The following is a 144,179-nucleotide window of genomic DNA, read 5'->3' as shown; positions in this document are numbered from 1 at the left end:
TTAGTTCAGTGCAGAGAAGTCTGTGCAGAAGTGGCAGGGAGCAGGGGCTCTGCATGAGCTCTGCTCCGGAGGCGGGCCTAGTAACAGAGGCCCAGGCCTGCAAGAGGGAGAAGGAAGGAAGAGGAGCGGAGAAGGCTCCAGGAACGAGGAATGAAGGGATCCCAGGGGTGCGGACGGGCGAGTCGCCACCGCACGCCCGAATCCACCTCCGTGGAGGGGTCAGGCCAAAGGGGGAGACCGGTCTCCGAACTAGTGGAGGCAGGAAACGACCCTCAGCTAGAAACCGGAGGCTCTGACATTTTATGTGGCGCAGCCCCTCGCTACACCCGCTAGGAAGGCACCACATAGGGTCAGGGAAACTGGCGCCAAGTTTACCAAGAGGAGGCCCGAGGCAGCCGGACAGAAGTGTTGGTAAGAAAGGCCAGACAAAGGACACACAAAGGGGGTCCTGTGAAGCGCTCCAAAGTTATCTGGGAGTTTTCTGAGCCCCTCACCTGGTGAGCACAGTACGACGTGGGCAGCCGTTACCTGCAGACGTGGTCTGGATAATAAGAACTGTGAGTAAAGGCCCTGAACTCCATCACTGACTCCGTGTCGTTACTGCTGCTGCCCTGCACCATCACCCCCATCCTCCGCATACACTGCCCTGAGGCTATACTCCTCCCGTGGGGAGTTATGCTACGCTCTGCTGCACCCACAACACCAGCCTCAGCGGTCTGCCCTGTAGCGGCGGTTCACTCTGACCGCAATCCACGGGTGGCGTAGTCGGACATTTAAACATCAAAACCACATAAATAGTTCCGCCACTGGTTTGACCACCCTGAGCCACGGAACCGGGTCGCAGCCACGAAGACTACAACCACCAGCATCCACCAAAAAGGGTCCGGCTCCGGGTGTCCCAAGGCCCAGGGGGTGCGTCAGAACATTTTCATCACCTTTCACAATCACCAATGGGACAAGGCAGGGATGTCCTCTGTCCCCTCTCTTATACATCCTAGTGACGGAGCACCTGCTCTCATCAATTTGCCATAACCCCAATATTAGGTGGATTGAGGTGGGAGGCACCGAGTACAAGTGCTCTCTATTTGCTGATGATGTCCTAGTATATATCACTCAATCACATATATCCATCCATGCTGTTATGGCTGAAATAGATCACTTTGTTACATGGTCAAATTTTAAAATCAATGCAGCGAAGTCTGAGGCCCTCAATGTCTCCCTCCCCAAATCCATATAGGATTCCATCCAGTCCAACTTTCCCTTTGCCTGGCCCTCACAGGGTATCAAATACTTAGGAATTCCTATTCATAGAGACCTCTCCCATCTATGTTATCTTAATTTTGGGCCCTTTATTGAACAACTCCATACAGACCACGGTTGGCAAGTTAGAACTGTAAGATTCACTACGTGAACCACTGGTGTTTTGTGGAAAAGCACATGTACACTGCGTTCCAAATTATTATGCAAAAAGTGTTTAGGAGTGATAAGGGAAGAATTTGTTTGTTTGTCAGTTAAACTCATTGATGGTGATGTGTGTCAGGGCTCTTTATATCACTGTAAGCAATTGCAGACACCTGTGCTAATTAGTTTGGCAGGTGTGTCCAATGAAAGGCAAGACTACTTAAGAAGGCTCTCTCACATTATTAAGCAGCCTACATTTTCTGCCAAAATGGGAAAGAAAAAGGATGTGTCGGCTGCTGAGAAGCAACAAATTGTGGAGTGTTTAGGTCAAGGCATGACTACAATCAACATTGTGCGATGATCAGGATGAAGTGTCTTGGCAATCAAGAAGTATGTAGCTGATTCACAGTACACACGTGTGCGTGCTGATAAGGGCAAATTGAGGACTCTTTCCTACAGGCAATTACGTCAGGTAGAAAGAGCAGCGGCAAAAAAGCCTTGTCATAGCAGCAGACAAGTTTTTGAAGCTGCTTGTGCCTCCAACGTCCCCCGAACAACAAGATGCAGGGTCCTTCAGAGGTTTGCAGCTGTGCATACGCCATCCTGTCGACCTCCTCTATCCACTTCACACAAGCAGAAACGGCTCCAGTGGGCCAAACATTACATGAAGACTGATTTCAAAACTGTTTTGTTCATGGATGAGTGCCGTGCAGCGCTCGATGGTCCAGATGGATGGAGTGGAGGATGGCTGGTTGATGGACACCCCACGCAAACACGGCTACAGCGCCAACAAGGAGGAGGTGGAGTAATGTTTTGGGCTGGAATCATGGGGAGAGAGATTGTCGGCCCCTTTAGGATCCCTGAAGGCGCTAAAGATGAACTCCATAATGTATGTGGATTTTCTCAAACAGCACTTCCTGCCATGGTTCAAGAAGAAGAACCGTGTGTTTCACAGCAAGATCATTTTTCTGCATGATAATGCACCATCTCATGCTGCACATAAAACATCTGCATCTCTGGCTGATATGGGCATAAAAGGGGACAAACTTATGGTGTGACCCCCATGCTCCCCTGACCTCTACCCCATTCAGAACCTTTGGAGCATCATTAAAAGGAGTGTCTATGATGGCGGGAGGCAGTTCACATCTAAGCAACAGCTCTGGGAGGGTATTCTGTCCTCATGCAAAACAATTGAAGCAGAAACCATCCAAAACCTGACAAATTCAATGGACGAGAGAGTTCAGAAGCTCCTTTCGAACAAGGGGTCCTATGTGAAAATGTAACATCATCTAGAATAAAGTTTTGAGTTGAAAACTGTTTGATTTCAGTTTCTAACAACCTGCTAATGCTTATAATTTCAAAAATGACCATTTTTTTGGTCTTTATTAAAATGAAAAGGTTGATCGAAAAGTTTGGGGGATCTAAGAGTGTGGCAACCCAGTAGTCATGATTACTTCGAATTCTGACAATATGAGGGTCATGCTGCAGGTAGTGCAGCAAGAAGGCACTTATGTGTCTTGCGCATCTCGGAGCCCCAAAATTATTTTCCGGGCTAGATGCAGCTAAAAATTATTATTAATTTTAAATCTGGTGAAGCTTTAGTATAGATGGCCTAATAGGATCAGTGCTGCACACTGCTACAAAGCCCAAATTATTCTCCAGTCAAGATACAGATAAACATGATTAGTAATTTTAAATCTGGTGGAGCTTATTATAGATGGCCTAATAGAATCAGTGCTGCACACTGCTACAAAGCCCAAATTATTTTCCAGCCAAGATACAGATAAACATGATTAGTAATTTGAAAGCTTAAAACGGTTGGTAGGGTGATTTTAACCATTCATCAAGATTTTACTCTCCCCAGGATGACACAGGGGTAGAAAAGTCGTTTCGGATCCATGATTTGTTCATCTTTATGAACGTGAGTCTGTCTACATTATCAGTGGAGAGCCGCGTGCGCTTATCTGTCAGCACACCACCAGCAGCGCTGAACACACGTTCAGACAGAACGCTGGCTGCTGGGCATGACAAGATCTCCAAGGCGTAAGTGGCTAGCTCCGGCCATTTATCCAGATTGGAAGCCCAAAAAGAGCAAGGGTCCAGTGACACAGTCGTGGCTTCAATGTTTACTTGGAGATACTCCTGTACCATCGTCTCTAGGCGTTGACTATGTGTCAGACTTCTTGTCTCCTGTGGCCTTGCAAAGGATGGGCTAAAAAAGTGGTGAAATGATTCCGCAAAATTGATGTTACCAGCAGATACTGTGGTTCTGTTACGATTTGAGTGCTGAACACTTGACGGTCCCACGGTTGGCAAGTTGAAACTGTGAGATTCACTACGTGCACCACTGGTATTTTGTGGAAAAGCACATGTAAGATTCTGCAACAGTCTCTGCTGATACTCCTGCATGCGTGCATCCCTTTCTATGGCAGGAATAATTTCTGCAAATATACTTTTGTACCGGGGATCTAACAGTGTGGCAACCCAGTAGTCAGGATTATTTCTAATTCTCACAATTCGAGGGTCATGTTGCAGGTAGTGCAGCAAGAAGGCACTCATGTGTGTTGCGCATCCAGGAGCACCAAGTCCCTGTTGTGTTGGTGGCGAGGTAACAATCATGCTTCCTTCCTCTGTCCTCTCCCCCCAACCTCGCACAACAGAAATGTGATCAAGGTCTCCCTCATCTGATGAGTCTTCCATCAGTTCGTCCTCCACTTCTTCCTGGGCTCCTGCACCTTCCTCACTAGTTCGACTGCTACCATGCGCCCTGGTAAAACCATCTCCCCCACCCTCACATGCCTGCTGCCTTGGTGCTGCCGACCGTCTGGACCTTGCAGATGTTAGCCCTTCCGCATACAACTCCTCCTCCTCTACTTCCTCCACCTCCTCTTGTGCCACCACCTGACTCCGAATTCTGTTTAACATGTGCTCCAGCATGTAAATCACCGGAATAGTCATGCTGATAATGGCATCGTCAGCACTAAACATCTTCGTCGCCATTTCAAAACTGTGCAGAAGGGTGCATAGGTCCCTGATCTGAGACCACTCCTCCAGCGTGATTTGCCCCACCTCTGAATCTCGCTGGCCCAGGCTATACGTCAGAACGTATTGCACCAGGGCTTGTCGGTGCTGCCACAGTCGCTGCAACATGTGCAGAGTTGAATTCCACCGGGTAGGCACATCGCATTTTAGCCGGTGAAGTGGCAGGCCCAACGACTTCTGTAGAGATGTAAGTCGCTGAGCTGCGGGATGCGAACGGCGGAAGTGAGCACACAGTGACCATGCCCTCTGCAGAAGGCCATCTAGTCTGGGATAGTGGGCTAAAAATTGCTGGACAACCAGGTTCAACACATGAGCCATACAAGGCACGTGTGTGACATTGCCCCGGCGAAGGGCCGCACCCAGGTTTGCAGCATTGTCGCACACGGCCTTCCCTGGTTTCAGGTCCAGTGGAGACAACCATTCATGAAATTGGTTCTCCAGAGCTGACCACAACTCCTCAGCTGTGTGACTCACATTTCCCAGACATTTCAATGTAAAAACCGCCTGATGACGTTGAGCCCTACTGCCAGCATAGTAAGGAGGTGTGCAGGATCCCTTCTGCGCAGTTAGAAAGCTTGTGGCATGACCAGACAGGCTTTGGGTGCAGGTGGAGGACCGAGAGGAGGTTGAGGAGGCAGAAGCAGTGGAGGAACTTTGACATAAAGAGGATTGACGCACAACTCGTGGGGATGGCAAGACTTGGACAGCAGCCCCTTGTCCTGCTGTCACCATAGTTACCCAGTGCCCAGTCAGCGACATGTAACGCCCCTGTCCATGCCTACTCGTCCAAGTGTCTGTGGTGAAATGCACCCTGTCACACACAGAGTTTCTCAAAGAAGCGGTGATGTTGTGTGCAACATGCTGGTGGAACGCAGGCACACCTTTCTTTGAGGAGTAGTGCCGACTGGGCATCTGGTACTGGGGCACTGCGACGGACATAAGGTCTCGAAAATCCTCTGTGTCCACCAGGCGGAAAGGCAGCATTTCTGTAGCCAAGAGCTTGCAGATGGTGAAATTCAACCTCTTAGCTTTCTCATGGCTAGGAGGAAATGGTCTTTTACTTGTCCACATCTGAGGGACCGAGGGCTGGCTATTGTGCTTAGACGGGGTTGATAAGGGTGTCCCCGGCAAACTGCCGGTCTGTGAGGAAGATGCAGGTGGACATGTTAGGTTGCCTTGATCCAAAGGTGGTGCTATCGATGTCGGACAGCGCTCAACACCAGCTGGTGTTACCACCTCCAAAGAAAATGATGACCTGCCAATCACGCTGGCTGTTGCGGGTAAAGAGGTGGCAGGTCTGCGCCCCAAAACAGGTGTGACTGCTGTCCCCCCAGTCACAGAGGATGAAGAGGCCGCGGATGCACAAGATATGGCAGACAGTGGTTGGCCCGGCCGGCTAGGCCGCATTGTAGCACACTGAGCTTCCCACTGCAACTTATGCTTCATGTACATGTGCCGGTTCATGCATGAAGTACTCAAACTATGTATTTTTTGGCCTCTACTTAGCTTTTGCTGACAAATGTTACAGATAACACGAGTTGGGTCATCTTTATCGATCTGAAAAAATGCCCAGGCTATGCAAGGCTTAGCACCCATGCGACCTGAAGAGCCACCACGACTTGTGGTGAGAGGCAGAGTTGTGTTTGAGGATGCAGTTGTTGACGTGCTTCCAGTACTACGTCTCTGTCCAGAAAGGCGCAACCTGACCTCGTCGTCACTAGCATCTTCCTCCACCTCCTCTGCTGACCTCATCTCTTGGCTGACTGTGGGTTGACAGTAAGTGGGATCTCCAACCTCATCATCATCACCCTGTGCGTTATCACACCCGTCGTCCTCAGAGCCAACCTGTTCCTGCCCTGACAAAAAACTAAAGTTGTCGCTCCAATCAGGTATTTGAGTCTTATCATCGTCTTCCTCATTGTCTCCACCAACAGGAGTTACAGTTTGGGAATGAGGGTCTACATTATGGTCAGAACCTTCTGCGTCTGGTCCTGGATCCGACTCATAAAGATTCTGGGCATCAGTGCAGATCATTTCCTCGTCTGGATTCACAGAAGCGCTGGAGTCGACCTCTGATTCCCAGGCTATAGTATGAGTAAACAGCTCTGCAGACTCAACCATCTGTTCTACCTCATACTCAGACGGGCAGCTGGAGATTTGGGAGCTGTGAGGAAGCAAGTGCGATTGGGGTGACACCTTTGAGGACTGGAGTATTTGTGATGTTGAAGTTGATGTGGAGGAGAGCCCACTTAAAGGAGCACTTGATATCCGTTGAAGCACCTGCTGTTTTTGTGCCTCATCTGGAATTTGTAGCGATTGGCGTGGCCGTAAGAAAGGGATCTTATCACATTGTCCGCTAAAAGAAGTAGACATTTTAGTTTGGCTGGAAGATGGTCTTTCTTCTGCAGATGTTACTGTTGCTTTAACACCTAACCCACGGACACAACCTTTTTTCCCCTTCCCAACACGCCTATTCCCCTTTCCACCAGCAGCAGGCCTTTTTCCACTCATTTTGGTGGTTAACTAATTCACAACTCTGGAGTTGTTTGCACATAAAAACAATGGATGGGAACCGAGCAGAGCTGAGTGGCCAAACTGTGGTATTAGGCCAAAACTATTGGCTGGGTTAGATGCAGAAAAAAATTATATTCAATTTGCAACCTTATGGAGGTCAGTATAGATGGACTAATAGAACAAGTCCCACACACAGCTAGAAGGCCAAATATTTTTTCAGAGGTAGATGCAGAAAAAAATTATATTCGGTTTGCAACCTTATGGAGGTCAGTATAGATGGACTAATAGAACAAGTCCCACACACAGCTAGAAGGCCAAATATTTTTTCAGAGGTAGATGCAGAAAAAAATTATATTCAGTTTGCAACCTTATGGAGGTCAGTATAGATGGACTAATAGAACAAGTCCCACACACAGCTAGAAGGCCAGATATTTTTTCAGAGGAAGATGGAGAAAAAAATTATATTCAGTTTGCAACCTTATGGAGGTCAGTATAGATGGACTAATAGAACAAGTCCCACACACAGCTAGAAGGCCAAATATTTTTTCAGAGGTAGATGCAGAAAAAAATTATATTCAGTTTGCAACCTTATGGAGGTCAGTATAGATGGACTAATAGAAAAGTCCCACACACAGCTAGAAGGCCAAATATGTTGTCAGAGGTAGATGCAGAAAAAAATTATATTCAGTTTGCAACCTTATGGAGGTCAGTATAGATGGACTAATAGAACAAGTCCCACACACAGCTAGAAGGCCAAATATTTTTTCAGAGGTAGATGCAGAAAAAAATATATTCAGTTTGCAACCTGATGGAGGTCTGTATAGATGGATTAATAGAACAAGTCCCACACACAGCTAGAAGCCCAATATTTTTTCAGAGGTAGATGAAGAAAAAAATATATGCAGTTTGCAACCTGATGGAGGTCAGTATAGATGGACTAATAGAACAAGTCCCACACACAGCTAGAAGGCCAAATATTTTTTCAGAGGTAGATGCAGAAAAAAATTATATTCAGTTTGCAACCTTATGGAGGTCAGTATAGATGGACTAATAGAACAAGTCCCACACACAGCTAGAAGGCCAAATATTTTGTCAGAGGTAGATGCAGAAAAAAATTATATTCAGTTTGCAACCTTATGGAGGTCAGTATAGATGGACTAATACAACAAGTCCCACACACAGCTAGAAGCCCAATATTTTTTCAGAGGTAGATGCAGAAAAAAATATATTCAGTTTGCAACCTGATGGAGGTCTGTATAGATGGATTAATAGAACAAGTCCCACACACAGCTAGAAGCCCAATATTTTTTCAGAGGTAGATGCAGAAAAAAATATATTCAGTTTGCAACCTGATGGAGGTCTGTATAGATGGATTAATAGAACAAGTCCCACACACAGCTAGAAGCCCAATATTTTTTCAGAGGTAGATGCAGAAAAAAATTATATTCAGTTTGCAACCTTATGGAGGTCAGTATAGATGGACTAATAGAACAAGTCCCACACACAGCTAGAAGGCCAAATATTTTGTCAGAGGTAGATGCAGAAAAAAATTATATTCAGTTTGCAACCTTATGGAGGTCAGTATAGATGGACTAATACAACAAGTCCCACACACAGCTAGAAGCCCAATATTTTTTCAGAGGTAGATGCAGAAAAAAATATATTCAGTTTGCAACCTGATGGAGGTCTGTATAGATGGATTAATAGAACAAGTCCCACACACAGCTAGAAGCCCAATATTTTTTCAGAGGTAGATGCAGAAAAAAATATATTCAGTTTGCAACCTGATGGAGGTCTGTATAGATGGATTAATAGAACAAGTCCCACACACAGCTAGAAGCCCAATATTTTTTCAGAGGTAGATGCAGAAAAAAATTATATTCAGTTTGCAACCTTATGGAGGTCAGTATAGATGGACTAATAGAACAAGTCCCACACACAGCTAGAAGGCCAAATATTTTTTCAGAGGTAGATGCAGAAAAAAATTATATTCAGTTTGCAACCTTATGGAGGTCAGTATAGATGGACTAATAGAACAAGTCCCACACACAGCTAGAAGGCCAAATAATTTGTCAGAGGTAGATGCAGAAAAAAATTATATTCAGTTTGCAACCTTATGGAGGTCAGTATAGATGGACTAATACAACCAGTCCCACACACAACTAGAAGCCCAATATTTTTTCAGAGGTAGATGCAGAAAAAAATATATTCAGTTTGCAACCTGATGGAGGTCTGTATAGATGGATTAATAGAACAAGTCCCACACACAGCTAGAAGCCCAATATTTTTTCAGAGGTAGATGAAGAAAAAAATAAATGCAGTTTGCAACCTGATGGAGGTCAGTATAGATGGACTAGTACAACAAGTCCCACACACAGCTAGAAGTCCAATATTTTTTCAGAGCTAGATGCAGAAAAAAATTATATTCAATTTGCAACCTGATGGAGGTCAGTATAGATGGACTAATAGAACAAGTCCCACACACAGCTAGAAGGCCAAATATTTTTTCAGAGGTAGATGCAGAAAAAAATTATATTCAGTTTGCAACCTTATGGAGGTCAGTATAGATGGACTAATAGAACAAGTCCCACACACAGCTAGAAGGCCAAATATTTTTTCAGAGGTAGATGCAGAAAAAAATTATATTCAGTTTGCAACCTTATGGAGGTCAGTATAGATGGACTAATAGAACAAGTCCCACACACAGCTAGAAGGCCAAATATTTTTTCAGAGGTAGTTGCAGAAAAAAATTATATTCAGTTTGCAACCTTATGGAGGTCAGTATAGATGGACTAATAGAACAAGTCCCACACACAGCTAGAAGGCCAAATATTTTTTCAGAGGTAGATGCAGAAAAAAATATATTCCGTTTGCAACCTGATGGAGGTCTGTATAGACTGATTAATAGAACAAGTCCCACACACAGCTAGAAGCCCAATATTTTTTCAGAGCTAGATGCAGAAAAAAATTATATTCAATTTGCAACCTGATGGAGGTCAGTATAGATGGACTAATAGAATGATGCTATGCCCAAAAGATTTTACTTCACTAGGTGCAGTAAAAAAATTGGTATTCTATACACAGGTGGTATATCTTGCAACACAGATAGGCTACTCCACTGACTAACACACTCTGCAATAGGCCAAAAAGGATTAGCTTTGCTAGATTCAGCCAAATGCTGTGAAAAAAACTTGTACAGCACTGGCACAGACCTGCCTGGCAAAAACTGATAGGAACTGATGTAACCTAGTCCTGAAAAGGACTCCAATTTTAATTAGTCTTTACTCCCACAATCTATCTATTTAAGAGCACAGACCTGCCTGATAAAAGTCGTAGGAAATGCTGTAACCTAGTCCTTAAAAGGACTGCAATCACAACTATTCCCTACTCCCAAGCTATCTGTAGATTTGTGCGAAAATTGGCTTGAAATTAACAAGGTATAGCGCACACAGCAACAGCGGTGCCGTCTAACACGCAGCTGCAGCAGTGAGAAAATGGTGGCGACGGGGAAAATGGCTTGGTCTTATAGGGCAAGGACATGTGACATACACTGCCAATGACACATGCCCTTGCTTGTGTGAAAAAAAGCACTTCGCTCCGTGTGTGCGCTGCTGATAGGCTGACAGATTGCACCTCCCCACTGCAAATGCAGGAAAGAGAAAAAAAAATGGAGATCTTCATTGTTCCTGCAGAGATCCATCCCCTGCCCCTCCCCCCACCCCGCTGTACACTCAAACTGCGTATTAACATTAATTTTCATCATTACTGAGAAAAAATCCAGTTATGATTTTGGTGCACGAACAGTTATCGAACATAACCTCGAACAGCCGAATTTTTCTCAAATTGTTCGTGTTCGCCGAACGGCTCGAACACCGCCCAAAACAGCTCGAATTTGAGATTGGCGAACAGTTCGAGTAGAACAACGCTCATCTCTACTGGCCTCCACTCCAGGCCTGCCTCGTGGAGCTGGGCCCAGACTGAGCCACAGCTCCCTGTCTGCCCTCTCTGGCTGAACTCCTTCTCTTCTCCAAATCTCTGCACTCTCTGGTTGAGGTGCAATACCTCTGTAGCGACCGAACCCTCGGGGCGCTACATATGTTGAAAAGAATCCACTCCAATATCAAAGAAAATCTTGATTTTATTATGTACAGTCCAGTATTGTGTAAATATGTTGTGACGTTTTGGTCAATCTGAACTTTCTCAAACATGCATTATGCAAATTAACAATAAGATGACATATGGTCAAAAATAAGCATAAATAGGTACATATCATGTATAGAAATGAGTAGGAATGAGCGAACCCGTGGAAGTTCAGGTTCTGGTACCCAACCCGAAGTTTAGTAAAAATATCGGTTCTGCTACTAGAACTGTACCCGAACTTGAACCTAAAGCTGAACCCCATTGAAAACAATAGAGACCCGAACTTTGGATATGGAAAAAAAATCTTTCTCTCTTTCTCTCTCTCTCTTTCTGCAACGGACTTCCCCGGGAACTCCGAACTTTGCAGCGGACTTCTGGGAGAAGTTTGTGTTTGACGCTTTATCTCCTGATAGTAACTGTCCAGTACAAACCTCAAACTTTTAAGTTCTGGTTCACTCATCTCTAGAGATTAGCAAATCTGAAATGTAAAGTTTGGGGTTCGTACCGGACACCTAATGTCCAGTGCTGAACTCCAAACATGGACTTCTCCTGGAAGTCCGTTTTACAGTTCGGTAGTCTGGGGAGGAGAGAAAGATTTTCCAGCTCCAAGGTTTGGATCTTGAGGAGGGTATATAGGGGCGCTGGTAAGTTCACACAGTGGGCCTGCAGTGAGTGGTAAAAGGCACCATAACCTTTTAAAAGTTAGAAGGAGTAATAAGTAATGCCCACTGCGCTGGTCAACTGAGACCAGGGAGGTCACAAAAGCGGAGGAGTAGGTTAAATAAAATCCTATTTATTTAATCATACATTAGGTTAAAACATACAATTAAGAGTGAAAGGTATATGTGTAAAACACAATGGATATAGTCACAGTTAGTTGGTTCAATAGGTCAAAGGGGGAGGGAGTATTGAGGCTTTATTGGGATCCAGAGCCTGAATAACCTGTAAGAGATAAGTTCCGTTAATATGCTAATTATTAGGTAAGGCAAGTTAAGGCACTTTTTGAGCTCTTCACTGTATACCTGGTGTTGGTGTCCAGTAGAGGTATGGGGATAAGGTTGAGAGATGGTTGCTCAGAGGGAGGTTGTTGATCCTGCTGTTAGGTGATTCTAAAGGGATTACTAGGGGAAAGAGATTTCCAGTTAGATAGGTGCGATCCCTTTGTGTGGTGGGCCTTGATGGTATGCAGTTATACCTAGGTGTACCGTGCTGAGGGTTCTAGGTCTAGGACGCAGATTTTTCCTAGGTGTAGATTTTGATTTTTCTAGGGTGTGGATTTTTCCACAGATGTTACAGGGACTGGTAGGTAGAACCCTCAGCACGGTACGCCTAGGTATAACTGCATACCATCAAGGCCATGATTAAATAAATAGGAATATTATTTAACCTACTCCTCCTCTTTTGTGTCCTCCCTGGTCTCAGTTGACCAGCGCGGTGGGCATTACTTATTACTAAAGTTTTGATCTTCATTGATTTCTATGGGGTTTGGGATCTGGTTCAAGTTCGGGTACAGTTCTGTACCCAACCCGAACTTTGGATTAAAGTTTGATTGAATCCGAACTTCCACGGGTTGGCTCTTCCCTAATCATGTATAATCATATCGAATCCCACATGTAGTAATATATAGAACAAAAATTGTTTATTTTTGACCTTATGTCATCTTTTTTTTAATTTGTACAGTTGTTTTATCTATGCCATGGTGTATAGGCAGAGCACTAGAAAAAATCATATTCCTCTGAAAAGTGCAAGCTTGAAACATTTGAAAGGGTGGTCTCATGATAGACCTCAATGACATATTACTAGGAAAAGCCACCAATGTTAAATCTGCAAGGAAGCCAAACTCTAACCTCCACCATTGCTACTACGAAAGTGATACTAAACATTTTTTTTTTATTTAGCTATAATCCATTCCCACAATCCAAAAATATCTCTTCCTTGTCTTCAATTTCGTCAGAAGGCAAGAAATCCAATGCGGACAATATTTGCATTCATTGTTTGCTCCTCGCGTGCTAACAACCTTCGTTCACACACATTTTGTCGCGATGTGATTGTAATAAAATGTGACTTTCACATAATGTTCACAAAATGATTTTTTTTGCAGATAGCTGAGGACATCCATGCTCTGCCGCCTTTGTATTTCCATTCCTTTCTCTGCAGAATCTTAAGATGATTTTGGCAGCAATGAGAGTCATTTGTAACAAATACGAGCCTGGATTATTCTTCTTAGGCTTCTCAAGTATCCGTGGTGATAACTTTTTATCATTTATTTGGTCCAGCCTGATGGAGAACAAACTACGCTCTTAAATGGCTATTACACGTCCAATAAAGTGGGCAATTCATCATCTATTTATCTGTCATGCCAATAGCAGATTACATGTCATAATTAATTACTGGGGTAATAAATAGTCTTATTAAAAAGATCTGATGACAGGAGGAGAATTATTCCATTGATAAAGACTGATGACATAGTTGAGTATGTGACGAGACATTGCAAACACGGCCCAGATTGAATCGGTGGCCTCCCGCGTAGATAATAAATAGTTATTCCACAGAACAAAATGATTGATACATTTGCTTGCTGCAGCAAAAGCAACGGGGAAAAGATTCCGCTCTCTAACTTATTTAAACAGACTGTGGTGAATATTTTTTTTTACCCTGTGACAAATTCAACTTTGTAACAAAGTGACAGCTGTTTGGCAAGAAGAATAGAATTGATGCCTTCTTGGGTTCTTGACTTACAGAGACTCGTAGAAGTCAAATTCATTTGGAAAAATCTCTTGGCATTTTCACCGCTTTCAATGCTCCAGAGGGATCATCTGGAGGAGTGGCTGAAAAACAGAAAAAGGGAATGATGGGAAGTCGTGACATTAGGGTAAGGTCTACGCGGAGACAAATGAAGTCTGTCAGATATCTTTTGGAGAAGATGCCCTGGCTTTTATCTTTGCTTAGATGAGCTGGCCTGTTACACAAGCTCATCGCATTTTTTTCTTTTTTTTTACTATTGGCTTGATTCTACCTTTCATGACAACCTGGCCCTGGAGACTATCCATCACTTGACAGCTTGGAAAATGGCAATGGTTAAATAGGGGAAAAGAAAAGAAAAAGAAAGAAATGTAAAAGAAGAATTACAAAAAATAGAGAGAGAAACAGAAATGTAGCAAATTAAGAGTGCATTAAAAAAACAAGAAAATTTGAAAGAAAGAAAAAAAAGAAATGATAATAAAGTTAAATAGAAGCAAAAAAGAAAGAAATAGAAAAAGAATTTGAACAAAAAAATAAAGAAATTGAAATGTAGCAAATAAAGAGTACATAAAAAATAGAGAAAGAAAGGAAGAAATAATGAAAAAAAGAAAGAAAAGCAAAAAAGAAAGAAAGGGGGGGGAAGAGAAGAAAAGAAATAAAGAAGGAAAGAAAGAAAAGAAAGGATGAAAGAAATAAGGAAATAAATAGAGAAAGAAAGAAAGAGAATAAAGAAACGCAAAAAAGAAAAAATGGTAGGGGAAGGAAAGTAAGAAAAAGAAAGGAAAAAAGAAGGAAAGAAAAAGAGCAGTACAGAAAGAAAGACAGGAAGGAAGAAAGGAAGGGAGGAAGAAAGAAAGGAAGGGAGGAAGGATGGAAGGAGCAAAGGAAGTGACGCGCCCCCTGGGCCATGTTCAGGGGATACCCGGAGCCGGATCTGGATAGGGGTAGTAGTGCTTGTGGCGGTGACCCGGTCCGTGCCCAGGGTGTCAAACTAAGTGGCAGTCTATGGCAGTAGATGTTAACTTGATTGTCGACTACGCCACCCGTTGAGTGCGGCTTTGACGCCGCCGCTGCAGAGCAGTCCGCTGAGGCCGGTGGTATATGTGCAGCAGTGATGGTATAACCCCCAACGGGAGGGGTATGGCCTCAGGGCAGCAGGTGTGGATGATGGGGGTTGTGATGATGCAGAAAGAAGACTCAGAGTCAGGAGATGCAGTTCAGGGTTTTTACTTACTGGTGTTCTTTTGGTCACTCTGGCCTTGAGTGACCACCCGAGCCGTGCTGCGTCCACCAGGTCCTGGACTCGGCTAACCCCCAGGCGATTCCGGAGCGTGGTCCTGAGCTCCCTTCTGACTCTCTCTCTCTCTCTGGCCGTTCCCACCAGGGATCCACCTGTGTCCGGCTCCCTCGGGTCTCTTGTTGGTTGAACCTTCCCTGGCTTCCCTGACCCTATGCTCGGTGTGCCATTCAGGTGGATTTGGTGAGGGTCGTGGCAGATCCTGCCCACGACCTCCGGTTCCTGGCTAAGGTTTGTTTTGGCCTCTGCCAGCTTGGGATCCGGTACCCTTGTCCGCCAACCCTTCACCCTTTTGTCTTTATTCTGGGGTCTTGGGGTTCCCTTCTTTTCTTTCTCTCTGGGTCCTTCTTTTCTCCTCTCTCCCTCTGCAGGCTTAGCTCTGGAGCTGGGCCCCGCCGGAGCCACAGCTCCCTGTCAGCCCTCCTGGCTGAGCTCCTCTGCTCTGCTTCTCAGGCTAAAAAGACCCTGTCCTAAGATGGTGCCCACCATATATACTCCCTCTATGTGTGAGCCCAGGTGACTAGCACCCAATGAGCTCCTAGCTTTACCCAGACTACTCCCCCTATCTGCCCCTACACTACTGGGATGTTCCACCCCCCTCCCACTCCAGCCAGGGACAGACGCTGTCGTACCTGCACATATACTGGTGGGAGTACCGTAGTTCTGTCCCCCGGAAATGGGATGTATGTAGTGCATGCAGCCTACTGAGCTCAGTTCCACACTCCATCCTTACCTGGGAGTGGAATACCACACCTCTGGAGTGAGGTGCAATACCCCTGTAGCAGCCGAATCCTCAGGGTGCTACATTCCCCCCTGGTAAACCACAGCACGTCCTCGGGCTGTAAAAGAATAAAATATCCACAAACATACAATTTTTTTTTTTTTTAAACATCATAAACATATAAAACACTATATATATATCAGCAGCATAATACTCTTCATATAAAACTTTTCATAAAAAACATTTTTGACCTCTGGCCACTTGTGCAAATTGTGACCAGGTAAGTGCCACAGTCTCTGGTAGAAAAAACAGTTTCCTATAAAACCGGTAGGGGGCGCTTTAGGAAGCGCAACTATGTACAAGGGAAGGTGGCCGCTCTCAGTCCTCGGCTAGTGGGATTAGGGATGGCTGCTCACAGTCCTCAGCCTGTTAAGGGATATGGGACACACTAGAACAGTTCACTGGTCCCAACGGGGACTATAATGGTAACAGTTATTGTACCTTCACAGGTAACTATTTACAATGCTCCTACTGTACTTTAGTAGCGGCGTCCTCCTGATGCTTCCTCCCTGTATTCTTCAGACCCGTCCGGGTCCTCTTGCTCCTACTGACACCTCAGCTCTTTCTCTGTCAGTCGGTGTACATGAAGGGCATAGGGTCCTTTGGCACATTGGTGCCGGGTGAAGGTGACCTCATCACCCAGGTAAAGGTCACGACCTCTGTGTCCCTCCGGTAGGTAGGACTCGACATCTCTTCTGGTCACGAAGACGTCGCCGGGGGTGTGATGATCTCTGATGAAGCCCCAACCGTGCTGCAGTTGGAATTTGATTACAGTCCCGGTGGCACGGGGACCGTGGGCTGCACGGGGGTTCCTTTGGGTCCGGCTCTTTTGTTCTGCACTCTTTACTTGCAGCCGCTCCTCGCGGACCCGTCTCTCTCTCCGTTCTCGGTCGAAAACCTCTAACTGCTGCCGGCAGCACTCTGCACGCTCCGCTGTAGCCGCCCGGCTCTCTTGAGTGAACCCGATGAGGTCTCCTCCTGCGGGGTCCCACTCAAACTGCGCCTCCTCTAACGAGAGCGGGGTCATCTTGACGGGCGCCGGAACCGGGATTAGGGGCTCATCCAGGGGTCTTTCTTTCTGGAGTCGGGGATGGTAGTACTCCGGTGGCCACGCAAAGGGCTGCCCATCCGGGCAAGTGTGCTGGGCAAACAAGTCTTCACCCAGGTGCGGCACAGTGGAAGTTGAGGGCGCGGTGGTGGCAGCGGCGCCCGGGATCACTAGGCCTTGCGACCAGGCTTGGGGTACCCTGAAGGTAAAGGGCACCGTTAAGACGGCGGCGCCCGGGGGCACTCGGCCTTGCGACCAGGCCGGTGGCGTCTCCTGCTTGGCCGCGCTCAGGGTTGAGGCGCGTGACGTCACAGGGGGCGTGGTCGCGGCTCCTGCTTGGGGCCTAGTCTGGAGCGGTAGCGGTGCGGCAACGGGCACGATCAGTGGGACTTCGGGCTCTGCGACGGGGAGCGGGGGTAGGCTTACGGTGGCTGGGCTCGGGGTAGTAACGTCCCCTTTACTTGCCTCCGTCTCTTCAGCTCCCTCTGCGGCGTCGTCTCCGGCCTCCGTCCCTTCTGCATCCTCTTCAGGGGCAGGCGTGCTCCTCGTTGCGGGTGGTGTGCTCCGCTGGCGGGTTCCAGCCTGCTGGGCCATCTCCCTGCTCCACTCCATCAGCGTTTCTCGCTGCACCTGGGCCATCCTCCGTGCGAGGCCCTCCAGCGCGGTCTGTGCACGCTCCCGGTCTCGGGGAAGCTGTGCCAGGATCTCCACCAGGTCTTGTGGAGTGGTAGCTTGCAACAGGCTCCTGACCACAGGGTCGGTGCTGCCTGACTCTCCCTCCATCTCCGGGTACGGCTTCTCCAGACTCCTCCAAGCTGCTCCCATCTTCTCTCTTTTGTTCTCTCTCCGCCCCCATTCAGGGTGGTTCCGGGGCAACTTGGTGATTGTCAGCTTCAGGGGCAGTTCTCTCACACTGATGGACATCTCGATCATTGCAGTCTCTGCTGGTGGGGGCGGTCTTCGCTTTTGGCGCCATTCTTCGACCTGGCCCACAATGGGAGGTGGTCTCTTGCCACCCTCTGGCATGCCCATAATGGCGTCCGCTCTGCCAGGGCGGGAAATCTTCTTAGATGGCGGGAATCGCTTCCCAGTGGCGGGAAACACTGCAGATGGCGGGAAAAGACTGCAGATGACGGGCAAATGGCGGGAACCGATCCGAGATGGCGTCCGATGGCGGGGACCCTCCGGAACCGGCTGGAGACTTCTTTTTGAGGTAAATGCGAACTTTTCTTCAGGCACGCAGTACCCGGTGGTTGCGGGCACGTAATCCTGCCGACTACGCCAAAAGTTGACGCGCCCCCTGGGCCATGTTCAGGGGATACCCGGAGCCGGATCTGGATAGGGGTAGTAGTCCTTGTGGCGGTGACCCGGTCCGTGCCCAGGGTGTCAAACTAAATGGCAGTCTATGGCAGTAGATGTTAACTTGATTGTCGACTACGCCACCCGTTGAGTGCGGCTTTGACACCGCCGCTGCAGAGCAGTCCGCTGAGGCCGGTGGTATATGTGCAGCAGTGATGGTATAACCCCCAACGGGAGGGGTATGGCCTCAGGGCAGCAGGTGTGGATGATGGGGGTTGTGATGATGCAGAAAGAAGACTCAGAGTCAGGAGATGCAGTTCAGGGTTTTTACTTACTGGTGTTCTTTTGGTCACTCTGGCCTTGAGTGACCACCCGAGCCGTGCTGCGTCCACCAGGTCCTGGTCTCGGCTAACCCCCAGGCGATTCCGGAGCGTGGTCCTGAGCTCCCTTCTGACTCTCTCTCTCTCTCTGGCCGTTCCCACCAGGGATCCACCTGTGTCCGGCTCCCTCGGGTCTCTTGTTGGTTGAACCTTCCCTGGCTTCCCTGACCCTATGCTCGGTGTGCCATTCTGGTGGATTTGGTGAGGGTCATGGCAGATCCTGCCCACGACCTCCGGTTCCTGGCTAAGGTTTGTTTTGGCCTCTGCCAGCTTGGGATCCGGTACCCTTGTCCGCCAACCCTTCACCCTTTTGTCTTTATTCTGGGGTCTTGGGGTTCCCTTCTTTTCTTTCTCTCTGGGTCCTTCTTTTCTCCTCTCTCCCTCTGCAGGCTTAGCTCTGGAGCCGGGCCCAGCCGGAGCCACAGCTCCCTGTCAGCCCTCCTGGCTGAGCTCCTCTGCTCTGCTTCTCAGGCTAAAAAGACCCTGTCCTAAGATGGTGCCCACCATATATACTCCCTCTATGTGTGAACCCAGGTGACTAGCACCCAATGAGCTCCTAGCTTTACCCAGACTACTCCCCCTATCTGCCCCTACACTACTGGGATGTTCCACCCCCCTCCCACTCCAGCCAGGGACAGACGCTGTCGTACCTGCACATATACTGGTGGGAGTACCGTAGTTATGTCCCCCGGAAATGGGATGTATGTAGTGCATGCAGCCTACTGAGCTCAGTTCCACACTCCATCCTTACCCGGGAGTGGAATACCACACCTCTGGAGTGAGGTGCAATACCCCTGTAGCAGCCGAATCCTCAGGGTGCTACAGAAGGAAGGAAAGAAAGAAAGAAGGAGGGTAGGAGTGGAAGTAAAGAATAAAGGACAGGAAGAAAGGAAAGAAAGAAAGAAAAAGAAATAAAGAAAAAAAGAAAAAAGAAAGAAAGGGGAAAAAAGAGATTGAATGAAGAAAAAATAGAAAGAAATAAAGTTAAAAAATAAAAAGTGAATGCAACAAAAAAAAAAAGCATATGCACAAAGAAAAAAATAAGTAAATTAAGAAAAACAAAAAGTTTTATTAAGAAATTAAGATATGAAATGCAGCAAATAGCTATCACACATAACAAATAAATAATAAAAAATAAATAAATAAAATATTTATTAAAAATTAATAAATGCAAAAATGCAAAAAATATAGCAAATCAAGAATATATAAACAAATGTTAAATAACTATATAGTTATAGCCATATTTAAAAATATATAAAAAAATATTTTTTTCGGAAAAGAAGATTGTTATTTTCTAGGAAAAAAAGTTCTCCTCTCTATTTTTACTTTATTTTATTCAACATTTTTTAGCTAGTTTTTAATACATTATCCTTTCCCTGTGTTTTATTAATCTGTTTTAATGCCAATTTTAAATGGAGCACATCCTACTTTGATATGCTAATTATATTAAACAAGTAGATTATATTCTTTTTTTTTATGTCCTATACCAATAATAAGATATCAATTTTAAGTCATACCCTTCCCAGAGCTGGATGTGTTTTTGCATTTTTCTTTCCCAATTTTAATTATCTTTTATATTCTTGCCAGTAACATAAGTTTTTTTTTCTTTTAATTTCCATCTATGCATCATGAAAATGGTCTTTTTTTGACTTGAAAGAGTTTTTTTGCCTTTCTTTACAGGAAATATATGCTAAATTATAATCACAAATACATTCACCAGGGATGATAATTTCCGCCATAAGATATTCAAAAAGAAAAGTGTCCTTAGTTATTTTCATAAGCACCTGATAGCAGTTCAACTATACGGAGCTATAATTTTTGCGTAATTGCTCTGCCGTGCTTATTTTGTTCCAATTGCTGAAAGCAACAACTTATGATTAGATCGTTAAAAGAGAAAGAATCCACTTAAAAACTGAAGTATAAAGTTTAGATTCTACATAAGGCAATAGCTGACGACCTGCACTAAATTGGGTCGACTTCAGTTTACTGAAACTTCAAAATATCCCTCCTGAATGGTAAATTTTGCATTTCAAAAGCAATTGTTTAGTTAAACAGGTTGTTAAAGTAAAGAAAAAATCAAAATTTCTTTTGTAGAGAAATAACACCTCTTCTTATCTTTGGATTATAATTGGCATTACAGCTTATTTCTATTTGCTTGCGTTGGGGTTGGCTGCAAATACAATATACAACCCGTAGTGATGAGCAAATTTGCTAAAATTAAAATTTGCCAGTTTGCTCACATTTGGCCAGGAAATTGGAATCTCATTGAAAATGTTGAATGCGAATCCATTGTTCCTTATTATGTTCTGGGGTCTCTCTAAGCCATAAAGCATAATAAACACTGGGTAAAAAAATAGACCTTGCCAGTTACCCCTTCCATTGTTATAAACCCTGCTCAGTCTCCTACCATCAATGACTCATTGTCTCTTTTGTCTAGGTGCGGAGTGCTGATGTGCTACCCGATGAGGGAAGGTGAGTATACAGCAAATTGTTTTGTGATTTGCCTTGCTTTGGCCTTCTGCCATTTCACAGATTAATATGGGGACCAAAAATAAGGAGGAAAAAAATGCTCACCTGTCGCACCACCACAGCTCCCTCTGGCACCATGTACGTTAAATCTCCTTTGAGTCTTCAGAGTAAGCCTCAATTTCAAAAACCATATTTTGACACCCTGATGTGTGTTGTGACAACAGAAATCTACTTGGTTCCCGGAAGAGTCAACATCAAGTGATGATGGCAAAAGATTTAATGATATAAAAGAAAGGTGGTTATGATGGCACTCTGGAGGTGAAAAAATAGTGATTAGGTGATAAACCCACTTCACATGAAGAGTGGAAGAAGACTCGTTGAAGGACTAGGCTTATAGGACCAAGACTGGAGTATGGGAGCGACCTTTCCCACCCAGGCTCTTTTGATCACTCCTAAATACTGGACTCAAAATCCAGTTAGCATAAAAACCATCCCAGAAACACTTACCTGCCATGCAGGAACTTACCTCCTGTTTTCTTAGACGAGATAAACCCACTTCAGTTGAACAGCGGGAGAAAGCACCAAGAGACTGAGAGGGTAAAATCATCTGTATAGCGATGGAGTGTCGGTGCGCTACCCAATGAACAAAGGATGAGTCAAATTGATCCACGTGCGGAATATGGGTAAGACCTAAATGGAGTTATCTTCACGTTATTCTATGTTTCCTTAAAGGGGTGTACTTCACCCTTAAGTATGGTGGGCGCCAGTGCTTATACTTCACTTCTACTTTTTTTATGATTGTTTAATAGATACTGGTACATTGGCACTGGAGTTGACTCTAAAGGCTGCATTGGTATCACTGATTTTATTGCACTTGCACTTTATGCATATTATGATTTCCCCTTTATCTTCCCACCCACTAAACTTAGTTGTTGACAGTTTGACCTTAATACCTGTGCCCTACTATTGACTCTGTCTATACTTGATGTATTTATATGTATGCCTTGTTTTTCTATACTCCAAATAAACTTTGATATACGTATTTCTTTTGGACTATATTGGTCCATGGCTCCAAGTGTATGCATTTCATCTTTCGACTGTCCTTGAAAATGAATTTTTTTGGGTCCTTAGATTGTCTGGCATAGAGCCATACTTACTATTCTTATTATGAACTCTGTTCTAGTGATTGTGTTTTTAATCTCATCATATTGACTAGATACAGAATGAAAATGGCCTTAAAAGCTAATAGTTTCAAAAGAGGTTGTGTTAGAGTCCATTTGTCCCATGATTCTGTAATCGACCATCCACCTCCTATGGTTCATTTACAAGTACACTAAGAGTTGTCAAGACTTCCAAAATTTCCAAGTGACAGGGATCGTTTAAAAAAAGAAAATGAGGCAAAATTCACTCTTTCCATCCCCCAATGATCTAGCAGAAGCAGTACCAATGGTCTGCCAATGGATAGGAAGTGATCACAACCTACTGTTTGGTCACTTGACTAAAGACCAGAGATTAACTGTAATGATCAGGTAGCAAAAAAAAAAAATTAGCCACTTGACATGTCAGCAGTAACATGCAAAAAGATCAACCTCAATGTTTCTCTGTACCATCAGCTTCATCAGAAGCTGTTTTCCTGGTATCCTTTATGCTATTGATACTCTAGTTGGATGTCTCAGATACCATTATAAAAGTCAAAGCTTTATGCTTCAAAGACCCAAATGCTCTGCAAACAGATAAACAGGAAAATTTTGCATGCCTCCAGCAACCACTAGAGGCAGCTTTCTTTATACTGTAACAATTTCCAAAGCTCCATCTATTGGTGGCTCCAGTCAAAATCTTAGTTAAATAGTTTCAGGCAACTTGATATCATTTGATACATAATGTGATAAAATAACAATCTCCAATCACTTTATTTCAAAATCATGTTGTTTTACCACAGAGAAATCTCTCTCAGTCCTTGCCACCAGGCGTCTCTTGTCTGTCTAACTTTCTGCTCAATGCCTGCTGTCAAGTGTAATCCATCAGTAATTGCCGAGATGTCAAGATTACATTTAGAGCTCATGCACATGACCGATTTTCTTGTACAAGTGCTATCCGTGGTTTTCACAGATAGCACTCCTACCTATGACATTCCATGGAGCTGTGCAATTTCCTATTTTTTCCTCGGACCAAATGGTTTTCGGAAAAAATCAGATACATGTCTGATTTTGATCCGATGGGTCGGATGATGACATCTGACTGCGGTCCAATTTATACCGACTGAAAGGACAAGGTAGAGAATTTTCTTTTCTCTTGAAGTATGAGAAAAACTGATGACACTCTGATCAAACTCGTCAAAGTTTTTCTCAGAGAAATCGGTCGTATGAACAACCCTAAGTGTGTATGTATGTGTGGTGGTGGTGGTGGTGGTGGGGGGGGTGTCTCTGCTCCAGATCTCTTTTTGGAAAGCTTCATAAAGGCAATGAAGAGAGTAGCAAACTTTCAGTTCCATGCAAGAGATTAAAAAAGATGAGCAATGCATGTTAGGAAGTGAGAAAGAAATTTCTAACACTCATACTTCTGGCAGAATCAGGACAGTTCTTGGACATATTAGACTGGAATTTGCACTAAAAACAGTTTTAACTTGTTGGATTGTATAGTGATAGAGGGCAGTAGCAGTGGACAAGCTGCTGCTCCATAACACCCTGGCAGTTTACATGAAAATTGGGTCCCAATGTCCTGTCAGGCATGGGGTGCATCACACTCACTTGTAGACCGCAGGCTTCTGCTGTCTCCAGGCCTCCATCTTCAGGAGCCACCACACAAAACTCAGGGAACACGTAGTTCGTTTCAGCAAGCAAAGATTTACTGGACAGTTCAGGTTCATGAAACTGTAACAGGCAGCATTGGGTCCTTAATACAGTGCATCTTCAGCATTACTATCCATTCCTCCTGGACTTTCCCTATATTTACTGGTCCTGTCAGCCCCAGGGATTTCTCATCCAGTCCGGCAGTGCATCCAGGATCCGTTACCTTCCCTTCACATGGTTCAACCTCCATCATCCCCTTTACGCCAGGAGTAGAGATGAGCGTTGTTCGACTCGAACTGTTCGCCAATCTCAAATTCGAGCTGTTTTGGGCGGTGTTCGAGACGTTCGGCGAACACGAACGATTTGAGAAAAATTCGGCTGTTTGAGGTTATGTTCGATAACTGTTCGTGCACCAAAATCATAACTGGATTTTTTGTCAGTAATGATGAAAATTAATGTTAATACGCAGTTTGAGTGTACAGCGGGGTGGGGGGAGGGGCAGGGGATGGATCTCTGCAGGAACAATGAAGATCTCCATTTTTTTTTCTCTTTCCCGCATTTGCAGTGGGGAGGTGCAATCTGTCAGCCTATCAGCAGCGCACACACGGAGCGAAGTGCTTTTTTTCACACAATCAAGGGCATGTGTCATTGGCAGTGTATGTCACATGTCCTTGCCCTATAAGACCAAGCCATTTTCCCCGTCGCCACCATTTTCTCACTGCTGCAGCTGCGTGTTAGACGGCACCGCTGTTGCTGTGTGCGCTATACCTTGTTAATTTCAAGCCAATTTTCGCACAAATCTACAGATAGCTTGGGAGTAGGGAATAGTTGTGATTGCAGTCCTTTTAAGGCCTAGGTTACAGCATTTCCTACGACTTTTATCAGGCTGGTCTGTGCTCTTAAAAAGATAGGTTGTGGGAGTAAAGACTAATTGTAATTGCAGTCCTTTTCAGGACTAAGTTACATCAGTTCCTATCAGTTTTTGCCAGGCAGGTCTGTGCCAGTGCTGTGCAAGTTTTTTTCACAGCATTTGGCTGAATCTAGCAAAGCTAATCCTTTTTGGCCTATTGCAGAGTGTGTTAGTCAGTGGAGTAGCCTATCTGTGTTGCAAGATACACCACCTGTGTATAGAATACCAATTTTTTTACTGCACCTAGTGAAGTAAAACCTTTTGGGCATAGCATCATTCTATTAGTCCATATATACTGACCTCCATAAGGTTGCAAATTGAATATAATTGTTTTCTGCATCTTGCTCTGAAAAAATATTTGGCCTTCTAGCAGCGTGTGGGACTTGTTCTATTAGTCCATCTATACTGACCTCCATCAGGTTGCAAATTAAAAATAATTTTTATCTGCATCTAGCTCTGAAAAAATATTTGGGCTTCTAGCAGTGTGTGGGACTTGTTCTATTAGTCCATCTATACTGACCTCCATCAGGTTGCAATTTAAAAATAATTTTTATCTGCATCTAGCTCTGAAAAAATATTTGGCCTTCTAGCACTGTGTTGGACTTGTTCTATTAGTCCATCTATACTGACCTCCATCAGGTTGCAAATTAAAAATAATTTTTTGTCTGCATCTAGCTCTGAAAAAATATTTGGCCTTCTAGCAGTGTGTGGGATTTGTTCTATTAGTCCATCTATACTGACCTCCATCAGGTTGCAAATTGAATATAATTTTTTCTGCATCTAGCTCTGAAAAAATATTTGTCCTTCTAGCAGTGCGTGGGACTTGTTTTATTAGTCCATCTATACTGACCTCCATCAGGTTGCAAATTAAAAATATTTTTTTTCTGCATCTAGCTCTGAAAAATTATTTGGCCTTCAAGCAGTGTGTGGGACTTGTTCTATTAGTCCATCTATACTGACCACCATCAGGTTGCAAACTGAATATAATTTTTTTCTGCATCTACCTCTGAAAAAATATTTGGGCTTCTAGCAGTGTGTGGGACTTGTTCTATTAGTCCATCTATACTGACCTCCATCAGGCTGCAAATTAAAATATTTTTTGTCTGCATCTAGCTCTGAAAACATATTTGGCCTTCTAGCAGTGTGTGGGACTTGGTCTATTAGTCCATCTATACTGACCTCCATCAGGTTGCAAATTGAATATAATTTTTTTCTGCATCTAGCTCTGAAAAAATATTTGTCCTTCTAGCAGTGTGTGGGACTTGTTCTACTAGTCCATCTATACTGACCTCCATCAGGTTGCAAATTCAAAATAATTTTTTGTCTGCATCTAGCTCTGAAAAAATATTTGGCCTTCTAGCAGTGTGTGGGACTTGTTCTATTAGTCCATCTATACTGACCTCCATCAGGTTGCAAATTCAATATAATTTTTTTCTGCATCTAGCTCTGAAAAAATATTTGGGCTTCTAGCAGTGTGTGGGACTTGGTCTATTAGTCCATCTATACTGACCTCCATCAGGTTGCAAATTGAAAAAAAAAATTTTCTGCATCTAGCTCTGAAAAAATATTTGGGCTTCTAGCAGTGTGTGGGACTTGGTCTATTAGTCCATCTATACTGACCTCCATCAGGTTGCAAATTGAATTTAATTTTTTTCTGCATCTACCTCTGAAAAAATATTTGGGCTTCTAGCTGTGTGTGGGACTTGTTCTATTAGTCAATCTATACTGACCTCCATCAGGTTGCAAATTGAATTTAATTTTTTTCTGCATCTAACCCAGCCAATAGTTTTGGCCTAATACCACAGTTTGGCCACTCAGCTCTGCTCGGTTCCCATCCATTGTTTTTTTGTGCAAACAACTCCAGAGTTGTGAATCAGTTAACCACCAAAATGAGTGGAAAAAGGCCTGCTGCTGGTGGAAAGGGGAATAAGCGTGTTGGGAAGGGGAAAAAAGGTTGTGTCCGTGGGGTAGGTGTTAAAGCAACAGTAACATCTGCAGAAGAAAGACCATCTTCCAGCCAAACTAAAATGTCTACTTCTTTTAGCGGACAATGTGATAAGATCCCTTTCTTACGGCCACGCCAATCGCTACAAATTCCAGATGAGGCACAAAAACAGCAGGTGCTTCAATGGATATCAAGTGTTCCTTTAAGTGGGCTCTCCTCCACATCAACTTCAACATCACAAATACTCCAGTCCTCAAGGGTGTCACCCCAATCACACTTGCTTCCTCACATCTCCCAAATCTCCAGCTGCCCGTCGGAGTATGAGGTAGAACAGATGGTTGAGTCTGCAGAGCTGTTTACTCATACTATAGCCTGGGAATCAGAGGTCGGCTCCAGCGCTTCTGTGAATCCAGACGAGGAAATGATCTGCACTGATGCCCAGAATCTTTATGAGTCGGATCCAGGACCAGACACTGAAGGTTCTGACCATAATGTAGACCATCATTCGCAAACTGTAACTCCTGTTGGTGGAGACAATGAGGAAGACGATGATGAGACTCAAATACCTGATTGGAGCGACAACTTTAGTTTTTTGTCAGGGCAGGAACAGGTTGGCTCTGAGGACGACGGGTGTGATAACGCACAGGGTGATGATGATGAGGTTGGAGATCCCACTTACTGTCAACCCACAGTCAGCCAAGAGATGAGGTCAGCAGAGGAGGTGGAGGAGAATGCTAGTGACGATGAGGTCAGGTTGCGCCTTCCTGGACAGAGACGTAGTACTGGAAGCACGTCAACAACTGCATCCTCAAACACAACTCTGCCTCTCACCACAAGTCGTGGTGGCTCTTCAGGTCGCATGGGTGCTAAGCCTTGCATAGCCTGGGCATTTTTTCAGATCGATAAAGATGACCCAACTCGTGTTATCTGTAACATTTGTCAGCAAAAGCTAAGTAGAGGCCAAAAAATACATAGTTTGAGTACTTCATGCATGAACCGGCACATGGACATGAAGCATAAGTTGCAGTGGGAAGCTCACTGTGCTACAATGCGGCCTAGCCGGCCGGGCCAACCACCGTCTGCCATATCTTGTGCATCCGCGGCCTCTTCATCCTCTGTGACTGGGGGGACAGCAGTCACACCTGTTTTGGGGCGCAGACCTGCCACCTCTTTACCCGCAACAGCCAGCATGATTGGCAGGTCATCATTTTCTTTGGAGGTGGTAAAACCAGCTGGTGTTGAGCGCTGTCCGACATCGATAGCACCACCTTTGGATCAAGGCAACCTAACATGTCCGCCTGCATCTTCCTCACAGACCGGTAGTTTGCCGGGGACACCCTTATCAACCCCGTCTAAGCACAATAGCCAGCCCTCGGTCCCTCAGATGTGGACAAGTAAAAGACCATTTCCTCCTAGCCATGAGAAAGCTAAGAGGTTGAATTTCACCATCTGCAAGCTCTTGGCTACAGAAATGCTGCCTTTCCGCCTGGTGGACACAGAGGATTTTCGAGACCTTATGTCCGTTGCAGTGCCCCAGTACCAGATGCCCAGTCGGCACTGCTTCTCAAAGAAAGGTGTGCCTGCGCTCCACCAGCATGTCGCACACAACATCACCGCTTCTTTGAGAAACTCTGTGTGTGACAGGGTGCATTTCACCCCAGACACTTGGACGAGTAGGCATGGACAGGGGCGTTACATGTCGCTGACTGGGCACTGGGTAACTATGGTGACAGCAGGACAAGGGGCTGCTGTCCAAGTCTTGTCGTCCCCACGAGTTGTGCGTCAATCCTCTTTATCTCAAAGTTCCTCCACTGCTTCTGCCTCCTCAACCTCCTCTCGGTCCTCCACCTGCACCCAAAGCCTGTCTGGTCATGCCACAAGCTTTCTAACTGCGCAGAAGGAATCCTGCACACCTCCTTACTATGCTGGCAGCAGGGCTCAACGTCATCAGGCGGTTTTTACTTTGAAATGTCTGGGAAATGTGAGTCACACAGCTGAGGAGTTGTGGTCAGCTCTGGAGAACCAATTTCATGAATGGTTGTCTCCACTGGACCTGAAACCAGGGAAGGCCGTGTGCAACAATGCTGCAAACCTGGGTGCGGCCCTTCGCCGGGGCAATGTCACACACGTGCCTTGTATGGCTCACGTGTTGAACCTGGTTGTCCAGAAATTTTTAGCCCACTATCCTGGACTAGATGGCCTTCTGCAGAGGGCACGGTCGCTGTGTGCTCACTTCCGCCATTCGCATCCCGCAGCTCAGCGACTTACATCTCTACAGGAGTCGTTGGGCCTGCCACTTCACCGGCTAAAATGCGATGTGCCTACCCGGTGGAATTCAACTCTGCACATGTTGCAGCGACTGTGGCAGCACCGACAAGCCCTGGTGCAATACGTTCTGACGTATAGCCTGGTCTAACGAGATCCAGAGGTGGGGCAAGTCACGCTGGAGGAGTGGTCTTAGATCAGGGACCTATGCACCCTTCTGCACAGTTTTGAAATGGCGACGAAGATGTTTAGTGCTGACGATGCCATTATCAGCATGACTATTCCGGTGATTTACATGCTGGAGCACTTGTTAAACAGAATTCGGAGTCAGGTGGTGGCACAAGAGGAGGTGGAGGAAGTAGAGGAGGAGGAGTTGTATGCGGAAGGGCTAACATCTGCAAGGTCCAGACGGTCGGCAGCACCAAGGCGGCAGGCATGTGAGGGTGGGGGAGATGGTTTTACCAGGGCGCATGGTAGCAGCCAAACTAGTGAGGAAGGTGCAGGAGCCCAGGAAGGAGTGGAGGACGAACTGATGGAAGACTCATCAGATGAGGGAGACCTTGATCACATTTCTGTTGTGCGAGGTTGGGGGGAGAGGACAGAGGAAGGAAGCATGATTGTTACCTCGCCACCAACACAACAGGGACTTGGTGCTCCTGGATGCGCAACACACATGAGTGCCTTCTTGCTGCACTACCTGCAACATGACCCTCGAATTGTGAGAATTAGAAATAATCCTGACTACTTGGTTGCCACACTGTTAGAACCCCGGTACAAAAGTAAATTTGCAGAAATTATTCCTGCCATAGAAAGGGATGCACGCATGCAGGAGTATCAGCAGAGACTGTTGCAGAATCTTACATGTGCTTTTCCACAAAACACCAGTGGTGCACGTACTGAATCTCACAGTTCCAACCTGCCAACCATGGGACCGTCGAGTGTTCAGCACTCAAACCGTACCAGAAGCACAGTATCTGCTGGTAACATCAATTTTGCGGAATCATTTCACCACTTTTTTAGCCCATCCTTTGCAAGGCCACAGGAGACAAGAAGTCTGACACATAGTCAACGCCTAGAGACGATGGTACAGGAGTATCTCCAAGTAAACATTGAAGCCATGACTGTGTCACTGGACCCTTGCTCTTTTTGGGCTACCAATCTGGATAAATGGCCGGAGCTAGCCACTTACGCCTTGGAGATCTTGTCATGCCCCGCAGCCACCGTTCTGTCTGAACGTGTGTTCAGCGCTGCTGGTGGTGTGCTGACAGATAAGCGCACGCGGCTCTCCACTGATAATGTAGACAGACTCACGTTTATAAAGATGAACAAATCATGGATCCGAAATGACTTTTCTACCCCTGTGTCATCCTGGGGAGAGTAAAAGCTTGATGATTGGTTAAAATCACCTCACCAACCATTTTAAGCTTTCAAATTACTAATCATGTTTATCTGTATCTTCGCTGGAAAATTATTTGGGCTTTGTAGCAGTGTGCAGTACTGATTCTATTAGGCCATCTATACTAAGCTCCACCAGATTTAAAATTACTAATCATGTTTATCTGTATCTTGGCTGGAAAATAATTTGGGCTTTGTAGCAGTGTGCAGTACTGATTCTATTAGGCCATCTATACTAAGCTCCACCAGATTTAAAATTAATAATAATTTTTAGCTGCATCTAGCCTGGAAAATAATTTAGGGGCTCCGAGATGCGCAAGACACATAAGTGCCTTCTTGCTGCACTACCTGCAACATGACCCTCAGAATGTCAGAATTCAAAGTAATCCTGACTACTGGGTTGCCACACTCTTAGATCCACCACACTCTTCGAACAACCATTTCATTTTAATAAAGACCAAAAAAATGGTCATTTTTGAAATTATGAGCATTAGCAGGTTATTAGAAACTGAAATCAAACAGTTTTCAACTCAAAACTTTATTCTAGGTGATGTTACATTTGCACATAGGACCCCTTGTTCGAAAGGAGCTTCTGAACTCTCTCGTCCATTCAATTTGTCAGGTTTTGGATGGTTTCTGCTTCAATTGTTTTGCATAAGGACAGAATACCCTCCCAGAGCTGTTGCTTAGATGTGAACTGCCTCCCGCAATCATAGACACTCCTTTGGATGATGCTCCAGAGGTTCTGAATGGGGTAGAGGTCAGGGGAGCATGGGGGTCACACCATAAGTTTGTCCCCTTTTATGCCCATATCAGCCAGAGATGCAGATGTGTTATGTGCAGCATGAGACGGTGCATTATCATGCATAAAAATGATCTTGCTGTGGAATACACGGTTCTTCTTCTTGAACCATGGCAGGAAGTGCTGTTTGAGAAACTCCACATGCATTATGGAGTTCATCTTTACCCCTTCAGGGATCCTAAAGGGGCCGACAATCTCTCTCCCCATGATTCCAGCCCAAAACATTACTCCACCTCCTCCTTGTTGGCGCTGTAGCCGTGTTTGCGTGGGGTGTCCATCAACCAGCCATCCTCCACTCCATCTATCTGGACCATCGAGCGTTGCACGGCACTCATCCGTGAACATAATAGTTTTGAAATCAGTCCTCATGTAATGTTTGGCCCACTGGAGCAGCTTCTACTTGTGTGAAGTGGATAGAGGAGGTCGACAGGATGGCGTATGCACAGCTGCAAACCTCTGAAGGACCCTGCATCTTGTTGTTCGGGGGACGTTGGAGGCACCAGCAGCTTCAAAAACTTGTCTGCTGCTATGACAAGGCTTTTTTGCCGCTGCTCTTTTAACCTGACGTAATTGCCTGTAGGAAAGAGTCCTCAATTTGCCCTTATCAGCACGCACACGTGTGTACTGTGAATCAGCTATATACTTCTTGATTGCCAAGACACTTCATCCTGATCATCGCTCAATGTTGATTGTAGTCATGCCTTGACCTAAACACTCCACAATTTGTTGCTTCTCAGCAGCCGACACATCCTTTTTCTTTCCCATTTTGGCAGAAAATGTAGGCTGCTTAATAATGTGGGACAGCCTTCTTAAGTAGTCTTGCCTTTCATTGGAAACACTTGCCAAACTAATTTGCACAGTTGTCTGCAATTGCTTACAGTGATATAAAGAGCCCTGACACACATCACCATCAATGAGTTTAACTGACAAACAAACAAATTCTTCCCTTATCACTCCTAAACACTTTTTGCATAATAATTTGGAACACAGTGTACATGTGCTTTTCCACAAAACACCAGTGGTTCCCGTAGTGAATCTTACAGTTCTAACTTGCCAACCATGGTCTGTATGGAGTTGTTCAATAAAGGGCCCAAAATTAAGATAACATAGATGGGAGAGGTCTCTATGAATAGGAATTCCTAAGTATTTGATACCCTGTGAGGGCCAGGCAAAGGGAAAGTTGGACTGAATGGAATCCTGTATGGATTTGGGGAGGGAGACATCGAGGACCTCAGACTTCGCTGCATTAATTTTAAAATTTGACCATGTAACAAAGTGATCTATTTCAGCCATAACAGCAGGGATGGATATATGTGATTGAGTGATATATACTAGGACATCATCAGTAAATAGAGAGCACTTGTACTCGGTGCCTCCCACCTCAATCCACCTAATATTGGGGTTATGGAGAATTGATGAGAGCAGGTGCTCCGTCACTAGGATGTATAAGAGAGGGGACAGAGAACATTCCTGCCTTGTCCCATTGGTGATTATGAAAGGTGATGAAAATGTTCTGACACGCCCCCTGGGCCTTGGAACACCCGGAGCCGGACCCTTTTTGGTTGAAGCTGGTGGTTGTAGTCTCCGTGGCGGCGACCCGGTTCCGTGGCTCAGGGCGGTCAAACCAGTGGCGGAACTATTTATGTGGTTTTGATGTTTAAATGTCCGACTATGTCACCCATGGATTGCGGTCAGAGTGAACCGCCGCTGCAGGGCAGACCGCTGAGGCTGGTGTTGTGGGTGCAGCAGAGCGCAGCATAACTCCCCACGGGAGGAGTATAGCCTCAGGGCAGTGTATGCAGAGGATGGGGGTGATGGTGCAGGGCAGCAGCAGTAATGACACGGAGTCAGTGATGCAGTCCAGGGCCTTTACTCACAGTTCTTATTATCCAGACCACGTCTGCAGGTAACGGCTGCCCACGTCGTACTGTGCTCACCAGGTGAGGGGCTCAGACAACTCCCAGATAACTTTGGAGCGCTTCACAGGACCCCCTTTGTGTGTCCTTTGTCTGGCCTTTCTTACTAACCCTTCTGTCCAGCTGCCTCGGGCCTCCTCTTGGTAAACTTGGCGCCAGTTTCCCTGACCCTATGTTGTGCCTTCCTAGCGGGTGTAGCAAGGGCTGCGCCACATAAAATGTCACAGCCTCCGGTTTCTAGCTCAGGGTCGTTTCCCGCCTCCACTAGTTTCGGGGACCAGTCTCCCCCTTTGGCCTGACCCCTCCACGCAGGTGGATTCGGGCGTGCGGTGGTGACTCGCCCATCCGCACCCCTGGGATCCCTTCGTTCCTCATTCCTGGAGCCTTCTCCGCTCCTCTACCTTCCTTCTCCCTCTTCCAGGCCTGGGCCTCTGTTACTAGGCCTGCCTCCGGAGCAGAGCTCATGCAGACCCCCTGCTCCCTGTCACTTCTGCTCAGACTTATCTGCACTGAACTAAGATGGTGCCCACCTTTTATACTCCCTTCTCAATGCACCCAGGAACTGCTTCCTCCCTGCTCCTGCACTACAGGGTTCCACTTCCTCAGTGTTCCCTCCCCCCACTCCAGCCAGGGACAGGGACTGTCGTGCCCATCTCAGGGGCATATTGGTCGCCCTGCCCCACGGCAATGTGGTGTAATGCATGCAGGTGTCGGATCCTGATCCACACTACATCCTTACCTGAGAGTGAGATATCACACCTCTGGGTGAGGTGCAATACCTCTGTAGCAACCGAGCACTCAGGGTGCTACAGTTCCATTTATCTTCAGCCTAGGTGACGTATTGCGATACAGGGCCGTGATTTTTGCTATAAAAGGGTCCCCTAGACCCCTACCCCAAACTTTTTAAGAGAATCATATATGGCGTGCCAGGAGACTCTATGGAATGCTTTCTCAGCATCCAACGAGAGTATCTAATTACAAATTTTTAACTGCATCTAGCCCAGGAAATACTTTGTGCCTAGTAGCAGTGTCTGCTAGTCAGCGGATTATCCCGGCTGTTAAGCAAGCTACACCACCTGTAGTTTGGACACTTAATTTTTTCAAAGGAAATGCTTCGGGACCACGGGATACTCAGTTAAGAGCATCAGGAGGCACCCCAAGGCATAGGGGCTGGGACTGGCATTAGGATGCCTTGCGGTGGACCGCCGAGCTCGATCCTTATAAAAGCTTTTTAACTGCAGCAGCTTTAGTGGACGCTACTGGAGCTGGAACTACGCGGCTGCTGGCATGAGACTTGCCCTCCAATAGATCCTTGTAAATGGATTTAAAGTGTATTCATTCAAATTAGAGGGACAATTTAAATTAAAAAGCTTAGAGCTGCCTCCACCACAGGGGGGCTCTCTCGACCCACCAGCGGACAGGCACCAGTATTGGGAGAGGGGGGCTGGCCGTCAGGGTTCACCGCGGCTCTGGCACAAACCCGGCGACACGGAGGTGGCACGGGCAGGAGCGGACTGGCCGTGTCGGCTTCTCACTTTTTGGATTTTAGAAGGGCATGACATGCCTATATCTGTGTCTCCCCCTCCTTTTACTCCTCCACCTCTTTTCTTTTCGCATGACTATATGTACTTGTCACTTTTCCATATGTTAGTTATGTCTTCTGAGCAGTTTGTCAGCTTTTGGACACCTTTGAAGGTGTTTTCTATGTGTTTCTATGTGTTTTTGTTTGCCTGCCATTGGTTTTAACGGTGTTCGAAGGTGTTCGACGAACCAAACTCGAACACTACAGGGGTGGCTCAACACTAGCCAGGAGATAACCCACTCTTTGTAGTACCTGTATTGAGTCTTGAGCTCTGTACTTTGCAGAAATGTCTGCAAGGGATTCCAGTAAGGCTGTCCACTGCCCTGAACAATAACTGCTTGCCCACTGCAACTTGAACACGGTTACTGTACTTCCCTATCTGATCGGCTATCAGGAAGCATTCCCTTTTTACTGGGGCTTTCCTCTTCAACTATGGGCTAGTCCTGAACCTTAACTATATCTGTCCCCAAGGCTTCCCAATGCCCGAATGATATCTTCAATCTGTTAGGCATTGGGCTGTTGCTGGATTCGAAATGGGTCCAGAACCTTCTGTGGTCTCCCATTCTGGTCCAGCCAGGGCTGATGCTGTTCAGTATCATCATCAGCCCCAACACCTAGCTGGTACACATTGTCTCTTGGGTATTTGTGTCTAGCAACGTTAAGCATAGGTTGCGGAGGGAGACAGGGCTTGTTGGAGTCTAAGTCCAGGATTCGCCGCACTGAGCATGCCCGTGACCTGGCGGACCGTGATTGGTGGTTTGGAAACCACCTGACTCGGTGACCTGGCACTGCCTGATTGGTCCATGGGTGGCGTCAACTATGGTGCGACGGTGGGCAGGGCTTAGTCTTTAAAAGGCCCGCCCACAAATATGGCGGCGCGCTCTGATCATTGAGCAAGTGATGATGTTGTGTGGACGACTGTGTTCCTCTTAGTTTCCATAGGCAGGTGTAGTGGAAATAGGCAGGCTAGTGGAAATAGGCAGGTAGCTCCGTCTAGCAGTCTGGCTCTGCCAAAGGGGTCGCCTAACACCCCGAGCAGCCTGCAGACGTCCTATCCATGGCAATCGCCTGTCAGCCATGTGGAGTAGTACTCTTCAGTCTGGTAGCACGCCGGCTGGAGGCACGTGTACTCGTCGGTGTAGTCACACACGCATCCTAGCGCCGCCAGTGTAGTCCCTGTGCAGTAACAGGACTACAGATAGTTTTTTTCACCGCATCTCTCTCGTGCTGCTAACGGAAATAGTGCGAATTGCTATACCCATTCCAGTGTGTAGTAACACGGAAGGGTTTATCATTTAAGTTGGTTGCTTTCCTTTTCACCCGGAAAGTGTTCGGCAGCAGTCCACAAGGCTGCATCGCGGACCCCGGGGTCGGTTGCGTTCCATTATAATAAAGTTGTTTGCAACCGCCCTCCTTACAGTATCAGAGCGCCAGGGTCTTGCCGAACATGGCCGACAACCAGCAACTGCTGCACTATATACAGCGAAATGAGGCTAGACTTAAGTCTCTGGAACAACCTGTCCTGGTCGCTGATATCACTGCAGCAGCTACCCAGGCGGCTTCTCTAGCAGCCACTATTATTAACTCGGCTGCGGTGAATACTGCAACCACTGCAAGTGCCCCATTACCCCGTTTTGCTCTCCCGGAAAAATTTTCTGGGGACAGTAAATTCTGCAGGGGTTTTATTAATTTATGCTCCATTCACTTGGAGATGATGGAGACATGGTTCCCCTCCGAAAGAGCCAAAGTGGGTTATGTCATCTCGTTACTCTCCCACAGGGCTCTGGAGTGGGCTACTCCTCTGTGGGAGCGGAATGACCCGGTAGTGGATAATGCGGGTCTCCTTCTTAATACCTTAATGAGTGTTTTCCTAGGTCCTCAGGTCACTCATGATACGGCTCTTAAGCTTCTTGCGTTGGTCCAGGGGTTCGGTCACCGCCAGCCACTATGCCATCCAATTCAGAACCCTAGCGGCTGAATTGGACTGGTCTGAGTGGTCTTTAATCCCGGTGTTCTGGAAGGGTCTGGCTGGGCATATTAAAAATGCTCTACCAGAGAGATTTCAATCTCCCTGGAGGAGTTAATATCTCACGCTAACCGAATAGATTTGCATCATGCAGAACTCAAGTTAGAGCTTGAGGTCGCCAGACCCCAGTATCGGTTGGCACCATCCTTCTCCTGACCCATTTCCAAACCCGTGACTACCGACCCGTAGCCTGAGGCTATGGATATATCCCGAACTGAGTCTAGCTCTTCTCATTCCCGACCTACACATCTCTTGGAGTCCCCCGTTAATAAGGGTTCCAAGCAGTCGGGTAAACGAGTGTGTCTAACCACCATTGGAGGAGGTGTGTTAGATTCTGGGGCTTCTTCCTCCAAATTATTGTATAAGGTGACATTGTCCTTCGGAGCAACCGTGGTTACTGCCAAGGCGTGAGTGGATTCTGGCGCCGATGGCAATTTTTTGGCATCTACGTTTGCCCAGAGGCATGCCATTCCTATAGAGATACTGCCAAGACCAATGAACATTAGGGTAGTCAACGGTTCACTCCTGGACATGCAAATCACCCACCAGTCGATTCGCCTCACCATGTCATTTCCTCAGGGTCACCGGGAGGTTATCTCCTTTCTTATTATTCCCGGTTGATTAGATGAGGTGTTATTGGGCCTTCCATAGTTACGCTGTCACACTCCACACATTGACTGGAATACGGGGAGAATTTCTTCCTGGAGTGAGAATTGTGTGTCTCAGTGTATGGTTACAGTCACCTGGAGGGTAGTCTCTGACCCTTTTACCGATGTGGCTCCCGGCACAGATCCTCTGTCTGTTCCCAAGACCCAGGTCTTGTCAGATTATGTCAAAAAGAACCAGGTTCCTTCAGGGAGGACGTTTGTTCCCCCTAATCTACAAAATGAGGTGCTCTCCTGGGCTCATGCCCCTAAGATCGGAGCCCATCGTGGGGTCAAACGTACCACAAAGTCCCTTCAATGGTCCTATTTGTGGCCCCGGTGGCGCCAGGACGTTAAGGAATATGTTCTTGTGTGTGCCTTCTGTGTGAGAGATAAATCTTCCCATCAAAGTCCGGTTGGCTTTCTCCACCCGTTAGCCATGGCGGACTCCACAGATAGTGAGTTGGCTGACATTCTTCATCGTCCTGCTTCTGTTTTCAATCCGGGCGACAGAGTGTGGCTCAAGGCTCGCAATACTAAAGTAAGCGGGGAATCTGCTAAGTTTGCCCCATGCTTTATTGGTCCTTTCAAAATTTTAGCCCAAGTAAACCCTGTAATGTACCGGTTACAGTTACCACGACACCTGAGGGGTCACTACACTTTCCATTTGTCGCTCCTTAGACCCGTTCACCTGTCAAAACTCACTGAACCCCAACCTTCTACAGACACAAGGGGTGATAATCTCGAGCTGCAGGCTATTATGGGGTCTAAGATGGTTCGTGGGAAGAAAGGGTACCCTGTACATTGGAGGGGTCACGGATCTGAGGATCTTCACTGTGAACCGGTGGACCACATTCATGCTCCCCTGCTTGTTGAGGAAAACAAGTGTCAAGTAGAGGGGGATGTTAGAAGAAGGGATAATATTAGGCGTCAGGCTGTTGCTGGATTCGAAATGGGTCCAGAACCTTCGGTGGTCTCCCATTTCAGTCCAGCCAAGGCTGATGCTGCTCAGCATCATCATCAGCCCCAACGTCTAGCTGGTCCACGAGATGTACACATTGTCTCTTGGGTATTTATGCCTAGCAATGTTAAGCATAGTTTGCAGAGGGAGACAGGGCTGTTGGAGTCTAAGTCCAGGATTCGCCGCACTGAGCATGCCCGTGACCTGGCCGACCGTGATTGGTGGTTTGGAAAACACATGACCCGGTGACCTTGCACCGCCTGATTGGTCCACGGGTGGCGCCACCAATGGTGCGACGGTGGGCAGGGCTTAGTCTTTAAAAGGCCCGTCCACAAACATGGCGGCGCGCTCTGATCATTGAGCAAGTGATGCTGTTGTGTGGACAACTGTGTTCCTCATAGTTTCCATAGGCAGGTGTAGTGGAAATAGGCAGGCTAGTGGAAATAGGCAGGTAGCTCTGTCTAGCAGTCTGGCTCTGCCAAAGGGGTCGCCTAACACCCCGAGCAGCCTGCAGACATCCTATCCACGGCAATCGCCTGTCAGCCACGTGGAGTAGTACCCTTCAGTCCGGTAGCACGCCGGCTGGAGGCAGGTGTACCCGTCGGCGTAGTCACACACGCATCCTAGCACCGCCAGTGTAGTCCCTGTGCAGTAACAGGACTACAGATAGTTTTTTTCACCGCACATCTCTCGTGCTGCTAACGAAGATAGTGCGAATTGCTATACCCGTTTCAGTGTGTAGTAACACGGAAGGGTTTATCATTTAAGTTGGTAGCTTTCCTTTTCACTCGTAAAGTGCTCGGCAGCAGTCCACCAGGCTGCATCGCGGACCCCGGGGTCGGTTGCGTTCCATTATAAAAAAGTTGTTTGCAACCGACCTCCTAACACTTTCCCGCTGCAACTTGAACTTGACCTTGGTTACTGTATTTCGCTGTCAGATCTGCCATCAGGAAGCATTCCCTTTTTACTGGGTCTTTCCTCTCCCACTGTGGGCTAGTCCTGAACCTTAACTATATAAAACATGTGGCTAGGCCGATCTTCTCCACAAACATTATACATTATATATTTACATGCATTAAACATATCATACTTATAATGCTTACGTAGTCACTACCTTATGTCCTAAATCTTAACCTATACCCATTCCACACTATATATGACAGATTATAGCTACAACCGCATGACACTATTCACATTATAATATACAGCACAGTGCAATTGGTGTCTTCAGGGGTAGAAACACAATAGTACAGTCCACGACTCTTTTGAGGGTGGCAAGGCTAAGCTTTTCTACAAAAGAACATTTTTGCTAAGCTAAAGATTTGGAGCCTTGTAGAAGAAAACCGAAGCTCGGAGAACTATAAAGACATATAAGAAAAATAATCTTCACTGAAGGATTGTAAAATGTGAAAATTTACTATAAAGGTATCAACTTTCTATAATCTTTTAAAGACCCCATTCACATGTGTGAATGGAGCCAGGAGCATTGTCTGAACGTTTGAGCCTACGTGGCACCAATATAATACACTGCCAGCCCTGCAGTTATTCCACAAGCTCGTCCGGGATGTAAAAGCATTACCCGATGCAAATGGCTGGTGGTAAATGATGATTGTACAAAGGAATCAAGTAAGAGAAAAAGAGCTGTAACTGAAAAGCATCAAGTCTCGGTTAAATCATATTTTCACTTTAAGACGACTGAGCCAGGTTTGCTCGAAGCAAGTCCAATCATATGTCAGCTCTTCAATGAGCAAGATTAATTTTCCACTTTTATCACATTAAATCAGCAAAATTGCTAGAAGCATACGAATTGAATGTACATTTATTATTGCAGAGCTCTAATATCAGTGACAGTAATGTGACAAAGACTAGATGTATTTTATTTTTTAATTTTTTTAATTTTTTTAATTTTTTTTTGCATAATAAGCCATTTATATTATATTAACCGATTCCCTGCGGTGAAGGTATGGAGGTTGTACTCCGGAGACGCATTGGCGCATTGTTAATTTTTTTGCAAATCAACTTTTAATTTAAGATATTGTTGCTTTGCCAAGACATTGTAAAAAATTATTTTACTCCAGTGAAAAATAAAACCAAGAGTAGTACAGGGTGAGATAAATACATTTTAATTATTTTTTATCCTTTGGAAAAAATATATGAAAATATGAATAATTACATAAAAAAAAGTATTATTATAAAGTTTATTGTGAACCTCTAAAAAAACATTTTGTAATTAAAAAAAATAATGATTTGTTAGTTAAGGATCTGCTGTTATTAAGTTTATTTATTGATTTAAAGGGGTTGTCAAGTTTGAAAAACCCATTTTTGTATACCCTCTTAGGAGTGTATAGACAAGGGATTCTTTAGGATCGTAATTTCTTGGCCAGAATGGAGAATTGTTACAAAATGCATCTCTCACATATTAATCATTTTTATGATTTCATTCAGCTCTTCTTTTTCCGCATCACTTTTTTACTATGGAGAGTTTATGTAAGTTTTAAAGTGAATCTTTCAGCAGGTTTTTGCTCTGTAATCTGACAGCAGCATGATGTAGGGATAGAGACCCTGATTCCAGCTATGTGTCACTTAGTTTACTGGGTGCAGCAGTTGTGACGTAATCACAGTTTTTTTCTGTTGCAGATCTAGCAGAGCTCAAAATGCTGAGCCCTGTATAACTCCGCCCACAACACTGATTGACAGCTTTCTATGTACATTGTATATTGATAGAAAGCTGCTAATGAGTGATGGGGGTGGGGTTGGACCAGGAGGCAGGAGATAGCCAGTCCTGTAGTAATAACCTCCTGCTGATTTTATTGAAGCAACAACACACAGTCCAGTAAGTGACACATTGCTAGAATCAGGGTCTCTGACCCTACGTCAATCTCATGAAGCTTTTACAGATTATTTTGACTGTACTTACCATCGTTTTACAGTTTACAGTAAATGCAGCTGATATCTACATATTAGAATTGCAGGAGCTAGACTTGAACCACTTACAATTAGGGATGAGCGAATCCGAATGATAAAGTTTGGGGGGTTTGTACCGGACACTGAGTGTCCAGTGCCGAACCCTGAACATGGACTTCTTACTGTACGTCCGTGTTACTGTTTGGGTTCGGCAGCCTAATAAAGCTTATTGAAAGGCAGCAGCGCAGCCAGTCATCAAGCTATAAGGCTGTGGGCACTTCCGGCCTCATCACAGCCATGCCAAGTAATGGCATAGCTGTGATTGGCTGGCGCACCACGTGACCCGGCCGACAGTGTAAAATAAATAAATAAATAATTTTAAAACACATTGTGCGGTGCACCTTATTTTTCATAACCAGCCAAGGGAAAGCAGAAAGTTGTGAGTTGGTCATATTATGCTGGGAAGGGGCCAATATCCATGGACCCCCCCAGCCTATTAATATCAGCCCTCAGCTATCTGCTTTGCCTTTTTAGGTTATTACAAATGGGGGGACTCTAAAAAAATTATTTGTGGTCGCCCCATTTTTAATTATCAGCTAAGGCAAACCAGACAGCTGGCAGCAGACAAAAGAATCCAGAAAGGTGAGCAATGTAAGTAACAGATAGATAGCCTAGACAGTGGGATGAAATGAACACAATGTCAGACAAGATCAAAAAATATACTACTTAGGGTAGACAGGGCCTTTATAAAGCTTGGGATACTTTGATGCCAGCTGAATTCAGGGATTGCTTGTGTACACTGATTCTTTAAAAGGTCAGGATTCTGTGTATGTGTGAGATCCATGATATGTTTGGCATAAAGCTGGAGGGATTTAGTGTCTGGGAGCAGGAAGCCTTGTACTTACAGAAGTGAGCTGGCAGATAGCTACACAATATACACTATAAAGTTTAAGTAGGAAATCCATGAGCACCAAAAGTGGGATGAGGCCATGGGGGAAAAGGATAGGTTGGGGATTGCCCAAAAAGTCATAATGGTGCAAAATTTCAAAACAAGAAAAATGTAGCGGAAATTGAGGGGTGGTACGTATGCCCCAGACTTCTATTGGAGCAATTTGGATCTCCAGGTGAGCAACATTTTGAACTATACACAGTAGGTGTTAACAAAATGCTGATGCAGGTTGTCCCGTAGTAGAGCAGGGAGATATGGGCCTTATTGATCTCCATCATGTAACCAGCAGTAGGCCCATGCCCGCAGCCATCCCGGTGGAGATGGTGGAGCAATGACATTCCTGTAGGGCACCATCTGTCACATCGCGCTCAAATTTTTTTTGGGAGGGTAGCAAAAAGTTTCATAATTACTCTTGTAAGAGGCATCCTTACTTTTTAAGGAAGCATTAATGTTGCATAAATACTTTCTAAAGAAGACATTATTGATGGTTATGGTACGCAATATTTGCACTGCCCTGGTGCTAACAAATCACATTATGCCAAGCCCAATGACATCAGTTGCCAACTACTATAAACTCTGGCTTCAACTCAATATATGGGGAATTTATGTGCCACCCCCTAATGCACTAAACTGGACACAGCACAGTGGATCAGATTTTCTTGAGTGTTCCCTTAAAAAAGGTAAGATTATTTTTTGTTCATCGATCATACAGTTGACCTACTGCTTTATATATCTTTTAAACTAACATTTCTATACATTAAAGCAATTATTGTAGTGTTATTCTTCATTAGCTTAATTAATAATATAGGATATAGGAAACATATTCTAAGACAGCAACAGAAAGATCTTTTATAATGGCTAAACAGGGCTAAGATATATTTAAACATTTAGACCAGTGGTCCCCAACCTTTTTTGCACCAGGGACCGGCTTGAAGCAAGATCATTTTTCCATGGCCCAGCAAGGAGGGGGTGGGGTGGGCGGGGCTTTGGTCATATGGGGGCGGGGTAATGGAGGGATTTGGAGTTTAGTGCATACTTATCATATAGTGTAGACCAGGTCCCCGCCAGGAGCTATGCCAGGAGCCCCACATAATGTGCTGTGCCAGGAGCCGCATCACTGAGGCCCCATCACGCCCTGCAGCAGGACAGGGCAGCTGTCCTGACAGCTGCTGTTCAGCTGCATTTACTTCATCCCAGGGGCGGACACAGACTGTAGTGGGCCCCTGTGCAAGAAATTTTTGGGGGCCCCCCCCGCCCTTCATAAGGCAACAAAGTTATGTAAACATAACCCCCCCATGTGCATCTCTCACCCCCCCATGTGCAGCTCACCCCCGTGCATCTCTCATCCCCCTCCGTGCATCTCTCATCCCCCTCCGTGCATCTCTCATCCCCCTCCGTGCATCTCTCATCCACCCCCCGTGCATCTCTCATCCCCTCCGTGCATCTCTCATCCCCTCCGTGCATCTCTCATCCCCCCCGTGCATCTCTCACCCCCCCGTGCATCTCTCACCCCCCCGTGCATCTCTCATCCACCCCCCGTGCATCTCTCATCCCCCCCGTGCATCTCTCACCCCCCCCGTGCATCTCTCATCCACCCCCCGTGCATCTCTCATCCCCCCCGTGCATCTCTCACCCCCCCGTGCATCTCTCATCTCTCCCCTCCCTCCCATGTGCATCTCTCATCTCTCCCCTCCCCCCATGTGCATCTCTCATCTCTCCCCTCCCTCCCATGTGCATCTCTCATCTCTCCCCTCCCCCCCATGTGGATCTCTCATCTCTCCCCTCCCCCATGTGCATCTCTCATCTCTCCCCTCCCCCCCATGTGGATCTCTCATCTCTCCCCTCCCCCATGTGCATCTCTCATCTCTCCCCTCCCCCCATGTGGATCTCTCATCTCTCCCCTCCCCCATGTGCATCTCTCATCTCTCCCCTCCCCCCATGTGCATCTCCCATTCCCCCCACTCCTAGTTAATTGTATTTAAAAAAAAATTAAACTTGTTACACTTACCCCCATGCGATCCTTGCAGAATCCTGGCGCTCGTCCAAATCGCTGACACCAGGTTCTCCTGACTTCCGGCCATGTGACGGCGCCGTCACATGACCGGAAGTCAGGGGAATCATGAAGGTGCTGCCGCAGCAGCGCAGCGCTAAGATGTCCCGGACCGGGCGCTTAGCATGCGGCCGGGGGCCCCATGAGGAGAGAGACGCACAAGAGGGGGGCTCCGAGGGGGCTCCTACCGGCCGGGCCCCATACTGGAGTCAGGGCAGTCATGCCCTGATGGCGGCCCTGCTGGAGGCTGGAGGGGCCCCCTCTCCCCGCGGACCGGCTGAAAATCCCCAACGGCCCGGTCCTGGTCCGCGGACCGGCGGTTGGGGACCTCTGATTTAGACGACGGATAGAGAAACTTGTTTAGAAGTGATGTGAAAGAGTCAAATTCACATGAGGGACTTAATAATACATCACATAGAGATGGAGGAGCGGATGATGAATACATTTGCTGACATCATCTGAGATTTTTTAAGTTTCTCTTCACTTTTTTTCCTATTTTACATAGCAAATTTAAATCAGAAGCACAGCCTGGCTTAGGAGTGTAAAGATAGAGATCCCACACAGTAACATCTGTTTCAACCTTCTGGGTCTCATCTTTGTTCTGTTATTTTCTGGCGTCTTGAGGGTGCCCCTGGAAAGAATCACATGCTAGTCACAGAAAGCAGCAGCAGATCGTGGGCTGAAAAATTATATATCCTACACTTTGGAAATCAAAGCAAATGATACTTACAGTTTTTAATTTGTATAAGAAAATGATTCAAATTGTCTCTTCAGAGAGAAAAAGGACTAGAACACTAATGCCACCTATTGGAAGTAGCAATCCTAAAAGTCAATATTGACCCTAGATGACTGGAACTCTAGTGCCACCTATTGGAAGTAGCAATCCTAAAAGTCAATATTGACGATAGAGGACTGGAACTCTAGTGCCACCTATTAGAAGTAGCAATCCTAAAAGTCAATATTGACCCTAGAGGACTGGAACTCTAGTGCCACCTATTGGAAGTAGCTATCCTAAAAGTCAATATTGACCCTAGAGGACTGGAACTCTAGTGCCACTTATTGGAAGTAGCAATCCTAAAAGTCAATATTGAGCCTAGAGGACTGGAACTCTAGTGCCACTTATTGGAAATAGCAATCCTAAAAGTCAATATTGACCCTAGAGGACTGGAACTCTAGTGCCACCTATTGGAAGTAGCTATCCTAAAAGTCAATATCGACCCTCTAACGAGCCTTGCCACATGACTTAGGATAAAAGCCAAAAACAAAATCTATAAGAAAATGAGAAACTCTTCTGTCAACCGAGACACCAAATATGTGACTATTCCCAATATGCGGTTTGCCCCAGGGCTCAGTCAATCAAGATGAGTCCAGCAGCTAGAATTCTTCTTGACCAATTGAGAGTGTCAGGGGTGGGTTGGTTTGATTATATATTGAAATCGATGGGCCATGTCCACTAAATGGGTAGTCTCTATCACTCAGTGTCTCTCCACTGGCCGGTTTGGGACCTTCCTCAATGACATGTGTATGCTCTAGCACTAGTTGGAAAGTTGGAAACTCATCTATCAGAATCTACCAATAGATGGAGGAGAGTGTGCCAGATTTATTGCAAAATGTTCTTTATTGCAAAGATGTTATTCAGAATTTAAAGGGTTGCCCAACCATTCTTTTTAAATACCTATCAATCCCTCTGCTGATTCTGCATACTGTTGCCCAGGTCCGTTCTAGTCTCCTGGCTTCCGGGTATGGGCACAGTCAGATATCTGTATCAATCAGACCAAGATCGAAAAGCAGTGCACGGACTGGCAGGCTGCTCTTCCGACCCGAGAGTGACAGCTGCATAGAAATACATGAAACTGTCACACTTGGGTAGGAAGAACCAGTGGACAATCCGTGTGCTGCGTTCCGATCTTACGGGCCGTCTGACAGCACCCAAATAGTGAGGCATTGGCCACTGCTACACCCACTAAGTAGATGCAGTGGTCATGTGCCATCCCAAAAGGATGAAGAAGCAAAAAAAGCTGCATGTGTTTACATACTGTATATACACTCTTCAACATTGAAATTTCAACACCAAATCATAGAAAAGTCATAGAATTATGAAAATTACAGGATGGATAGACATGTTATTGATATGCAAATGAGGAAAATATTGGAACTACATTTTCAAAATATCTGGATTTATTCAGTATGGAGTATGAGCGCTGCATGCAGAAATCCCCACACTTACAGTCTTGGCTGCTATCAGTGAGGTTATTAATGGTTGTCTGAGGAATGTTCTTCAGCTGAATGCACTTGGATAAATCATCAAGATCCGCTGCTGACAGCTCCCTGTGCAATTGACAACCCAATGAGGTTCTAGATGTGCTCACTAGAAGACACATCCAGATATGTTGTAGGCCATGGTAACCCATTTAGGCCATGTGGACTGCTCACAGTAGCATGAGCAAAATGTGAAATGACATTATCATGATGAAAAATACAACTAGGATACTTTGCAGAAATGGCCTTACCACTGGTTCCACGACCTGGAATGAAGATCAGATGGGTCTGGCTACTGTATATTTTGCCAAATTATACCATAATTCTAAGAGGAGGATTGGTGTGATGTTCCCTACTGAAAGTGTTCTATTGATGCCACTGCTCTGAAAGGCTATTATGGTGCAGAATAAGAAGGCAACAAAGGTTAAAAATGGAGGTCTATCCTCTTCAGTGATGAGTCCCCTTTTGTCTTGAACGCAATGTAAACTTGAGATTGGTCTGGAGAACACATGGACAACCCCATGAAGAGGCATTCAAGAGGGAACATTACATAAGTCATACTGCTGGAATTATTGTGTGGAGTAGCATAATCTAAGGAAGCAAGACCCATCTAGTCTTCATTCCGGTACATTAACAGATTGGCATAACATTGATTTGGTCATGGTGTAAGGGGGAAGACAGGGGTGTAAGTGCTTTCAGAGCAAGGGATCCGGAACTTCCGGGGCAGTACCTCTTGTTGCAGGGGGAAGACAGACTGCAAGCAGATGAGTCATGTGACAGGAAAGTAGGGGGTGTGTTGAGAGAGAGAGCTGGGAGGTCAGGTGACAGAAAGACTCCTGGTGTGACGAGAGAGAGGGAGAGACGAGGACGCTTGAGCGGGAAAGTGGAGCTGAGTCCTGCTCAGCAGAGCAGTGTGAGAGGGTCCTGGCTCCTGGCTACAGGACTTGGAGCAAGGGATCCTAGTGCAGTGGACTGGAGGAGTCAAGCTGACTGTAGGGAGAAGAGACGCAGGGTCCGTGGAGCTGAGCACGTGAGGTGCCGTGTTATGGAGCATTGTTTGGGTGAGGAAGCCTGAAGACAGCGTCACCCAGCACCAGCTGGCAACTGCCTTGTAGAGGATTCAAGTCAGCTAAGTGTAAAAACTGTCCTTTGTTACCGGTTTGACTCTGCTACATCTAGTTAAACTGTAAACTGTCAGTTACAGACTAATATCTGCTATTTACCCATATTTTCCCCTGTTACTCCCTGCGTGGAGAATCATCTTGTTATCATAAACTTTCCCTGTTTATTAACCCTGTATTGGCTGCTCTGTGCTTCTGTGTCACTGCATCTAAAGTACCTGTGTTACAATGGAACCAGTGGTAAGGCCATTTCACCAAGGAGTTCAAAGAGCCATTTTTAAACATTGATCATGCTACTGTAAGCAGCCAGAGAAGCCTAAACATGGCACCATGCTCTGCAGTGTCTCAGGACTTGTCTCTAATTAAGCACGTTTGGGTGTCATTGGTCAGAAATTGCAAAAGAGCTGCCAGCAGCGGATCATGATGATTTGCCCAAGTTTATTCAGGGCACCTGAACATTCATCAAACAATCATTAGTAACCTCATTGATAGGCAGTGAAGGCACGTAAGGGAGGAGATTTCTGCACATGGCGCTCATACTCCATATTGAATAAACCAAGATGTTTTGAAAATTTTGTTTCAAGTTTTTCATAATTTGCAGATCATTAATGTTTCTATCGATCCATTTATTTCCATAATTCCACAATCTTTCTTTTCAATTGTAATTTCACTGCCATCAGTATGGCCCGTGACCAATGTAACTGATTTGTCTTTGTCAAGGGAAAGAAAAAAGGTAAGAAGTGTTTATTTATGTCAATGACAGTTAAAAAAAACATTAAAGTTTAAAAATCCCAATAACTTTGTGGCTGAGTTAATGGTGTTGTTCAAGAATGACATATTGATGACCTATCCAGCTATTCAATTTTTTTTTGATTTTGAAGAATTGTCCAGGGCAGCTCAAAATTAGCTTCAAATTGGGTTCTCTTCTACTGGACCTTTGCAGTTCATTATTATATCTGAACCTTGGCCAGTGAAGAATCCTCAAGTTCTCTGGTTGGTCAACCCTGTTCCTGGAAGGATTCTTCTCTTAGCAAAGTAATTTATGCTGAAGACTCCTATAAAGGGTTAAACAAGTTTACACTATGTAGCAGAGGTCCACAACCTTTAAATCTACTACAATATTACAGTATTACAATGTGCATAACTAATAATATGCTAAAAGTAGCAAGTCAAATTTATGTATGAGATAGCCAAGATGATTATCTATAAAATGATGGTAGTCTCACGTTCGAAGCAGTAGAGGATGGTGAGATATGGAGCCTGAAAGTCAAAACTTCTAAGCTACCCTTTTGCTCGTCATTGTAATTGAGGGCATCTTTAGTGAACCACACAGCTGGAAGTCATGAGCAACATGAGGGTTGGGTTGCAAGCTCCTAATTGGGGACAAGAGTAATAAAGTAATACCCTTGGGTTGCTTTCACACTGCATTCTGGAGCCTGTTCCTTGGCCTGTCTAGGCTTACGCTGAACCCGCCACAAAATGGGGGGGGACGTATGCGCCAACAGGGCCATAGACTATAATGGTGCCGAACATGTGCTCTGTTGTGCATTTTTTTCAGGCATGTATGCCTAATGGAGGTGTACACGCAAATGTAGTAGACTGTTTTTGAGTGTCCGTCTCCAGTAGTCATATGATATGTCCCTGAAAATGACACATGACAGAGCACATGTTCGGTCTGTTGGCAACATTATAGTCTATGGCCCTGTCGGTGCACACACCCACATCTCGTTTTGTTGGGGGTTTAGACGTAAGCCCCAACAGGACCAAGGAATGGGTGCCAGAACACAGTGTGAAAGCACCCTTACATACTGGTATAATTGGATTTGCTGCTTTGTGAGTTTTTACATAAATCTTATCGTGATTGACAACCTTCTTGGCATCTGAAATCTATTGTTGGCATTTTTTTAAACCCATTTTCTACTTCTTGCGAAATTGCTAGAACTTGCATTTCTCTGACAAATCATAATAAATAATTTAAAAAAATAGAAAACTAACTCAAGCTACAATATTGCAATAACAGACAAAACCCATTATAAGATGTTTCTGGAAGAAAGTGGTCATGTTTTTCTAATATTGAACACCCCTTTATCACTTTTACTCATTTATCAGCAAGCTATGGTATTTAGATTTTCCGAGTAGATAAAACAAGTGTTTGGCTCCAGTTAAGTGTATTGAGACGTCCTTTATCTTCGTCGTTACTCTAAATAATGAAAAGGTTTATAGAGAGATTCAATTATTTTCTGATCCAGAAAATTTCAGTATGTTGGACTGGTACTCCCAAATCTGAGTCAGCAGAACAGGATATAGATTTGCTGTTTGTGCATTTAGTTGCTGTCTTAACCTCGAAAATATATTATACAAAGTAAACTTTAAAGTCTTGTAGCAGAAATAAAATTGGAAAAAAATAAAAAAATATAAAACATTGTTCTATAATATTCAAGTTCTCTTTCGCTATCGTGCTTAAGAGATTTTTCCATAAACAACACAGGCAATCAATGTACAAAGTCTGGCTTCTAGGACCTCTACTCATCTAATGTCCCCTTTGGAAATGAAGTGCTAGTGAGCAAACACATCTTCATTAAAGAGGTTGTCCACTATTTTAACATTGATGGCTTATCGTTAGGATAGGTCATCTATGTCTGATTAGTGGGGGTGTAACACTTGGCACTCCGGCCAATCACCTGTTCCGGATGTTGGCGGCGGCTAGAACTTCTCAGTTATGGAGCTGCACATCACATTTCCATCCATGAAATAGTGTCCATGGACAGATACTTCGCAATCCACCCCCTAGACTTAGCCACTGCCAGTATAGAGTAGATGTAACTGCTCTCTGAAGCTCCATAACTGAGCAGTTCCAGCTGTCGCTGACACCAGGAAAAGCTGATCTGTGGGGACACCGAGTGTCGCACCTCCACCGATCAACATTGATGACCTATCCTAAGGATAAGCCATCAATATTAAAGTAGTGGACAACCTCTTTAATTGTCTGGTGATAAAAGAGCAGTTGTCACACATGCTCACTAACACATTGCTCACTCACTCACACAGGTAACAGAAGAAGGAGGGAACTACCAGAGAGAGAAGCCGCACCTGTACCCAAATGGTCGCTGTACAGACTAGAAAAGGCCGTAGCCACACAATTAAATACACCAGAGTAGAGGCCACAACACAAATCTAACAAAGGTAGAGTAAAGTGTGCATGGGGACATGAAACTCAGGGTGAGAAACTAAAATACGTTTACAAAGAATAGACAGGGATAAATAAGGAGAACCAAAAAATAAATAAACAGAATGAGTGAAACCTCCCAGACCCCCAAACGTGGAGAAGAAGGCAAAGGTGCTGGGGATGAAAACTCACAAATTTGCTGCAGGAAAAACAACTGGGACTTACTAGATACTGTAAACCCCTAGCTGAGGAACTGGAACTCCAAACACCAATCTAAATGAAAGCATAGCCAGCAAGTGAGGTCAGTGAAAGGTGAACATATATAGCCCATCCCAAAATGTGATAGTGACTCGCCCCCTGGGCCGTGGGGCACTCGGATCCGGGCAATAGGGGGACGATGGGAGTAGTAGTGGCAACCCGGTTCCGTGGCTCAGGGTGGTCAGACAAATGGTAGTCTGCTATGCGCTATTGATAATGTCCGACTACGCCACCCGTGGATTGCGGTTATTAGGAACCGCCGCTGCATGCAGACCGCTGGGGCTGATGAGGTGTGCAGCTAGGGTAGTGTGACTCCCCACGGGAAGAGTGCGGCCCCAGGGCAGTATAATGGATGGTGGGAGTGATGGTGAGAGTCCCAGTACCGGTAGTGCTGGAGGCGCGAAGGAGCACACAGACAATAGGTTGCAGTCCAGGGTCTTTACTGAAACAGGTAAACTGACCCATAAACAGTCCCAGCTAGGAGGGGACCTGGATGTCTGAGAGCAACGGGGAAATTGGCCCTGATCAGGGTGAGGGTGTAGGCCTACCATGCTTTCTGCGCTCCTTCTGGCTATCTCCTCGTTATAGGGTAACAGCCCACGTTTCCGAGCTTTCCGTGTATTCTCGCCTATATGGCCTGCGACGTGGATTCCTTTCTGCTCCCAGCCTTGTACGGCTTTACTGGTCCCTTCGGTTGTGGCAGGGCCTCCAGGCTTCTTAGGCCAAGGAATATACAGTCCCTTGCGGACTGGTTATCTGCTGGAGGATGTAGAATCCTCCCAGCCTCAGACACCAAAGTCTGGTAAAGTAAGTCTTTTATCTGCCAAGACAGGCTCTCGTCGTCTCTTGTCTCTGGCTTGTGGCTCTCCTCCTGCCACACTTCCTCTTAGGTGCAGTACAACTGTCTGTCCCTGCTCTGCTCTGGGACAAGTCTCAGTCCTGAGACAGGTCATCAAGTTCTCTCTAACCCTGCCCCCAGCACCAGCTTTTATAGGGGCTGCCTGCTCCCCCTACTGGCCTGAGACAGGAGACATTGCATGCTAATGTTCCCCTGACTAGAGAACCTCCCCCTTGCTCTCAGACACAGCTTTATTACATTTTGTGGCATCCAGGCCAGGATGACACATTCCCCCCTAGTAAAATTTAGTACTCCGGGACTAAACAGTAACAAGAACAATATGCATGACCATAAAACATTAGTATACAAGTGACGCACAGATTGAGTTCTTAAGGTCACAGTGTGGCCTGTGACCGGGTGTCCATATCACCAATACAACGGGGAGCCTTAACCAGGTGGGGGCCTGTCCTACCCCAAGTCCTTCACAGTCTTAGTTCATTCCTGGGTTAGGCTCCGAACGCAGTCCATACAAGGTCCCAGTTATAAAAAGTCCATAACCTTTGAGTCCTTATGGTAGCTGCAAGAAACTGAAACACAGAATTACCAAACAGGCATGTAACTTTGCAAACATTTCAACATTTGGCAACAAGGTTATTTACAATTTAGTGCATCCTATATTCTCCAGCGAGCGGGTATCTGCCCCATTGTGCACCTGGTTGACCTCCTTAACCCACTGTCTGGTGGTGGACTAACCTGGCTTTCCCCACTAGCTTTAGGAGTACAGCTACCAGCTGGGTGTACAGGTAGGGCAGGCAGCTGTCTGCGGGTCCTTTGGCTTACCGCAGGCATGGCAGGCTCACTTTCAGCAGAGGGTTGACTCTACTGGGCTGCTGGTGCAGGCTCTTCTGCCTCTGGAACCGCTTGCTCCTCTTCACCTTCCGGCTCTGGTGTTGGTTGTTGCTGTGCCGGTTGCAGGAAATGCAGGACGGGTACCACTATGGCATCATTTATGCGAGTCCAGGACTGAGGGAACTCTCTGAGAACGGTGCTGATCATTTCTTCCTTGTCCTCTGCGGGTTCAAGGTCACTCTGATCCTCTTCTGCACTACGGAGTTGCTCGGGGCATCTTTTGAGGTGGTCTCTGGAGACGGTGCTAGTGGTTTCTCCTCCGTCCTTGGTGATCACGCACACCTTCGGGTTGTCGTGATCAGACTGCAGTACGGTGTAGGGTTCCCTTTCCCACTGGTCGTCCAACTTATGTAGCCTTCTCTTCCACTTCAGGACTTGCTCACCAGGATCTAGGAGACCAGCAGGGACGTGTTGGTTGAAGAGTTTTTCTTGCCTCGCTCTCACCTGGGCCAGGCTCTTCTCCACACTCTCCTGTACCTTCTTGTACTGCAGTTGCCTTTCAGTATCCCAGTCCGCATCCAGGGAGGTGTCCTCAGGCATTAGGACTCCCATCTCCAGGTCTACGGGCAGCTTACCAGGTCTGGCTCGCATCAGGTAAGCCGGGATGCAGTTGGTAGCATTCACCGGTATATGATTGTATAGGTCTATCAGGTCCGGCAGTTTTTCTGGCCACAGGCTGCGTTCCTCCAGGGGCAACGTCTTCAGGAGATCAATAACTATATTGTTCATCTTCTCACACATCCCGTTGGTTTGGGGGTGGTAAGGCGTTGTACGAATCTTCTTACAGCCATAGAGGTTGCAGAACTCCTGGAAGATTTCAGCTTCGAACACTGGACCCTGGTCTGTCAGGACCTGTTCCGGATACCCGTGTGGACGGCAGAAGTATTGCTGGAAGGCTCTGGCCGCTGTTTGGGCTGTCAAGTCCTTTACCGGGACCACCACTAGAAAACGGGAATAGTGGTCCACGATTGTCAGGGCGTAGATGTACCCTGACCAGCTGGGAGCCAATTTGACATGGTCCAGAGCTACCAGCTCAAGAGGCTGCGTGGTGACGATGGGCCTCAAGGGTGTCTTCTGGCTGGCACGGTCCTTCCTCCTTAGGTGACAAGGGCCACATTCTCTGCACCATTTTTCTACAGCTCCTCTCATGCTGACCCAAAAGAACCTTCCTCTTAGCAGGAACTCCATTTTCTTCCAACCGAAGTGTCCCGCTCTGTCATGGTAAGCCCCCAGGACCATAGCTGCATCTCGCCTTGGGACCACGACTTGCCAGGTCAGCTCGTGCGTCCGGTGGTTGACAATCCTTCTGCACAACTTGCCTTTGTAGAGGAACAGCTTGCTCTTCTCTTTCCATAGCTGCTTGGCTTCCTCTGGAGCATCCGGATCTATGCGGGCATCTTCCTGGGTCAGCAGATCTTTCACCAGGCGGACTGCAGGGTCACTGTCTTGGGTCTCGGCCCAGCTTTGGTGAGGTAGGGGATTGATCGTCACAGTTGTTAGATCCTCCTCCTTCACGCGGTGAGAGTATTGAGCGGCTCCATTCCGGTGAAACGCGGGGAGTTCTACCTCCTCCAGCTCTTCTCGGTCTTCGTCACCTTCAGGTAAGTGAGGCATTCTTGATAGGGCGTCCGCGTTGGCATTGGTTTTGCCTGCCCGGTACTTGATCACGAAGTCATAGTTGGAGAGACGGGCCATCCACCGCTGTTCCATGGCACCCAGTCTTGCATTGTCCAGGTGTGTCAACGGGTTGTTGTCCGTGTACACGGTGAACTTTGCGGAGGCCAGGTAATGCTTGAAGCGTTCCGTCACGGCCCACACCACGGCCAAGAATTCTAGCTTGAAGGAGCTGTAATTCTCCGGGTTCCTCTCGGTGGGCCTCAGCTTCCGGCTGGCATACGCGATCACCCTTTCTCTGCCCTGTTGGTTTTGGGACAGTACGGCTCCTAGTCCCACATTACTGGCGTCCATGTGGAGAATAAAAGGCTGACCATAATCAGGGTAGGCCAGGATCTCATCCCCCGTGGGGGCCATCTTCAACTGGCGGAAGGACTCCTCTTCCGGTTTATCCCACTTGAAGGGTTGCTTTTGACTTCTGGACTTAGACTGTCCGATCAGGAGGTCCTGCATAGGAGCTGCCATCTTAGTGAACCCGGGGATGAACCTTCGGTAGTAGCCTATCAACCCGAGAAACTGTCTCACCTCTTTGATGTTCGAGGGACGTGGCCAGCTCTTGATTGCCGTGACATTGTCAGGGTCGGGGGCCACTCCTTCCGCGCTTACCACGTGCCCTAGGTACTGGACCCTTGGTTTCAGCAGGTGACACTTCGATGGTTTCACCTTCAGGCCGTAGCCTGCCAGGGCTTCGAACACCTCGGCCAGGTGCTTTAGATGGTCCTCATAGGTCTTTGAATAGACGATCACGTCGTCCAGGTAAAGGAGGACCGTCTCGAAGTTTCGGTGTCCTAGACAGCATTCCATCAGCCGCTGGAAGGTCCCTGGTGCATTGCAGAGCCCGAAGGGCATACAGTTGAACTCACTCAGTTCCATCGGGGTGGTGAAGGCGGTCTTCTCCTTGTCAGCCTCTGCCACAGAAACCTGCCAGTACCCGCTAGTAAGGTCCAAAGTAGAAAAGAAGTTAGCTGATTTTAGTGCGGCTAAAGACTCCTCTATTCTAGGCAGCGGGTATGCGTCTTTGTGGGTGATACGGTTGATTTGTCTATAGTCTACGCACATTCTCATGGTGCCGTCTTTCTTTTCGACCAGAACCAAGGGGGCTGCCCAGGGGCTACAGCTGTCTCTAATGACCCCAGCTTATTTAATCTCTCTTAGCATGCCCTTTGCGTTCTGATAATGTGCAGGGGGTACAGGTCTGTGTCTTTCTTTTATCGGTGGGTGGCTCCCTGTGGGGATGTGGTGTTCTATCCCCTTTACTCTGCCGAAGTCTAGCGGGTGCTTACTAAAGACTCTCTCGTACTCCTACACCACCCGGTAGACTCCTTGTTTTTGGTGCAGGGGAGTGGAGTCAGCACCCACATGGAGTTTCTGGCACCAGTCCTCCTTTTGTTTCTGGGAGCCATTACCTTCCGCCTGTGGAGATGGAGGCAAGGGTTCCACGGCCCTGATAGCTTTGTGTTCGACAACAAACAGTTTGGCGAGTGTAGCATACCTGGGTAAGTGTACCTCCCTCTCCCCAATGTTGAGGATGCGGACTGGCACCCTCCCATGACGGACATCAACCACCCCACGGGCTGTCAAAATGGTGGGCCTGCTGTCTGAGTGCACGGGTTCTACCATGGTTTGGTAGTCTCTACCTCTCAACCCGATTGCATTCCGACACCAGATCATCATTTCACTTTTGGGAGGCATGGAAATGGGGAATGGGTCACTCAGTCTTACGCTACCGATCTCTCCACCAGACAGTTGTACCTGATGCCGTCTCATCAGGGCTTTTATCTCCTTGTTGAGGACTCTCTGTTGGCTGGAACTAGCATTCACCGCCACCTGTTGTAGAATTACAATTACCTCTGAAAGACAATTTTCAATCACGTTAGTACCCACAGTTATTTTAGGGTGACTTTCACGTCGGTCAATGTCCACAATAATCACTCCCTGTGCCGGTAGTTCAACTTTACCAATTTTAATGGTCATCTCCTTGAACCCCATCTGTGGCACGGGCAAGCCATTACTGGCAATGATGCTCAAGTTACTGTCTGGATACCGTGTGATATCAGCATCAGTCCAATACTGCTTAAAAAGTACATAAGGGATAGTGGTTACTTGCGACCCAGTGTCCAGCAAGGCGCTCATGGGGATACCGTCCAGCACCACGGGTAAAACCGGGCGCCCCCCAACGTACTTATTACGCCAATTGTAAGGGCCTGGTGATCTTATGCCTGGGGGTTGGCCCTCTGCCCCAGGTTGGACCCGTTTAAATTACAGTACCTGGAAATGTGTCCGGGCTGGTTGCATCGACGGCAAATGGGCTGTCCATCCTCTGCGTAGCGGTCTGTGGGCCTCCCTCGGAACGACAGGATCCTCCTCTGTCGACGCCACGGGACATCCTCCAGACTTGAAGCCAGCTCGATGGGTCTTGACGGGTCCACTTGCAACACCTGGACGGTCCTGGTCAACGCCGCGACGCTCCTGGTCAGCTCCTGGACTTGGTGGTGCCGGTCTTTCGATGGGGCTTGGTTCAGGGCCTGTGCATCAGCCCCCACGGGATCCATAGAGGAGGGCGCCGCCTCCTGGTGGTTGGTGAGAGCAGGGCGCCGGGGGTTTATAGCGCCACTGGTTGCAGATTCACGGAGCACCCTTATGGCCCTGTCCTTAAATTGGGCAAAGGTCAGGTCGGGGTTCTGAAAGAACATGAGGCGCAGTTGGGCCCTATGGGCGCTAGACAGCAGACCTTCTATGAATTGTTCTGTTAGCAGCTTATCCGTTTCCTGCACACTGCCAGGGTCAGTTTGTTGAATAGCCCTCAGGGCTTCCTGCAGATTTAGGGCATAGTCTCTGATGCTGTCCTGTGCCTGCTGCTTACATCCATAGAATCTCATTTTAATTTCAGCGGAGGTACGTTTGTCAAAGGTACCCCGCAGCCGGGCCAGAATACCTTTCACAGTCCTTTTCTCCTCAGGGGGCCATGATTTTACCTCCCTTTGGGCTGCGCCAGTTAACTGCCCTGTTAGTATGCTGACCTTCTGTTCCTCTGTCAGGGGGTAGACTTGGAACAAACTGTACAGCCTTTCCTTAAAGTCAGTTAGGGCATGGGGCCCCCCTGAGTACTTGGGCAGCCTGGCCGCTCCAGGGATGTAGGGCAGGGAAAAGGGCATCACCGCTGCTGCAGCTGCGTTGGTGGTAGTGGGCGCCTCTGTGTCCGACATCTTCCTCCCCCCTAGTTAAGCGTGGCCTACCTTCCGACGATCCTCTTCTGTAGGCCGCGGCTCCGCTGCTGCTGCTCTGGACGAGGACCTTCTGTCGCGTCCTGATGACGTCAGCGTCGCTCTCTCTCCCTTCCAGGACCTTGCGCAGCGTCGGTGTGTGGGGCGGAGCTTCGGATCTCGCGCGGTTTGGACGTCCACGCCCCTCTTCTTCCCGCGCGGCGTCCTGAAGATGGCGTCCGATGGTGGGAAAACGGCTGAAGATGGCGGGAACCGACAGAAGATGGCGGGAGATGGCTGGAAATGGCGGGAAATGGCTCCGGATGGCGGGAAACCTCTTTTCAGGTAAGTGCAAAGTCTTTTTCAGGCGCGCAATACCTGTTTGTGGCGGGTTGGTTTCAATCCTGCCGACTACGCCAAAGCTGACTCGCCCCCTGGGCCGTGGGGCACTCGGATCTGGGCAATAGGGGGACGATGGGAGTAGTAGTGGCAACCCGGTTCCGTGGCTCTGGGTGGTCAGACCAATTGTAGTCTGCTATGCGCTATTGATAATGTCCGACTACTCCACCCGTGGATTGCGGTTATTAGGAACCGCCGCTGCATGCAGACCGCTTTGGGCTGATGAGGTGTGCAGCTAGGGTAGTGTGACTCCCCAGGGCAGTATAATGGATGGTGGGAGTGATGGTGGTGAGAGTCCCAGTACCGGTAGTGCTGGAGGCGCGAAGGAGCACACAGACAATAGGTTGCAGTCCAGGGTCTTTACTGAAACAGGTAAACTGACCCATAAACAGTCCCAGCTAGGAGGGGACCTGGATGTCTGAGAGCAACGAGGAAATTGGCCCTGATCAGGGTGAGGGTGTAGGCCTACCGTGCTTTCTGCGCTCCTTCTGGCTATCTCCTCTTTATAGGGTAACAGCCCACGTTTCCGAGCTTTCCGTGTATTCTCGCCTATATGGCCTGCGACGTGGGTTCCTTTCTGCTCCCAGCCTTGTACGGCTTTACTGGTCCCTTCGGTTGTGGCAGGGCCTCCAGGCTTCTTAGGCCAAGGAATATACAGTCCCTTGCGGACTGGTTATCTGCTGGAGGATGTAGAATCCTCCCAGCCTCAGACACCAAAGTCTGGTAAAGTAAGTCTTTTATCTGCCAAGACAGGCTCTCGTCGTCTCTTGTCTCTGGCTTGTGGCTCTCCTCCTGCCACACTTCCTCTTAGGTGCTGTACAACTGTCTGTCCCTGCTCTGCTCTGGGACAAGTCTCAGTCCTGAGACAGGTCATCAAGTTCTCTCTAACCCTGCCCCCAGCACCAGCTTTTATAGGGGCTGCCTGCTCCCCCTACTGGCCTGAGACAGGAGACATTGCATGCTAATGTTCCCCTGACTAGAGAACCTCCCCCTTGCTCTCAGACACAGCTTTATTACATTTTGTGGCATCCAGGCCAGGGTGACACATTAGGACAGAGCAAAAAGGGAAAATGGAAAACACCTGGAAAGAAGCCAATCAAAAAAGGAAAACCAAGACAAAAAAAAACATCAGCATTTGGACACAGATGAAAAGGACTGTAGTTCAGCAGAGAGCGAAACTGACCGCACAGTAAAAGGTTACCGGATCGTATCCCAGAACCGAGCCATGACAGCTCACACAGGGAATTGTGGATAGCTGATATTCTTGTTTATGGGACAATTTCTTTAAATATAGAAATATTGATTAATTGTTGGGAGTCCAACTCTCTGGACCCTTTAGATCAACAGAATAAAGGTAAATATTACTTTCTGGAGCACTTTAGCTCACTCAATATTGTTCCAGATATCTACAACCAATTTAATGCTGAAGAGTTATTAGCATTTTCCCAACCCTTCCACAAGATAATTAGCAACCTACCGCAGAAGTACCCCATTTGATTTAAGGGATGGACTCATATGTGCGCCGTCACTCCTGTCATTGTTCATAGGATTGCCATAGATAATGACAGGAATGTAAATGTGCATTCCCAAACTTTATTCTGTTCAAATAGGATACTTTAAGGTCCTGTTCGCGAGATTAGTAGGGGTCCTAGAGATCAAACCACAAGAAATCATCAAGCTATCATCTATACTTGCTGAGATGTGTTAGGATAGAGACCACTCCTACTTAGAAGTTTCTGCAATTCAATTTTCAGAAGTTGAGAGAAGAAGAAATACACAGGCATATGATTTCCAACAATCTCCAAAGCTTGCCGGAGTGTTTGTTTGTTTTTTACCCTTCATGAATGTAGGTGTTTCATATATAAAACTAGGAGTCAGTTAATACATAACAGCAAAATAGCTAAATTCAAAGTTTTCTAGTGAATATACAATCACTAGGACCTCACAGATTAAAAGAATACGGGACTATTCATCAGTTTTCTTCTCCACCAGCACATGCAGTGTGAAACATTCCTTTTTGGCTGCTTCTTCACAGTGGATGAGACGATATTGAAGAATAAAAGACCAGGTACTCATTTACTTTTAATCACATACTGTGCATTTCCACAAACTATATTTAGTATATATTGTGCATATACCACAATACAAAACTTAAATTGTTTGCCATATATTTGACGTACTTGTAAACTTGTTTTTCTTACCTTGGTGCTATATTGTGTTTAGGAAAAAAAAACTCACTGCAATAAATGTAAAAAAGTTAAAAGCTATTCAGATTTATTTGCATTGCTAATTTCAACTTTAAAATGTTGTAAGTGCTGCGGAATGGAAAAGCAGGGACCATGGCATTTAAATGTATTTGTGTATTAGAATAATATAATCAATGATTTTCATACAATTAGAGAGTTTAAACTTTAGAAGAATTATAGAATATTCTATTATTAGAAGATATTAAAGTGTTATATTGTCAAATGGAAACTAAAAGGAAATTGGATGTCTGGAATAATTAAAAAGCGAGGAAGTTTAAGATGGGTAAAAAATGTTATATCGGGGAGGGTGCATTTAGAAGCTATTTCTAAATGAAAGTCTGAAGGAATCTTGCAGTATCCAGCCACAAAACCTAAAAGTCCAGTGCAGCTTCCATGGATTGGTCTGACAGATGATAGGTTGGATTGAGATTTGGGGGTAGTGGATACGTAATCCCCTTGATTTCTTTATCTTGTTTCTTAGACAACTTATACAGTGTTGTAGTCACATTATCCTGCTGAAAAAGCCAACCACCAATGAGACAAATACAGCTGCCTTGAAACGGGGTACCTGGTCTTACAGAGTTTAGGTAGGTAGGAAGTTTCAGATTCACATCAATGTCAGTATCCAAGTTTCGCGCAGATAAAAGATGAGCAAATTAATTTGAGGCAAAGTGAATTTGTTTAAAATTTAACAAAAATTTTTTGATTCATCTGAATCCAATTTTTTTGTGATTCGCTTCAGCAAAATGATGTCTGGATTCTAAAGGGAAATGATTGAAACAAATAAAAAATATAATTCTCACTTCTCCATGTTCCTCTGTGCAGCTCCTCACCCAATCCTCAAGTCCTCTTCTAGATGCCTCCAGTCCTCTTCAGTCTTCAGTGCCACTGGTACTCCCCAGTCCTTGAGATGTTATGATGTTGCGGGTTGACATACGTCGTGATATTGTGTGCTGCATAGTCAGCGCATAGGTCTTATGTGACATCGTGATGTGCATGAGGTCATAGTCATCACTGGAGGCACCAAAAACTACTGAGTGGCCTGACGAGTTACGGAGGCATCTACACGATAGAATCAGAGGAACATGCAATGAGCTGTGCATAGAAGGTAAGGGTCGGGGAGAGATAGGCATATTATATTTTTAATCCCTATATTTTTATGCTCTGGGACTTGGAGCATAATAAGGAACATTCAATATTCATTGAATAAATTTCATGCAAATCTAATTTTCTGGTCGAATTCGACCAAATCTGCCAAATTCAAAATTCGGCATAATGGCTTACCTAAATTTCTGAGTACTTAATTTCTGTGAGTATCACACTGCTTCCATTGGCTTTTTTTTTCTTCTCCAGGTTAGTGACACACAGGCACCCAGCCACCCTTATGATGAAAAGAAGTGATTTTTCAGAACAGTTGACTTCTTCCATTGGTACCTTTCTGTTGCTCATAAGCCCATTGCAGGAGCTTCTGGCAAAAACATGGGTGAAAATGGTTAAGTTGATTGATCTGTTAGTACCCAGTCCCAAAATGATAATTTGTAATTAGTGTTGAGCGAGTAGGTTTCATTAACCCTTTCGGTGTCACAACTGTCTAACAGCCATGACACAAGCAGCCGCGGCAACAGTAAAAGTAATGCCGAGCACGCCAAAATACTCGGCGAGCACCCGAGCGTGCTCAACAAAAGGATTAATGAAACCTGCTCGCTCAACACTATTTGTAATGCTTTCCGTGTTCAGGCATCACTCTATCTTGTCCAGATGTAACTTTTTCAACTATTTGTTCTTCAGTAGATCTTCTGTTGACTCGGGCCTGACAATATAGCATTAACTTTATAAATACATAAGGGAGCCTTTAATGCTCATGGGCTTGTGGTCTATTGTTCATCCTTCCTTGGACCACTGTTGGAAGGTATTAACCACTGCATAACAGGAATACCCCCATCTATGCCATTTTGGAGAAACTCTGACCCACTCAATTAGTGGTCACAATTTGACCCTTGACAAAAATTGCTCCGATCTTTACGTTTGCCCAATTTTTCTTCTTCCAACACCTCAGAAACTGACTGTTCTCTTGCTGTTTAATATATTCCACTACTTGTCAGATGCCCTTGTCACTAGGTAATCACTTTTATTAATTTCACCAGTGGTGATATTATGGCTGCTCTGTGTAATATATCTATACTATATATCTATTTTTTGCTAAAATTACAACTTTCAATTTTTTATTTTTGAGTTGTCTTTCGAGTTCAGTTCTACACAAAACATCCAGTTGACCTTGGATTAACCAGTAACGGAATATAAAAAAATAAAGCACGCATTTGCATTCAACCATGCACATTTATACCGCCGTGTTGATTTATTATGATATCCATAATTACAGAGGCCTATTTACATACAACATTCCTGCCACCACCTCTGGACCAGAGAACATTTTATTGTTTTATATCATAGAGATAAATAATGTTTTTGTTGGCACGGTGGTACTTGAAATAAGGAAGATAAAAAATATCAGTGAAAGATTGTATCAAAATAATATCTGGGAGATGAATGTAAGAAATACAACATATGCATGAGCCTGAAAGTGATGTTAAATGATCGTAAACCAGATTGCCAGTCAGAGGCCAAGGCTCGATCATGAATTTAAAAGAACCCCATTTGCTGGTCATACATATCTTTGGATAAGAGTTGATGTAAATTTTGTTTATTCCGCCACGGGATGCAGTGAGATGAAACATTCCATTTTCATTTTACTTAGAGTAAATCATAGCGAATGAAAGAGAGATTGGTTGCTGCACAATTAGCATGGAGTGAATTCTTGCTGTCCGACAAAGGTCATGTTACCTTTCCACTTGCTGGGATTGAAAACTTTTTCTGAGTCTGCAACTTTATTCTGAGAATAGAGAAGAACAATAATAAAAATGATTGGTTCTAAGCTCTATGGAGATGTAAAAACAGAAAAAAAACACATTAATATGTATACAAAATTAATCCATAAATCTCTCTAGCGATGCCAATTGTCTATAATAAAGCAAAAAAAAAATACGAACAACAATGTAAATTACCTGATAGTTCAACACTACTGTTAGGCTCACCTGGTTAAGTGGATCCACAAAGCTCCAGTTCCTGGTAGGCACATGGTGCAGCTTCCTAGAGGACAGGTCCGGGTAGGCACATGGACCCCGTATGCTGGTGCAGCTTTCAAAAGGACAGGTCCAAGGAGGCACATGGACCCCAGGCGTTGGTGCTGCTTCCTAGAGGACAAGTCCGGGTAGGCACATGGACACCGGAGGCTGGTGCAGCTTCCAAGAGGACCGGTCCAAGAAGGCACATGGACCCTGGACGTTGGTGCAGCTTCCTAGAGGATAGGTCCAAGGAGGCACATGGATCCCAGGCATTGGTGCAGCTTCCAAGAGGACAGGTCCGGGTAGGCACATGAACCCCGGACGCTGGTGCAGCTTCCTAGAGGATAGGTCCAAGGAGCCACATGGATCCCAGGCATTGGTGCAGCTTTCTAGAGGACAGGCCGTGGTAGGCACATGGACTCTGGACGTTGGTGCAGCTTCCTAGAGGACAGGTACAAAGAGCCACCTGGACGCCAGCCATTGGTACAACTTCCTAGATGACAGGTCCAAAGAGGCACATGGACCCCAGACATTGGTGCAGCTTCCTAGAGAACAGGTTCTGCTAGGCACATTGACGCCGGGCATTGGTGTAGCTTCGTAGAGGAAAAATCAAACCATTTCCTATTTTTGAGCACTGGTTTATCTTGAGCACTAGCACTTTATCACATTGCCATTTTAACTGTTGGTCGTCAATGACTTTTTTTCCAAAGGCTTTTTAAATGATATCATTAAAAGCTATATTTTATTCATTTTGCATATGCTCTCTCCCTGCTGTATATTTGACTGCTGTCCTTGAGAGGTTATAGAGGTCAATTTAATTTACCGTACCATTGCTGTTTTTCTTCCAGCTTCGTAATGGACAGGTCCGGGTAGGCACACTATTATTACTATTTATTTTTAGAGCACCATTGATTTTATGGTGGAGAGGTTACATACAAAATACAAAATATAGATTACAGAGAACAAACTAACAGTGACAGACTGGTACAGAAAGGAGAGAGCCTTGCCCTTATTGGCTTACATTCTACAGGGTAATGGGTAAGGGCATAGTAGGTTTTGCAGCAGTTCTGGTGGTGGTGAGATGACATTGGGGTGTGAAATTTCCGAATATGGCAGATAATTGGACGTGTTGGGGCACAGGATGGAGGATACTCCGGAGAAGTATTGGAGGTGATTGCATGAGTAGCGTATAAGTGGGGAGGAGAGAAGGGGGTCTTTTAAGGATTGAAGGATACGTTTTGTAAGATATTGGGAGATTAGTTCGGAGATATATACGGTGGAGACAGATTATGGACGGCTTTGTAGGTCAATGTTAGTAGTTTGAAATGAATACATTGGGGAATTGGGAGACAGTGAAGGGATTTGCAGAGGGGAGAAGCAGAGGAATAATGAGGAGAAAGGTGTAGTTGGGCAGCAGAGATAAGGACGAATTGAAGAAGTGCAAGAGTGTTAGCTGGGAGGCCACAGAGGAGGACATTGCAGTAGTTGAGGTGGGAGATAATGAGAGCATGCACTAACATTTTAGTAGATTGAAAGTTGAGAAACGGATGGATTCTGGAAATATTTTTGAGTTGGAGGTGGCAGGAGGTGATGAGAGCTTAGATGTGCGGTTTGAAGGACAAGGCAGAGTCGAGGGTTACTCTGAGTCATCGGACTTTCGGTACAGGGGAACGATTGATGTCATTTATTGTGATAGATACATTAGGTAGGGGGGTTAGGTGAGATGGAGGAAAGATGTTGTGTTCAGTTTTGTCTACATTAAGCTTTAGGAAGTGAGAAGAAGGAGGATATGGCTGATAGACACTCTGGGATTCTGGACAGCAGTGAGGTAACATGCGGGCCGGAGACGTAGATCTGAGTATCATCAGCGTATTGGTGATACTGGACGCCTTGGGACTTTATGAGTTTTTCCAGGCCAAAGGTATAGATTGAGAAAAGTAGGGGTACAAGGACAGAGCCTTGAGGGACATCTACAGAAAGAGGACAGGGATGCGAAAATGAGTAGAAGGTGGTCAGATAGGGGGAGAGGTGAGATTGTGAGGTTAGAAAGAGAGAAAAAGCATGTGAAGATAAGGTCTAGTGTATGTTCATCTGTATGGGTGGCTGAGGACGACCACTGAGTAAAATCAAAGTATGAAGCAAGAGATAGGAGTTTGGAGGCTGCAGACTTACAGGTGTCAATGGGGTTGTTGAAGTCACACATGATGATGGTGGGAATATCAGCAGAGAGGAAGTGTAGAAGCCAGGTGGAGAAGTGATCATTAAAGGTGGTTGCAGGGCCTGGGGGTTGGTACATGACGGCCACTTGGAGAATGTAGGGAGCATAGATATGGACAGAATGCACTTCAAAAGAAGGAAGGACAAGGGAGGGTAAAGGTGGGATAGGGTTGAAGATGCAGTTGTTAGAAAGGAGAAGACCCACTCTTTCACCTTGTCTATTGCCAGTGCAAGAAGTGTGTGTGAAGTGATGGCTACCATAATACAGTGTAGCAGGGGAGGTCATGTCGGAGGGCATCAGCTATGTTTCAGTGGGGCCCAGAAAGGATAAATTGCAAGAAGTAAAGAGGTTGTGGATGATGAAGAGCTTATTGCGGATGAAATGAGAGTTTTATGTTGCAGGGATTCTGGTATTTTCTAATAGGTGGTGAGTGATAGGAAGCAGATTTAGTTGGGGGTTATCATCAACTGTGGAGGTCCAGGATTGAGAGATATGTCAACAGCAGTTAGGAGAAGCAGAAACAGTGAAAGGAGGTGAGAGAAGAAGAATGGCCGGTTTGCTTTGGGTTTTAGTAGGAGGGATGAGAGGTTGAGGAGCAGATATGCAGATGAGGTAATCTGGGAGGGTAAGAGGGAAGGTGAGATAAATATTTGTTTGGAGAGTGTCAGGGTTTGGGGATATCGAAGGAAAGTAAGGATTAGTGGAGCATAGATACGGATGGTGAAAAAATAAGTATGAAAAGATAAAGAGGCAAGCACAGAAAGCAACTAGTTGTAGCTTTTACCTTCTGCTCTTTTCTGTGACATTTTTGGTATATTTCTGATGTGCAGTGAAGAGGCACTTGAGATGAGGCACCCAAAGACCACATGGATCCCAACAGTTGGTGCAGCTTCCGAGAGGACAGGTCCGGCTAGGCACGCGGACCACAGGAATTGGTGCAGCTTTCTATAGGACACACGGAATCATGAGGATTTGGAAAATCAGGAATCCCAGAAGCAGTAGGACAGATGAAATGGAACAAAAAAAAGCACTAATATATATTCAAAATACAACCTTATATCTCACTAGAAATCCCAATTGTCTATAATAGAGAAAAAAAACTCCAAGAGCTCAACTACAATGTAAATTAACTAATAGTTCAACATTACTGTTAGGCTCACTAGGTGATGTGGATGCACAAAGCCTCAGGGCTGGGCGGACACATGGACCCAGGGCGTTAGTGTAGCATCCTAGTGAACACGTGGAATGTTGAGGATTTGGAAAATCAGGAATCACAGAAGCAGTAGGACAGATGAAGTGGAAGCCATCAGGGATAAATGCAATAGGAAAAGAGTTTGTGAACTTACTCCAACCGATGAGTTGTTTCTGGTAGAGTGAGGGTTAACTGGCAGGACTGAAGGTATGTAGGATCACAGAGGATTTGCAAGTTGAAACACAATATGCACAGATGGTGGAGCACACTAAACATAGGATTTTAGAGTCTCAATCCTAAGGCATAGATTTATCTCTTAGTGGGCCTTAAATAGGAGCACAACAGAGGGTAGTTTTCCCAGGGCAAAGAGACCGAGCCTGGGATACCCAGGATGGTTGCGTAACAACTACCGCAATGGTGAAGCCATTGGCATGTCTCGAAATATTGCTGTTTAAAATATTTTTTTTTAGTTCAGCTAGGCTAAATGCACAGTGCATTTGCACAATTGTGGCAATTGTCATTTAGTATGCCATGGTTTCTATTCACCATAGGGCCCTTTTTTAGTAAAATATATACAGTCAGGCTGAACGATTAGTGGAAGACTCTTAGCACTTCATAGGCATTCCACGAACAAGCCTTTTGCTAGCTACTCAATCTAGCAGATCCCAGGGGTGCCCGTGCTTTCACCTTTTAACCTATATACAGTAAATTGATCTTACACAAGGCATATGGGTTGTGTCCGTGGAGTAGCAGCTGGCCGGTGGAGCAGGCTGGAGCAGGCTTGAACAGGATGGTCAAAAGGCCCAGTCAGTACCAAGAGGTCATGTTGACAGAAGAAGAGCGAGGGATCACAGACATGGATGTTGCATCTTCTGCACAGTATATGTAGTTTGTGGTGGCTCTCTGTTTAGGAAAGTGTAGAGCGAGGCCAAACGTATATGCTGGGAGCTATTTTTCCTGCACATGTGTTGAACATAATGCTGTAACACAATGTGCACTTAGCGTCAGACATTTAAAGGTATCATAATTCTTAGGTACCATAAGAAAATTGTTAATTTTGTTTCTCTTATTGAGAGCAATGTGACCTACTGTATTTTAACTGGTGAACACGGTACTAAGTTATTTTCTTTTTAGATAACCCTGTGTAATGATTACTAATTCTTCTGGGGGCTTGCAGAAAAAAGGGAGTTAGAAAAGCTCTCATTCCATCAAAACCTCCCACGTGTTGGTGGGGGATGGGAGGCAGTGAATGGGGTGTGGATGGAGTAGAAACTGCCATGGGAATGGGGGTGAAAGACAAGGCCTTTATATGGACAGCTCAGCTCTACATCCTCTTTATTCTGACAATATAAGGTTGACAGGCATGGCCTACACTACTGCTACTGTATGATGATTGCTATTATCAAGGTACGGCTTCAGAGCTTCTCCATTACTGAGGATGTTGATACTATTTCTAACAAGGGTTAATATAAGAAACAGATCTGGGTAAATGGCCTTGATATACCTATGTGTCACAAAAAAAGCACATGTATCATTGGAGAAAACCTTGCAACAAGTCTAAGACCCTTTAAAGAGGGAGCCTTGCCCTTGAAGCTCCATCCCTATTGGATGGTGAAAACCTGTTAAGGACACCCCTTTGCAGAAGATGGAATACTGTTACAAAACAAAGGATGGGAAGTAGCCCAAGGGACAGCGGAAGAGTTACAGGATAAAAACCATCTGGTCTGGATGGAAACATGATGACAGAGTTCAGTTAACAGCGGTGATATAGTGTTGATGCAGAACTATCAACTAGCTGAATACTCAAGCGGTGTCCTGCCACCTGAGCCAGTTTTAAATGACTTGGGCAGATGGCAGCTACCCTAAATGCAGAAAAAGAGACAGGATAGGATGGCCACACACAGCACTGGAGACAGGATATCGAAGTAAGACTGAGTATGTATGGCACTGGGTTCAAATACCACAAAGAACAACAGCTGCAAGGAGTTTTTATGTTCTACTCATGTTTGCGTGGGTTTCCCCCGGATTCTCCTGTTTCCTCCCCAAGTCCAAAGACATACTGATAGGGAATTTAGATTGTGAGCCCCAATGATGATGATGATGTCTGCAAAGCACTGCGGAATATGATGGCGGTACATAAGTAAGCTTATCAAAAAAAATAATAATATTAATGCGCAAAAGTATCAAGCGTCAACTTGACAGTCACTAAGAATAACATGTACTTAAAGATTCAGTGCATTATGTCAACCAAGGCTTTGTGGTTGCTACACTGTATGTCTGAATGATTGCTGCATACAAACAATTGTTAATCTGAAATTTCCGATATTTTGCCACTTGCCGGTCCTGAAAATGCCAGATAACTGTTACAGTAAAAATTCAATATACGATGATTGATTTATTACTTTCCTTATTTGTATCACCATCATTCAGGAGTTTTCTACATTTACTCCATCAGTACAGCAATATAATGCAAAAAAGCAAGGGAGAAATAGCAATTATGTGAAAAAGAGAATTCGGGTTGATTTAGTGTTAAAAGCAAAACAAAAATTGTGGATCTCTAGAGACGTAACAAACGTGATAGAGTTGGGTTTTATATTCAGAAACAAACCTGAATGTATGTAATATAAAAACGAAATATACATATAAAAATATATACATTAATACATGTACTGTATATATAATATATATATATATATATATATATATATATATATATATATATATATATATATATATAATGAGACACACATTATACTAATTACATGATACAAATATACTGTTAATATAATAAAATGACATGCATCGGGTGGAAATCCAAAAAAGTTTGAACATAATGAGTGAAACATACAGCTTTTTAATGCAATCGTTAAAGGGTTTGAAATTTTTGGCTAAAGTCTTTTTGATAGAAGGTTTTTCCTGATAAAAAGCAAATCACAGATCTTCCTATTGTTAGGCCCTTCAGGAGTGGACCTAAAAATGTGCTAGGGAGAACTTAGCTGCAAGTGCTCAATTTCGCTCCAGCGCCTCCACAGGGTAAACTGGGCATTACACAAGGCCTATATAAGGTAGTGAAGAACAGGTCCTCCAAAGCAAGAGATGGCGTTGGTAACTGCTAACCATTTGTAGATATTAGATAGGGATCTTGATATGGAAAGTAAACATTTCACCACTCAGAATTCTCATTTATAGCACATAAAGATAAGTTCTCTAAACTAGGAAACTAGTCAAGCTCCTGAGAGGACTAAGTTTGAGTCTGTAGGATGCTATGAAAAATCTGTAACAGGGTTTTTTACATTATTCATGCCTTCCAATTAGCGATGAGCGAGCATGCTCATTGCTCGACATTTACGCGCATGATCGGGTGTATTATCTTCAGCGTGCTCGGGCGTTAAGTTTTCGTCGCTCCGTGAACATGATTTGCGACTGTTTGACAGCTTTAATACATGTGAGGAATGTCTGTTTTTCTAGCATTTCTCACATGTATTAAAGCTGTCAAACTGTCGCAAATCATGTTCATGGAGCGACAAAAACTTAACCCCCGAGCACGCTGAAGATAATAGGTGCTCGCCCGAGCATGCTCGTAAATCTCGAGCAGCGAGCATGCTCGATCATCACTACTTCCTATGTGATATATGGGAAACTAGGTCCCCTTCGATACTAGCATGTTCAAACGAGGCTTTGGCAGCTCTTAAATGGCCACCATGGACAGGCTTAGTGCAAGCCACTCTGCTTTTCAGATCCCAGGGGTTGCCCTTGCCTTCACCCTTTAACTCCTGTACAAGGATCTGGACGTAAACAGGGGCAACTGGGCTCGGGGCACAGAATAAGCTGCTGCCCGGTGGTGCAGGTTGGCAGGAGTGGTCAAGTAACCAGGTTAGAACCATTAGCGCAGAAAAAGTATAAAACCTGAATGCACAAGAATAGTCAGTAAAACAAACCAAAGTCAAAACAGGAAACAATAATACTATGCAGGAGCTGAACAGACAGGACTAAAGCAAATGAGTGGAAGACCATATCTAGCAGTACACTGGAAGTTTAAGTAGGGTGTGGTGCGCTCCAACTTGCTGGAGCAGTAAGCTGATAACTCCAGCTGGACAGCACACACATCCATACTGTCTGACTGGACAGTATTACACGTCCCAGCCACCCTAATTTTAGTGGATGGACAGTGCCTGAGCCACCCAGAGCTTCTAGCTCCAACTTTTCTTCTATCACCTAAAGCTTATATGCAGCCTGTAAGGAACCATTTTGGAGAAATAGGTTTTTCAATAAATTGCTTCAGTCGAGTCCACAAAATGGCAGAAAATAGAAAGTCCTGTCCTTTTACGAAAAAATAAGCATACTTCTTAAGAGCTCTATTTTTTTTTTCTTTCTGAAAACAGCGCCACTCCTGTCTGTTTCTGGTATTGCAGGTCAGTTCTCTTCAAGTTAAGAATATCAAGCTGCAATAGCGGATGAGACTACGGAAATAATTATCTGTTCGGCTGTAAACGCTCTGCATATAGAGAAGAGGATGCAGAGTAAAACATTCCTAGTATCTTATACATTTAAGCAAACATTCCCTTAGATTGTAACCTTGAGTCATTGGCATTTAATGTACTACAATTTCAGGATAATTGGTGTCATAGTTTTGTCACAGACTTGTGCAGTTCAGCAGAAAAGTGAAGCCTTGACTTTTGTAATATCATGTTCCACTTACTGATAATGAACGCTGACATTAGGGCTCAATTAATACGGTCAGACGCATGACCTGCATTGTCATTGAAATAAGAAAAGTCAGTTTTATGAGCTTAAAATGATGGAACGGAGCAATATACAATCAGTCTGTGCTGTTCACACTGCCTGTTTTATGCTCTGGTTTAATAGTAGTCACATAGGACTCTACCGGTAGCTTACAGGAAGAATCCAGCATTAGATGGACTATAAAATACACTATTATTGGATTCGCATAAGAGTATTTGCACACTCTAAGTATTTGCTGCAGACATTTTTGCACCAAAAACATGTTTCTTAGTAGCAAAAAAAAGCACAAAAAAAATAAATTTTTGCACTTTTTTTTCAGCGAGTTTTTAATGCACTTTTTGAAAGAAAATGGATGAAAAACGCTGCAAAAAATGCTGAGAGAATTGACAAGCTGCATATCTGAAACTTCATATTTGCAAGTAAAAAATAATCAATATGCACATGAGATTTCAGAAATATCATTCACTATGCTGGGACAGCAAAAAGCTGAGTTTTTTGTTAAAAAAAATGGCACAAACAATGTGTGAACATACCCTAAGGCAGGGATGTCAAACTTAAACACACGAAGGGCCAAAATTAAAAACTTGGACAAATTCGCGGGCCAACCAGTATACAGTATAATGGGCTCCACATAGTCCTCCTTACAGAATAATGGGCCCCACATAGTCCTCCATACAGTATAATGGCCCCACATAGTCCTCCATGCAGAATAATGGGCCCCACATAGTCCTACATACAGAATAATGGCCCCCACATAGTCATCTATACAGAATAATGGCCCCACATAATCCTCCATGCAGAATAATGGGCCCCACATAGTCCTCCATACAGAATAATGGGCCCCACATAGCCCTCCATACAGAATAATGGGCCCCACATAGTCATCCATACAGAATAATGGCCCCATGTAGTCCTCCATACAGAATAATGGGCCCCACATAGTCCTTCATACAGTATAATGGGCCCCACATAGACCTCCATACAGAATAGTGGGCCCCACATAGTCATCCACACAGAATAATTGCCCACATAGTCCTCCATACAGAATAATGGCCCCACATAGTCCTCCATACAGAATAATGTTCTCCACATAGTCCTCCATACAGTTTAATTGGCCCCACATAGACGTCCATACAGAATAATGGGCCCACATAGTCCTCCATACAGATAAATGGGCCCCACATAGTGCTCCATACAGAATAATGGGCCCCCACATAGTCATCCATACAGAATAATGGGCCCACATAGTCCTCCATACAGAATAATGGCCCCCACATAGTCATCCATACAGAATAATGGGCCCCACATACTCCTCCATACAGAATAATGGGCCCCACATAGTCATTCAAACAGAATAATGGGCCCCACATAGTCCTCCATACAGTGTAATGGGCCCCACATAGTCCTACATACAGGATAATGGCCCCACATAGTCCTCCATACAATACAGAATAATGCCCCCACATAGTCCTCCATACAGAATAATGTTCCCCACATAGTCCTCCATACAGTTTAATTGGCCCCACATAGACGTCTGACGCGCCCCCTGGGCCTGTGCTGTGCAGGGGATACCCGGAGCCGGATCGCTGGTGGGATGCTGGGGGTTGTAGTCTCCGTGTGGCGGTGACCCGGTCCGTGCCCAGGGTGGTCAAACCAGTGGCAGTCTATTGATGTTATAATAAGTGTCCGACTACGCCACCCGTGGATTGCGGTCAGTGGGGACCGCCGCTGCGCTGCAGACCGCTGAGGCTGGTGTTATATACGCAGCCATGTATGGGATAACTCCCCACGGGAGAAGTATTGCCTCAGGGCAGCTAATGTGGATGATGGTGGTAATGGTGTGAGCGTCCCAGTACTAATGGTGCTGGTGCGGCGATGAAACACAGAGACGTGTGGTTGCAGTTTCCAATGCTTTACTCACAGTTCTTTACTGGTCCTAGTCACCTCGGTACCGGCGGTGACTGCCCAAGCCGTGCTGCGTCCACCAGGCAAGGGGCTCGACCAACTCCCAGGCAATTCCAGAGCGTGGCACAGGACTCCCTTCCTTTCCTTTCTCTGGCCGTCCCAACCAGTGACCCACCTTTGTCCAGCTTCCTCGGGCCTTCTGTCGGCGAAACCTCTCTCCGGTTTCCCTGACCCTATGTGGTATGCTTTCCTGGTGGATGTAGTGAGGGGTCGCACCAAGATGTGGTCACAACCTCCGGTTTTGGCTGAGGATTAGTCGCCTCCACCAATTTGGGTTCCGGTACCCTGCTCTGCCAACCCTTCACCCTGTATCTCCTGGGCATATGGGGTTCCTTCTGTCCTCGTGTCTCTGGGCCTTTCTCTGTGTTCCTGTTCCTTGCTTCCTTTCTTCCTGTCCTTTCTGTTCATTCTCCTTTCTCTCTCTCTCAGGCTCCAGCCTCCTGACAAGACCTGCCTGCGGAGCAGAGCCCATGCAGGGGCTCTGCTTCCTGTCTTCTCCTCTCACTCTTAGCTTCTTCTCTGCACTGCACTGACTACTGTCCTAAGATGGTGCCCACCTTTTATACCTCCTTCTGACACCCGAGCCCAGGTGACTAGCAACCAATGGGCTCCTACCTATGCCCAGAGACCCACCCCTATCTGCTCCTACACCACTGGGTTTTCCTCCCCCTCCCCACTCCAGCCAGGAACAGATGCTGTCCTGCCTGCACTTCTATCTTGTGGGAGCACCATTGAGCTGTCCCTCGGAAATGGGGTGTGTGTGGTACATGCAGCTTACTGAGCCCTAGTCCACACTCCATCCTTACCCGGGAGTGGAATATCACACCTCTGGTTTGAGGTGCAATACCCCTGTAGCAGCCAAGCCCTCGGGGTGCTACATTCCCCCCTGGTAAATCACAGCATGTCCTCGGGCTGGAAGAGAACAAAACAATTTGAAAACATACAAATTTTTAGAATGCATTCGCATATTAGACATTTAACCAAAAACTCATCCCTTTATGGGAGGTACTCTTTTCTTTCCAACATTACTGGTATAAACATTATAAGACTTTCTTCACACACACATAAAATACCATAAACTCTTTCAGCAGCATATGAAACTTTTTCAGTATAAGACATTCTTAAGTAAAACATTTTTTTTTTTTTTTAAAAACACATTCTTGAGTTCTGGCCGTGGTGCGACTTGCGACCAGGTGTTCTTTCTTCTTAGGGGAATGGCTGCTCTCAGTCCCCAGCCAGATTAGGAAAAAGGGATGGCTGTTCTCAGTCCCCAGCCAGATAAGAGATATAGGGGGTAACTTCTACACAGTTCTATATCAGTCCCAACGGGGACCACACTCCACTCAGTAACAGTTTCTATACCCTTACGGGTAACTATATACAGTTCCATTTACCGTTCACTGGTAACGGTGTCCTCCTGATGCTTCCTCCTTGTACTCTTCAGATCAGTCCGGACCCTCAGGGTAGTCCATGTCTGGGCGGTACCGCAGTTCCTCCTCTGTTAGATGGTGGACATGGAGGGCATACAGTCCCTTTGTGCCCTTGTGTAGCAGGCCTTGCGACCGGGCCTGGAGAAGGTCGCTGTTAATGAAGCCCGGGGTCAGAGGGTGCGACTTTGGGCCTGGGCACGGGCTGGTGGCGGCAGTGACCAGGACTGGAGGGCTCGGCAGCAGGGCTTGTTGCGGGGTCTGGAGCAGGTCGGTGTTTGCAGCGCCCGGGATCGGCGGCTCCACCAGGGGGCCCGGGAGCAGGCTGACGCTGGCAGCGTCCGGGACAGGGAGACTCCTCTTACCTGCTCCCGCGACCGCTCCTGCATCACGCGTCTTCTCCTGGTGCTGGTCGGAGCCCGCGACGGCTGGGGCACTGCCGATGCTGGGCAGCTTGGTCTGCTGCCGGTCCGCCATCATGCTCTCCGTTCCTGGTGTCCTCCTCCTCCCTGGTGGACCGTGGCCTACCTTGCGTTGATCTTCCTCCGTAGGCCGCGGCTCCGCAGTCGATCGTCGGGGTTGAGGACCTTGCGTCGCGCTCCTGTGACGTCAGCGTCGCTCCCTCTCCCTTCCAGGACCTTACGCAGCGTCGGTGCGTGGGGTGGAGCTTCAGATCTCGCGCGCTTTCGGCGTCCACGCCCCTCTTCTTCCCGCGCGGCGTCCCGAAGATGGCGCCTGTTGGCGGGAAAACGACTGCGGATGGCGGGAAGACGGCGGGAAACGACCCAAGATGGCGTCCGATGGCGGGAAACGGTCCAAGATGGCGTCCGATGGCAGGAATCGGCTCCGGATGGCGGGAAACGACTCCGGACGGCGGGAAACTTCGGGAAATGGCGGGAGACTTCTTTTCCAGGTACATGTACAATTTTCTTCAGGCACGCAATACCCGTTTGTGGCGGGTTGGTCTCGATCCTGCCGACTACGCCAAAGTGGACGTGCCCCCTGGGCCTGTGCTGTGCAGGGGATACCCGGAGCCGGATCGCTGGTGGGATGCTGGGGGTTGTAGTCTCCGTGTGGCGGTGACCCGGTCCGTGCCCAGGGTGGTCAAACCAGTGGCAGTCTATTGGTGCTATAATAAGTGTCCGACTACGCCATCCGTGGATTGCGGTCAGTGGGGACCGCCGCTGCACTGCAGACCGCTGAGGCTGGTGTTGTATGCGCAGCCAAGTATGGGATAACTCCCCACGGGAGAAGTATTGCCTCAGGGCAGCTAATGTGGATGATGGTGGTAATGGTGTGAGCGTCCCAGTACTAATGGTGCTGGTGCGGCGATGAAACACAGAGACGTGTGGTTGCAGTTTCCAATGCTTTACTCACAGTTCTTTACTGGTCCTAGTCACCTCGGTACCGGCGGTGACTGCCCAAGCCGTGCTGCGTCCACCAGGCAAGGGGCTCGACCAACTCCCAGGCAATTCCAGAGCGTGGCACAGGACTCCCTTCCTTTCCTTTCTCTGGCCGTCCCAACCAGTGACCCACCTTTGTCCAGCTTCCTCGGGCCTTCTGTCGGCGAAACCTCTCTCCGGTTTCCCTGACCCTATGTGGTATGCTTTCCTGGTGGATGTAGTGAGGGGTCGCACCAAGATGTGGTCACAACCTCCGGTTTTGGCTGAGGATTAGTCGCCTCCACCAATTTGGGTTCCGGTACCCTGCTCTGCCAACCCTTCACCCTGTATCTCCTGGGCATATGGGGTTCCTTCTGTCCTCGTGTCTCTGGGCCTTTCTCTGTGTTCCTGTTCCTTGCTTCCTTTCTTCCTGTCCTTTCTGTTCATTCTCCTTTCTCTATCTCTCAGGCTCCAGCCTCCTGACAAGGCCTGCCTGCGGAGCAGAGCCCATGCAGAGGCTCTGCTTCCTGTCTTCTCCTCTCACTCTTAGCTTCTTCTCTGCACTGCACTGACTACTGTCCTAAGATGGTGCCCACCTTTTATACCTCCTTCTGACACCCGAGCCCAGGTGACTAGCAACCAATGGGCTCCTACCTATGCCCAGAGACCCACCCCTATCTGCTCCTACACCCAGCACCCGGCGTCAGCACCCGGCGTACCCGGGCAAGTGCCGGGGCCCTGGAAAATCAGAGGGGCCCAGCCGCCCACTCACTGTCGGGGCCCAGGCCCACACACCCACCCGCCCACTCACTGTCGGGGCCGGGCCCACACACCCACCCGCCCACTCACTGTCGGGGCCGGGCCCACACACCCACCCGCCCACTCACTGTCGGGGCTGGGCCCACACACCCACCCGCCCACTCACTGTCGGGGCCAGGCCCACACACCCACCCGCCCACTCACTGTCGGGGCCGGGCCCACACACCCACCCGCCCACTCACTGTCGGGGCCCTGGCTGCTTCCCCGGCACCTGTTCAGGGATGCAGGCGCTGCTTGATTGCCGGCACTTCCCCCAGACATGGCCGCGCGCTGTCCGGCTGTGTCTGCTAGTAATGACACGGCAGGGTCGACGGCACTGCACCTTTAATTGTGCTTGTGTGTCGCTCCTGCCGCGTCATTACTAGCAGACACAGCCGGACAGCGCGCAGCCATGTCTGGGGGGAGTGCCGGCAATCAAACACCGTCGGAGCGGAGGTCCTGCACAGATGGGCGGGAGGAGCCCGGACCCGACCGCAAGTGGGCCCCTCTGATGTTCCAGGGCCATGAAGTCCGTGACACGCCGGGGGCCCTGCACTGCCCAATACCCGAGGAGCTGCTGGACAGGACACTGGACCGGGGACAGGTGAGTGAGGATTCCCCATTCCCCATATTAAAAATATTAGTAATGGGTCTGTGTGAGTGCATGTATGTGAATGTCAGTGTATATGACTGTGTATATATATTTGTCTGTTTTATCTATGTGTATGTCTGTATGTGTACATATGTCTGCGTACCGTGTGTGCGCGCGCATATGTCTGCGTACCGTGTGTGCGCACGCATATGTCTGCGTACCGTGTGTGCGTGCGCATATGTCTGCGTACCGTGTGTGCGCGCGCATATGTCTGCGTATGTGAAGGATGAGGGGGCAGGCTGGGCCATGTGTAATAAAAATATATATATATATATATATATATATATATATATATATTTCTCCGCCGTATCTGTGCATCGTGAATCGTGTATGTGTTAAAAGGGCCCACACAGACTTTCGCCCGGGGCCCAGAAAAACCTGGAGCCGGACCTGCCTACACCACTGGGTTTTCCTCCCCCTCCCCACTCCAGCCAGGAACAGATGCTGTCGTGCCTGCACTTCTATCTTGTGGGAGCACCGTTGAGCTGTCCCTCGGAAATGGGGTGTGTGTGGTGCATGCAGCTTACTGAGCCCTAGTCCACACTCCATCCTTACCCGGGAGTGGAATATCACACCTCTGGTTTGAGGTGCAATACCCCTATAGCAGCCGAGCCCTCGGGGTGCTACACGTCCATGCAGAATAATGGGCCCACATAGTCCTCCATACAGATAAATGGGCCCCACATAGTGCTCCATACAGAATAATGGGCCCTACATAGACCTCCATGCAGAATAATGGGCCCACATAGTCCTCCATACAGAATAATGGGCCCCACATAGTCCTCCATACAGAATAATGTTCCCCACATAGTCCTCCATACAGTTTAATTGGCCCCACATAGACGTCCATACAGAATAATGGGCCCACATAGTCCCGCATACAGATAAAAGGGCCCCACATAGTCCTCCATACAGAATAATGGCCCCACATAGACGTCCATACAGTATAATGGCCCCCGCATAGTCATCCATACAGAATAATGGGCCCCACATAGTCATCCGAACAGAATAATGGGCCCCACATAGTCCTCCATACAGTATAATGGGCCCCACATAGTCCTCCATATAGAATAATGGGCCCTACATAGTCCTCCATACAGTTTAATGGGCCACACATAGTCCTCCATACAGAATAATGGGCCCCACATAGTCCTCCATACAGTTCAATGGGCCCCACATGCCCCACCAGCTCCCTACCAATGTCCATAGCTAGACCTAAGGCAAAATGATCATGAAAGGTTACATACAGCCTTTTCTCATATTTTTTGACAGCTGCACGGTTCTCTTTATCACCTCCATGAATTAAAGGAATTGTCCACTACTCTGACATCCCCTTCTTACATATTGTATTCCCCAGTGTAAAATAAAAATAGCAGATTCCTCTTACACCGTTCCAGTGGTTTCAGTACTGAGTCTCCAGGGTTATGTCATGTGAACGCTGCAGCCAATCAGAGGCTGCTGATGGACTGTGCTTCACTCACACTTTCGTCAGATGAAACTTGGATGTCTGATGGCATTGTGAGAACTTCAGCTCATTATCGGTCATTGATTGGCTGAAGTGCTCACATGACATATCAATGTTACGCAAGTGTCGGGAGACCATGTAGCAATATTGCTGGAACAGTGTTGGTTCGGGAGGTGAATAATTACTATTTCTAGATTGCATTGGGGAATACATTATTTTAGATAAGGGTGTCCTTGTAGTTGAGAACCCCTTTAATTTTATTGACCACTATATTCAGTACAGGGAGAGAACAAGAAGTTTAGAGATCACTGATCAACTTCCTGTTCCAGTTAGGACAACTTTGGTAAGTAACCCCTTGACACCATTCATAAGTAATCCCTCTCCCAGGGATCTGAACATTAACCCACTCACTACTGTAGACCCACCAGGTTACTGACCTTTACTTAATCATTACTCAAGACCACCAGGAATGTTGACACATTCATTCTGCCAAAGAGAACCAGAACTACTGGAACTTTAATGTTTTCTGAACTATGCAAATATTGAGTGGTGCTGACTCTCATTAAGAAGACCAGTTGCATACAGTGAATTATTAGCATAGGAAAATATATGCAAACTACCTCTCTTCCAAAAGGTAAAAAAATGCTATCTTGTAAGTGCCACCTATTGGAGGTAGTGAGCCTTGCAACGCGACAAAGAATATTTGCCAAACCAGACAATCGTTTTCAGGCAGCTGTTTCAGACTGTTTGCCGCTCATCAGGGCAGAGTAGGAAAAGGGTGAATAAAGACAATTATAGAAACAGAAGAAACATAGTAACTTAAGCATCTGGATTATGGATTGAACTGACAAAATATGACTAATTCTGTTATATTCCAAACACATTAGTAGTCAAGAACAAAAGCTACATGACAAATTAATTAGAGGTAATGAGGAAATTCTTACAGGTAAATGATAAATAAGCTGCATACATTGTGAGATGTTTCTCCATGATCTAGCATCTATCTTAGTCATATCCATGCACTAGTGCACATTTTTTCACCCACACAAATCAAGTCTTCTGTGCAGTTAAAAGGCAACCATGCACATCCTCTACAGCAATAAACCAGAAAATATTCTTTGTATAGTTTATAAAAAATGGTTATTAACTATCAAGCCTTTGATCTGGCTTCAATGGGATCTGATACATGAGGGATTATTAAAGGGAACCTGTTACACAATTAGTGCTGCCCAAACTATTGGCAGCATGTGTAACATGGTGCGGGGCGGTAGCCGAGGGTGAGGTACTCCTCTCTTACGCCCCTGCAAGTTACTTGAAGGTGGGGGAGGATCAGATGTTTCACAGTTCATTGAGGGAGACCACCATTTAAAAATAAACTTTTTACTAAACGGGAACTTGGTAGGGAATAAATTCCAGAGATAGCAGGCACACAGTCTTATGAATGTTTTCTTTACAACTTGAAGCATTTTCCACACAGTTTCCTTTGTTCGTTTCTCTATTGCTCTCCTTTTCTCTTCACTCTCTCTATTTGTTCTCTGTATCCACTATTTATCGCTACTTCACCACAACCCAGCTCGACTCTACAGTCCTGTTTATCAAGAGGCCTTTACCTGATCCGTGGTTCTGCATCCTCTTTCCCCTTAGGGTGCCAGTATGGCCGGTACTTATCTTCTCTGGTGCTGACTCTCTGGAACTCAGTCTTGTCTAGCCCCATTACCTTCAAGAGTTACAAACTCTAGGCCTTACTGCCAGGCATCTTTTTCCAGGACCCGTCTCTGGGTAGACCACTCTATCTCTTAGTTACTTCTGCTCTGGATCTCGCTATCTCTTTCCTTCGGTCTCCTCTCACTTTAGGGATAACCAGAATGCAGCACTGCTCAGAATGGACCTTAGATCCTCTTTCTGTGCATTCCAGACCCTATCTGCCTTACTACCAGGAAATTATCACAATCTTTTCAACTTAACCCCTGCCACTCTGGGCTAGTCCCTAACATTAACTCTCACTATCCCTATTGTCAAACTACACAGATTATCAATATTACTAACACCTTTAGTGCACATCAAAACTCATATTATACATACAATTTCACATTAGAACATTGCACTTGTTTTTTCAAGGGTTCAACGTGGGCAGCATGTCCATATCCTTACACTAGAATCACAACAATTACAGCTGGGTATATTTTTTTCTGAAAATATTGTTAGAAGATTTGACCAATGAGAAAAGCCAAGATCGGACTAGTCCGGTGCCACCTCCGCCCTTCTTCTCCCTGCACTGCTTCAGGTGATTGACAGATATTTCTCATAGCTAGAGATCTGTCAATCACCTTTACCAGCGCTTGGAAACAAACTATATTTTTATTAATGCAGGAGCGTTTCAGAGAAAAAAATATACCAGGCTGCAATGGTGCAGCCTGGTGCTCATTCATGCTGTCCGAGGTTTGGGCAACATGAATCGCATGACAGGTTTCCATTAAACTGCTTGGACTAGTGAAAACACATATTCAGAAATAAAACAACGAATGTAGTTTTCTAAGACACAGTTGATAATAGAGTCTTATTGGCAATGCTCCATAGGAATAAAAGTATGCTAGGAAAGCCTGTCCCACCTAAAACCTCTATCAAGGGCACCTCACTCAGCAAGTTAAACCCTGCAGGCACCCTCCCAAAACAGCAGTCTGTAGGTTAGTGCCTGACTTGACGAATATCTCTGGTCATATTGCAAGGCTTTAATTGTTGGACAATGACTTATGGGATGCACCTCCATAAGGTGGCACTCATGTGATAGTTTCTTGGCTCTGTAGAGAGCTAGTCTACATATAGTTTTATTAGCAATACTGCATGGATAAACTTCATGTTCATCTGGTCTTCTTAAAGGGTAACTATACTTTTTAGAATAGGCTGTCCTATGTGTGTACATGAGGAAAAACTCTACATCTGGCCATAATATGATTTGTATCTTGCATTTTCAGCAGTTTTTTATTCTACAGGCTATGCTTCTTATTTGCAATTGACTCTGAGCTAGTGGGAAAAAAAACAGCTGCTATGATGTCTCCCATACACAGTACACAAAGAGAGATAGATTCCCACTTTCCTTTCCTTAAGTAACAGAGAGAGAGAAGCAGCAGAATGGAGGAAATTATGCAGCAGTAGTGATTAGTGTAAATGTGTCACGCAAGGTGAGGGAAAGACTAAGTGCACAACAACGGGAAGAGGAGGAGAAAGCCCAAACACTAGAGAAAGGGGGAGTGGAGACCCCTAGGCAGATCTGACAACACCCTGGCTGCCATAACATCCCTAAATAGGTTCAGCACCTATCGCCAAGCAGGAAACCTAATTCCTGACTGCCCCTAGCGATAGGCCCTAGATAGGGAGGGGACGGGGGGAGCACTAGTCAGCCCCACTGCAACTAAATACAAACAGGTAAAAAAGACAACGGAAACACTTAGCTTGAGAAGACACCAGAGAGATCACGCCAACTATCCTCTAAGTGAACTCCAAGTAGACACTAGCCGACTACTATACTTTAAGCCTGGACAGAGGAAAATAGAGCTATCACCAGCAACTCTCTGGAAAGACTGAAGGTATTTAAACATCCAGCAAGAGTGTGTCAATTAGCAGCAGAAGGAGGAGGTCACAGTTAGGTCCTAGAGGGAGAAGGATATCACTACACTACAGAAATGAAAAGATCAAGAAGGTGTCTGCACAGCCAATCACAATGAACTTACACAGTTGGATCCAGAATGACAGTCTGTCACACCTGACACACCCGTGACAAAATGTGAATCCTGCCCAGGGGTGAGATAAAAGACTTGTTAGAAAGCTCAGCATGATCTTTCTGTTGCTTCTTCTGCTTGATCCTCTCTCTGCTCCTCACTCCTTACACCACTCAGCTTTTGATAGAGCATAATAGGAGATGTAACCTGACACTTCACTGAGCTGGCAGTTTAACATTTCTTGAGGTAGATGGAATTGAGATGTTTTTTTCATTGTGAATGATAAGTTGAATAAGTGAGGGAGTGGAAGAAGTGGCTACTAAGTGCAGAAAGAAACAGAATTCTTTGATAAATTATAATATAAAGTTTCTTTTAATCACCTGTACTATTGATTTATGCAAAAATTGTTGAAAGTACAGTTCCCATTTAAATACCCATTCAAAGTTTTTTTTAAGATGAAATACTATACTATAATGTCCTTTTTTGTTTTTTATTGTAGACACATTGGCTTCAATATATCAAGACCAGCACTTTTCACTGGGTGGGGTGGAATGGAAGGCCGGTGATTCATTAAGAGGCTTTTTAAAGTATCAGACGAGGCGCAAAGTGACATACACCTCACCAAAATTCTTACTTTAGTCAGAGACTGGAGTAAGATTTGTAGTGTAAGGAAATACGCCGCTCATCATAAATTTGACAAGTGAGAATGGTTATGCCCTATAACATCCCTGTCCTGCCCCAGATCCTCCCACTTTGTCAGAGTTGGGCAAAAATGGCGTGGCAATTAGTGATGAGCGAGTATGTTCTGCTAACCCTTTCGCCGAGTATGCTTGGGCGAGCACCGAGTAGTTACAGCTGCTCGGTGATATGTTTAAATCGCTCCCATGTGCATAATTTGCGACTGTTTGACAGCTTTAATACATGTGAGGAATGTCTATTTTTTACACATTACTCACATGTATTAAAGCTGTAAAACAGTCGCAAATCATGCACAAGGGAGCGATTCAAACATATCACCGAGCAGCTGTAAATACTCGGTGCTCGGCCGAGCATACTCGACGAAAGGGTTAACAGAACATACTCGCTCATCACTAGTGGTAATGCCAAAAATCACTAAATATTTGTGCAGCTTCAAGTTGCACAAAGATTTTTGTCTTTTCAAAGCTTTTTTACGCCAGAATTGTAGTGAAAAAGCTGTGATGAATTGAGATTTTTCTTTTTTGTCACACACTGATCATTCTTCCATATTCTATTCCAGTTCTGTGCTGAAAAACAAGATTATCAGAAATTTTGAATTACTGGGTGCCAGATGAAAGGAATTTTGGTGGTCGTCCTGAAGAAGAAGTTGGTATACTTCGAAACGCGTCGACTAATAAACCACTTATGCTCGGATTGGCATGCCACATCCTTCCTACACGGCAGTGCAGAATTAACCCATTTGCTTTTACCGTCTACAGGAATTTTGCTATAACATTAACAATTCAAAAAAAATATTCCTATTGGTTTCATTTTAGAAAGTCTACAAAAATAGGAGTGCAACACCAGTAATAAAAATATTCAATCTTTATTAATTACACAATTATATGTAAAAAATAATAAAAACAGTAAAAACAAGAGAGGTTTTTGTAGCTCCTAATACCTTCCTTTTTAAACTGCTCCTCATCAGATGTTAAAGGGGTATTCCCATCTCCAAGATTCTTTCATAATATGCAGCAGGTGTAATAATATTAGCAAATACCTCCAATTAGAAATGTAGTATAGTTCTTCTGATTAGCTATGTCGCTTGCCTGATGTGCAGGGCATTGAAGTAGCTTTGATATCAATGGTTACGAGCACTCATATAGTGACTGTTAGTGGTTAGTGGTCGAACCATGGATACCTAAGCTACTGCAATGCCCTGCACATAGGTTAAGTGACATAGCTAATCAGTAGAACTATACTACATTTTTATTTGGAGGTATTTGCTAATAATATTATTATTATGGGATATGATCTTGGATATGAAAATACCCCTTTAATTCTAAATCTACAATATTGCTCCAAAAATTATCGGTCTGGTTCCTAATTACATACTATATATTATTCTCCTATAGTAATTAGTAAAGGTGATTCAGGTCGGACTCTCACTGAGCGGCAATTGATGGTGATACCTTAGCGCTGTCGGTAAAACCCCTTGAAATAAAAGTTAATAATTTGAAATAAAAATTCATTTGAGTCAATAAATGTCAGAATATTTTGTATAAATGTGAAAAAACATTTTTTTTATAATAAATAAATAATAGAAATAAATAATAAAACTGAGTGATTTGCCAAATTATATGCAAAGGTATATTAAAAAATTGAACGCTATAGAGATTTGGTGATGATGAATTCTCTGGATATATCACACTGTCAAGTATTGATTAGAAATAAATTGGCAGAGAATGAATGAATATTCATTTTGCAGACATATTGGCAGCATTTGTCATAGCAAGGTGAAAAGAATGAAACAAATACATAAAATTGTGTTACATTATTATTATCATTTCTTGATCCATTTTGCTAATTCTTTATTTGCCTCATATTTCTTTGGGGTGCCATACTGATAAGTCGGTTTTGCCATATTAATGAAAATAAATTTATTTTGCAGCTGTCACCGTACATTCGGATTTATACGCTTTAATATCAGCTCTTTGAAATAACGTGAAGCAAAAGCAATTACTGCAAAATATTTCAACAGCACCATCTACAGGATCTTTACTAAACTAGATCTGCATATATGTATATAGGCTGCATATTTACTATACTGTTTTAATGCAATAACAATATTCAGAAAAAATAAAAATAGAGAATAAACTAAATATATATATATATATATATATATATATATATAAAATAATAAATAAATAAATATATATATATATATATTATATATACATATATATATATGTATATATATATATGTGTATATATATATATGTGTATATATATATATGTATATATATATATATATATATATATATATATATATATATACATACAGGCGCTCACAAAATTAGAATATCCTCAAAACTTTAATTTATTTCAGTTCTTCAATGCAAAAAGGGAAACTCATATATTATATAGAGTCATTACAAACAGAGTTATCTATTTCAAATGTTTGTTTCTGTTAATGATGATTATGGCTTACAGCCAATGAAAGCACAAAAGTTGTTATCTCAGTAAATTAGAATACTTCATGGGGTGAAGGTCAGGCGAGTTTGCTGCCAATCAAGCACAGCGATACTGTTGCGTGTAAGCCAGGTATTGGTACTTTTGGCAGTGTGGACAGGGGCCAAGTCCTGCTGGAGAATGACATTTCCATCTCCCAAAAGCTTGTTGGCAGAGGGAAGCATGAAGTGCTCTAAAATGTCCTGGTAGATGGCTGCGCTGACTTTGCTCTTGATAAAACACAGTGGACCTACACCAGCAGATGACATGGCTCCCCAAACCATCACTGATTGTGGAAACTTCACACTAGACCTCAAGCAGCTTGGATTGTGGCCTCTCCACTCTTCCTCCAGACTCTGGGACCTTGATTTCCACATAAAATGCAAAATTTACTTTCATCTGAAAACAACACCTTGGACCACTGAGCCACAGTACAGTTCTTTTTTTCCTTGGCCCAGGTAAGACACTTCTGGCATTGTCTATTGGTCATGAGCGGCTTGACACAAGGAATGCGACACTTGTAGCCCATGTCCTGGATACGTCTGTGTGTGGTGGCTCTTGAAGCAATGACTCCAGCAGCAGTCCACTCTGTGTGAATCTCCCCAAATATTTGAATTGCCTTTTCTTAACAATCCTTTCAAGGCTGCGGTAATTCCAGTTGCTTGTGCACCTTTTTCTACCACACTTTTTCCTTCCACTCAACTTTCCGTTAATATGCTTGCATACAGTACTCTGTGAACAGCCAGATTTTTTAGCAATGACCTTTTGTAGCTTACCCTCCTTGTGGAGTGTGTCAATGACTGCCTTCTGGACATCTGTCAGGTCATCAGTCTTCCCAATGAAAGTGGAGCCTACTGAAACAGACTAATGGACCTTTTTAAATGCTTTGGAAGCCTTTACAGGTGTTTTTTGTTAATTATTCTAATTTACTGAGATAATGACTTTTGTGTTTTCATTGGCTGTAAGCCATAACCATCAACATTAACAGAAATAAACACTTGAAATAGATCACTCTGTGTGTAATGACTATAATATATGAGTTTCACTTTTTGTATTGAAGAACTGAAATAAATTACATTTGTGATGATATTCTAATTTTGTGAGAAGCACCTGTATATACAGTATATATCTTGTACAGTCATGACCAAAAGTGTTGGCACCCTTGAAATTGTTGCAGAAAATGAAGTATTTTTCCCAGAAAATTATTGCAATTACACATATTTTTTTATACACGTTTATTTCCTTTGTGTGTATTGGAACAACACAAAACAAACCAGAGAAAAAAATTAAAATTGTACATAATTTCACACTAAACCCCAAAAATGGGCCAGAGAAAATTGTTGGCACTTTTCCAAAAATCTGGGTAAGGCTGTGTGCCCACTATGCGTTTTTTAAGAATTTCCGCAGCGGTAATTCAGCCTCAGAAATGCTTAAAAAACGCTTGGTAGAAGGTCTGCAATGTTCCCCAATGACAATCCGCATGTGCTGTGCACATGCTGCGGAAATTTCCGCTGCAGATTATCATTGCGGAAAAATCCACAGCACTACCAATTATTTTGCGAATTGCGGCATTTTTGCCGCCATTGACTTGCATTGGACTGCATGACATCCGCATCACTACATCTGTACATGCAGATTCCATGCGTTTCAATGTGCGGATGGTACCCGGGTTTGGGGAAGAGGAGACTCTCCTCCAGACCTGGGTACCATAGTACCTGTAAAAAAAAGAATAAAATAAAAAATATACATTATACTCACCCTCTGATGGCCCCCGGTGTCCTTATCCGATCCGTCCTGGCTTGCCGGTAGATCGTGGTAGACTAAAAGGACCTGCGGTGACGTCATTTAGTCATGTGATGGGTCACGCGACCACTGATGTTATTTTTTACCATTCTTTCGGTCACACTATATAAATCCATGCCGTTTGCATGGATTTATATAGTGTGACCAAGTTGTCACAAGCACTTTCCAAGTGATGCGAAAATCGCTTGGAAAGCGCTTGACAACCCACATGCGGAAACGCATGTGAAAAACGCTTCACATCCGCTTGTCGCTGGCAGGAAAAATGCATGTAAAATGCGAATGCATTTTTTCTGCCAGGGAGATGCAGAAATGCTCAGGAAAAATCCAGAGCATTTCTGCATCTTGGGCACATAGCCTAAAAAACTTTGTTTCAAGCATTTGATGCTTGTTCAAACCTTTGGCAGGTAACAGGTGTGGGCAATATTAAACTCACACCTGAAACCAGATAAATAGGGGAGAAGTTGACTCAATCTTTGCATTGAGTATGGAGAACAGAAAGAGGAGAAGAGAACTTTCTGAGGACTTGAGAACCAAAATTGTTGAAAAATATTAACAATCTCAAACTTACAAGTGCGCAACACAATCAAGAAGTTTACAACCCATGGCATTGTAGCTAATCTCCCTGGACGTGGACGGTAGAGAAAAATTGATGAAAGGTTGCAAAGCAGGATAGTCCGAATGGTGAATAAGCAGCCCCAATCTAGTTACAAAGAAATTCAAGATGTCCTGCAGGCTCATGGTGCATCAGTGTTAGCGCGAACCATCCGTCGACATTTGAATGAAATGAAACACTATGGCAGGAGACTCAGGAGGAACCCATTGCTTACACAGAGACATAAAAAGGTAGACTGCAGTTTTCAAAATGTACGTGAATAAGTCAAAATTCTTCTGGGAAAGTGTTTTGTAAACAGATGAGACCAAGATTGAGCTTTTGGTAAAGCACATCCGAAAATGGACTGAGGCCTATAAAGAAAAGAACACACTACTTACAGTCAGATATGGTGGAGGTTCAAATATGTTTTGGGGCTGTATTGCTGCCCCTGGCACTGGGTGCCTTGCAAGTTTTCAAGGCATCATGAAATCTGAAGATTGCCAAAGGTTTTTGGGTCACAATGTAGTGCCCAGTGTAAGAAAGGTGGGTTTGTGCCCTAAGTCATGGGTCTTTCAGCAGGACAGTGACCCCAAACATACTTCAAGAAGCAACCAGAAATGGATAGAAACAAATCACTGGAGAATTCTGAAGCGGCAGTGACTCGCCCCCAGGGCCGTGGGGTACTCGGCAGCCGGGCCTCTGGTTGCCGGGGGATATCACGGTGGCTGGCCCGGTCCGTGACCCAGGGCGGTCAGTGAAAAGGGGAAACTTCTATTATATGGGGTTTTTGGGATTTTTCGTGACGCCACCTGTGGTGTCTGATGAGGATCACCAGCGCTGCAACAGTCATCTGAGGCAGATGCTAGGGCAGCTTGTGATGGATGGCTCCCCACAGGTGGAGCCAGCCTCAGGGCAGCATAGATAAATGGAGGAGGTGAGCCGGGCGTTGCAGTGCAGGGAGGGAAATGGCACTGGCAAAATAAAGGAGCGGAGGCAGCTCAGTGCAGTCATCCAAGATTTACTCACAGTTCTTAGACAGTCCACAGGTGCACTGTACTGGTGCAAGCCTCCCGCGTCGCACTGCGTTCACCGGGCAGGGGTTCAGTCCTTCCTCAGGCAGTTCGGGTGTACCTGGCAGAACCCCACTTTCTTATGTACCTCTCTAGACTGACTTCACGCTGGGTCTTACTCCCTCCTGCTCTGCTCTTCCCACTGTGAATCCTGTTCGGGTGCTGCGAGGTCCCCCCTGTCCGTCGGAGTTGCACAGACCTGCTTGACCTTACTTGGATTAAAGTGGGGGTTTGGCTTCTGGCTATAGTCAGAAGCCTCCGGTTTTTCCAGCCGAGGCCTGAAGCTACACGACTGGGCCAGGGGCCGGTCCCCTTCTTGCGGCCTAGATCCTCCTGACACTTGGCAGGTTCGGGGTGTATGGGTGCCGCCTGCACTCGCCGTACCCCCTAGGATCCCCTCTTCAGAACGGAGCTGCCTCCCTGCTCCCCTCCTGGGCCTCTGAGGCTAGGCCCTGCTTGGGGAGCAAAGCTCCTACAGAGACTCTGCTCCCAGACTGTCTTCACTCTCTCCTCTCACTGACTGGACTGCACTATCCAAAGATGCCTTCTTTTTATATCTTTACTGTATGAGTGCTCCCCTAAACTACTTCCTCCATCCACCCCCACTACTAGTTCCCCCTACCTTTGGGTTCCCCCACTCCAGCCAGGGACAGGGCTCAACAGCTGCACTCTGCATATCGCCCCTCCAGCCGGCCTGGAGCAGTGTAGTATTGGATGTAGGTGTTTGGGGTTCCGTGCAGCACTCCCTCCTTACCTGAGTGAAGGGAGGCACCACACCTCTGAGTGAGGTGCAGTACCTCTGTGGCGACTTAACCCTCAGGGGCACCACAGCAGCAATGAGTCCCATTGATCACCTGTGGAGAGATCTTAAAATTGCTGTTGGGAGAAGGCGCCTTCAAATATGAGAGACCTGGAGCAGTTTGGAAAAGAAAAGTGGTCCAAAATTCCAGTTGAGATGTGTACGATGCTTATTGATGAAGTGATTGATTGCAGTTATTTATTCCAAAGGTTGTGCAACCAAATATTAAAGTGAGGGTGCCAACAATTTTTTCTTGCCCATTTTTTTGTGAAATTATGTCCAATTTGCCTTTTTATGTCTGTTTTATTGATTTGTTCTAATAACCAGGAAATAAACATGTGTATAACTAAACATGTGTAATTGCAATAATATTTTGAGAGAAATACTTAATTTTCTTGGACAATTTCAACAATGCCAACACTTTCGGCCATGAATGAGTACCGCTTATATTTTTAATTATATTTTTATTATATTTAATAAAGTATATTTTTTTAAATTTATAATACAATGTAATTACATCTTATTAAATAAAATACAATAATATGAAACATATAATGCAAATACTTGTTAAAAAAAATTTCATTTTTATTCTCCCTTGCATTTTTCTAAGTCTTGTTCATAGGACATTTAGAAGTTATCTACCAGTTTGGCCATAATATTGCTATTATTATTATTATGTATAATAACAATTTGGCTGCTAGAATGATGCAACCTGCAGTATTAATATGTTATGTGTATATATACAGTACAGACCAAAAGTTTGGACACACCTTCTCATTTAAAGATTTTTATGTATTTTCATGACTTTGAAAATTGTACATTTACACTGAAGGCATCAAAACTACGAATTAACACATGTGGAATTACATACTTAACAAAAAAGTGTGAAACAACTGAAAATATGTCTTATATTCTACGTTCTTCAAAGTAGCCACCTTTTGCTTTGATGACTGCTTTGCACATTCTTGGCATTCTCTTGATGAGCTTCAAGAGGTAGTCACCGGAAATGGTTTTCACTTCACAGGTGTGCCCTGTCAGGTTTAATAAGTGGGATTTCTTGCCTTAAAAATGGGGTTGGGACCATCAGTTGTGTTGTGCAGAAGTCAGGTTGATAGACAGCTGATAGGCCTACTGAATAAACTGTTAGAATTTGTATTATGGCAAGAAAAAAGCAGCTAAGTAAAGAAAAATGAGTGGCCATCATTACTTTAAGAAATGAAGGTCAGTAAGTCCGAAAAATTGGGAAAACTTTGAATGTGTTCCCAAGTGCAGTTGCAAAAACCATCAAGCGCTACAAAGAAACTGGCTCACATGAGGACCGCCCCAGGAAAGGAAGACCAAGAGTCACCTCTGCTTCTGAGGATAAGTTTATCCAAGTCACCAGCCTCAGAAATGGAGGGTTAACAGCAGGTCAGATTAGAGACCAGGTCAATGCCACATAGAATTCTAGCAGCAGACACATCTCTTCAACAACTGTTAAGAGGAGACTTTGTGCAGCAGGCCTTCATGGTAAAATAGCTACTAGGAAACCACTGCTAAGGACAGGCAACAAGCAGAAGAGACTTGTTTGGGCTAAAGAACACTAGGAATGGACATTAGACCAGGGGAAATCTGTGCTTTGGTCTGATGAGTCCAAATTTGAGATCTTTGGTTCCAACCACCGTGTCTTTGTGCGACGCAGAAAAGGTGAACGGATGGACTCTACATGCCTGGTTCCCACCGTGAAGCATGGAGGAGGAGGTGTGATGGTGTGGGGGTGCTTTGATGGTGACACTGTTGGGGATTTATTCAAAATTGAAGGCATACTGAACCAGCATGGCTACCACAACATCTTGCAGCGACATGCTATTCCATCCGGTTTGCGTTTAGTTGGACCATCATTTATTTTTCAACAAGACAATGACCCCAAACACACCTCCAGGCTGTGAAAGGGCTATTTGACCAAGAAGGAGAGTGATGGGGTGCTACGCCAGATGACCTGGCTTCCACAGTCACCAGACCTGAACCCAATCGAGATGGTTTGGGGTGAGCTGGACTGTAGAGTGAAGGCAAAAGGGCCAACAAGTGCTAAGCATCTCTGGGAACTCCTTCAAGATTGTTGGAAGACCATTTCCTGTGACTACCTCTTGAAGCTCATCAAGAGAATGCCAAGAGTGTGCAAAGCAGTCATCAAAGCAAAAGGTGGCTACTTTGAAGAACGTAGAATATAAGACATATTTTCAGTTGTTTCACGCTTTTTTGTTAAGTATATAATTCCACATGTGTTAATTCATAGTTTTGTTGCGTTCAGTGTGAATGTACAATTTTCAAAGTCATGAAAATACAGAAAAATCTTTAAATGAGAAGGTGTGTCCAAACTTTTTGTCTGTACTGTAGTTTTTTAAGCAGTTCCGGTCAAAAAATGCAGCAAAAATTGTCTTAAAAAAAAGTTCCGTGAAAAGTTCTTCCTATTCATTGCAATGTAAATCCTCTTTGATGTTTATATGTAGAATTTTTTAAACATTTTTTTCCTGTTAAATTTTTGAAAAATATCTGGTGAAAGAGAATAAAGTGCATTCCATTTTTTTGTAGGCAGACTCCAGTTTGAATCAGCTCCAAATTTGACACAGGTCAAAAAGCTACAAAAGAATTCTGTAGGTAAAAAAGTGCATTAAAAGTTTTTCAATGACTTCTTCAAAACCATTTTAGGAACATTTCAGAGAAAGAGAAGCTTCTCCAAACCTGTGTGTCTTTTTTTCAGGAGGATTCCACTCAGAATTCACATGAAAAAGTGCCGCAAAACCACAGTAAAAAAAATGGACATAATGCACAGCAATGTCAAAGCGCCATTGCTGTGCATAGGTACTGGCTTATGTGACTTATTTGAAAAAGAAAAGAAGCGATATGTTTATTCTTCAGGGGGCTTCGTTTGAAATCCGCCCGCTCTCTATAATAGAAGACATAGGAAAAAGACACTGCGAAAGTTATGTCAAAGCCGCTGGCTAAGCTGCTTCAGGAAAAAGCCAACGGCAGCCGATTTGTGAAAGAAAACACTGGAGTTATGTAAAAAGCTTTATCTAAATTGCATGGAGCCTGCTGAGAATGGGATGGAGTCAACTAAGAAATATTATATGTCCAGCGCACGACCGCTCTGAAAACTAGCTAAGAAGAGTGACCTAGTGGTTAAGTCACCAGTTGACAAAGTGCAGTCGACAAAGTGCAGTCGACAAAGTGCAGACCTCAAGAGTTTGGACACAGATGGGAAAATAAAATGAAAAGTGACATGATGTGGCCTGAGGAGTAACAGAAGAAAATTCTGCAAATCTGGGAATATGTAAAAATCTCAGGGTGCCTTCACAAAATAGAGCGGTAGATGGATAAAAAGATATAAAAATACAAAGAGAGACATGTAGTGTGCCTGGAAGCGCAACAGAGTACCCTGCAGACCAACAAAGGAAAATCCTGCAAATGATGGAATATGTATAGGTTTAGGTGTACAGTCACAAAATATAGTAGTGAATGGTTAAAAAATGCATAGAAGTAAAGAGAGAGAAAGAGACATAATGTGCCAGGATGAGTAAAATCCTGGAAAATCCTGCAAATGATGTGTATATATGTAGGGGCACTATTACAGAAAACAGGAATGGATGGGTAAAAAATATATAAAGAGAAACATAATGTACCTGGAAGAGCACGAGGGTGCTCCACTGATCATCAGAGGAAATCCTGCAAGTGATGGAATATGTATAGAGCTAGGTGTACTGTAATAAAATACAGTAGTGAATGTTTAAAAATGCATAAAAATACAGAGAGAGAGTGAGAGAAAGAGGAAGAGATAAAGAGAAAGAGAGAGAAAGGGAGAGAGAGAGAAAGAGAGAGAAGGAGAGAGGGGTAAGAGAGAAAAAAAGAGATAGAGAAAGAGAGAATGGGAAGAGAGAGACAAGGAAAGAGAGAGGAGAGAAAGGGGAAGTGAGTGAGGGAGGGAAGGAGAGAGAGAGAATAGTAAGGGCAGAAAGAAGAAGAGAGAGAACAGAGAGGAGAGAGAGTGAGAGAGAGAAGAGAGAGGAGAGAACGAGAAAGAGAGAAAAGAGAGAAGAGGGAAAGAAGAGAGAGAAGAAAGATATAATAGAAGAGATAGATAAGAGAGTGAGAGGGAGAGAGAAAGAGGAACAGAGAGAAAGAGAGAGAGAGAGAGAAGAGAGAGGGTAGAGAGAAAGAAAAGAGAGGGGAGAGAGAAGGAGAGAGTGGAGAGAGAAGAGAGAGAGGAGAGAGGGGCAATAGGAGAGAAGAGAGAAAAAGAGAAGGAGAGATGAGAGAAGAAAGAGAAATTAGAAGAGATAGAGAAGAGAGAAGAGAGAGGGAAAACAAAGATAAAGAGAAAAGAGAGAGATAGAGAAGAGAGAAGGAAAAGAAAGATAAAAAGAAAAGAGAGAGATAGAGAAGAGAGGGAAAAGAGGAGAGAGAGATAGAAAAGAAGAGGGAGAGAGAAAGAGAGAGAGGAGAAAGAGAAGGGATAGAGAAGAGAGAAAATAGAAGATATAGAAAAGAGAAGAGAGAAGAGAGGGAGAGGAGAGAGCACAGAGAATGGAGAAAAATAGAAGAGGAAAGAGAGAGAGAAGAGATAAAGAGAAGCGAGATAGAGAGAAGAGAGTAAGAGAGAGAGAAGAGACAGAGAATCCTCCAGTTCAACATAAGAAAATCCTGCAAATGATATGTATAGATCTAGGATTACTAGTACAGGATACGGTAATAGATGGGAAAAATTACATAAAATTACCAAAAGAGAGACATAATATTCCCAGAGGAGCAACAGAGTACTCTGCAGATAAGAAAATCCCACAAATGACAGTATACTGTATGTATAGACCAAGTCCTAAGAAGATTGTGTCAGCCCTACCACACACCTACACTATTATTGTGCCTAGTACGCACAACATGGACAGGTGAGCAGATACCTTTATACTACGATCCTTTTCCTCCTGTATTATGGTGCACCTTGCACTTTATCTATAGCTATCCTCAGAGACAGCACAGTGATCTCTCGAAAATAAGTATTTTATTTTTAAATGTTTCATTTGTTTCATTAAACAATATAACTTTTCCCGCGCTTGTAATAACAGAGATTCACATTTCGTGCCTTGTCAAACACATTCGCTTTAATATGACAAAACTCTTCTTGTATTTTTGGGCGCCAGGAGATGTGCTCCGGCAAGTGTCCTCTGCCCTGTTTCTTAAGAATAAAAGATGAAAAAGTAGAGTAAGTGGCAGTCGCCTCCTGCGGAAGAACAGAAAGACAGATCTGGGTAGTTTAGCTCTGCAATGCCAGGATGCAAATATGTTGTTCTTGCTGTGATTGATTACTAAGGTACAGCACAGATTCCATTTCAACAATTCCTTCGAGATCTTCTGTTGTCTAGAGGATTAAGCTCAACCTGTACCTGTCAGAATGAAAATGATGACAAACACCGGTGATGATGTTAAATGTTCTCCACATTGGGGAATTGAGAAAAAAAAGAGCAAGCACTTTTTATAGATAAAGCAACAAACATATATGACTGAGATAAAGGCAAAATGTCTGTGTGTCGTGGAACGAAAATTTAAACCTAAAAAGAATTCAATACAATGAATTGTATTTTTTGTAAGAAAAGTCCAACCTTAAAGTGACACTCTCGAAAAGAATGAGCAGCTTTGACCAGAGAGATTTTTCAGAAAAGGCAATAATATATGGCTTTTACATTTTGAAACTGTCACTTAAAAGGTAGATATACATAGAGCTAAGCTGTTTATGGTCAAACTGGACCACTAGAAGAACAAAGGACTCTCTCTAGGCTCATGGTGTGACATGAGAACTTGCAGTGAGGAGATATGGCTTGCACTTCAATACAGTGTCATATATATAGCTAAGATATACAAAGAATAAGTGTTACCTGTCCTGGCTCAAGCACCGAGTCTTGATTGCTTTCCCTATGGATGGCTCCATCTGAATTAGTCTTTGCCTGGTCACTATGGTAGCCTAGCAAACACCTTTGAGGCTGGCTCAGGCAGCCATTTGCTGCCTGAGTATTCAGAAAGTATGGTGTTCAGCTACCATGTCTATCATAGGAGTTTGCCTCATTATCCGCTTCTCTCAGCTGTCTAACCATCTCACTCCTGCCTGCTATCCAACAATCATCAACTATTTCCTAACTTAGTCTTGTGAATCCTAGTACTATTGCACTTTCAGGTTTGCTATTACAGGTACCAGTGACCGGATTCATCTCAGTTAATACTAGTGCTGTTGACACTATTATCCTTGCATGCTAAGTAGCTTATTAATATTCGCCTCTACTATTAATATGTGTAATAACATTTCACGCCAGGTCAGGACTTCAAGCTCTGTTGAGACTTGGTACAGTTCTGTGCATATGCGCACATGCTGTGGCATCATGACATCATGACATTTTGTACATTTGCGCACGACCCTCATGGGGATTTGAAAGCTTGCAGCAGTGATGAAAAAGTGCGGCGAGGACTGGAAGGGTGACAATAAAGAGCGGAGGGGTCGAAGAAGTGAGCAGTAAAGTGAGCATAAGAATTGTTTTATTTTTTACATCTTACAATTATCATGCTCTGGGATCTAAAGAGACACGAGAGCATAATGAGGGACATTAAAGTCATGCAGAATAACTTATCTGCAAATTGAATCTCCCCGGAAAATCTGTGTGAACAGGAAAATTTGAATTTTTCTTCATCCGCTCATGTCTAATAAGTATCAGTTGATTTGATGAAAATAAAATGTGTCTTGAATTTTTATTAATTTGCTGTTTAGAAGAATAGACACAATTGTACCAGGCTTAGAAAGCTAAAATGACCTTGAGCTTGGCGGGGCAGGCTTCCACATAATGCTGTTTTGCTATCAGCTCACATAGTATATCATAGCCAATTATGAGAGACTGTTATAAACTGTATAAAAGCAGAGGAAGGGAATGCAGCAGCTATTTTGTGGTAAAACTGGATATATACAGGATGTCACCTCTAACAGCTTATCCCCAGAGATAGGGAGAGAACGTTAAAAAACACTAAAGAAACTGTGCAGAGAGTATGTGACAGCACAGCAGTGAGGTAGATTAGTGTGTGATGAAAAAAACATAATACAGGTTTAATTAGTACGGCGTGAGAGATAGGAGATCCACTGTGTCTGTGAGACAGGGGAGTCACTATACCTGTGAAGCAGGAGAGTCACTGTGTATGTTAGGCAGGAGAGTAACTGAGTCTGTGAATCAGGAGAGTCACTGTGTCTGTGAGGCAGGAGAGTCACTGTGTATGTAAGGCAGGAGAGTCACTGTATCTGTGAGGCAGGAGAGTCAGTGTATGTGGGGCAGGAGATTCACTGTGTCTGTGAGGCAGGAGAGTCACTGTATCTGTGAGGCAGGAGAGTCACTGTGTCTGTGAGGCAGGAGAGTCACTGTGTCTGTGAGGCAGGAGAGTTACTGTGCCTGTGAGGCAGAAGAGTTACTGTGTCTGTGAGACAGGAGAGTCACTGTGTTTGTGAGACTGTAGAGTCACTGTGTCTTTGAGGCTGGAGAGTCGCTGTGTCTGTGAGGCAGGAGAGTTACTGAGTCTGTGAGACAGGAGAGTCACTCTGCCTGTGAGGCAGGAGAGTCACTGTGTCTGTGAGGCAGGAGAGTCACTGTGTCTGTGAGGCAGGAAAGTCACTGTGTCTGTGAGGCAGGAGAGTCACTGTGCCTGTGAGGCAGGAGAGTCACTGTGTCTGTGAAGCAGGAGAGTCACTGTGCCTGTGAGGCAGGAGAGTCACTGTGCCTGTGAGGCAGGAGAGTCACTGTGTCTGTGAGGCAGGAGAGTCACTGTGTCTGCGAGGCAGGAGAGTCACTGTGTCTGTGAGGCAGGAGAGTCACTGTGTCTGTGAAGCAGGAGAGTCACTGTGTCTGTGAAGCAGGAGAGTCACTGTGTCTGTGAAGCAGGAGAGTCACTGTGTCTGTGAAGCAGGAGAGTCACTGTGTCTGTGAGGCAGGAGAGTCACTGTGCCTGTGAAGCAGGAGAGTCACTGTGTCTGTGAGGCAGGAGAGTCACTGGGCCTGTGAAGCAGGAGAGTCACTGAGTCTGTGAGACAGGAGAGTCACTCTGCCTGTGAGGCAGGAGAGTCACTGTGTCTGTGAAGCAGGAGAGTCACTGTGTCTGTGAGGCAGGAGAGTCACTGTGTCTGTGAGGCAGGAGAGTCACTGTGTCTGTGAATCAGGAGAGTCACTGTGTCTGTGAAGCAGGAGAGTCACTGTGTCTGTGAGGCAGGAGAGTCACTGTGCCTGTGAGGCAGGAGAGTCACTGTGTCTGTGAGGCAGGAGAGTCACTGTGTCTGCGAGGCAGGAGAGTCACTGTGTCTGTGAGGCAGGAGAGTCACTGTGTCTGTGAAGCAGGAGAGTCACTGTGTCTGTGAAGCAGGAGAGTCACTGTGTCTGTGAAGCAGGAGAGTCACTGTGTCTGTGAGGCAGGAGAGTCACTGTGCCTGTGAAGCAGGAGAGTCACTGTGTCTGTGACGCAGGAGAGTCACTGGGCCTGTGAAGCAGGAGAGTCACTGAGTCTGTGAGACAGGAGAGTCACTCTGCCTGTGAGGCAGGAGAGTCACTGTGTCTGTGAGGCAGGAGAGTCACTGTGTCTGTGAGGCAGGAGAGTCACTGTGTCTGTGAAGCAGGAGAGTCACTGTGTCTGTGAAGCAGGAGAGTCACTGTGTCTGTGAGGCAGGAGAGTCACTGTGCCTGTGAAGCAGGAGAGTCACTGTGTCTGTGAGGCAGGAGAGTCACTGTGTCTGTGAAGCAGGAGAGTCACTGAGTCTGTGAGACAGGAGAGTCACTCTGCCTGTGAGGCAGGAGAGTCACTGTGTCTGTGAAGCAGGAGAGTCACTGTGTCTGTGAGGCAGGAGAGTCACTGTGTCTGTGAGGCAGAAGAGTCACTGTGCCTGTGATGTAGGAGAGTCACAGTGTCTGTGAGGCAGGAGAGTCACTGTGTCTGTGAGGCAGGAGAGTCACTGTGTCTGTGAGGCAGCAGAGTCACTGTGTCTGTGAGGCAGGAGAGTCACTGTGTCTGTGAGCCAGGAGAGTCACTGTGTCTGTGAGGCAGGAGAGTCACTGTGTCTGTGAGGCAGGAGAGTCACTGTGTCTGTGAGGCAGGAGAGTCACTGTGTCTGTGAAGCAGGAGAGTCACTGTGTCTGTGAGCCAGGAGAGTCACTGTTTGAGGCAGGAGAGTCACTGTGCCTGTGACACAAGAGAGTTTCTGTGTCTGTGAGGAAGGAGACACTGCCAACAGCACAGCGTGGGAACGCCGCTCCTTCACTCTTCACAGCTACCACACGTGGGACCTCCACCTGAGAGACGTCATAGACACAGGATCTACAGGTATACAGTATACCCTCATCTAAGAGCCTGTGCTTCCATTGCTCCACATTACTGGCAATTCCTATAACAGGTACCACCTTTATTCTAGATCTCCACAGGCTGACAAATGTTGGTACAACTGTGAAGGTATTCATACTCATCAATTTGCGTGCCCTACCAAGTGCTCTATGACACTTATACACATCCATTCATCATTACAGCTTTTCACTGGATCATCTATTCGTATAGTTTGGTCCTTTCCTTTGACTTATGGTCTAAATCAGATACATGTAAGGAAACTCCCTATCTCTGTATATACCATCTAGGCTCCTTATGGTACTCCATGACTGCTTATAAGTGTATTCACTATGTTTGTATATATATCTGGAACTTTGTTCCCCTGTAACCCCTTCCCTCTTTCCCCCCCCCCACCCCTCCTATCCCCTTTTACTTAAACCACCCATTTCACCTCCCCTCTTCTTAACCACCCTCCACTTTCCCACTATTTATATTATTGTACATACTTGGTTAGATTTATCAATTTTATGTTCTTATTCTGATGTTGTCTCTCTTGCAGTAGCGACGTGATGAATAAGGTCTCTGAGGCCGAAACGTCTGCAGTCGCCTCCACCACTATATTGTTTCTTGATTTTTTCTCTTGCCTGTAAATATATTTACACCAAATAGCAACTCCAAGAGTGTGTGATGAATTAATTTCTATGCTGTTATCGGACATTACTAGTCCATTGCATCTGCACCTCATTTCATTTAGACAGTGTGCACGCTAATTATCAACTTATTGTGAGGAAGGAGAGTCACTGTGTCTGTGTGGCAGGAGAGTCACTGTGTCTGTGAGGCAGGAGATTCACTGTGTCTGTGAGGCAGGAGAGTCACTGTGTCTGTGAGGCAGGAGAGCTAGTGAGTCCGTGAGGCAGAAGAATCACTGTGTCTGTGAGGCAGGAGAGACACTATGCCTGTGAGGCAGGGAAGTCAATGTGTCTGTGAAGCAGGAGAGTCACTGTGTCCGTGACAAAGAAGAGTCAATTTAGCTGTGAGACAGGAGAGTCACTCTGTCTGTGAGGCAGAAGAGTCACTGTGTCTGTCGAGCATGAGACTCACAGTGTCTGTGAGGCAGGAGAGTCACTGTGTTTTTGAGGCAGGAGAGTCACTGTGTCTGTGAGGCAGGAGAGTCACTGTGTCTGTGAGGCAGAAGAGTCACTGTGTCTGTGAGCCAGGAGAGTCACTCTGTTTGTGAGCCAGGAGAGTCATTGTACCTTTGAGGCAGGTGAGTCACTGTGTTTGTGACGTAGGAGCGTCTCTGTGTCTGTGAGGCAGGAGAGTCACTGTGTCTGTGATGCAGGAGAGTCACTGTGTCTGTGAGGCAGGAGAGTCACTGTGTCTGTGAGGCAGGAGATTCACTCTGGCTGTGAGGCAGGAGAGTCACTGTGTCTGTGAGGCAGGAGAGCTAGTGAGTCCGTGAGGCAGAAGAGTCACTGTGTCTATGAGGCAGGAGAGACACTATGCCTGTGAGGCAGGGAAGTCACTGTGTCTGTGAAGCAGGAGAGTCACTGTGTCTGTGACAAAGAAGAGTCAATTTAGCTGTGAGACAGGAGAGTCACTGTGTCTGTGAGGCAGAAGAGTCACTCTGTCTGTCGAGCATGAGACTCACAGTGTCTGTGAGGCAGGAGAGTCACTGTGTTTTTGAGGCAGGAGAGTCACTGTGTCTGTGAGACAGGAGAGTCACTGTGTCTGTGAGGCAGAAGAGTCATTCTGTCTGTGAGCCAGGAGAGTCATTGTGTCTGTGAGGCAGGAGAGTCACTGTGCCAGTGAGGCAAGAGGGTCACTGTGTCTGTGAGGTAGGAGAGTCACTGTGTCTGTGAGGCCGGAGAGTCACTGTGTCTTTGAGGCAGGAGAGACACTGTGTCTGTGAGGCAGGAAAGTAAATGTGTCTGTGAGGCAGGAGAGTTACTGTGTCTGTGAGACAGGAAAGTCACTGTGTCTATGAGGCAGGAGAGTCAATTTGTCTGTGAGGCAGGAGAGTCACTGTCTGTGAGTCAGGAGAGTAACTATGTCTGTGAGACAAGAGAGTCACTGTGTCTGTGGGACAGGAGATTCACTGTGTCTTTGTGGCAGAAGAGTCACTGTGTCTTTTCAGCAGGAGAGTCACTGTGTGTGTGAGGCAGGAGAGTCACTGTGTCTGTGAGGAAGGAGAGTCACTGTGTTTGTGAAGCATGAGAGTCACTGTGTCTGTGAGGCAGGAGAGTCACTGTGCCTGTGAGGTAGGAGAGTCACTGCATCTGTGAGGCAGGAGAGTCACTGTGTCTGTGACGAGGGACAGCCTGTCTGTGAGGCAGGAGAGTCACTGTGTCTGTGACGCAGGAGAGTCACTGTGTCTGTGAGGTAGAAGAGTCACTGTGTCTGTGTGGCAGGAGAGTCACTGTGTCTGTAAGGCAGGAGAATCACTGTGTCTATGAGGCAGGAGAGTCTCTGTGTCTGTGAGGCAGGAAAGTCGCTGAGTGTGTAAGGCAGGAGAATTACTGTGTCTGTAAGGCAGAAAAGTCACTGTGTCTATGAGGCAGGAGAGTCACTTTGTCTGTGAAGCAGGAGAGTTACTATGTCTGTGAGAAAGGAGAGTCACTGTGTCTGTGAAACAGGAGATTCACTGTGTCTGTGAGCCAGGAGAGTCACTGTGTCTGTGAGGCAGGAGAGTCACTGTGTCTGTGAGGCAGGAGAGTCACTGTGTCTGTGAGGCAGGAGAGTCACTGTGTCTGTGAAGCAGGAGAATCACTGTGTCTGTGAGCCAGGAGAGTCACTGTTTGAGGCAGGAGAGTCACTGTGCCTGTGACACAAGAGAGTTTCTGTGTCTGTGAGGAAGGAGACACTGCCAACAGCACAGCGTGGGAACGCCGCTCCTTCACTCTTCACAGCTACCACACGTGGGACCTCCACCTGAGAGACATCATAGTCACAGGATCTACAGGTATACAGTATACCCTCATCTAAGAGCCTGTGCTTCCATTGCTCCACATTACTGGCAATTCCTATAACAGGTACCACCTTTATTCTAGATCTCCACAGGCTGACAAATGTTGGTACAACTGTGAAGGTATTCATACTCATCAATTTTCGTGCCCTACCAAGTGCTCTATGACACTTATACACATCCCTTCATCATTACAGCTTTTCACTGGATCATCTATTCGTATACTTTGGTCCTTTCCTTTGACTTATGGTCTAAATCAGATACATGTAAGGAAACTCCCTATCTCTGTATATACCATCTAGGCTCCTTATGGTACTCCATGACTGCTTATAAGTGTATTCACTATGTTTGTATATATATCTGGAACTTTGTTCCCCTGTAACCCCTTCCCTCTTCCCCCCCCCCCACCCCTCCTATCCCCTTTTACTTAAACCACCCATTTCACCTCCCCTCTTCTTAACCACCCTCCACTTTCCCACTATTTATATTATTGTACATACTTGGTTAGATTTATCAATTTTATGTTCTTATTCTGATGTTGTCTCTCTTGCAGTAGCGACGTGATGAATAAGGTCTCTGAGGCCGAAACGTCTGCAGTCGCCTCCACCACTATATTGTTTCTTGATTTTTTCTCTTGCCTGTAAATATATTTACACCAAATAGCAACTCCAAGAGTGTGTGATGAATTAATTTCCATGCTGTTATCGGACATTACTAGTCCATTGCATCTGCACCTCATTTCATTTAGACAGTGTGCACGCTAATTATCAACTTATTGTGAGGAAGGAGAGTCACTGTGTCTGTGTGGCAGGAGAGTCACTGTGTCTGTGAGGCAGGAGATTCACTCTGGCTGTGAGGCAGGAGAGTCACTGTGTCTGTGAGGCAGGAGAGCTAGTGAGTCCGTGAGGCAGAAGAATCACTGTGTCTGTGAGGCAGGAGAGACACTATGCCTGTGAGGCAGGGAAGTCAATGTGTCTGTGAAGCAGGAGAGTCACTGTGTCCGTGACAAAGAAGAGTCAATTTAGCTGTGAGACAGGAGAGTCACTCTGTCTGTGAGGCAGAAGAGTCACTGTGTCTGTCGAGCATGAGACTCACAGTGTCTGTGAGGCAGGAGAGTCACTGTGTTTTTGAGGCAGGAGAGTCACTGTGTCTGTGAGGCAGGAGAGTCACTGTGTCTGTGAGGCAGAAGAGTCACTGTGTCTGTGAGCCAGGAGAGTCACTCTGTTTGTGAGCCAGGAGAGTCATTGTACCTTTGAGGCAGGTGAGTCACTGTGTTTGTGACGTAGGAGCGTCTCTGTGTCTGTGAGGCAGGAGAGTCACTGTGTCTGTGATGCAGGAGAGTCACTGTGTCTGTGAGGCAGGAGAGTCACTGTGTCTGTGAGGCAGGAGATTCACTCTGGCTGTGAGGCAGGAGAGTCACTGTGTCTGTGAGGCAGGAGAGCTAGTGAGTCCGTGAGGCAGAAGAGTCACTGTGTCTATGAGGCAGGAGAGACACTATGCCTGTGAGGCAGGGAAGTCACTGTGTCTGTGAAGCAGGAGAGTCACTGTGTCTGTGACAAAGAAGAGTCAATTTAGCTGTGAGACAGGAGAGTCACTGTGTCTGTGAGGCAGAAGAGTCACTCTGTCTGTCGAGCATGAGACTCACAGTGTCTGTGAGGCAGGAGAGTCACTGTGTTTTTGAGGCAGGAGAGTCACTGTGTCTGTGAGACAGGAGAGTCACTGTGTCTGTGAGGCAGAAGAGTCATTCTGTCTGTGAGCCAGGAGAGTCATTGTGTCTGTGAGGCAGGAGAGTCACTGTGCCAGTGAGGCAAGAGGGTCACTGTGTCTGTGAGGTAGGAGAGTCACTGTGTCTGTGAGGCCGGAGAGTCACTGTGTCTTTGAGGCAGGAGAGACACTGTGTCTGTGAGGCAGGAAAGTAAATGTGTCTGTGAGGCAGGAGAGTTACTGTGTCTGTGAGACAGGAAAGTCACTGTGTCTATGAGGCAGGAGAGTCAATTTGTCTGTGAGGCAGGAGAGTCACTGTCTGTGAGTCAGGAGAGTAACTATGTCTGTGAGACAAGAGAGTCACTGTGTCTGTGGGACAGGAGATTCACTGTGTCTTTGTGGCAGAAGAGTCACTGTGTCTTTTCAGCAGGAGAGTCACTGTGTGTGTGAGGCAGGAGAGTCACTGTGTCTGTGAGGAAGGAGAGTCACTGTGTTTGTGAAGCATGAGAGTCACTGTGTCTGTGAGGCAGGAGAGTCACTGTGCCTGTGAGGTAGGAGAGTCACTGCATCTGTGAGGCAGGAGAGTCACTGTGTCTGTGACGAGGGACAGCCTGTCTGTGAGGCAGGAGAGTCACTGTGTCTGTGACGCAGGAGAGTCACTGTGTCTGTGAGGTAGAAGAGTCACTGTGTCTGTGTGGCAGGAGAGTCACTGTGTCTGTAAGGCAGGAGAATCACTGTGTCTATGAGGCAGGAGAGTCTCTGTGTCTGTGAGGCAGGAAAGTCGCTGAGTGTGTAAGGCAGGAGAATTACTGTGTCTGTAAGGCAGAAAAGTCACTGTGTCTATGAGGCAGGAGAGTCACTTTGTCTGTGAAGCAGGAGAGTTACTATGTCTGTGAGAAAGGAGAGTCACTGTGTCTGTGAAACAGGAGATTCACTGTGTCTGTGAGCCAGGAGAGTCACTGTGTCTGTGAGGCAGGAGAGTCACTGTGTCTGTGAGGCAGGAGAGTCACTGTGTCTGTGAGGCAGGAGAGTCACTGTGTCTGTGAAGCAGGAGAATCACTGTGTCTGTGAGCCAGGAGAGTCACTGTTTGAGGCAGGAGAGTCACTGTGCCTGTGACACAAGAGAGTTTCTGTGTCTGTGAGGAAGGAGACACTGCCAACAGCACAGCGTGGGAACGCCGCTCCTTCACTCTTCACAGCTACCACACGTGGGACCTCCACCTGAGAGACATCATAGTCACAGGATCTACAGGTATACAGTATACCCTCATCTAAGAGCCTGTGCTTCCATTGCTCCACATTACTGGCAATTCCTATAACAGGTACCACCTTTATTCTAGATCTCCACAGGCTGACAAATGTTGGTACAACTGTGAAGGTATTCATACTCATCAATTTGCGTGCCCTACCAAGTGCTCTATGACACTTATACACATCCCTTCATCATTACAGCTTTTCACTGGATCATCTATTCGTATACTTTGGTCCTTTCCTTTGACTTATGGTCTAAATCAGATACATGTAAGGAAACTCCCTATCTCTGTATATACCATCTAGGCTCCTTATGGTACTCCATGACTGCTTATAAGTGTATTCACTATGTTTGTATATATATCTGGAACTTTGTTCCCCTGTAACCCCTTCCCTCTTCCCCCCCCCCCACCCCTCCTATCCCCTTTTACTTAAACCACCCATTTCACCTCCCCTCTTCTTAACCACCCTCCACTTTCCCACTATTTATATTATTGTACATACTTGGTTAGATTTATCAATTTTATGTTCTTATTCTGATGTTGTCTCTCTTGCAGTAGCGACGTGATGAATAAGGTCTCTGAGGCCGAAACGTCTGCAGTCGCCTCCACCACTATATTGTTTCTTGATTTTTTCTCTTGCCTGTAAATATATTTACACCAAATAGCAACTCCAAGAGTGTGTGATGAATTAATTTCCATGCTGTTATCGGACATTACTAGTCCATTGCATCTGCACCTCATTTCATTTAGACAGTGTGCACGCTAATTATCAACTTATTGTGAGGAAGGAGAGTCACTGTGTCTGTGTGGCAGGAGAGTCACTGTGTCTGTGAGGCAGGAGATTCACTCTGGCTGTGAGGCAGGAGAGTCACTGTGTCTGTGAGGCAGGAGAGCTAGTGAGTCCGTGAGGCAGAAGAATCACTGTGTCTGTGAGGCAGGAGAGACACTATGCCTGTGAGGCAGGGAAGTCAATGTGTCTGTGAAGCAGGAGAGTCACTGTGTCCGTGACAAAGAAGAGTCAATTTAGCTGTGAGACAGGAGAGTCACTCTGTCTGTGAGGCAGAAGAGTCACTGTGTCTGTCGAGCATGAGACTCACAGTGTCTGTGAGGCAGGAGAGTCACTGTGTTTTTGAGGCAGGAGAGTCACTGTGTCTGTGAGGCAGGAGAGTCACTGTGTCTGTGAGGCAGAAGAGTCACTGTGTCTGTGAGCCAGGAGAGTCACTCTGTTTGTGAGCCAGGAGAGTCATTGTACCTTTGAGGCAGGTGAGTCACTGTGTTTGTGACGTAGGAGCGTCTCTGTGTCTGTGAGGCAGGAGAGTCACTGTGTCTGTGATGCAGGAGAGTCACTGTGTCTGTGAGGCAGGAGAGTCACTGTGTCTGTGAGGCAGGAGATTCACTCTGGCTGTGAGGCAGGAGAGTCATGTGTCTGTGAGGCAGGAGAGCTAGTGAGTCCGTGAGGCAGAAGAGTCACTGTGTCTATGAGGCAGGAGAGACACTATGCCTGTGAGGCAGGGAAGTCACTGTGTCTGTGAAGCAGGAGAGTCACTGTGTCTGTGACAAAGAAGAGTCAATTTAACTGTGAGACAGGAGAGTCACTGTGTCTGTGAGGCAGAAGAGTCACTCTGTCTGTCGAGCATGAGACTCACAGTGTCTGTGAGGCAGGAGAGTCACTGTGTTTTTGAGGCAGGAGAGTCACTGTGTCTGTGAGACAGGAGAGTCACTGTGTCTGTGAGGCAGAAGAGTCATTCTGTCTGTGAGCCAGGAGAGTCATTGTGTCTGTGAGGCAGGAGAGTCACTGTGCCAGTGAGGCAAGAGGGTCACTGTGTCTGTGAGGTAGGAGAGTCACTGTGTCTGTGAGGCCGGAGAGTCACTGTGTCTTTGAGGCAGGAGAGACACTGTGTCTGTGAGGCAGGAAAGTAAATGTGTCTGTGAGGCAGGAGAGTTACTGTGTCTGTGAGACAGGAAAGTCACTGTGTCTATGAGGCAGGAGAGTCAATTTGTCTGTGAGGCAGGAGAGTCACTGTCTGTGAGTCAGGAGAGTAACTATGTCTGTGAGACAAGAGAGTCACTGTGTCTGTGGGACAGGAGATTCACTGTGTCTTTGTGGCAGAAGAGTCACTGTGTCTTTTCAGCAGGAGAGTCACTGTGTGTGTGAGGCAGGAGAGTCACTGTGTCTGTGAGGAAGGAGAGTCACTGTGTTTGTGAAGCATGAGAGTCACTGTGTCTGTGAGGCAGGAGAGTCACTGTGCCTGTGAGGTAGGAGAGTCACTGCATCTGTGAGGCAGGAGAGTCACTGTGTCTGTGACGAGGGACAGCCTGTCTGTGAGGCAGGAGAGTCACTGTGTCTGTGACGCAGGAGAGTCACTGTGTCTGTGAGGTAGAAGAGTCACTGTGTCTGTGTGGCAGGAGAGTCACTGTGTCTGTAAGGCAGGAGAATCACTGTGTCTATGAGGCAGGAGAGTCTCTGTGTCTGTGAGGCAGGAAAGTCGCTGAGTGTGTAAGGCAGGAGAATTACTGTGTCTGTAAGGCAGAAAAGTCACTGTGTCTATGAGGCAGGAGAGTCACTTTGTCTGTAAAGCAGGAGAGTTACTATGTCTGTGAGAAAGGAGAGTCACTGTGTCTGTGAAACAGGAGATTCACTGTGTCTTTGAGGCAGGAGAGTCACTGTCTTTGTGAGGCAGTAGAGTCACTGTGTATGTGAGGCAGGAGAGTCACTGTGTCTGTGAAGCGGGAAAGTCACTGTGTCTGTGAAGCAGGAAAGTCACTGTGTCTGTGAGTCAGGAGAGTCACTGTGTCTGTATGGCAGGAGAGTCACTGTTTCTATGAGGCAGGAGAGTCACTGTGACTGTGAAGCAGGAAAGTCACTGTGTCTGTGAGTCAGGAGAGTCACTGTGTCTGTATGGCAGGAGAGTAACTGTTTCTATGAGGCAGAAGAGTCACTGTGTCTGTGAAGCAGGAGAGTCACTGTGTATGTGAGGCAGGAGAGTCACTGTGACTGTGAGGCTGGAGAGTCACTGTGCCTGAGAGGCAGTAGAGACACTGTGTGTGTGTGGCAGCAGACTCACTGTGTCTGTGAGGCAGCAGAGTCACTGTGTCTGTGAGGCAGGAGAGTCACTGTGTCTGTGAGGCAGGAGAGTCACTGTGCCTGTGAGGCAGGAGAGTCACTGTGCCTGTGATGTAGGAGAGTCACAGTGTCTGTGAGGCAGGAGAGTCACTGTGTCTGTGAGGCAGGAGAGTCACTGTGTCTGAGAGGCAGCAGAGTCACTGTGTCTGTGAGGCAGGAGAGTCACTGTGTCTGTGAGCCAGGAGAGTCACTGTGTCTGTGAGGCAGGAGAGTCACTGTGTCTATGAGGCAGGAGAGTCACTGTGTCTGTGAGGCAGGAGAGTCACTGTGCCTATGAGGCAGCAGAGTCACTGTGCCTATGACGTAGGAGAGCCACTGTGTCTGTGAACCAGGAGAGTTACTGTGTCTGTGAGGCAGGAGTGTCTCTGTATGTGTGTGGCAGGAGAGTCACTGTGTCTTTGAGGCAGGAGAGTCACTGTGTCTGTGAGGCAGGAGAGTCACAGTGTCTGTGAGGCAGGAGAGTCACTATGTTTGTGAGGCAGGAGAGTCACAGTGTCTGTGAGGCAGGAGAGTCACAGTGTCTGTGAGACTGTAGAGTCACAGTGTCTGTGAGGCAGGAGAGTCACTATGTCTGTGAGGCAGGAGAGCCACAGTGTCTGTGAGGCAGGAGAGTCACTATGTCTGTGAGGCAGGAGAGTCACTGTGTCTGTGAGGCAGGAGAGTCACTGTGCCTGTGAGGCAGGAGAGTCACTGTGCCTGTGAGGCAGGAGAGTCACTGTGTCTGTGAGGCAGGAGAGTCACTGTGTCTGTGAGGCAGGAGAGTCACTGTGTCTGTGAGGCAGAAGAGTCACTGTGTCTGTGAGACAGAAGAGTCACAGTGTCTGTGAGGCAGGAGAGTCACTGTGTCTGTGAGGCAGGAGAGTCACTATGTCTGTGAGGCAGGAGAGTCACAGTGTCTGTGAGGCAGGAGAGTCACTATGTCTGTGAGGCAGGAGAGTCACTGTGCCTGTGAGGCAGGAGAGTCACTGTGCCTGTGAGGTAGGAGAGTCACTGTGTCTGTGAGGCAGGAGAGTCACTGTGTCTGTGAGGCAGGAGAGTCACAGTGTCTGTGAGGCAGGAGAGTCACTATATCTGTGAGGCAGGAGAGTCACTGTGTCTGTGAGGCAGGAGAGTCACTGTACCTGTGAGGCAGGAGAGTCACTGTGTCTGTGAGGCAGGAGAGTCACTGTGTCTGTGAGGCAGAAGAGTCACTGTGTCTGTGAGACAGGAGAGTCACTATGTCTGTGAGGCAGGAGAGTCACTCTGTCTGTGAGGCAGGAGAGTCACTGTGTCTGTGAGGCAGGAGAGTCACTATGTCTGTGAGGCAGGAGAGTCACAGTGTCTGTGAGGCAGGAGAGTCACTATGTCTGCGAGGCAGGAGAGTCACTGTGTCTGTGAGGCAGGAGAGTCACTGTGCCTGTGAGGCAGGAGAGTCACTGTGCCTGTGAGGCAGGAGAGTCACTGTGTCTGTGAGGCAGGAGAGTCACTGTGTCTGTGAGGCAGGAGAGTGACTGTGCCTGTGAGGCAGGAGAGTCACTGTGCCTGTGAGGCAGGAGAGTCACTATGTCTGTGAGGCAGGAGAGTCACAGTGTCTGTGAGGCAGGAGAGTCACTATGTCTGTGAGGTAGGAGAGTCACTGTGTCTGTGAGGCAGGAGAGTCACTGTGCCTGTGAGGCAGGAGAGTCACTGTGCCTGTGAGGCAGGAGAGTCACTGTGTCTGTGAGGCAGGAGAGTCACTGTGCCTGTGAGGCAGGAGAGTCACTGTGCCTGTGAGGCAGGAGAGTCATATTGTCTGTGAGGCAGGAGAGTCACTGTGTCTGTGAGGCAGGAGAGTCACTGTGTCTGTGAGGCAGGAGAGTCACTGTGCCTGTGAGGCAGGAGAGTCACTGTGTCTGTGAGGCAGGAGAGTCACTGTGTCTGTGAGGCAGGAGAGTCACTGTGTCTGTGAGGAAGGGCCAGAGAGTAACACATATCTGGCAACTGCTTCTTTCTTGATCTGTGTATTGCTGTTACAATTCAATCACACACACTGTACAAATCAATCCTGAACAATTGCAGGCTTTGAAATAGTTTTGATTCATTGAAAATTGAATTTCTTAGAAAAATTCAGCAATACATTAATTTATCTCTACCAAATATTTTTAAACCCTTAAAATTGTTCTCTTTGGGGTCCCAAGGCTCGCATTTCCCACATTGCCTGACCCAGGGCTAGAAATCTTGACAGGAAGACATGACTGTTGTCAGTGAGCTTTCTGTCAATCTTCTCATGGGGTCTCTCTGTTTTTTGTGTAGACCCTGACACCACCATTAATGTATTAGTATTCCTTGCCATTATTGCTTCGGATGAAGTAGCAACCTTTCCATCTGCCAATGCCTTTTTATTTCCCATATATTCCGTGAAAGAATCTCAACTTTCCATTTAAAGGGGAAAAATAGAAATGTAGAAATCTATCCTGTCAACTCCTGGAATATGTTCACTTTTGAACATTTTTGTGCATAAACAATATGATGTGCATTTAGAAAAATGGCAGACATACGCAGTTTTTCTGTCAGCATCCATGTAATGCAATGTGTCAGTTCAGGAATTCTGACAAAGTGAGAATTAATTTTGTCAGGTGTGTGCATCTGTCTGTCTGGAAGATTTGTGAAATACTTGGCTCCTGACACAGCACTAACTGCAAAATTCCCAAAAGCGATTTTTTTATTACATGATAGCGGTGCAAATTCTTTGCAAATAATCTACATGGCTCCATCGCCATGGCTATTTAATGACCCAAATTAAGAGGTCATTTGTATAATCCCTCTCTATGACATATTATAAATCACCCTTCCAACGACTGAGAGGCAGTACCCTTCACATGCCCTCGATATAACAACATGGCTCGAAGCCGTGCCGCCTTCCAGTGTTATTCAGCATTACCTGCATTTAAATATTGGAATACGCTCAGAGTTGTATTTACCGTCTATGCAAACTAGACATAGTATGACTGAGCAAGGTCGGATCAGGTCAGGAATAAAAAATATATTTTTTTTATTTTTTATCCTTTTTTACCTACTTGACTTTAAACATTAAAAAAAATCAGGAGGGGATTTTAGGTGAGTAGAAAATATAAGCGATGGAAACAAGTGCTAAGCTAAAATATATTAATTTGGAGAGAAAAAAATCACATAATGATTCGATAAATTACTTTAACTCTTTAATGAGCAGGGGATTTTTAATTTTTGCACTTTCATTAATTTTTTGCACTTTTCTTCATAACTTTGTAATTTTTACATCAACATAGCCATATACTCTAAGGGCTAATTTTTTGACATTTTCAAGGACACCATTCTCTTTACTATTAAATGTATCGGAAAATGGTAATAAAAAAAAAATCCAAGTGCGGCAAAATTGCAAAACAAAAAAACGCAATTACATAATTTTTTGGGGGGGAGTAAGGGGGTTTGTTTTTGAAGGGATTTGTTTTTGCAGGAGTCTATGGGAAAAGTGACTTAACAACATTATTCTACAGGTCAGTTTGATTACGGCGATACCAAATTTATACAGTTTTTATATGATTTTAGTGGTTAAAAACAATTCAGAAATTTGTAAAAAATAAAGTTGTTTTTTGTCAATGACAAGCCCAGGGGATGGGGATGACTCGGTTACCCGGGCCTTTAGCCTTAAGGAGGTCGCGGTGGTCGGCTCCCGGGCCCGTACTCTGGTGTCTCTCTTTAAAAAGGCGTTGACAGATATTAAGTTTATAAAAGTTCGAGTTCGTGACGCCACCTGTGGCTTCTGGTGATGATCACCAGCGCTGCGCAGTCCACTGAGGCTGGTGATAAGGCAGCTTGATGGAATAGCTCCCCACAGGTGGAGCTAGGCCTCAGGGCAGTATAAGAACGGGGATGCAGGACAAAGAGACTCAGCCGAGTTGGAGCAAGAACAGGAATGGACACAAAAGTCACTTCAGTACCTTTTACTGATGGAAATTCAGGCAGTCCCCGGAGCACTGTAGGGTGAAGGGTGTATGTCCGGATCCTCCCCAATGAGCGGGTTTTGGGCCTCCTTATTCTTGCTGCTGCGTAGTAACTTTCTGACCTGCCTGGACCTAGGCCTAACTTTGTCTCTGTCCTGCGCTGGCTGACCTTGTGGTAGGGCCTTCTCTTGGAGTGCACGCTCCCGACCTACGGGGCCTATGTGTCTCCTGGCTCTGGTACGTATCAGCACTTTAGCGATCCTGGGACCTGTAGTTCTCCAGGGATTCCGGTTTATCTTACTGGGTCATGGAGATCCCGGCAAGCTTCGGACCCGGTGTCCGGTAACTGCTTCTTCTTCGGGGTGAGGTAGTTCAGCTCCTCTGCCCCCTATGTACTAACTCTCTACTCCTTCGCCTTCGGCCTACTCGGACCCTCGATAGGCTACTCACACTAACGGCAGCGTGCCGCGTTTCACCGATCTTATGGCGCCGGCACACCTAAAGCTCACCTCACTGAGCTGCACCGAGTCTCGATCTGGATAAGCTCCACTGCAGGATAGCAATTGCAGGAGCTGAACAGGCTTTTGTCCTCTGAGGTCACTCCTCTCAGGCTGTACTGGACTCACTGCTATACCAGAATAGACTAACTGCTCACACAGACTGTAGTCTCAAGACTCCAACTGACTACCTGCCAGGCCCCACCTTCCCTTTTATATCTCCCTAAGGAGCTCCCTCTGGTGGTCTGAGGTGGAAGGTGGAGATGTGTGAATGGTTATGGGGGCCTCTTGTGGAGGAATCCTTCAATACACCCTTCTAGGATCTGTGATACCTAGCACAGCTGGGCTTCACATTCCCCCCTAGTTAAACTCAGCTCTCCCGGGCTGAAGTACATTTTATAAAAACAGTAACAATAGGAAAACATAAGCAATACTAAACAATCTTCCCTTTATGGGAGGCACGAATCTTAAACGTTGCATAACAATAACAATTACAGAGTGTCCTCAGAATCCAAGTCTCTTATGGTGAGGTTCCCATACAGGATGTCCATCTCACAAGGTAGAGTACTTTGGTGGGTTTTTGAGGGACCTGTCCTAAACCCTCTACGTAGGCCCTGGGGTGGCTGCAGGGCATGAAGATCCCGAGTTGGACCCCCACAAGTGCCACTCCAGACAGGTTTTCCTTCTGAGGTCACCTAAAGGGCACTCCAAGGAGCGCAATTATATACAATAAAAGTTTTTGGGCTGCACACAGTCCTCAGCCACGCAGTTCTTTGGTAAATAAAGAAGTAAATAGGCAAAGTGTCCATATCACTTAAATTGTTCAAAAATAAGCAAAACACAAAATAATGTACATTTGCATGGCAAATACACAATTATGCTGTACATTACAATTTAATACTCAATACCCCAGGGGTAACTATCTACACTCTCTGAAATTTTGCTACTTTACTCAGTGTACCTAGCAGGGGGTTTACCTCTCGTGCTGCTTACTGATCTGCGTAGTGCTGTGGTTGGTGAAGTGTCAGTATCTGTATCCTCAGTTACTCTATCAGTTCTACGTGTAACCATGTTGTAAAACTGCCTTTTAACCTCTCTCTTGGACTGGCAAGTCTACCATTGGCTGGGCCCTCTTGCTCTGCTCCTGCCGGGGATCCTTCATCCGGGGACACTTCTTGAGCTGGGTCTTCTGCAGCACTTACAGGTTCAACTTGCTGTGGAGGGTTTTCTGGCTGTGCATAGAATTGGAGTACTGGAATGATCACTGCACCTCCTATTTGAGGCCAATCAGCTGGGAAGTCTCCAAGGTCAGTGTGTATCACCGCTTTTTTAGGTTCTTCCTGGATTGTGAGAGGCACTTTTTCTTGGGGTTTCAGTAATTCTGGACACAACTTTAAGTGGTCCCTTGACAATGTTGTAGATGTTTTTCCTCCATCACGACTAATTATACAGGTCTTTTTGTTGTCAAACCTTGACGGTAACACAGTGTAGGGGTCTTTTTCCCACTGGTCGTCGAGTTTGTGGTTGCGTCTTTTCCTTTTTAGTACTGTTTCACCAGGTGTGAAAGGTTCTGCTGGTGCGTTTTTGTTGTAGTGCATTTCCTGCTTTTCTCTCACCCGAGTAAGACTGTCCTTGACACAAGCTTGTACCCTTCTGTACTGCTCTTGTCTGGTGGTGTCCCAGTCCTCAGTGGTCATATCAGCTTCAGGTTCAACAACACCAAGCTCCAAATCCATGGGCAGCTTTCCTGGCCTTGCCCGCATGAGATATGCCGGAGTGCAGTTGGTGGAACTGACTGGTATATGATTATACAGATCCACTAAGTCAGGTAGTAGGTCTGGCCACTGGTTTCTCTCCTCAAGTGGTATGGTCTTTAGTAGTGTTGAGCCACCCCCGTAGTGTTCGGGTTCGGTTCGGTTCGTCGAACACCGGGATGTTCGAGGAACTGTTCGTCGAACTGTTCGTCGAACACCTTAGAACACCGTCGAACATCGTTAAAACCAATGGCAGGCAAACAAAAACACATAGAAACACATAGAAAACACCTTCAAAGGTGTCCAAAAGCTGACAAACTGCTCAGAAGACGCTCTCTTTAAAAAAGCCGGCCGGCAATTCAGCAGCGGCATACACCGGTACCCGACAATTTAGACAAGAAGGAATAGAGCATCACACATAGATTAGATAGATAGAAACATGTCAGTCACACATATAAGAAGCACAGTGACAGTGTTGCTTACTGTACTTGTCATTTAGTGTAAAGGATTTATTTAAAAAAATAATAGTGTTTTCATGCACCATCTCTTTAAAAAAGCCGGCCGGCAATTCAGCAGCGGTACCCGACAATTTATAACAGAAAGAATAGAGCTTCACACATAGATAGATATAAACATGCCAATCACATATATAATAAGTACAGTGATAATGTTGGTTACTGTACTTGTCATTTAGTGTAAAGGATTGATTTAAAAAAATAATAGTGTTTTCATGCACCGTCTCTTTAAAAAAGCCGGCCGGCAATTCAGCATCTGTACCCGACAATTTAGAACAGAAAGATAGAGCATCACACATAGATTAGATAGATAGAAACATGTCAGTCACATATATATGAAGTACAGTGACAGTGTTGATTACTGTACTTGTCATTTAGTGTTAAAATAAAGGATTTATTAAAAAAAAAATTGGCGTGGGGTTCCCCTTAATTTTAGTCTCTAGCGGAGGTTAAGCAGACGGCTGGGGCAGATGTTTGAAGCCTGGGAAGGGGGTAATACTCATGGAGCTTCCCAGGCTACTAATATCAGCCCCCAGCTGAATACCTAGCCTTTACTAGCTATTAAAATGGGGGACCCCCCCAAAAAAATGACGTGGGGTCCCCCCTATTTTAATAGCTAGCAAAAGCTAGGCAGACAGCTGGGGGCTGATATTAATAGCCCAGGAAGGGTACCATGAATATTGGCCCCCTCCCAGGCTAGAAACACCAGCCGTCAGCCGCCCCAGAAGGGAGGACCGGGGAGCGGAGCTGCGGGTCGGGATACATCTGCTGCGAGCAGTCGCTCATCTCCCTGCTTCTCGCAACGGAAGTATCCGACCAGGCAGCGGCGCTCCCCGGTCCTCACCAATACGATTAGCTGATTGGTCGCGCTCTCCGCACGCAACCAATCAGTGATCTTGGCGCTAAAGTTAAACACCGCTCTGCTGATTGGTCGCGGACGCTGCCCGCGACCAATCACCGATTTGGGCGCCACATTTAAATAGCGGCCGCAACCAATCAGCGAGCTTGGCGCCAAATTTAAACAACGCTCTGCTGATTGGTCGCGGACGCCAGACGCGTCCAATCAGTGAGATTGGCGCCAAATTTAAACAACGCTCTGCTGATTGGTCGCGGACTCCAGCCGCGACCAATCAGCGAGATTGGCGCCAAATTTAAACCCCGCTCTGCTAATTGGTCGCGGATGCCGGCCGCGACTAATCAGCATTATTGGCGCCAAATTTAAACACCGCTCTGCTGATTGATCGCGGTCGCCGTCTGCGACCAATCAGTAGTATTGGCGCCAAATTTAAACCCTGCTCGGCTGATTGGTCACGGTTGCCGGCCACGACCAATCAGCAGTATTGGCGCCAAATTTAAACCCCGCTCTGCTGATTGGTCACAGTTGCCTTCCGCGACCAATCAGCGATTTTGACGCCAAATTTAAACACCGCTCTGCTGATTGGTCGCGGCCGGCGATTGCGACCAATCAGCATTATTGGCGCCAAATTTAAACCCCGCTCTGCTGATTGGTCGTGACCGCCGGCCGCGACTAATCAACATTGTTGCCGCCAAATTTAAACACCGCTCTGCTGAATGGTCGAGGTCGTGACCAATCACCATTATTGGCGCCAAATTTAAACACCGCTTTGCTGATTGGTCGTGACCACAACCTATCAGCATTATTGGCGCAAAATTTAAACCCTGCTCTGCTGAATAGTCGCGACCGCCGGCTGTGACCAATCAGTGATATAGTCGCCAAATTTCAACACCGCTTTGCTGATTGGTCGCGGTTGCTGGCCGCGACCAGTCAGCGATTTTGGCGCCAAATTTAAACACCGCTCTGCTGATTGCGCCGGGTCTGCCACATACATATTCTAGAATACCCGATGCGTTAGAATCGGGCCACCATCTAGTTTCATGAAATAATTAAAAAAAAAATTGACGTGGGGCTTCGCACTATATTTGTGTCCAGCCAGGTACAGCAGGCAGGAACGGGCTGCCCCCAACCACCAGCTGCCTATTTGTACCTGGCCGGACACAACAATATAGGGAAGCCCTTTTTTTCTTAATTATTTCATGAATTTCATGAAATAATTTAAAAAAAAAATACGTGGGGCTTCGCCCTATTTTTGTGTCCAGCCAGGTACAACTAGGCAGCTGGGGGCTGAAATCTGCAGCGCAGGGAGGCCCAAGCTTTCTGGGTCCCCCCAGCTGCAAATTGCAGTCCGCAGCCACCCCGGAAAATGGCGCGTTCATAGAAGCGCCATCTTCTGGCGCTGTACCCAACTCATCCAGGGCCCTGTGCGGTGGCTCACTGGGTAATAAAGGGGTTAGGGCCAGCTTGGCATTATCAGCTGGCCCTAAGCCCGAAATTCATGGGGTCACGCCAATATTAGACATGACCACTATGAATTTCTAGTAAAGTATTTAAAAAAAACACAACACCCAGAAAAAAGTCCTTTAATTGAAATAAACACACAATTCTTTATTGTTCTAAATTAAACCATACTTACCGTCACGCCCATTCCAGCTGAAGCCAACGATCTCCTGCAATAAAAGTAAAATAATAAAGCAACCTCATCCTTACCTTTCCATGGTTCCCAGACAACTTCAGCTCTGCTACATCGAGATGACAGGCTGGACCGCAGCAGAACGCTGTCATCCAGCCTGTCATCCCGCAGACACTGAGAAGCACAGGCATGCTTGCGCTCCTCAGTGTCTCGCTGTGACGGCATCCAGATGAGCCGAGGTCATGTCCAATGAACTCACCTCACCTCATGTACGTCACTGACAGCGTGGAAGAATTCTCCTGCACTCAGCGCTTCAGCGTGAAAATTCTCCCACGCTGTCAGTGACGTACATGAGGTCAGCTGAGTTCAATGGACATGAATGAGCTCACCTCATGCACGTCACTGACAGCGTGGGAAAATTCTCCTGCACTCAGCGCTTCAGCGTGAGAATTTTCCCACGCTGTCAGTGACGTGCATGAGGTGAGCTCATTCATGTCCAATGAACTCGGCTCACCTCATGCACGTCACTGACAGCGTGGGAAAATTCTCACGCTGAAGCGCTGAGTGCAGGAGAATTCTCCCACGCTGTCAGTGACGTGCATGAGGTGAGCCGAGTTCATTGTCGGCTCATCTTTATGCCGTCACAGCGAGACACTGAGGAGCGCAAGCATGCCTGCGCTTCTCAGTGTCTGCAGGATGACAGGCTGGATGGCAGCGTTCTGCTGCGGTCCAGCCTGTCATCTCAATGTAGCAGAGCTGAAGCTGTCCTGGGAACCATGGAAAGGTAAGGATGAGGTTGCTTTATTATTTTACTTTTATTGCAGGAGATCGTTGGCTTCAGCTGGAATGGGCGTGGTGGTAAGTATGGTTTAATTTAGAACAATAAAGGATTGTGTCTTTATTTCAATTAAAGGACTTTATTCTGGGTGTTTGTGTTTTCTTTTAACTTTGACTATGGGGTTAGTAATGGGGGTGTCTTATAGACGCCTCTCCATTACTAACCTGGGCTTGATGTCAGCTGGCATTATAAGCTGACATCAACCCCAGCCCTATTACCCCACTGCCACCGCTACAGGGCAGTGGGAAGAGCGAGGCTAAGTGCCAGAATTGGCGCATCCTATGGATGCGCCATTTCTGGGGCGGCTGACGGCTGGTGTTTCTAGCCTGGGAGGGGGCCAATATTCATGGCACCCTTCCTGGGCTATTAATATCAGCCCCCAGCTGTCTGCCTAGCCTTTGCTAGCTATTAAAATAGGGGGGACCCCACGTCATTTTTTTTGGGGGGGCCCCATTTTAATAGCTAGTAAAGGCTAGGTATTCCGCTGGGGGCTGATATTAGTAGCCTGGGAAGCTCCGTGGATATTACCCCCTTCCCAGGCTTCAAACATCTGCCCCAGCTGTCTGCTTAACCTCCGCTAGAGACTAAAATTAAGGGGAACCCCACGCCAATTTTTTTTTAAATAATCCTTTATTTTAACACTAAATGACAAGTACAGTAATCAACACTATCACTGTACTTCTTATATATGTGACTGACATGTTTCTATCTATCTAATCTATGTGTGATGCTCTATTCCTTCTGTTCTAAATTGTCGGGTACAGATGCTGAAATGCCGGCCGGCTTTTTTAAAGAGACAGTGCATGAAAACACTATTATTTTTTTTAATAAATCCTTTACACTAAATGACAAGTACAGTAAGCAACACTGTCACTGTACTTCATATATATGTGACTGACATGTTTCTATCTATCTAACCTATGTGTGATTCTCTATTCTTTCTATTCTAAATTGTCGGGTACCGATGCTGAATTGCCGGCCGGCTTTTGTAAAGAGATGGTGCATGAAAACACTATTATTTTTTTTGATAAATCCTTTACACTAAATGACAAGTACAGTAAGCAACACTGACACTGTACTTCATATATATGTGGCTGACATGTTTCTATCTATCTAATCTATGTGTGAAGCTCTATTCTTTCGGTTCTAAATTGTCGGGTACCGGTGTATGCCGCTGCTGAATTGCCGGCTTTTCATGTTTCACTATTGGCACTGTTCCCATCGATTTGGGCAATCACTGTAATGCCACATCCACCATGGCTGTGGCATTACAGTGAGTGGCAGACAATCCCTGCATGATTGGTGCTCTAAATAGCGCCAGACATGCAGGACACGCTTTTGGTGCATGAACAGTTATCGATCATAACCTCGAACAGCCGAATTTTTTGCAAATCGTTCGGGTTCGTCGAACAACTCGAACACCGCCCAAAACAGCTCGAATTTGAGATTGGCGAACAGTTCTAGTCGAACACCGCTCATCTCTAGTCTTTAGCAGGTCGATGATGATGTTGTTCATCTTTTCACAGAGACCGTTTGTTTGTGGGTGGTAAGGTGTAGTTCTTATCTTTTTACACCCGTAGATATGGCAGAACTCCTTGAACAATTCAGCCTCAAAGGCCGGGCCTTGGTCATTCAGTACCTGCTCAGGATATCCATGGGGTCTGCAGAAGTATGCTTGGAACGTCTTTGCTGCTGTCTCTGCTGTCAGGTCTTTGACAGGGGCGACCACCAGGAAACGTGAGTAATGATCCACCATGGTCGGAGCATAGGAGTACCCTGACCTGCTGGGGGACAGCTTGAAATGGTCCAGGGCCACGATCTCCAGGGATCGAGTCGTCTTGATGGGTTGCAGGGGTGCCTTCTGGCTGCTGAAGTCTTTCCTTCTTAGGCCGCAGGGTCCACAGTCCCGGCACCACCTTTCAATGGAGCTGCGCATTCCTACCCAGTAGAATCGACACTTCAGCAGGGTCTCTAGCTTTTTCCAGCCAAAGTGCCCCGCCTGATCGTGGTAAGCTTCTAATACCATCTGGATGTCTGTCTTCGGGACTACTATCTGCCATACCATCTCATGTGTTCATGGATTAACGTACCTCCGGCACAGCTTCTCACGGTAGATAAACAGCCGGCTTCTCTCGTTCCACAGCTGCTTTGCTTGCAGAGACGCATCTTTCTCCAGGGAGGCACCTTCTTGGGTTATCAGCTGTTTGATGCGGCTGACAACCGGGTCGCTGTCCTGGGTCTCTTTCCAGCTATGGTGAGGAAGGGGGTTTAACGTCTTTTCACGTGGCTTCCTGGAGGCTCGTTGCTCATGGATCATCCCACTCCGGTGAAAGGCAGGTAGCTCTATCTCTTCCAGGTCATCCACTTCTTCTTCTGTGTCTGACTGGTGAGGCATCCTAGACAGGGCATCGGCGTTGGCGTTCTTGCGGCCCGCCCGGTATTTGATTGTAAATTGGTAGTTTGACAGCCGAGCCATCCATCGTTGTTCCCGAGCCCCCAGCAATTTTCCCCGTCGCCACCATTTTCTCACTGCTGCAGCTGCGTGTTAGATGGCACCACTGTTGCTGTGTGCGCTATACCTTGTTAATTTCAAGCCAATTTTCGCACAAATCTACAGATAGCTTGGGAGTAGGGAATAGTTGTGATTGCAGTACTTTTAAGGACTAGGTTACAGCATTTCCTACGATTTTTATCAGGCAGGTCTGTGCTCTTAAATAGATAGGTTGTGGGAGTAAAGACTAATTGTAATTGCAGTCCTTTTCAGGACTAAGTTACATTAGTTCCTATCAGTTTTTGCCAGGCAGGTCTGTGCCAGTGCTGTGCAAGTTTTTTTCACAGCATTTGGCTAAATCTAGCAAAGCTAATCCTTTTTGGCCTATTGTAGAGTGTGATAGTCAGTGGAGTAGCCTATCTGTGTTGCAAGCTACACCACCTGTGTATAGAATACCAATTTTTTTACTGCACCTAGTGAAGTAAAACCTTTTGGGCATAGCATCATTCTATTAGTCCATCTATACTGACCTCCATAAGGTTGCAAATTGAATATAATTTTTTTCTGCATCTAGCTCTGAAAAAATATTTGGCCTTCTAGCTGTGTGTGGGACTTGTTCTATTAGTCCATCTATACTGACCTCCATCAGGTTGCAAACTGAATATAATTTTTTTCTGCATCTACCTCTGAAAAAATATATGGGCTTCTAGCAGTGTGTGGGACTTGTTCTATTAGTCCATCTATACTGACCTCCATCAGGTTGCAAATTGAATATAATTTTTTTCTGCATCTAGCTCTGAAAAAATATTTGGCCTTCTAGCAGTGTGTGGGACTTGCTCTATTAGTCCATCTATACTGACCTCCATCAGGTTGCAAATTGAATATAATTTTTTTCTGCATCTAGCTCTGAAAAAATATTTGGCCTTCTAGCAGTGTGTGGGACTTGTTCTATTAGTCCATCTATACTGACCTCCATCACGTTGCAAATTGAATATAATTTTTTTCTGCATCTAGCTCTGAAAAAATATTTGGGCTTCTAGCAGTATGTGGGACTTTTTCTATTAGTCCATCTATACTGACCTCCACCAGGTTGCAAATTGAATATAATTTTTTTCAGCATCTAGCTCTGAAAAAATATTTGGGCTTCTAGCAGTGTGTGGGACTTGTTCTATTAGTCCATCTATACTGACCTCCATCAGGATGCAAATTGAATATAATTTTTTTCTGCATTTAGCTCTGAAAAAATATTTGGGCTTCTAGCAGTGTGTGGGACTTGTTTTATTAGTCCATCTATACTGACCTCCATCAGGTTGCAAACTGAATATAATTTTTTTCTGCATCTACCTCTGAAAAAATATTTGGGCTTCTAGCAGTGTGTGGGACTTGTTCTATTAGTCCATCTATACTGACCTCCATCAGGTTGCAAACTGAATATATTTTTTTTCTGCATCTACCTCTGAAAAAATATTTGGGCTTCTAGCAGTGTGTGGGACTTGTTCTATTAGTCCATCTATACTGACCTCCATCAGGTTGCAAACTGAATATAATTCTTTTCTGCATCTACCTCTGAAAAAATATTTGTGCTTCTAGCTGTGTGTGGGACTTGTTCTATTAGTCCATCTATACTGACCTCCATCAGGTTGCAAATTGAATATAATATTTTTCTGCATCTAGCTCTGAAAAAATATTTGGCCTTCTAGCAGTGTGTGGGACTTGTTCTATTAGTCCATATATACTGACCTCCATCAGGTTGCAAACTGAATCTAATTTTTTTCTGCATCTACCTCTGAAAAAATATTTGGGCTTCTAGCTGTGTGTGGGACTTGTTCTATTAGTCCATCTATATTGACCTCCATAAGGTTGCAAATTGAATATAATATTTTTCTGCATCTAGCTCTGAAAAAATATTTGGCCTTCTAGCAGAGTGTGGGACTTGTTCTATTAGTCCATCTATACTGACCTCCATCAGGTTGCAAACTGAATATAATTTTTTTCTGCATCTACCTCTGAAAAAATATTTGGGCTTCTAGCAGTGTGTGGGACTTGTTCTATTAGTCCATCTATACTGACCTCCATCAGGTTGCAAATTGAATATAATATTTTTCTGCATCTAGCTCTGAAAAAATATTTGGCCTTCTAGCAGTGTGTGGGACTTGATCTATTAGTCCATCTATACTGACCTCTATCAGGTTGCAAATTGAATATAATTTTTTTCTGCATCTAGCTCTGAAAAAATATTTGGCCTTCTAGCAGTGTGTGGGACTTGTTCTATTAGTCCATCTATACTGACCTCCATCAGGTTGCAAATTGAATATAATATTTTTCTGCATCAAGCTCTGAAAAAATATTTGCCCTTCTAGCTGTGTGTGGGAATTGTTCTATTAGTCCATCTATACTGACCTCCATCAGGTTGCAAACTGAATATAATTTTTTTCTGCATCTAACCCAGACAATAGTTTTGGCCTAATACCACAGTTTGGCCACTCAGCTCTGCTCGGTTCCCATCCATTGTTTTTTTGTGCAAACAACTCCAGAGTTGTGAATTAGTTAACCACCAAAATGAGTGGAAAAAGGCCTGCTGCTGGTGGAAAGGGGAATAGGCGTGTTGGGAAGGGGAAAAAAGGTTGTGTCCGTGGAGTAGGTGTTAAAGCAACAGTACCATCTGCAGAAGAAAGACCATCTTCCAGCAAAACTAAAATGTCTACTTCTTTTAGCGGACAATGTGATAAGATCCCTTTCTTACGGCCGCGCCAATCGCTACAAATTCCAGATGAGGCACAAAAACAGCAGGTGCTTCAACGGATATCAAGTGCTCCTTTAAGTGGGCTCTCCTCCACCTCAACTTCAACATCACAAATACTCCAGTCCTCAGAGGTGTCACCCCAATCGCACTTGCTTCCTCACAGCTCCCAAATCTCCAGCTGCCCGTCTCAGTATGAGGTAGAACAGATGGTTGAGTCTGCAGAACTGTTTACTCATACTATAGCCTGGGAATCAGAGGTCGGCTCCAGCGCTTCTGTGAATCCAGACGAGGAAATTATCTGCACTGATGCCCAGAATCTTTATGAGTCGGATCCAGGACCAGACGCTGAAGGTTCTGACCATAATGTAGACCCTCATTCCCAAACTGTAACTCCTGTTGGTGGAGACAATGAGGAAGATGATGATGAGACTCAAATACCTGATTGGAGCGACAACTTTAGTTTTTTGTCAGGGCAGGAACAGGTTGGCTCTGAGGACGACTGGTGTGATAACACACAGGGTGATGATGATGAGGTTGGAGATCCCACTTACTGTCAACCCACAGTCAGCCAAGAGATGAGGTCAGCAGAGGAGGTGGAGGAGGATGCTAGTGACGACGAGGTCAGGTTGCGCCTTCCTGGACAGAGACGTGGTACTGGAAGCACGTCAACAACTGCATCCTCAAACACAACTCTGCCTCTGACCACAAGTCGTGGTGGCTCTTCAGGTCGCATGGGTGCTAAGCCTTGCATAGCCTGGGCATTTTTTCAGATCAATAAAGATGACCCAACTCGTGTTATCTGTAACATTTGTCAACAAAAGCTAAGTAGAGGCCAAAAAATACATAGTTTGAGTACTTCATGCATGAACCGGCACATGGACATGAAGCATAAGTTGCAGTGGGAAGCTCACTGTGCTACAATGCGGCCTAGCCCGCCGGGCCAACCACCGTCTGCCCCATCATGTGCATCTGCGGGCTTTTCATCCTCTGTGACTGGGGGGACAGCAGTCACATCTGTTTTGGGACGCAGACGTGCCACCTCTTTACCCGCAACAGCCAGTGTGATTGGCAGGTCATCATTTCATTTGGAAGTGGAAACACCAGCTGGTGTTGAGCGCCCTCCGACATCAATAGCACCACCTTTGGGTCAAGGCAACCTAACTTTTCCGCCTGCATCTTCCTCACATATCGGCAGCTTGTCGGGGACACCCTTATCAACCCTGTCTAAGCACAACAGCCAGCCCTCAGTTCCTCAGATGTGGACAAGTAAGAGACAATTTCCTCCTAGCCATGAGAAAGCCAAGTGGTTGAATTTCACCATCTGCAAGCTCTTGGCTACAGAAATGCTGCCTTTCCGCCTGGTGGACACAGAGGATTTTCGAGACCTTATGTCTGTCGCAGTGCCCCAGTACCAGATGCCCAGTCGGCACTACTTCTCAAAGAAAGGTGTGCCTGCGCTCCACCAGCATGTCGCACACAACATCACCGCTTCTTTGAGAAACTCTGTGTGTGACAGGGTGCATTTCACCACAGACACTTGGACGAGTAGGCATGGACAGGGGCGTTACATGTCGCTGACTGGGCACTGGGTAACTATGGTGACAGCAGGACAAGGGGCTGCTGTCCAAGTCTTGCTGTCCCCACGAGTTGTGCGTCAATCCTCTTTATGTCAAAGTTCCTCCACTGCTTCTGCCTCCTCAACCTCCTCTCGGTCCTCCACCTGCACCCAAAGCCTGTCTGGTCCTGCCACAAGCTTTCTAACTGCGCAGAAGGGATCCTGCACACCTCCTTACTATGCTGGCAGTAGGGCTCAACGTCATCAGGCGGTTTTTACTTTGAAATGTCTGGGAAATGTGAGTCACACAGCTGAGGAGTTGTGGTCAGCTCTGGGGAACCAATTTCATGAATGATTGTCTCCACTGGACCTGAAACCAGGGAAAGCCGTGTGCGACCATGCTGCAAACCTGGGTGCGGCCCTTCGCCGAGGCAATGTCACACACGTGCCTTGTATGGCTCCTGTGTTGAACCTGGTTGTCCAGCAATTTTTAGCCCACTATCCCGGACTAGATGGCCTTCTGCAGAGGGCACGGTCGCTGTGTGCTCACTTCCGCCATTCGCATCCCGCAGCTCAGCGACTTACATCTCTACAGAAGTCGTTGGGCCTGCCACTTCACCGGCTAAAATGCGATGTGCCTACCCGGTGGAATTCAACTCTGCACATGTTGCAGCGACTGTGGCAGCACCGACAAGCCCTGGTGCAATACGTTCTGACGTATAGCCTGGGCCAACGGGATCCAGAGGTGGGGCAAATCACGCTGGAGGAGTGGTCTCAGATCAGGGACCTATGCACCCTTCTGCACAGTTTTGAAATGGCGACGAAGATGTTTAGTGCTGACGATGCCATTATCAGCATGACTATTCCGGTGATTTACATGCTGGAGCACATGTTAAACAGAATTCGGAGTCAGGTGGTGGCACAAGAGGAGGTGGAGGAAGTAGAGGAGGAGGAGTTTATGCGGAAGGGCTAACATCTGCAAGGTCCAGACGGTCGGCAGCACCAAGGCGGCAGGCATGTGAGGGTGGGGGAGATGGTTTTACCAGGGCGCATGGTAGCAGCCAAACTAGTGAGGAAGGTGCAGGAGCCCAGGAAGAAGTGGAGGACGAACTGATGGAAGACTCATCAGATGAGGGAGACCTTGATCACATTTCTGTTGTGCGAGGTTGGGGGGAGAGGACAGAGGAAGGAAGCATGATTGTTACCTCGCCACCAACACAACAGGGACTTGGTGCTCCTGGGTGCGCAAGACACATGAGTGCCTTCTTGCTGCACTACCTGCAACATGACCCTCGAATTGTGAGAATTAGAAATAATCCTGAATACTGGGTTGCCACACTGTTAGATCCCCGGTACAAAAGTAAATTTGAAGAAATAATTCCTGCCATAGAAAGGGATGCACACATGCAGGAGTATCAGCAGAGACTGTTGCAGAATCTTACATGTGCTTTTCCACAAAACACCAGTGGTGCTCGTAGTGAATCTCACATTTCCAACTTGCCAAACGTGGGACCGTCGAGTGTTCAGCACTCAAACCGTAACAGAAACACAGTATCTGCTGGTAACATCAATTTTGCGGAATCATTTCACCACTTTTTTAGCTCATCCTTTGCAAGGCCACAGGAGACAAGAAGTCTGACACATAGTCAACGCCTAGAGACGATGGTAGAGGAGTATCTCCAAGTAAACATTGAAGCCATGACTGTGTCACTGGACCATTGCTCTTTTTGGGCTACCAATCTGGATAAATGGCTGGAGCTCGCCACTTACGCCTTGGAGATCTTGTCATGCCCCGCAGCCAGCGTTCTGTCTGAACGTGTGTTCAGCGCTGCTGGTGGTGTGCTGACAGATAAGCGCACGCGGCTCTCCACTGATAATGTAGACAGACTCACGTTCATAAAGATGAACAAATCATGGATCCAAAACGACTTTTCTACCCCTGTGTCATCCTGGGGAGAGTAAAAGCTTGATGATTGGTTAAAATCACCTCACCAACCATTTTAAGCTTTCAAATTACTAATCATGTTTATCTGTATCTTGGCTGGAAAATTATTTGGGCTTTGTAGCAGTGTGCAGTAATGATTCTATTAGGCTATCTATACTAAGCTCCACCAGATTTAAAATTACTAATCATGTTTATCTGTATCTTGGCTGGAAAATTATTTGGGCTTTGTAGCAGTGTGCAGTAATGATTCTATTAGGCCATCTATACTAAGCTCCACCAGATTTAAAATTACTAATTATGTTTATCTGTATCTTGGCTGGAAAATAATTTGGCTTTCTTGCAGTGTGCAGTACTGATTCTATTAGGCCATCTATACTAAGCTCCACCAGATTTAAAATTAATAATAATTTTTAGCTGCATCTAACCCGGAAAATAATTTTGGGGCTCCGAGATGCGCAAGACACATAAGTGCCTTCTTGCTGCACTACCTGCAACATGACCCTCAGATTGTCAGAATTCGAAGTAATCCTGACTACTGGGTTGCCACACTCTTAGATCCCCCACACTCTTCGATCAACCATTTCATTTTAATAAAGACCAAAAAAATGGTCATTTTTGAAATTATAAGCATTAGCAGGTTATTAGAAACTGAAATCAAACAGTTTTCAACTCAAAACTTTATTCTAGGTGATGATACATTTGCACATAGGACTCCTTGTTCGAAAGGAGCTTCTGAACTCTCTCGTCCATTGAATTTGTCAGGTTTTGGATGGTTTCTGCTTCAATTGTTTTGCATGAGGACAGAATACCCTCCCAGAGCTGTTGCTTAGATGTGAACTGCCTCCCGCCATCATAGACACTCCTTTTGATGATGCTCCAGAGGTCCTGAATGGGGTAGAGGTCAGGGGAGCATGGGGGTCACACCATAAGTTTGTCCCCTTTTATGCCCATATCAGCCAGAGATGCAGATGTGTTATGTGCAGCATGAGACGGTGCATTATCATGCATGAAAATGATCTTGCTGTGGAATACACGGTTCTTCTTCTTGAACCATGGCAGGAAGTGCTGTTTGAGAATCTCCACATACATTATGGAGTTCATCTTTTCCCCTTCAGGGATCCTAAAGGGGCTGACAATCTCTCTCCCCATGATTCCAGCCCAAAACATTACTCCACCTCCTCCTTGTTGGCGCTGTAGCAGTGTTTGCGTGGGGTGTCCATCAACCAGCCATCCTCCACTCCATCCATCTGGACCATCGAGCGTTGCACGGCACTCATCCGTGAATAAAACGGTTTTGAAATCAGTCTTCATGTAATGTTTGGCCCACTGGAGCCGTTTCTGCTTATGTGCAGTGGATAGAGGAGGTTGACAGGATGGCGTACGCACAGCTGCAAACCTCTGAAGGACCCTGCATCTTGTTTTTCGGGGGACGGTGGAGGCACCAGCAGCTTCAAAAACTTGTCTGCTGCTATGACAAGGCTTTTTTGCCGCTGCTCTTTTAACCTGACGTAATTGCCTGTAGGAAAGAGTCCTCAATTTGCCCTTATCAGCACGCACACGTGTGTACTGTGTATCAGCTACATTCTTCTTGATTGCCAAGACACTTCATCCTGATCATCGCACAATGTTGATTGTAGTCATGCCTTGACCTAAACACTCCACAATTTGTTGCTTCTCAGCAGCCGACACATCCTTTTTCTTTCCCATTTTGGCTGAAAATGTAGGCTGCTTAATAATGTGGGACAGCCTTCTTAAGTAGTCTTGCCGTTCATTGGACACACCTGCCAAACTAATTAGCACAGGTGTCTGCAATTGCTTACAGTGATATAAAGAGCCCTGACACACATCACCATCAATGAGTTTAACTGACAAACAAACAAATTCTTCCCTTATCACTCCTAAACACTTTTTGCATAATAATTTGGAACACAGTGTACATGTGCTTTTCCACAAAACACCAGTGGTTCACGTAGTGAATCTTACAGTTCTAACTTGCCAACCGTGGTCTGTATGGAATTGTTCAATAAAGGGCCCAAAATTAAGATAACATAGACGGGAGAGGTCTCTATGAATAGGAATTCTTAAGAATTTGATACCCTGTGAGGGCCAGGCAAAGGGAAAGTTGGACTGGATGGAATCCTGTATGGATTTGGGGAGGGAGACATCGAGGGCCTCAGACTTCGCTGCATTGATTTTAAAATTTGACCATGTAGCAAAGTGATCTATTTCAGCCATAACAGCAGGGATGGATATATGTGATTCAGTGATATATACTAGGACATCATCAGCAAATAGAGAGCACTTGTACTCGGTGCCTCCCACCTCAATCCACCTAATATAGGGTTATGGCGAATTGATGAGAGCAGGTGCTCCGTCACTAGGATGTATAAGAGAGGGGACATAGGACATCCCTGCCTTGTCCCATTGGTGATTATGAAAGGTGATGAAAATGTTCTAACGCTCCCCCTGGGCCTTGGGACACCCGGAGCCGGACCCTTTCTGGTGGATGCTGGTGGTTGTAGTCTCCGTGGCGGCGACCCGGTTCCGTGGCTCAGGGCGGTCAAACCAGTGGCGGAACTATTTATGTGGTTATGATGTTTAAATGTCCGACTACGCCACCCGTGGATTGCGGTCAGAGTGAACCGCCGCTGCAGGGCAGACCGCTGAGGCTGGTGTTGTGGGTGCAGCAGAGCGTAGAATAACTCCCCACGGGAGGAATATAGCCTCAGGGCAGTGTATTCGGAGGATGGGGGTGATGGTGCAGGGCAGCAGCAGTAACGACACGGAGTCAGTGATGCAGTCCAGGGCCTTTACTCACAGTTCTTTTTATCCAGACCACTTCTGCAGTTAACGGCTGCCCACGTCATACTGTGCTCAACAGGTGAGGGGCTCAGACAACTCCCAGATAACTTTGGAGCACTTCACAGGACCACCTTTGTGTGTCCTTTGTCTGGCCTTTCTTACCAACCCTTCTGTCCGGCTGCCTCGGGCCTCCTCTTGGTAAACTTGGCGCCAGTTTCCCTGACCCTATGTGCTGCCCTCCTAGCGGGTGTAGCGAGGGGCTGCGCCACATAAAATGTCACAGCCTCCGGTTTCTAGCTGAGGGTCGTTTCCCGCCTCCACTAGTTTCGGGGACCGGTCTCCCCTTTGGCCTGACCCCTCCACGCAGGTGGATTCGGGCGTGCTGTGGCGACTCGCCCGTCCACACCCCTGGGATCCCTTCGTTCCTCGTTCCTGGAGCCTTCTCCGCTCCTCTTCCTTCCTTCTCCCTCTTCCAGGCCTGGGCCTCTGTTACTAGGCCAGCCTCTGGAGCAGAGCTCATGCAGAGCCCCTACTCCCTGTCACTTCTGCTCAGACTTCTCTGCACTGAACTAAGATGGTGCCCACCTTTTATACTCCCTTCTCAATGCACCCAGTAACTGCTTCCTCCCTGCTCCTGCACTACAGGGTTCCCCTTCCTCAGTGTTCCCTCCCCCCCACTCCAGCCAGGGACAGGGACTGTCGTGCCCATCTCAGGGGCATATTGGTCGCCCTGCCCCACGGCAATGTGGTGTAATGCATGCAGGTGTCGGGGTCCTGATCCACACTCCATCCTTACCTGAGAGTGAGATATCAAACTTCTGGGTGAGATGCAATACCTCTGCAGCAACCGAGCCCTCGGGGTGCTACAGTTCCATTTATCTTCAGCCTAGGTGACGCATTGCGATACAGGGCCGTGATTTTGGCTATAAAAGGGTCCCCTAAACCCCTACCCCAAGCTTTTTAAGAGAATAATATATGGCGTGCCAGGAGACTCTATGGAATGCTTTCTCAGCATCCAACGAGAGAATCTAATTACAAATTTTTAACTGCATCTAGCCCAGGAAATATTTTGTGCCTAGTAGCAGTGTCTGCTAGTCAGCGGATTATCCCAGCTGTTAAGCAAGCTACACCACCTGTAGTTTGGACACTTAATTTTTTTAAAGGAAATGCTTCGGGACCACGGGATACTCAGTGAAGAGCATCAGGAGGCACCCCAAGGCATAGGGGCTGGGACTGGCGGTAGGATGCCTTGCGGTGGACAGCCAAGCTCGATCCTTATAAAAGCTTTTTAACTGCAGCAGCTTTAGTGGACGCTACTGGAGCTGGAATTACGCGGCTGCTGGCATGAGACTTGCCCTTCAATAGATCCTTGTAAAAGGATTTAAAGTGTATTCATTCAAATTAGAGAGACAATTTAAATTAAAAAGCTTAGAGCTGCCTCCACCACAGGGGGGCTCGCTCGACCCACCAGCTGACAGGCACCAGTATTGGGAGAGGGGAGCTGGCCATCAGGGTCCACTGCGGCTCTGGCACAAACGGAGGTGGCACGGGCAGGAACGGACTGGCCGTGTCGGCTTCTCACTTTTTGGATTTTAGAAGGGCATGACATGCCTATATCTGTGTCTCCCCCTCCTTTTACTCCTCCACCTCTTTTCTTTTCGCATGACTATATGTACTTGTCACTTTTCCATATGTTAGTTATGTCTTCTGAGCAGTTTGTCAGCTTTTGGACACCTTTGAAGGTGTTTTCTATGTGTTTCTATGTGTTTTTGTTTGCCTGCCATTAGTTTTAATGGTGTTCGAAGGTGTTCGACGAACAGTTCGGCAAACACAATGGTGTTCGACGAACCGAACCGAACTCGAACACTACGGGGGTGGCTCAACACTAGTCAGGATCTCCTTCATCTCCTGAAACGACTCTGCTTGCTCCTTACCCCAGTGGAATGGATGGTTTTTGCCTTTGGGGGACTGCCCTACCAGGAGGTCTTGCAGAGGAGCTGCTTTCTTTGTGTAGTCCTTTATGAACCTCCGGTAGTATCCTACTAGTCCGAAGAACTGACGCACCTCCTTGAGGTTCTTCGGCTCCACTTCTGGATGGCTGTGACTTTCTCCGGGTCTGGTGCTACGCCTTCCGGACTGACAATGTGTCCCAGGTACTGTACCTTCTTCTTGAGCAGGTGGCACTTTGAGGGCTTCAACTTCATCCCGTACCGGGACAGTGACTCAAATACCTCTGCCAGGTGTTTCAGGTGGTCCTCGTACGTTCTGGAGTACACAATTTCATCGTCCATGTAAAGTAACACAGTCTCGAAGTTGCGGTGTCCCAGGCAGCACTCCATCAATCTCTGGAACATTCCGGGGGCATTGCAGAGTCCACCGGCATGCTGTTGAACTCGCAGAGTCCCATCGGGGTGGTGAAGGCCGTCTTCTCTCGATCCTCCTCAGCCACAGCGACTTGCCAGTACCCACTAGTGAGGTCAAGGGTGGAAAAGTAATTTGCAGACTTTAAGGCAGCCAGGGACTCCTCTATGCGTGGTAAAGGGTATGCATCTTTCTGTGTAATGCGATTTACTTGACGGCAATCTACACACATTCTCATGCTCCCGTCCTTTTTCCTAACCAGCACTAGGGGAGCCACCCAGGGACTACAGCTATCCCTAATTACTCCCGCCTTCCCCATGTCATGCAGCATTTCTTTTGCCTTCTGGTAGTGAGCTGGGGGTATAGGCCTATAACGTTCTTTGATTGGGGAATGGTTGCCTGTGGGGATATGATGTTGAACCCCCTTAACCCTCCTGAAGTCTAGTGGATGTTTACTGAACACCTGCGAGTATTCTTGTACCACCCGGTGTACACCCTGTTTTTGATGGGCAGGAGTGATGTCTGTCCCAACATGGAGCTGTTGACACCAATCCTCCACCTGGGTTGCAGCGTCACTATCCTCTACTTCATCTGATGAGGTTAAGGACTTCGCCTCATGGATGCAGTTATTATTGACAGCATGTAATTTGTCAACAGTGGCATAACGTGGCAGTTTGACCTCATATTCCCCTAGTTTAAGAAGACGGACAGGCACCCTCCCATTACATACATCTACCACTCCCCTAGAGGTTAAGAGCGTGGGTCTATGCTCAGAGCAAAGGGGTTCTACTACCGCCTGGTAGCTCTGTCCTCTAAGACCTATGGCAGATCTACACCAGATGAGCATTTCACTCATGGGGGGAATGACAATGGGTATGGGGTCTGTTACCCTCACGTTACCGATTTCACCATCTGTCAACCTCACTTGCTGTTGATACATCAGGACGCTTATCTCCTTCTGTAGCGCCCTCCTCTGTCCTGGTTTGGCAGTGTCAGCAATCTGTTGGAGTAAGAACACAACCTCTCCCAAACAGTTACCAACAATGTTAGTGCCAAGTACCATATACGGATTAGTGTCATCAGGATTGGTCTCTACTACAATTAGTCCCTAGTCCTTCAGCTCCACTCTCCCCACTTTTACAGTCACATTCTTAACCCCGAGTAGGTTAAGGGGGAGTCCATTTGAGGCATATACAGACAAATTTGGAGCTGGCGGACGCAGATCGTCCATGGACCAGTACCTCTTGTAGAGGACTTCAGGCATGATGGTTACCTGAGATCCTGTGTCCAGCAGGGTATGCGTCGGGATCCCGTCCAACACAATGGACAGGAAAGGTCTTCCTCCGACGAACCTGTTGTTCCTGTCTGATGGGCCTGGTGAATCTACTCCTGGGTGGCGGCCCTCGGACCCAGGGTTTTCTCGTTTAAAGGACACTTCTGGGAGAGGTGTCCAGTCTTGCGGCATCGGTAGAAGGTTGGTTCACTGGTCCTTGGCAAGGGTGGTGTTGGCCTCCTCCTCCTCCGCATCCAGGGGACATCCTCAGGGCTGTCGGCTAGCAGGATCTTCCCTCCTTCCTCGGGCTCCGTCCACAGCTGCAGGGCACTCAGCACGGTGGTCAGGGTCTTGCTCAACTGACGCACCTCAGAGCGCAGACTGTCCAGTTCTTTAGGGGACGTTGCTGAAACTTTAGCTTCAGCTGCCACAGGAGAAAAGGTGGGTGTTGCAGGCTCTGGGGTAGTCCCACCCTGGTAACGTTGGATGGCATTTGTTTCCAGGGGCTGCAGTCCTTTTATAGCCATGTCCTTGAGATTGTCAAAGGTGGCATCTGGCTGATCCAGGGACCACTAACGCACAGTCCTGCTCTCCTCTGGAGACTTCAGTCCCCGGACAAACTGTTCCTTCAGCATTTTGTTCTCATTCTCAACGCTGGTTGGACTAACCTGGTTTAGAGCCCGCAGGGCCCCTTGGAGACGCCAGGCGTAGTCCCAAACATTGTCCTCTGGTTGTTGGGAGTAGAGATGAGCGTTGTTCTACTCGAACTGATCGCCAATCTCAAATTCAAGCTGTTTTGGGCGGTGTTCGAGCCGTTCGGCGAACACGAACAATTTGAGAAAAATTCGGCTGTTCGAGGTTATGTTCGATAACTGTTCGTGCACCAAAATCATAACTGGATTTTTTCTCAGTAATGATGAAAATAAATGTTAATACGCAGTTTGAGTGTACAGCGGGGTGGGGGGAGGGGCAGGGGATGGATCTCTGCAGGAACAATGAAGATCTCCATTTTTTTTTTCTCTTTCCCGCATTTACAGTGGGGAGGTGCAATCTGTCAGACTATCAGCAGCGCACACACGGAGCGAAGTGCTTTTTTTCACACAAGCAAGGGCATGTGTCATTGGCAGTGTATGTCACATGTCCTTGCCCTATAAGACCAAGCCATTTTCCCCGTCGCCACCATTTTCACACTGCTGCAGCTGCGGGTTAGACGGCACCGCTGTTGCTGTGTGCGCTATACCTTGTTAATTTCAAGCCAATTTTCGCACAAATCTACAGATAGCTTGGGAGTAGGGAATAGTTGTCATTGCAGTCCTTTTAAGGACTAGGTTACAGCATTTCCTACGACTTTTATCAGGCAGGTCTGTGCTCTTAAATAAATAGATTGTGGGAGTAAAGACTAATTGTAATTGGAGTCCTTTTCAGGACTAGGTTACATCAGTTCCTATCAGTTTTTGCCAGGCAGGTCTGTGCCAGTGCTGTGCAAGTTTTTTTCACAGCATTTGGCTGAATCTAGCAAAGCTAATCCTTTTTGGCCTATTGCAGAGTGTGTTAGTCAGTGGAGTAGCCTATCTGTGTTGCAAGATATACCACCTGTGCATAGAATACCAATTTTTTTACTGCACCTAGTGAAGTAAAATCTTTTGGGCATAGCATCATTCTATTAGTCCATCTATACTGACCTCCATCAGGTTGCAAATTGAATATAATTTTTTTCTGCATCTAGCTCTGAAAAAATATTGGGCTTCTAGCTGTGTGTGGGACTTGTTGTATTAGTCCATCTATACTGACCTCCATCAGGTTGCAAACTGAATATATTTTTTTCTGCATCTACCTCTGAAAAAATATTGGGCTTCTAGCTGTGTGTGGGACTTGTTGTATTAGTCCATCTATACTGACCTCCATCAGGTTGCAAACTGAATATATTTTTTTCTGCATCTACCTCTGAAAAAAATATTGGGCTTCTAGCTGTGTGTGGGACTTGTTCTATTAATCCATCTATACAGACCTCCATCAGGTTGCAAACTGAATATATTTTTTTCTGCATCTACCTCTGATAAAATATTGGGCTTCTAGCTGTGTGTGGGACTTGTTGTATTAGTCCATCTATACTGACCTCCATCAGGTTGCAAACTGAATATATTTTTTTCTGCATCTACCTCTGAAAAAATATTGGGCTTCTAGCTGTGTGTGGGACTTGTTCTATTAATCCATCTATACAGACCTCCATCAGGTTGCAAACTGAATATATTTTTTTCTGCATCTACCTCTGAAAAAATATGTGGCCTTCTAGCAGTGTGTGGGACTTTCTCTATTAGTCCATCTATACTGACCTCCATCAGGTTGCAAACTGAATATAATTTTTTTCTGCATCTAGCTCTGAAAAAATATTTGGCCTTCTAGCAGTGTGTGGGACTTTCTCTATTAGTCCATCTATACTGACCTCCATCAGGTTGCAAATTAAAAATAATTTTTATCTGCATCTACCTCTGAAAAAATATTTGGGCTTCTAGCTGTGTGTGGGACTTGTTCTATTAGTCCATCTATACTGACCTCCATCAGGTTGCAAACTGAATATATTTTTTTCTGCATCTACCTCTGAAAAAATATTGAGCTTCTAGCTGTGTGTGGGACTTGTTGTATTACTCCATCTATACTGACCTCCATCAGGTTGCAAATTAAAAATAATTTTTATGTGCATCTACCTCTGAAAAAATATTTGGGCTTCTAGCTGTGTGTGGGACTTGTTCTATTACTCCATCTATACTGACCTCCATCAGGTTGCAAACTGAATATATTTTTTTCTGCATCTACCTCTGAAAAAATATTGGGCTTCTAGCTGTGTGTGGGACTTGTTGTATTACTCCATCTATACTGACCTCCATCAGGTTGCAAATTAAAAATAATTTTTACCTGCATCTACAGTACCTCTGAAAAAATATTTGGGCTTCTAGCTGTGTGTGGGACTTGTTCTTTTAGTCCATCTATACTGACCTCCATCAGGTTGCAAATTGAATATAATTTTTATCTGCATCTAGCTCTGAAAAAAAATTTGGCCTTCTAGCAGTGTGTGGGACTTTCTCTATTAGTCCATCTATACTGACCTCCATCAGGTTGCAAATTAAAAATAATTTTTATCTGCATCTAGCTCTGAAAAAATATTTGGCCTTCTAGCAGTGTGTGGGACTTTCTCTATTAGTCCATCTATACTGACCTCCATCAGGTTGCAAATTAAAAATAATTTTTATCTGCATCTACAGTACCTCTGAAAAAATGTTTGGGCTTCTAGCTGTGTGTGGGACTTGTTCTATTAGTCCATCTATACTGACCTCCATCAGGTTGCAAATTAAAAATAATTTTTATCTGCATCTACAGTACCTCTGAAAAAATATTTGGGCTTCTAGCTGTGTGTGGGACTTGTTCTATTAGTCCATCTATACTGACCTCCATCAGTTTGCAAATTAAAAATAATTTTTATCTGCATCTACCTCTGAAAAAATATTTGGGCTTCTAGCTGTGTGTGGGACTTGTTCTATTAATCCATCTATGCAGACCTCCTTCAGGTTGCAAACTGAATATAATTTTTTTCTGCATCTAGCTCTGAAAAAATATTTGGCCTTCTAGCAGTGTGTGGGACTTGTTCTATTAGTCCACCTATACTGACCTCCATCAGGTTGCAAATTCAAAATAATTTTTTGTCTGCATCTAGCTCTGAAAAAATATTTGGCCTTCTAGCAGTGTGTGGGACTTTCTCTATTAGTTCATCTATACTGACCTCCATCAGGTTGCAAACTGAATATATTTTTTTTCTGCATCTACCTCTGAAAAAATATTGGGCTTGTAGCTGTGTGTGGGACTTGTTCTATTAATCCATCTATACAGACCTCCATCATGTTGCAAACTGAATAAAAAATTTTTCTGCATCTACCTCTGAAAAAATATTTGGGCTTCTAGCTGTGTGTGGGACTTGTTCTATTAGTCCATCTATACTGACCTCCATCAGGTTGCAAATTGAATATAATTTTTTTCTGCATCTAACCCAGCCAATAGTTTTGGCCTAATACCACAGTTTGGCCACTCAGCTCTTCTCGGTTCCCATCCATTGTTTTTTTGTGCAAACAACTCCAGAGTTGTGAATTAGTTAACCACCAAAATGAGTGGAAAAAGGCCTGCTGCTGGTGGAAAGGGGAATAGGCGTGTTGGGAAGGGGAAAAAAGGTTGTGTCCGTGGGGTAGGAGTTAAAGCAACAGTAACATCTGCAGAAGAAAGACCATCTTCCAGCCAAACTAAAATGTCTACTTCTTTTAGCGGACAATGTGATAAGATCCCTTTCTTACGGCCATGCCAATCGCTACAAATTCCAGATGAGGCACAAAAACAGCAGGTGCTTCAACGGATATCAAGTGCTCCTTTAAGTGGGCTCTCCTCCACATCAACTTCAACATCACAAATACTCCAGTCCTCAAAGGTGTCACCCCAATCGCACTTGCTTCCTCACAGCTCCCAAATCTCCAGCTGCCCGTCTGAGTATGAGGTAGAACAGATGGTTGAGTCTGCAGAGCTGTTTACTCATACTATAGCCTGGGAATCAGAGGTCGACTGCAGCGCTTCTGTGAATCCAGACGAGGAAATGATCTGCACTGATGCCCAGAATCTTTATGAGTCGGATCCAGGACCAGACGCAGAAGGTTCTGACCATAATGTAGACCCTCATTCCCAAACTGTAACTCCTGTTGGTGGAGACAATGAGGAAGACGATGATAAGGCTCAAATACCTGATTGGAGCGACAACTTTAGTTTTTTGTCAGGGCAGGAACAGGTTGGCTCTGAGGACGACGGGTGTGATAACGCACAGGGTGATGATGATGAGGTTGGAGATCCCACTTACTGTCAACCCACAGTCAGCCAAGAGATGAGGTCAGTAGAGGAGGTGGAGGAAGATGCTAGTGACGACGAGGTCAGGTTGCGCCTTCCTGGACAGAGACGTAGTACTGGAAGCACGTCAACAACTGCATCCTCAAACACAACTCTGCCTCTCACCACAAGTCGTGGTGGCTCTTCAGGTCGCATGGGTGCTAAGCCTTGCATAGCCTGGGCATTTTTTCAGATCGATAAAGATGACCCAACTCGTGTTATCTGTAACATTTGTCAGCAAAAGCTAAGTAGAGGCCAAAAAATACATAGTTTGAGTACTTCATGCATGAACCGGCACATGGACATGAAGCATAAGTTGCAGTGGGAAGCTCAGTGTGCTACAATGCGGCCTAGCCGGCCGGGCCAACCACCGTCTGCCATATCTTGTGCATCCGCGGCCTCTTCATCCTCTGTGACTGGGGGGACATCAGTCACACCTGTTTTGGGGCGCAGACCTGCCACCTCTTTACCCGCAACAGCCAGCGTGATTGGCAGGTCACCATTTTCTTTGGAGGTGGTAACACCAGCTGGTGTTGAGTGCTGTCCGACATCGATAGCACCACCTTTGGATCAAGGCAACCTAACATGTCCGCCTGCATCTTCCTCACAGACCGGCAGTTTGCCGGGGACACCCTTATCAACCCCGTCTAAGCACAATAGCCAGCCCTCGGTCCCTCAGATGTGGACAAGTAAAAGACCATTTCCTCCTAGCCATGAGAAAGCTAAGAGGTTGAATTTCACCATCTGCAAGCTCTTGGCTACAGAAATGCTGCCTTTCCGCCTGGTGGACACAGAGGATTTTCGAGACCTTATGTCCGTCGCAGTGCCCCAGTACCAGATGCCCAGTCGGCACTACTTCTCAAAGAAAGGTGTGCCTGCGCTCCACCAGCATGTCGCACACAACATCACCGCTTCTTTGAGAAACTCTGTGTGTGACAGGGTGCATTTCACCACAGACACTTGGACGAGTAGGCATGGACAGGGGCGTTACATGTCGCTGACTGGGCACTGGGTAACTATGGTGACAGCAGGACAAGGGGCTGCTGTCCAAGTCTTGCCGTCCCCACGAGTTGTGCGTCAATCCTCTTTATGTCAAAGTTCCTCCACTGCTTCTGCCTCCTCAACCTCCTCTCGGTCTTCCACCTGCACCCAAAGCCTGTCTGGTCATGCCACAAGCTTTCTAACTGCGCAGAAGGGATCCTGCACACCTCCTTACTATGCTGGCAGTAGGGCTCAACGTCATCAGGCGGTTTTTACATTGAAATGTCTGGGAAATGTGAGTCACACAGCTGAGGAGTTGTGGTCAGCTCTGGAGAACCAATTTCATGAATGGTTGTCTCCACTGGACCTGAAACCAGGGAAGGCCGTGTGCGACAATGCTGCAAACCTGGGTGCGGCCCTTCGTCGGGGCAATGTCACACACGTGCCTTGTATGGCTCACGTGTTGAAACTGGTTGTCCAGCAATTTTTAGCCCACTATCCCAGACTAGATGGCCTTCTGCAGAGGGCACGGTCGCTGTGTGCTCACTTCCGCCGTTCGCATCCCGCAGCTCAGCGACTTACATCTCTACAGAAGTCGTTGGGCCTGCCACTTCACCGGCTAAAATGCGATGTGCCTACCCGGTGGAAATCAACTCTGCACATGTTGCAGCGACTGTGGCAGCACCGACAAGCCCTGGTGCAATACGTTCTGACGTATAGCCTGGGCCAACGAGATCCAGAGGTGGGGCAAATCACGCTGGAGGAGTGGTCTCAGATCAGGGACCTATGCACCCTTCTGCACAGTTTTGAAATGGCGACGAAGATGTTTAGTGCTGACGATGCCATTATCAGCATGACTATTCCGGTGATTTACATGCTGGAGCACATGTTAAACAGAATTCGGAGTCAGGTGGTGGCACAAGAGGAGGTGGAGGAAGTAGAGGAGGAGGAGTTGTATGCGGAAGGGCTAACATCTGCAAGGTCCAGACGGTCGGCAGCACCAAGGCGGCAGGCATGTGAGGGTGGGGGAGATGGTTTTACCAGGGCACATGGTAGCAGCCAAACTAGTGAGGAAGGTGCAGGAGCCCAGGAAGAAGTGGAGGACGAACTGATGGAAGACTCATCAGATGAGGGAGACCTTGATCACATTTCTGTTGTGCGAGGTTGGGGGGAGAGGACAGAGGAAGGAAGCATGATTGTTACCTCGCCACCAACACAACAGGGACTTGGTGCTCCTGGATGCGCAACACACATGAGTGCCTTCTTGCTGCACTACCTGCAACATGACCCTCGAATTGTGAGAATTAGAAATAATCCTGACTACTGGGTTGCCACACTGTTAGATCCCCGGTACAAAAGTAAATTTGCAGAAATTATTCCTGCCATAGAAAGGGATGCACGCATGCAGGAGTATCAGCAGAGACTGTTGCAGAATCTTACATGTGCTTTTCCACAAAATACCAGTGGTGCACGTAGTGAATCTCACAGTTACAACTTGCCAACCATGGGACCTTCAAGTGTTCAGCACTCAAACCGTAACAGAACCACAGTATCTGCTGGTAACATCAATTTTGCAGAATCATTTCACCACTTTTTTAGCCCATCCTTTGCAAGGCCACAGGAGACAAGAAGTCTGACACATAGTCAACGCCTAGAGACGATGGTACAGGATTATCTCCAAGTAAACATTGAAGCCATGACTGTGTCACTGGACCCTTGCTCTTTTTGGTCTTCCAATCTGGATAAATGGCCGGAGCTAGCCACTTACGCCTTGGAGATCTTGTCATGCCCCGCAGCCAGCGTTCTGTCTGAACGTGTGTTCAGCGCTGTTGGTGGTGTGCTGACAGATAAGCGCACGCGGCTCTCCACTGATAATGTAGACAGACTCACGTTCATAAAGATGAACAAATCATGGATCCGAAACGACTTTTCTACCCCTGTGTCATCCTGGGGAGAGTAAAAGCTTGATGATTGGTTAAAATCACCCTACCAACCGTTTTAAGCTTTCAAATTACTAATCATGTTTATCTGTATCTTGGCTGGAAAATAATTTGGGCTTTGTAGCAGTGTGCAGCACTGATTCTATTAGGCCATCTATAATAAGCTCCACCAGATTTAAAATTACTAATCATGTTTATCTGTATCTTGACTGGAAGATAATTTGGGCTTTGTAGCAGTGTGCAGCACTGATTCTATTAGGCCATCTATAATAAGCTCCACCAGATTTAAAATTACTAATCATGTTTATCTGTATCTTGACTGGAAAATAATTTGGGCTTTGTAGCAGTGTGCAGCACTGATCCTATTAGGCCATCTATACTAAAGCTTCACCAGATTTAAAATTAATAATAATTTTTAGCTTCATCTAGCCCGGAAAATAATTTTGGGGCTCCGAGATGCGCAAGACACATAAGTGCCTTCTTGCTGCACTACCTGCAGCATGACCCTCATATTGTCAGAATTCGAAGTAATCATGACTACTGGGTTGCCACACTCTTAGATCCCCCAAACTTTTCGATCAACCTTTTCATTTTAATAAAGACCAAAAAAATGGTCATTTTTGAAATTATAAGCATTAGCAGGTTGTTAGAAACTGAAATCAAACAGTTTTCTACTCAAAACTTTATTCTAGGTGATGTTACATTTTCACATAGGACCCCTTGTTCGAAAGGAGCTTCTGATCTCTCTCGTCCATTGAATTTGTCAGGTTTTGGATGGTTTCTGCTTCAATTGTTTTGCATGAGGACAGAATACCCTCCCAGAGCTGTTGCTTAGATGTGAACTGCCTCCCGCCATCATAGACACTCCTTTTAATGATGCTCCAAAGGTTCTGAATGGGGTAGAGGTCAGGGGAGCATGGGGGTCACACCATAAGTTTGTCCCCTTTTATGCCCATATCAGCCAGAGATGCAGATGTTTTATGTGCAGCATGAGATGGTGCATTATCATGCAAAAAAATGATCTTGCTGTGAAATACACGGTTCTTCTTCTTGAACCATGGCAGGAAGTGCTGTTTGAGAAAATCCACATACATTATGGAGTTCATCTTTAGCGCCTTCAGGGATCCTAAAGGGGCCGACAATCTCTCTCCCCATGATTCCAGCCCAAAACATTACTCCACCTCCTCCTTGTTGGCGCTGTAGCCGTGTTTGCGTGGGGTGTCCATCAACCAGCCATCCTCCACTCCATCCATCTGGACCATCGAGCGCTGCGCGGCACTCATCCGTGAACAAAACAGTTTTGAAATCAGTCTTCATGTAATGTTTGGCCCCCTGGAGCCGTTTCTGCTTGTGTGAAGTGGATAGAGGAGGTCGACAGGATGGCATATGCACAGCTGCAAACCTCTGAAGGACCCTGCATCTTGTTGTTCGGGGGACGTTGGAGGCACCAGCAGCTTCCAAAACTTGTCTGCTGCTATGACAAGGCTTTTTTGCCGATGCTCTTTCAACCTGACGTAATTGCCTGTAGGAAAGAGTCCTCAATTTGCCCTTATCAGCACGAACACGTGTGTACTGTGAATCAGCTACATTCTTCTTGATTGCCAAGACACTTCATCCTGATCATCGCACAATGTTGATTGTAGTCATGCCTTGACCTAAACACTCCACAATTTGTTGCTTCTCAGCAGCCGACACATCCTTTTTCTTTCCCATTTTGGCAGAAAATGTAGGCTGCTTAATAATGTGAGACAGCCTTCTTAAGTAGTCTTGCCTTTCATTGGACACACCTGCCAAACTAATTAGCACAGGTGTCTGCAATTGCTTACAGTGATATAAAGAGCCCTGACACACATCACCATCAATGAGTTTAACTGACAAACAAACAAATTCTTCCCTTATCACTCCTAAACACTTTTCGCATAATAATTTGGAACACAGTGTACATGTGCTTTTCCACAAAACACCAGTGGTTCACGTAGTGAATCTTACAGTTCTAACTTGCCAACCGTGGTCTGTATGGAGTTGTTCAATAAAGGGCCCAAAATTAAGATAACATAGATGGGAGAGGTCTCTATGAATAGGAATTCCTAAGTATTTGATACCCTGTGAGGGCCAGGCAAAGGGAAAGTTGGACTGGATGGAATCCTATATGGATTTGGGGAGGGAGACATCGAGGGCCTCAGACTTCGCTGCATTGATTTTAAAATTTGACCATGTAACAAAGTGATCTATTTCAGCCATAACAGCATGGATGGATATATGTGATTGAGTGATATA

At 45.9% G+C, this 144,179-nt stretch overlaps 1 long non-coding RNA gene across 2 annotated transcripts; it reads left to right on the top strand.

The window, feature by feature from the left end:
* The first annotated feature begins 59,833 nt into the window (after positions 1-59,833).
* On the top strand, positions 59,834-95,537 carry LOC141174656 (uncharacterized). Of its 2 annotated transcripts, XR_012252936.1 has the most exons (4): positions 59,834-60,146; positions 84,263-84,352; positions 93,029-93,094; positions 93,198-95,537. It is a non-coding gene; the product is annotated as an uncharacterized lncRNA (long non-coding RNA). The 2 variants fall into 2 exon arrangements; XR_012252935.1 differs by lacking the exon at positions 84,263-84,352.
* The last annotated feature ends 48,642 nt before the right edge of the window (positions 95,538-144,179 follow it).

The sequence above is a fragment of the Phyllobates terribilis genome, unplaced genomic scaffold, assembly GCF_046119375.1.
Source record: "Phyllobates terribilis strain yellow unplaced genomic scaffold, ASM4611937v1 Scaffold_13__5_contigs__length_258822181, whole genome shotgun sequence".
Taxonomy (NCBI): domain Eukaryota; kingdom Metazoa; phylum Chordata; class Amphibia; order Anura; family Dendrobatidae; genus Phyllobates; species Phyllobates terribilis.
The sequence above is the reverse complement of the archived record's forward strand: the minus strand, read 5'-3'. Positions and strand labels throughout refer to the sequence as shown.